A 144,179-nucleotide genomic window follows, 5' to 3' on the forward strand; every position below is an offset into this window, starting at 1 on the left:
GAACTTTGGATCATTTAATACGTAACCCATCGTTCTACCTATTAGGCTACGTCCTGTTCAAATAACCGAATAGATTTTTATTTCTTAATAGACTTGTTAAAAATATTAAACAAAGGGACGTAGCTTCTCTCGAGTTGAAGGTGCCGCTCTCGCAAGTAAAACCTGGGCATAACCAACAAAGTAAAAACAAACATTTCTGACCTGGTAAAAAGATCATCTGCGAAGACAAACACCTTCTTTATGTAGGTGTTTGCTTAAAATAACCAAATTGTAATATGGATTATGCAGTAAACGTGTTGACTCCAAACATTATTGCACGGAAATTTTCAGAAGTATTATCACACAAATATCTTAATTATCTAAAAATGATGAAAACTATAATCATTTAGTAGTTACTAGAATATGAAACAAAATATCAGTTATGAGAAATATAACAAAAGATATATCTCAGCAGTAAATGTCATATATTTCTCAACATTGTAATTGCATATATAATGCCAGTATTGTAACAGCACATATACTGCAAATATTGTAACCACATAGCGAGTGTTATTATTGTAGTCACACAGAAAGTACCAGTATTATAACCAACTACGAGGTTAATACCAATAGTGCAATTACACATGTATTGCCAACGTTGTAACTACACATATAATGCCAGTATTGTAAATACGCAGAAACTATGAGTATTGTAACTAACTATACATATAATGCTAGCATTATAACAACACAGAGATTGTTGGTATTGCAACTGCACAGATATTCACAGTATTGGAACAACATAGAAAGTATCAGCTCTGTAACTACATAGAAACTGCTAGACCTACACTACAATTATAAAAAATTAGGTGCAAAATAATAATGAGAAGTATATTTGCACAGTAAGTACCACTTTTTAAATATTTACATTAATTCAGCAGGTCGAACCTGTAGTATGTAACGTGTTTGCCTTAATCGTTGTTTTAAGTTTTACTCTTGATCCACGCTGAAAACACAGTGAAGAAATATGTATTTAAATCTTTCATACTATGTAGTACTTGGTAACATTATTTCAGGTCAAGCACTAAGGTCGTACCTGCAACTGATCATGCTTTGTAAAATTGCTTAAGATTAGGCACTAAGGCTGTGTCTGAAACTGATCGTGTTTTGCAACATTATTTAAAATCAGGCACAAAGGTGGTAGCTACAACTAATAATGTTTTGTAACATTATTTCAAATCAGGCAATACGACACGTAGCTGCAGCTGATGAAATCGTTTATAATTTCGAAATAAAAAATTTTTTCACTCGATTTTATTATTATGCGAAATTAGAAAATACAAAGCAGTTTGATAAACTTATCATTAATCTAATAACAGTGAATATATACGGACTAAGAAACTATGAAGGAACAAAGACTAGATTTTCTATTTACGAAATCAAATTCAGAAATGAAGGATGAAAGATACCTACAGACCACGGGCAAATCCATCTCATTTGTGATGCTCTTGGAAGTAGAATGTGCAATGAAACCGAATCCTAGAAGAATGATACTCAGTTGTGGCATACCCAAAATATCTCACCTTGTGAACTGTTCGACTATCGAATTGATAAAGTAACCAGCTATAACAAAGTGCTTTATATAGGGTGGTAAACAATTATCTGATTGCATTGGCGTGCAAATCTCGAAATAGTGTTCAGAAAATGTTCATTTAATTTTCCTCGGAGAAACCGTTATCGACCAATCCATAGTTATCCATGTTCGTTTCCGTAAGAATTCTTCAACCAATCAAAAGCCGAATGGCAAAATATTATACAGTATGTCAAATCACGCAATTTGATTTAACAGCATTTTGAATTTTATATAATTTTTCTTTAAACATTTCAGAGTAATTATTTATCAACACATAAGAATTCCGGTTGAAGTTTATGAGTTAAATTAGTTTTGAAAGTTTGCAGATTAATTACAACTTTTGAGATATATAAAAAAATCAAGAATTAATGGCACTGCCTATTGTTATGTAGGGATACAATAGGTTACTGTTTCTTTGTTTTGTTGTTAAGCGGTTTATCTGCGCTATGTCCACCGCAGGGATTGAATCCAGCATTTTTGTGTAATAAGCCCTCAAAATTAATTGTCATCTACAAGAAAGCATTTAATTTTATTACAAACAATAAAGTTACGGCCCGGCATGGTCAGGTGGGTTAAGGCGTGCGACTCGTAATCCGAGGGTCGCGGGTTCGCATCCCCCGTCGCGTCAAACATGCTCGCACTTTTAGTCGTGGGGGCGTTATAATGTGACGGTCAATCTCCCAATTCGTTGATAAAAGAGTAGCCCAAGAGTTGGCGGTGGGTAATGATGACTAACTGCCTTCCCTCTAGTCTTACACTGATAAATTAGGGACGGCTAGCACAGATAGCCCTCGAGTAGCTTTGTGCAAAATTAAAAAAACAAACAGTAAAGTTATGGGTAATGAAGATTACCATTTCTAAACTAAAATTATGAGGAACATTTTGTTCTATATAGATTTTAAAACAAATCACGAAACTGAAATTAATCTCCAATATTAAAATCAAATTGTTATTTTTGTCGAGGTTTGCTGCAATATAACAATGATGAGGAATAACCTATCTTATGTTTTAGCCGAATCATGATTTATGCATTAATTATAGAGCTCAAAAAACACGACCCTGAAAGTAATCGGGAGAAGTAAAAAATAAATATTAAGACTAAAGATCATAATATAATTTAGTATACAAAATATTGAATTAACTAGGATATGGGTCAAACAAATAGTTGTGTACAGTTTATTGTATTCGGATGTTCTGTTCTTGATGAGTTGCGAAGTGTTTCATGATGAAATACAAGTATTTTATAATGATTTGTTAACCAGTATTTTTATTCATATGAGACATAACTGAAAACTATTTTAAAATGGAAAAATATTCCAACAAAATTTATAAAATAACTAATTAGTGTGAAGTCCTCAGCTTTCAAAGATGCAGTTTGGAGCTTGAAATATCTCACATGAAAACTTGTACTTGTGGAAATTAATATAAATGTTTTAAATTAATGAAAGATCAAGAGATATTAAAGATAGCTTATATAATTCAATACTGTTACAAAATAAAGATAAAATCCAATAGAAATAGGTAAACGTGATAATGCTAGAGCATCAAAATATTAAAATTTATCTTCAAAAGAAATCGGATTTAATGAAACAGAAAATCAGATTGTATTACACAATTACAAAGAAAATAAGTTTAAGTGGGGCTTTAGTACTTTTTTTAACCCGCCATGTAGTAATCTTTATGTGTGGACAGTATTATTGTATTGCATCTAATATATTATGTGATATTATACAGATAATTAACTTTTTAATTATTATATTACACATTAATTTTCTTTTTACTTTATTTTAATAATTTAGTATTTTTTTGTAATTGTAATAATTGCCATATGAAGATACTATCAATATTTAACACGTTCGTATATTATTTTAGAAGTGTAAAAAATAAGCTACTCATTATAATGTTCAACGTTGGATATTCTTCATCTGTAATGTGTTTAATGGTTTTTCAATGCAATTAACAATGCTGCGATAAGCAAGTTCTTTTATTTGTCCATTTATATGTACATACAATTATATTGTATACGTACTGATATATGTAAAAATTCATAGATAGGCAGATTAATTTGTCCTTATAATTTTCAGTTAGCGAAAGATAAAAAAAAAACTCTTAATCTGAAGATTACTTATATACTGCTGGCCAAAATCTTAAGGCCAATGAACATAAAGAAAAAAATATGCATTTTGCGTTGTTAGACTTAACCACTTATTTGAGTAGAGCTTTGAAAGAAGAAAATAAGAAAAGGGAAAATAAAAATAAAAATCTTTTTAGCATTTAATAGGGAAAATGTGAACACTACGAAATTAGCCTAAATACTAGCTGGTCAAACGTTTAAGACCGTACCAAAAAGAAGTCCTAAACAGGGTAGGAAATGCCCAACAAGAGATCTCAGTAATGAGTTGCACGGCCGTTATTGCGAATAACTGCAAACATTCGCTTTGGTATGGTCGATATGAGCGTTTGCAGAAGCCTGGCTGAAAATCATGCACTGTTTGGAATTGACGTCCATTTCTATAGACTTCCCTTGCCATCCACCTCCAAACATTTTCAATGGAGTTCAGTTATTTGCCATGAAAAAAGTCCTTTGTCCCGCGGGCATTGTGGATTGCAGTGTTGTCCTGCTGAAAGATTCAGTCATTTCCACACAAGCGAGGGCCTTCAGTCAATAAGAATGCTCTCTCCAACATGCCAATGTAGCCAACTGCTGTTTGACGCCCCTGTATAACCTGAAGCTCCATTGTTCCTTAGAAGGAGAAAGCACCCCAGATCATGATGGAACCTCCTCCACTGTGTCGTTTAGAAAGTGTCTTCAGTGGAATATCCTTCTTGTGCCAATAACGTTGGAAGCCATCTGGACCATCCAGGTTACATTTTTCTCATCAGAGAATAAAACCTTCGTCCACTTTTCTACGTCCCATGTTTGGTGCTTCTAAGCAAAGTTTAACTGATCTGTTTTGTGGTGTGGAAGGAGGCGTGGTCTTTGAAGACGTTTACGGTTTTTAAAGCCTTTCTCTCGTAAATGCCGTCTTATTGTTCTTGAGCTGCATTCTGCGTCCGTAAGGGCCTTAATCTGGTTTGACGATCGGCTGGTGTCTTGCCGGACAACCCGTCGAATCCTTCTGCTCAACGCCGGCGAAATTTTCTTGGGTCAACGAACTGGAATTCTCGTTCCATATCCCTCAGGGTCTTTTAAGAAATTTGCATTAGCAGTTTTACTCCGCCCAATCTCACCAGCAATGGCACGTTGAGAGAGACCTTGCTTTTGCAGCTCGACAATTCTTCCACGTTCAAACTCTATCAACTTTTTAGCCTTTACCATGTTTTTACTCAATGTAACACAGGAGATGTCAGTGGGAGATGTTGATAACGCTAGTGCTTGAACACAAATAACTCAATTTCGTTACGTGTTTACCGATTAACGCTTCGTTTCAGTATGGTCTTAAACTTTTGACCAGTTAGTATTTAGGCTAATTTCATAGTGTTCACATTTTCCCTATTAAATGCTAAAAAGATTTTTATTTTTTTATTTTCCCTTTTGTTATTTTCATCTTTTGAAGCTTTTACTGAAATAAGTGGTTGAGTCTAACAATGTAAAATGCATATTTTTTCTTTGTGTTCATTGGCATTAAGATTTTGGCCAGCAGTGAATATTACAATAAATATATTTAACTAATATATTTAGCATACCAATATATATCTAGAGGGCTCGGCATAACTAGGTGGTTAAGGCACTCGACTCGTAATCTGAGAGTTGCGGGTTCGAATCCCCGTCACACCAAGCATGCTCGCCATTTCAGTCATGTGGGGGCATTATAATATGACGGTCAATCCAACTATTCGTTGGTAAAAGAGTAGCCCAAGAGTTGGCGGTGGGTGGTGATGATTAGCTACCTTCTCTTTAGTCTTACACTGCTAAATTATGGACGACTAGCGCAGATAGACCTCGAGTAGCTTTGCGTGAAATCCAAAACAAACAAATATATATATCTAGAGAATTTTATATGCTGTACTTTGATATACATGTGGAAGGTTTATGTACGGGCTTAAAGAGTACATGAAAATTTAATTGATTGACGAATTAATATGTAAATAGAAAAATATATAATTACATATTTAAATAACTAAACATGTTCTTAGATAATATAAGTTATTTTACCTACTTAGAGAATCACGCATTAACTAAATAAACAAAAATTAGGTAAATACAAATTCCAGTATGTGCATAATATTTTATCACTACAGATTTCCTAAACTACTGATTTAGGTATATATACTAATTTTTGTGTGTTATGTGTTAATATGTGCAATAATACAAACTTATTTCGACGTTCATATGTGTGTATACAGATTTACAACGCTAAAATCAGCAGTTCGATTCTCCTCGAAGCCTGATGTGGCTTTGCTATAGGAAACAAAAAACACATTCATATGCGTATGCTCAATTTTGAATAAATAAACATTTATAAGCTTATAACTCACAATTTAATAGAAACTCGTTAATGTTTTTTTCGATAAAACTAAATTCTCAGAAACCTAGTAAAAAGTTATCTTTGACGTTTTCTGCAAAGCTGTAAGCCATTCGAGGAACAATTTCGCAGGTATAGTGTACAATGCTTGTTGTACGTACAGAATCTTAACGAGTATCACTTAACACTGACTCCACGTGTACAGTTTTATGCCAAATGAATGCATAAAATCTGACAAACAAGCAAACCTATTCACAGTGGAAAGAGATTGGTTTCGGAATATCAGCATAACACAATTGATAATAGCCTGTTTGCACATTGATACAATGTTTTCTATTGAAAAGGTCTTTTTTTGTGGGGGGAGGGGTATCCCAGTTCCTACATTCACAATATGAAATTTAGAGAAAAATACAGCAAAATGGAAAAGCCTACTATAGATTTTTAGATTCATAAGGTCAGTCTGGCTATTTTAATATCTGATACACGACAAAGAAAGTTCATTCAAAACAAGAAATGTGATGCAGAATTTACCCAAAGGCGCTTTTATAATGAAACGCCTGCCTTACCTACATTATGACATAACTTCCGTAAAGTAGAATAGTTTGAACTTTTGTGTGTGTGTGTATATAAAAACTAATATCACGCAAATTACTCATCATTCGCTAGTTTGTTCAGAATTTACAGTATTAAATTATAATGCTGCAAACATGGTAATCTGTTGTAATTTAGTTCTCTAATACGCTTTTTATTGTTACTTTTGAAACATGGAAATTTCTGGTTCTTATTTAAAAAAAAAACACGTTTTTCAGCCATCCACATGTTAAAAGCTGTCACATTTATAATGTGAAGAGAATAATAAACTAAACAATTAAACCTACCAGTGTATTATTTACTGAACTTAAGGAACGTAAACAATGAAATTTTTTTATCCCTAAAAACCTACTTCCCCACTGGCACAGCGGTATGTGTGCGGGCTTAAAAAGCTAGAAACCAGGTTTCGATACCCTTTGTGTAGCTTTGTGCTTAAATACAAACAATTCCTAAAAATCTACAGTCTTAGATAAAATTGATGAGACTTATTGTCTAAAACGTTGTTATTGAAATAAACTAATAAAAGCTTATTTTTGAAAATTTTTCATATAGCCATAAAAGAAATAAAATTGATATATTCAACTTGAATTACACTTAATGCATATGTGAAATAAACGGCCACGTCAAGAACCTCTACGATTCAAGCATAACCATCCGAAACTTTGAAGGCAGCCGGTCGGCAGTACTTACCGCTTGAAGTGAGTACGTTTCATCAAATAGTGAGATTAACTGTTACTCTTATACCACGTCCTAAGCTGAATGTAGACCCACCATGACAGGGTAGCTAGGGCGCTCGATTCGTAATCTGAGTGTCGCAGGTTTCAATCCCCATCACATCAAACATGCTCGTCCTTTCAGCCATGGGGCATTATAACATGACGTTCAATCCCTCTATTCTATGGTAAAAGAGTAGCCCAAGAGTTGGCGGTGGGTGGGGATGACAAGATGCCTTCCCTCTCGTCTTACACTATATATAACCGCCTTTTGTTATGTGTTCATGAGGTTAATACACAGTAGACTTTGTAGCTTTTCCAGAAAACAATACACAAAAAAACAGTAAAAACTCCACTTTGAAAACTGTTTACCATGCCAACTAAAGTCTCAAACTTAGAAAGTAGAAAAAAACAAGGAAAATTAAAGAGCTTCTGAAATGAAAACCGAAAGGTCTACAGCTAGTACATTTATCAAAATAAAGAATTGACCGATATTTATTGAACAAAAAAAACATTCACACCAACTTCCTGTTTGTTATATGTATTTTCTGAATATTCCTTTACATGTTCTAAACTTTATCGACTTTAGTTCAGTTTTCAGTGACAACAAACTTTCTTCTAATAAATTTCTGAACCTGATTACTGACTACGGCTCAGATTAAATATAACTGAAAAAAAGTGTTATTAGCATAAAGGCATTCAAATGAATTTTCTTAATTTATTTTAGGAAATAAGTTAATTCATGAAGTCGCAATGACCAGCTATTTCTTTTATTATATTTTGATATTCTAAATAAAGTAACATTTAATATGCGGCTTCTCAGTTGAATAGAAATTAGAATAAACTTCTACGATAAAAGTTATTCAAGACATGTATTATAAGGTATTCTGTTCTCATTATTGTGAGATATCAGAATATTCATTCCAAGACCAGTGACACTTTATAACCACGAGCCAAGACTGTACGTGCTCTAATTGTTAGAATGCAGATCTGTGAATTTAAAAAAAATGTATGGTTTACTTCTCACATTGGAACCGTGGCTGCATTATAAGAGAGACAATTAAATCCCACTAATGCATTACAGAGTAACCAGGAGATGCTATTGATGAGGTGCCTTCCTTGTGGTCTAGGAGTTCAAAATTAGGTGCAGATAATCACTGTACAACTTTATGCGGAAATCCGAAACATGAAGAATTAACAATGATGGAATAGGCAAGTACATTCTGAGGTAGTAAAGGTCTATTCCCAAAAACCTCCAAGAATCTCTTCCAAAGTGAGATTTATGTTCTTGTCAGACAGTTTTGTGTATAGATAATATAGGGCTTGACCTCAAAATATAAATGAAGTACAACAGTACAGTTATTAACTGTTTTTATTGACTATTATTTAACTAGTGCTCTCAAAAGTATTTTCATTATTTTACATACATAATTCACCAAGAAAGACACCAACAAATGGAGACTGCACTTTGAAAGCCACTGGACGTAACCGAAAGATTTCTTCAATTTATCTATGCTAACAAGTAAATTAGAAACTGCATGTAAGATGTGCGATTAAAATTAAAGCATCAGTCAGTGTAATATTACTTCCAAATTGTCACAGTTCGACAGGAATTTGGATTCTGATATCATTTAGGAATTTCAATCATCTACGATAAATGATGAGTATAGGGTATATTTACGTAAGAATGGAAAGCTGGAGGCTATGATACTTAACACATTAATATTCTTTACATATATAAGAGGTGGACAAAAAGAGTGTCCCTTGAAAATGTTAAGTTGTTATATCTGTTAGATAACAGAAAAATATGTAAACTTATATATCTTTAGAACGCACTCAAAAATATCTGTTCAAATATGATCTCAAATCGTAATTTTAACACTGGTTTTAGTAAATACCTGAGCTTTTCATGATTTTAGTTACATTTTTTCATAAAACGTTTTGTGTACCTGCTGTAGTTTATTAGGTCCTCTTATTCCAATTAACTTATAAAATGATCAACCAAATTTATCTGCACTTGTGGAATTGTTGAAAAATATCTTAGAAATAAGAGAACTGGTGTTATGAAATGGCCAGGTCCATTTCCTGGCATCAATACGATTGAAAATTCACGACTTAAGTTAAACGTACTAAAAAAAAAGATCGCAAACTAAACTCGGAAGATAACTTCTTGAAGTATTCAAAGGATGACAGTCAATCACTCAGGAATATCTGCAGATACTCATTAACAGCATGCTACGTCAATGTGAAGCAGTACTGATATCCAAAGGAATGCCGACTAAATATTAACTTGTTAAACTGTTTCGAGTTTCATTTTTACGTTGGATTATTGTAGAGAAATTTGGTTGATCCTTTTGTAGGTTCATTGGAATAGGATCTAAGAAACTACAACAGGTGCACAAAACTTATGATAATATGTAACTATAATCATGAAAAGTTCAGGTATTTACGAAAGACAGTGTTAAAATTAGAATTTTAGATTATATTAGAACAGATCTCGTCGAGTGCATTTTAAAAATATAATTTTACTCATTTTTCTGTTATCTAATGAAAGATATAACAAATGACCACTTATTTCCTCCTTACATATATAGATTCTCAGTTTCTAATGTCTTTGGTCAGTTGTAACATTAGTATCTTAGGAATTACATGTATACTTTATCTTGATAAAGAAGTCAGTTAATAGTGTTGTGTTTTTCATATCCACTAACGTGATTAAATAAGTAAGTTACTTTGTATTAGTAACAAGTTATTTAATAGTATAATTTTTATTAAAAGTCACTGAAGATATCAAGAATTAAATTTTGTTGTAAAACTACCTGAATAATTTGATGTTACTTTCTTGTGAAATTACATTGTTCGATATAACGTTATCTTCAAAAACAACATAATTTTGATACAAAGAATTCAGTCATGATAACCAAGCAATAAATGTTAAAACAAATAAAGCCAACATTTACAATGCACAATAAGAGTTTTTGACCAGCGATAGGCCCGGCCTGGTCAAGCGTATTAAGGCGTTCGACTCTTAGTCCGAGAGTCGGTTCGAAATTCAAAAAACAAATACTCCTGATAATGGTGGCGTATAGCTACGGAAATATGTAAAGCATTTTAATTTTAGCCGCTGGTCAATTTTGTTTTGAATTTCACGTACAGCTATTCGAGGGCTATCTGCGCTAGCCGTCCCTAATTGAGCAGTGTAAGACGAGAGGGAAGGCAGCTAGTAATCACCACCCACCGCCAACTCTTAGGCTACTCTACAACGAACAGTGGGATGGAGCATAACATTATAATGCCCCAACGGCCGCACATGTTTGGTGTGACGGGGATTCTAACCCGCGACACCTCAGATTACGAGTCGAGTGCCTTAACCACCTCGTTATGCTGGGCCCATTTAGATAATAGACAAATGTTTTTAACTCTAACTCATGCCACCAAACCAATAATGGAATCCACGAATAAAATTCAACAGTGTGACGATCAAAAAATAACACGTTACTAAAAGAAAGGTTCAAATGAAAGAAAACAAACATTTTGAATAAAATTTAGCACCAAGCAAAAATACAGTTAATGAACAAGTGCCTGGCCAGAACTTGATGTTAAGGTTAATGAACCATAAGAGATAAATATCGATATTAGTTATTCCAAATAATGTAAATATAAAAACAAAGATCTAGAAGAATAAATAACCTGATTTTAAATGAAGTAAAACAACAAACAGCAACAATACTCTAAAAAACGCTTTTCTATTATGATAACAATATCGAGTGAGAAAGAACAATAATTCACTGACTGTATTAGTTACTAACCTCATACTGACTGAGTTTATGAGACTTGTGGCAGGGTATTTATTGACTACGTTAAATCACGAGAGTACATTTCATGTGATCATAAGTTTACATAATTCTTTGATACAGTAATAATATTTATACGTCACTAATAGCAAAGCTGATCTCAGTTTCATAACACTTACGTAGTTACTCAAAGTAAACGTGATCCTCTAGGAAGTTAGTTAGTATTTAATGTAACTAACAATTAGTCCATAAAATAAATGATACAAGGAGTAATAAATGAACATTAAACAAAACCATAACAAAACAAAATATAATTTCCTATCTCTCAATTGGCTTATGCCGCCAAATCAAGAATGTGTCATCCACGAACCTAAGTCAAAAATTGGGTTTAAAAGGAACATTTCGAGAGCAATGCATTCGAAACTACCCATATAAGTGTCGCATAGGAGTGGAGAAAAAATAACCTGCATTGTTTTTCTGCTCACACAATATTTTTTGTTAACTTCAGAAAAATAATTTTGAAAACACCCTCTAGCTAAATTGACGTTGTCAATAATTGTTATTTGAAAAAGGAAGATTGAACTAATTTATCGTGAAAACAATTAACAACATTCCACATTGGAACATTAATAGAAAAACAAAACTACATCACTTCATACCAAATTATTAGAATGATGAAATTTAATGCTTTTAATGTGCTCAACAAATTTAGCAGAAACTTTAAGAATATATTTTATTTTACTACTCAGATACGAAAGACGTTGAGCAATTATTAAACATACTGAGAAGAAGTGCTTATGCAGGATACAACAGGCCTAAAATTGATGTTTAACTTATAAATATGATGATTAGTGTTTAAAGATGTAATTTACATTGACACTTTTCTCTATATAAATAAAACTTCCATCTCTACCGCTGCAACACCCTCTTAATCTCAAAAATGTCAAACTCTTCCTATGCAATTCCTATTACAGTAGTTCTCAAATTGTGCGTCGCGGCGCCCCAGGGCACCGCAGGATATTTCAAATTTTCGAAGGAAGCACAGATATATCGACATTTGTATCTCAGAACGGGTGATAAGGGTATTAACACTTTTATTGATATGCAGAGAACAACGTTTCGACCTTCCTAGGTCATCTTCAGGTTCTAAGATACATTTTTATTTCAAGTGGATCGCGGGATCGAATCCCCGAACTAAAATTTTGAGGAACACCTAACACAGCTCAGTGACTGGTTTGAAAATTACTATCCAGAAGATATGGAGAAGTTTGCATGGATCCAAAACTCATTCAAGGCTAAGGCCCAATCTGAATTTACCTTTGCAGAAAAATAAAATTTTATTGAACTATCTTGTAACAAGAATTTCAAAACAAAATTTGGCAGCACGGAACTGAGTTTTGAGTATCAGTAAAAGATGAATATCCGCTGCTAAGTCCTAAAGCTCAGCGAATTCTAATTCCATTTGTTACGTCATATCTCTGTGAAAGTGGGATTTCGACGGTTGCTGTGATAAAAAGCAAATACCGTACGAAAATTAACGTGAAACAGGAAACGATGGTGGTGGTGTCCAATCTGATTCCAAGGTTTCAAAAGCTGTGCAGTGCCCAACAGGCGCACACATCCCATTAGTAATGTTAGTTATTTAAAAATGAAATAACAATATTGGTTTTACTTTCAATATAGGTGTATTATTCTTTCAAACGGCTGCTAAGTTGATAGAACATAAATACTTATTAAATGTTAAGTTGTTTGAACCTAATTACTTGGTAAACAGAACTATTAGGTTTTTCTTTTTGTCTAGAAGGCCCGTGAAAAAAAAATGCTGAGACACTAAGGACGCCTTGAACTAAGAAAATTTGGGATACGCTGGCCCGTTAGATTGTAATAATCAACATCTTTCAGACTATTCTAATTCTTAAGGTTCATGACAATCCTACAGGTTTTTTTTTTAATTATATTTTGTGCTATTTCACAATAGAAGCCAAATAATAAAAAAAGACTAATTCTGTTGCAGTGAGTTTTAAGGGGTGAAGAGATCACTGTCGTAAGTATATGTTGGTTTTTACAGATTTATTATTAAGATTTTAGCAAAACCTTTACATTGAAGTAATGATATTTATTTCTGTTTATCCATCTATGATTGTTTTCCTGGTTAAAATCACTACATATTCCTTTTTGTTGAAGAAAGAACACCTTGTTAAGTATTACAAGTTATCGCAGACCAGTCTCCAATTTATTATATTACTTATTACGATTTCAAGTAGTCTGAAACTCTGTTAAGTTTTAGTCGGGTTTGGAAGCTAAATATATGTCGATATGTATATTATTTATAGTATTTGCCAACATGATTGATACACAATTTTCTTTATTCATACAAATATAATTTAATATAGAAATACTAATACAATTTATAATAACGGTTATGACCAATAGTTATTACAAATAATGATTTAAATACAAAAGTTTTATAAATTTACAAACAGTATTGAATCTTCTCTCTGATCCGGAACTTCTGTGATATCCTATCGAAAGTTCACGATAAACAAATTAATTTTGATTTGATATAGGTACAGTTCACTTACTGGGGAGCTAGCTAGCTTTTCACTCATGTGTTTTTCACAGCTTCGTAGAAATTTAATATGCTAAAGTTAAACGGTTTGTAATTTCGAAATATATAAATGTTCCTGACCAAATATATGTAGTTTCTCGACTAATAAGTGTTAATCACAGTTATAGCTTTCGAGGTTTATTGTATACGAAGTGCAGCAAACCAACAATAGATACTGTCTCGCGTGTTGCAATGGCTACCTTTTACAAGCATAAGAGGAGAGTTTCTAGACATTTCAACTAAGGCAAGATTCGAGAATCTTCAACTTTGGAAAACAGGCGGGAATTTCGCAATATAAACGTATAACAATATCAATTACATACATTTCTAAATACATAATAGTAAATCCGTTACAAACATCCACGTCTAAAACTTGACAGTAGTATGTTTAGATGTAACCATCTTTTAAACTTTCAGTTGTTGACCAGGAAATTCTCCTCAGACGTATTGGTGTATGACTCTTTATACTATTCAAAACGTGTATATTCTATGCAGCCATTACATGCAAGTCACCTTTAGAAACCTGCTGACCAATCTCTGGCTTATTTCCAAGACTGACATTTTATATTTCCACATTATGAACGTGACTAATATCCAGTTTTAGTGTCCAAAAACAGAAAATTTAGCTACTAGGTGTCACATTTGCAGACTTGTAGTCTTAAGATGATTCAGCTTAGTTGTTCTTTGTCCATATATGAATTTATGGTACACTTGCAGTGCAGATTCCTTTTCAATCATTATGAAATGGCAATACATGGACCTCGTGAGAAATTTAATGTGTAACATCATCTTGATGATGTCATTGTCATTGAACTGATGTACAGATTAACCAAGAACAGATAGATCCTGGCTTGAGAATCATGTAATCTTCTTTGAAGCTTAACATTCTATTTTGTGTTTAAGTTCATTTTAAATGGCAATGTGTGCCAAAATCTATTCTTGTTGCAAGCTGTCTTCTCACTTTTCTTCTTTTCACTGAGATAAAGTTGCACACTGCTAACTTCAAGATAATTATTTGCACAAACTCATGCTTTATTACAATTTTTGTTTGCCCATGTTTGTGTCATGGCTGATTGCCGCTAGGTTCTATTCAACTGGAGTTTGGAAAAGTTTTTCTCTACCAGCAGTGGTGATGGAAAGAAGGTCAGTATAACTATCTGAGATAAATATATTAGAAATAATTATGCTAATTCAGTCTTGAACATCTAGTCTCATCCATTTTCCAGTCATTTTATTCACTGTCTGTGAAACGGTCTGCAATTCATCAAACATCTCTGTCACACTAACATAAGCTGTTTCACCATCTAATAAGCCAATTTGGATTTTAAGCAATTCCCATAAGTTTATTTTCGTCAGGTCAATAATATTATGAAAGAAACTAAAAAATGAAGTGTATTCTTGTAGCTCCTGAAATTGCTTCTCAAGAATTCAGTATCTGAGTCAACAATTCACTCAACAAAATTAGTCTTGAAGTTTTGTTGTGAATTAACAATAGATTTATCGTAGTTTTTGTTTTTCATAAGAAATCGAATCTGCTGTTCGTGAGAAAAGATTTCAATGGTTTCTATTCCTTGCACTCACGGTTCATCATCAATCCTGTACAAATGAACGAAATTTTTATTTTATAGGTGTGAGATAGTTCAATAACACTATTTTACAACTGCTTGCTAGTGACATTGTACGATCTGTACAATACCACAAGAATACACAGATTTGGAGCTTACCATCTTGGCAGCAGTTTTTTTTTTATTTTGAAATATGGTTTTGTTCCACCGGCTCCTGTGAGGATATTGTTTTCTGCAATGAAGACCAACGAACCTTTTTTTAGACAACCTTACCTGAAGATAAATAACTTTTGGAAGAGGGGAAGAAACGTTATTTTAATAAAAACTGGAAGGAGTTTTCGGTTTTATTTTTCTATCTTTGCAAGATGAAACATATCGGCGATAATAGGTAAAATATTAAAACAATTAAATAATATTTTTCACCACCTTTAAAAATTCTATATTTTATAGACAGAATATGTAACTTTACACTGCATATTCAACGTATTTTACTTTTATCAACATCATAATTTTATTTTCTGGATTGATGTACAAAATATAGTAAGCTTTAGTTATTGTTTTCCAGAGGGAAATAATATGTGCATAATTAACAGAAAGTGAAGCTAAAACAAGTGTTAAGAATAACAAACAGCCCAAGTTCGATATGGTAAAATATATAATACACCTAAATTATCATTGGAAATATGTTGGTTTACTTCAAAATTTCTTTAACAATTTATGGAATATTTAATGTAATATTTGACACCAAATTATTAAATGTTTATTTTTGTAAATATAATTCAAGTAAATCAGAAAAATGCAAAAAACTAAAGAGAATTCTTTCAGTAGCTTGCTATTGAAATGGATCTGTTAATTCGCATTTAATATGACCAAAAGTGAATAATAACGATACATCATCAAGTTACATGCCATCAGGTTAAACGTCAAAGTGGTTTAAGATTTGCTTTTAATATACGACAAATATAAAAAAACATATTTCGAATATTTTTGATAATATACGGTTTTGTTTATTATTTTTCCTGTTAATACTAAAAAAGAAAACATTGAAAACAGGTAAATTATATCGCTAGACATAATTTGTTTACAAAATCTCTACAAAACATCTCAGGTTAATCCAAATTCTTCCTGACAGATCATAATAAAAACATAAATATTCCCAATAGGTTTTAGTTGCAATATTACTAGATACTCATAGTCCAGTATCCTATCATATATAATATGTTAACAATAAAAATTGAGTATCATTTTGCTTGGCGTATAACAAGCAAAAATTTTTTTTTTCCGAACATAATTTTTTAAAATACGAGTAAAAACTTTCTGTAATTTGTGTTTTGTTCGTAGAAAACAAGGTTAAATATAAAGATTTCAAACTTTTGTCAAAGTAATTAAACACTACAATGATTTGAAACTGTTTTAATTTATAAAGCTTAGCAAGTAACTGTTACTATGTTTTTACCAATAAAACAATGAGTTTTTTTTCAAACTATGTGGTTAGAGAACTATTAATTATAATCAAGTGACAGAATAACTTATTGATACTGGCAAGTAAACTGGAATTAACGGTAACCACCTGTTGTAATAAAAACAAAAGTTTAGAGGACGAGGTTACGAAAGTCTTAAGGGTCGATGTGTGATCCGATCCGACCTGTGGTAAGAAACTTCTGTTTCTCTTTACCACACTTGCTGAATTAAAATTATATGGCACATGAATACAAAGAACTTTGGACTGACAAGGATGGTGTTTTTAATTAGAAACATAGTTGTTTGATGCTAGATTTATTTGGCAAACGTCTCACGACATCAGGAAAAGCTGTGTTTGTGTAGATCTGGAAATAAGAAAAAGGAAGGAGAGCTTCTAGCTTCTTGTTGATAACAGTTGCTTCTTAATATTGTAGATATACAGAAACAAACGAGGATATATGTTGATGACTGACGAATGAACAAGACTGTTCCAAGTTTATCCAATTATAAAGCAAAACAAACAAAATAAAAATGTCAGTATGTGTAGGATGTTGCAGGTCTTTATAGTATCCTAGTAGATTTCGAAAGACTTGTGATTGCTTTGTTTATCCATGGCTCTGATTGGAGGAAAAACTGCATGCGGATTCAACCAGTGATATCCGCATATTACTCACCTCGAATCCCAAATTTCTGTTAGTGTTTATTCCAGTTTACTCATCATGAATACTCTACCCGAACAATCTATCAAGGAACTTACTGGTGCATTGTATCATTTTGAGCCAGATGTTTAACATGTTGTTCTGCATTGGCTTGAGCTAAAGTGCATTGCATAGCAACATCTTGTTGGTTTACTTTAAACTGCAGCACATTGCACGACATTCAGTTATTGGCTTAAACAAAAGTAAAATGCATGGCAATTGCTAACTAGTTTAAACTAAATCTCGTTCCTTCGCAAATGCTCATTGTTTTAAACTAAGATACATAACATGACAAGCGCTCGTTGATTAAAATTAAAGCACGTTGTATGGCAACCGTCCATTGATTTAAACAAAATCCCTATACAATGATTAATATATAACTGCATAGTGTTTACTATATATTGTTAATCAACAGAACATCAGCATCTGTTTCTTCACGAAAACTTGTCGATCTCTTTGAGCGATTTTGACATCAGGCTTTTCTGAATCTTGCATACTTTCTCAACGAACATTGTCTCTAACGACAAGATCATGTTTTTCACATGCTCGACGCTTGCAATCAATCTGTCCATGCTTACCACACCTACATTCGATACACGGGCCACTTGAAAATGGGATAAGGGCGCCCTCTGTAAATTCTTCTTCGTTTACTCGACAAGCTGAAAATATACAAAAAGTTATGAGTCACTCTTTTATCTTGAAATATTTTTTATTCTAGCATTAAAATTGGTAATGTAAATATTATTAAGAGATATAAAACTTTTGGACGTCTTAGAAAAACTGCAGTTTCATAACTATTTGTCTTTCTTCTGACTTTTTGAGGCAATTAAAAGATTGCTCATACTTGTGAAACCTTGGATAAAATGAGAACTTCTTCAAATCGTTTAGTTTGTCATCTTTACGCAATTGACACTTGTAATTTATTTCAAAGATACTATAAAACTCGCTTAGCCTTGGTAATAATCCCGTTTTATTTATAATAAAATCGGAAAAATATAATAGAAGAATTGTGTCAAAAAACCAAGAATGTATTAGGAAGACTAGTTACACATTGGCGTTGTTGTTTGTTTATTAAGCACAAAAATACACAATGGGCTATCTGTGCTCTACCCACTACTTGTATCGAGACCCGGTTTCTGGCGTTGTAAGTCCACAGACATACTGCTGTGTCACAATGGGACCATCGGAAGCAAGTAAAATATTTATTAGATTAAGTAAAAATCCAACACTCTTGAGTGAAACGAAAGTGCAAGGTCTTCGTATATGAAAATTATATATGCTTAAAACCCTTGCAGCTGTAAATTGTCAGAATTTTAGTAACATTTTTACAAAGATATACACGAGCAATTAATTTAGAGTTAAAATAAATAATTTTTATGATTATTCAACATTGCAGTATTATAGAGCTTATGTTATGTTTATAACATTTGCATTTTTGCAGTCATAAAAAAATGTTAATCACCCTTTCAGCCACTGTTAATTGGTAAAAGAGTAGCGCAAACGTTGGCGGCTGGTGGATTTTCTAGATGTCTTCCCTCTAGTCTCTCACTGCTAAATTAAAGCCTTAAGCGAAATTAAAAATAAACCAAACCGACTGATATGACTGAAGGATTTCTCGATAATTCGTGATGACGAGAAACCCACTTCAAGTAAAAATGTATCAAAGATTAACCTGAAGATGGTCTAAGAAGGTCGAAACGTTGTTCTCTACTTTATTAGTAAAACTGTAATACCCATACCAGCCGTCCTGAGATACAGATTTCTCGATAACATTACTTCATTTGTGAGTCTTATAAGCATCCACTAAGCAGTGTGAAAGAACGTTAATAGTTTCATAGCTACAAAAGTGTCTCAATTTGATGGGATAACATAAGCTCTAATGACCCACTCGAGATTGCAGTGGTTCATAGGTAATGTGTACACATGCTGATTATTGCACATATATTCAATGGTTACTGTTTGCAAACTTATACATTACCTTCACAGAAATAGAAGGTTGAAATATTTAAAATCGGACAAAAGATAGTTTTTTCAATTTTTGCAGAAATAATCATTTTCATGACAAAACAGCCAGCGTTATCCTTAAACGATATTTTAATATTTACCACATCTCATAATGTTAAACAGCATATTGAAGACACAAGTTAAATGGATGGTACTCACATTAAAATATAGATGCAAAGTGATAAAAATAATCTTAATCTAAATAAGTCTGAGTAAGTATTCGTTCGATCCACATAGCGAAAATAAAGATGTGGAAAAATAAACAAGATAATTTCTACAAATACACTCTTTGGTAATTTAATTATTGGTGAAATAACTAACATGGTAAATATTTATTTTTGGGTCAACATTCATAGGCAGAATTTCATCTTATACATTCTAGTCGTTTAATCTGTTTAATCGCTCAAATTATGTGCATTCACAATAAATAGATGCAATTTTACATTTCTATTCAACATCCAAAATAATACAAACAATAAAAACTGGTCACTAACACGTTTCGTCAAAACATTATTTCTAAATATTTTTCAAATTATCTCCAGTTACGTTATTATACATGGTTAAGTGTGTTATGTTAAATCGATTTCAAATATAAAAATCGACAAGTCACGTGTCAACCATATTGGATATAAAATCGGGATGGAATGTAATTTATCAGAATTACATTTTGGCGTTGCTTGGCGTTAAGTGGGTAGTATGATTTCATCAAAATCTGATTGCTTTTTTAGAAGGATAAGTAACAGCCTTTCCCCACCCAAAGAATATGGATCCACTTAAGGTATCAGGACCATCCAAAAAGAGACTTGCAACAGGTTATATTCAAGCTGTGATATGCAAAGTGTGGTGTCTTGTAACATGTGAAAAGGCATGAACACAAATGTCAGTGGGAAAAATTGTCCGTGTGGCCCCAAGCCAAAGAACATAACTTAACCCGGAAGGATCTCAGGATCTAGAAAAGTGATATAAGTCACGTGTACACAAGTAGCTTCCACTACATGTCTGCTTAACAATTATATTTCTCAATCAGCTGAAAATCAACACTCAGATATGTTCATTCATCTAAAGACGTACCTGCCGAGCCATCAGATGGAGCATTTATGAACTTCTGTGCAATTAGACTGTTGAAATAGGCAACAGTAACAATAGTCCTCGTGAAAAGTATGTAGCGAAGAATGGTGTAATTTGGACATGACAATCTTTATACGGAGTTTTTGATATTGGAACCAAGCTGAAGCAAGATTATCAAAAGGGCATTGCGATTAGATAGAGCATCCAGTAAACTGTAACGATCTGGTAAAACTTTAATGCCGTTTCAATATAACGTACTCAACCGTTTATATTACTTGCTTCAGTTCAGTTCCAAATAGGTATTCCTAAATTGTAAATAATAAAACATTTTATCTGTCTTCCATGCACAGTTTCATTGTTTTTGTCAAAATCACACATTAACATCTATAATAAGTCTTACTTGACGGCTCTGAAGGTGTTCCTGGAGAAACTGTTGTTAGATTTGCAGTACTTGTTGAAGATAAAATGGTTTCAGTAAACGGGTCGGTTGTTCTTGTTACAATGCTGGTCCTGCCATCTAGTGACACATTTTGTGTCGTATTTTCATTAATAAGCTCAATGGATACAGGCTCCGCTGATATGTAAAATAAATAGTTCAGACAGTGAAACACTAAAACAAATTTAAAAGTTATAAGTCCTTAAGATTAGAAATGGAATGCCGTGTAAAGTACTTATACTATTTTAGAAATAGAAATGTAGGATATGAAAGTAAAGTATCAATCTCTAATTACTACAGAAATATAATTAATGTATTTAATGCATTACATGTGTATTTTTGGAACAATCCTGCACTGATACAAATTTCCGCCGGCTTCTCTTTATATTAAACTCTATGAAGAAAAATCGAGAAAAATATATAGCGTCTCGAAAACCTGGTGTTTAGAATTAATTCGAAAACTACGCAGAGAATTAATTTGGAATTACTTACAAAAATGCTGTTGAAACCAATGCAAGTGTTTTTTATTTACTACGGATATGCTCTAAGTGCTGTATCATGCATATTATATCCTATATATACATATTCTTGCAAGTTCGTTTGTTTTGAATATCGCGCAAAGTTACACGAAGGCTATCTGCGCTTGCCGTCACTGATTTAGCAGTGTAAGACTAGAGGGAAAACAATTAGTCATCGTCACTCATCGGTAACACTTGGACTACTCTTTCACCAATGAATAGCTGGATTGACCTTACTTTATAACGCCCTCACGGCTGAAAGGGCGAGCATGTTTGGTGTAAGAGGGATTCAAACCTGCGACCCGCAGATTACAAGTCGAACACCCTAACCACCTGGCCATGCCAGATTACTGTAGACTATACGGTAGACTCTTACGATTATACGAATATAAAAGTAAACAACGTTTAGTATTGATTGTCCTATACATTTCCTTAGTGGAACAGTGATAAGTCTTTGGATTTACAACTCTAAAATCGGGAGTTTGGTTCCAGTCCGTGGATACAGCAGATAACGCGGCGCGCTTTGGTAAAAGAAAAGGAGATAACGATCGAACTGTCTGCGTTGAGTCAACTTTTGTTATTGAGTTCTCGACGTGTCGGACGGGTGCATATCACAGTTTGGTATGAACTATGGCTAACTGCGCCAAATAACATGAAGATTTTTTTAATCCTTGTGGAGGTAACAAAGGTCGCGACGATCAAAACCGAAAGCAAGTTTCGTGGAGCAAATCCAGAAGAGAAAAAAATCCGCTACAGGAATAAAATATTACATCATTTCCGTTGTTGGTGGTAAGAAATCCGATGCTTTATTAATACTTTAGGGGAGAGTAAAAAAATTCGATACCATTATGGAAGGAAAAAAAAGTAAAATAGTGACAAAAGAAGAAGTAGAATTTTAACACTTCTTGATACCATAGTTGTCACCCCCTGAGTGGCTCAGCGGAATGTCTGCGGACTTACCACGCTAAAAACTGGGTTTCGATACCCATGATGGGCAGAGCCCATTGTGTAGCTTTGTGCTTAATTCAAAACAACTACAATAGTTGTAAAAAAAATCACTATTTTATAACTCGCTTTATGAAAAATCAAAGATGTCGATTATCTACAAGGACAGGGTGTTTATGTCAAAAAGATGTCATGTACAAAGATACATTTCGTTCCATGTTCTTTTGCAATTTTTACTATATATATATATATAGTATTTTACTTAATATTGATGCGTAGATGGAAATATCTCTAGGCTTAGGCTCATGTGATACTGTATACATTTCGTATACGACCAGGTAGTTTAGGGCGCTTGACTCGTAATTCGAGAGTCGCGGGTTCGAGTTACTGTCACACCAGACCTGCTCGCCCTTTCAGCCGTTGGGGCGTTATAAATTAAGTTCAATTCCATTATACGTTGTTAAAAGAAAAGCCCAAGAATTGTCGATTTGTGGCGATGACTAGATGCCTTTCCTCTAGTTTCGGCCTGGCATGGCCAAGCGCGTAAGGCGTGCGACTCGTAATCCGAGGGTCGAGGGTTCGCGCCCGCGTCGCGCTAAACATGCTCGCCCTCCCAGCCGTGGGGGTGTATAATGTGACGGTCAATCCCACTATTCGTTGGTAAAAGAGTAGCCCAAGAGTTGGCGGTGGGTGGTGATGACTAGCTGCCCTCCCTCTAGTCTTACACTGCTAAATTATGGACGGCTAGCACAGATAGCCCTCGAGTAGCTTTGTGCGAAATTCCAAAACAAAACAACAAACCTCTAGTTTCACACCGTTAGATAGTCCTCGTGTATCTTTGCGCAAGATTCAAACAAGGTGAAAACGATTTGTTACTTTACGGTTACATAGTAAAAAAGAAATTACAAATTTGAATTGTTATTTTAAGCTTTTAGAAAACCTTCAAGAGAGTTACATTCTTTAAATAGAAAAACTGTTAAATTTTATTAAGAAACTGACAGTCTCAATAATGAATAAACACTTGGATGTTGTTTTATTTAAAGTAGAATTTTATTACAAAAGATAAATCTAGTTAATCTAATGAACAAAAACTTACGACATTCGTAAACAACACAACAGATTCCTTCTACATGTATCGCTTCACATTCGGCATTAGGGTTAGTGTTGTTACAAGAGTTTTTCCAGCAGAAGACGTTGCCAAAATCACAGCGACACGTCTCACAGGGGTCGGATCTTGGGATGTGTTGTCCATGTACGAATGGTGTTCCGTCGAATAAGCAAGGCTTCTCGTCTTCGATCAGATTTCCTTTTCTTTCTAAATGATAAAATGGTTTAGAAAATTTAAACAAACATTGAAGTAGCAGTTAAAATAGTATAATACAAACAAGAGCAAGCCAATAAAAACATGAAATTCATTATTTAGTTTTTGTCGTGCATATTGGTGTATGTAAAACATTTTAACACTAGTAATTAACAACTGAAGCTATGTAGTGTCAGTTACAGTGTGTATTTTGAGGGAACGCTCTTGAAGAAGTTGTAAAGTGAAACATTGAGTGTTTAATTAAATAAAAACGACAATTTGTTGTTATAAGTTCGTTTATTACTAGCATTTGGTTCTCAAAGATTATTGACAAAGTTATTGATGAACAAGCGGATCTAAAACGCAAGTTACACAATATAATTCCTATCGGTCAGTTCCTCTATAGCTCAGTGGTATGTTTCAGGATGTATTTCACTAAATTCAATTTTTAATTTCTACGGTGGATACAGTCCAGGTAGGACATTATGTTGTTTTTGTGATAAAGCAAACAAATCAAAAATTAAATCACTATCAGCTTTAGTATCATATAGCAAAGACCTATGGATTTACCTATGTTGGTATCTAGCTCTTTGATCATTAATTATCCATTACTACTCATATTCATTAGTGACTAAGAGTATAATATTTGATCAGTAACATACTAATATCAACGATAACGATACAAAAAGGAGACGAATGCGGGAAGTATAATCATCAACTGAACAAAGCAGACATTTTCATCCTAATACTTTATTTTAAGCTTACCTGAGTTTTCTTTCGAATTCTGGAAGTCATATTGAATAGTCGAATTGCGTTTTTTGGAGTTGATGCTAGTTACTGGAACTAAGGAAAAGAAAACGAATCGTTGAATATTTTCTGAATAGCTTTTTTAATCTGAGTGATTTATAAATATTGTTTGGACACAAACAGCCTCAGAAAAAGAATAGTAGTAGAGTCAACAGAATTAACAACACACACTCTATCATAGGCAAGAATACACACACACGTACACACACACAAACACATATTTGGTCACTGTCAATTTTAATTTTATCTTTAACTAAAAAAAACATTTTAACTACACTTATACACATTTTCAAATACGACATTATCAATCTTATATATGTTTGTAGGTCTGGAATAACCAAGTGATTAGAGCATGCATCTCGCAATCTGTGGGTCGGGATATCGAATCTTTGTCCCACCAAATATGCTCACCTTTTCAGCCGCGGGAGCATTATATTGTGACGGTTAGTCCTACTATTTGTTGGTAAAAGAATAACCCAAAAGTTGGCGGTAGGTGATGATCACTAAGTGCTTTTCCTGTTGTCGTTCACTGCTAAATTAGGTCGCTTAACCCTCTTGTAGCTTTGCACGAAATTTGTAACAACCATGGGAATTATAATTAGGTATTAGTCTTATCCGTATTCGGAAAAAGATTGCTCAGAAATGATTATTAAAGCATTTTATAGTAGAATATGGTATACAGTGATTTTTATGCAATTTGGACCAGCTGACTCTGAAAATGCTGTATACCAAGCACAGTATTACGACTTGAACCCTCAAATAGGCACAAAAAAATGGCTGCCAAAGAAAGGAGAGTTTATTACTTTTGATCTACTCAAATTAGAAAGATGATCTAAGACCATTTTCTAATACCTTAGGCATCCAGGAATTATTAAAACGATTTCCAATCTGCAAATAGCATACGAGTCAGATATGCAGTGATAATAATTTCAAAATCTCTAATGTTGAGTAAGTCAGTGATAACAAAATCAGTTACACACTGAAGAAGAATTTGATGTGTTACTTATAATGTCTTTTTGAAGGTTTTTATGCTCTTCCCTTAAAAACACTTTAATGATTAATTATTATAACTCTTTTAACTACACAGTAAATCATTTTTATTTTACGAAATCCAATTGTTTGTTTGTCTTTTGAATTTTGCACAAAGCTACTCGAGGGCTATCTGCGCTAGCCGTCCCTAATTTAGTAGTGTAAGACTAAAGGGAAGGCAGCTAGTTATCACCACCCACCGCCAACTCCTGAGCTACCCTTTTACCAACGAATAGTGGGATTGACCGTAACATTATAACGCCCCCACGGCTGAAAGGGCGAGCATGTTTAGCGCGACGGGAATGCGAACTCGCGACCCTCAGATTACGAGTCGCACGCCTTAACACGCTTGGCCATGCCGGGACACGAAATCCAATCCTTAGCATATATTTGTACATAACAAACTAATATAATTATAATTAGTCAGAGGGTCAGATTTGCTATTTTTAACGCAGTCCTTCTTTATGATTTTACTTATTATACTCTTTAACTTCATTAAAATGTAGTTATTTTCACTAAAATATACACACATATATATATGACTTTAATTTTAAAATGGGTAGCTTACCACAGATACTCGGATGTAGAAGAGCTGATGTGAAGATAAAAAACCACAAAAAGTCTTGATTTTTCATCTCTGGAAACGAATATATTTTGGGAATAATAATAATGATATTTTTAAGTGAAGACACAGTTTCGTTCAACATAAGTCCCTCACATGTTATACAGCTCATGAAAGTTTACCTCTTTCTAGTGTTTCAAAGTCAGTTATAGTGTATGAGATATATGCAATTCAACCTTGCAATAAACATAATTTACTAAAAACTAACTTATATTTCACAGTGATAATCAATCGGCTAGCTGGATAGTGTATATTATGGTAATCATAATTTGCTGTAGAATAATGTACGTTTATCTTGTTAATAAATCATTTAGTTAAATAGTAAATGTTACTGCAACCATATAAAGAAAATGGTATGTTAACCAGCCAGATAATTATACAGTAAGCGTTACTGTTGTAAAATTTACATATGTTTCTTTATATTTATCAGTTGACTGAATTGAAGTGAACGTCATAATAATCATATTTACTATTTTACATCATTACGTTTTGTAATGTTGTTCTATCAGATAGCATCATATTAAACAGTGCAGTAATCACATTTGGTAAATATTAACACACGTTTTATAGTACTTATCAGTTGCCTAACTGAACATGGTAATCATACTTACTACACAGCAACTTACGTTTTAGGAAGCTGGCCGATCAGTTAGCTAGACAGAGAACATGGTAATCTTATTTACTGAACAGCAACTTACGTTTTATCTGTTAACCACTCGACTACTTGTAAAGTGGACTTTATAATATTCACACTTCTACCGTTATCCGTGTTTCACTGTTTGTACATTTTATTATTTGTACTCTTACAAAACCGCAAAACGTGTTGATCTTACTTTTCAGTTTAACTGTGAAGACTGTTCTCGTCCAGTCTCTGCAATCCTGCTACACGTTGTACAAAGTGCTCTGAGGACATGATGATCTCACTTTTGTATTTTAAAGCAGAATCTTGGTTAGTGACGCTTCACACTAGTTGGGTGGTGGAACCTGATCACGAACAACAACCAGGTGAGTTCTTCGACGAGTTCCTATCCTAGTATAACACTGGAAAGGGCAGTTTTTGTTGGGAATAACTTTAATTCTAGTTCTCAACACAATTAAAACAATTTACTACGTATAACCTGGAGGATGTAATGCTCTCACATTTCTACGAATGAATGAACAGTGTTTTCAATCCCATGAACTATGATTTCCGAATAACAAAGTACTTTGATGACACTGAAAAACTAAACAGAAATATCGTTGACCTGACTAACCTCGCATAGACACAGACGTTCGTGTGAAATATGAAACATTAACCAGAATCTTAAATAGACTTCCATACACACATTTTAGCAGTCGTCCTTCAAGTTATGAACGGTTAACAGGTCGCGTGTGATACCTCTTTTGTTTCAAACTCAGAACCGTAACACACCCGTCAGAGCAAGGTCTGACTTTCTATAAAAAAAAAATAAATTATAGTGACACTTCATTCTACTCTGTAATGTTTACGGGTCATAAAAGCTGAACTAGTAATATCCTTATTGACGTCACTTCCGCTCCCACTATTGTTTGGCACAGAACGCTAGTTAATTTTGTGCATAAATTCGAGATAAGCAGCTACCACCGGCTAAAGTCCGGTTCACTCGGAAATTCGTAGCATTCTGTCTTGCTTATGGCTGGTCTCGTATTAATGGCGGAACTAACAAGCCCATTATTAAATTTAATTTATCTCTGGCTCATTTTATAAATCTTTTAGAATGCTGGCTGATAAGTTTTCATTCTAGATATAAAAAACACATAAATATACATATATAGGCACAACAAAGAATAATACAATCCTAATTAAATCTTTTCAAGCTAAGGCAGCTCCTTTTTAGGTTTTTCATTTCTGTAGCGGACTTACTTAAAAGCAAACGTAAAAGAGGGCATTAAAAAAACTAAATATTACACCAGTAACACCTTAATAAGATATGAGATAGATAACTGTTCAAAATGTTATTAAATTTAAAAATATTTTATTTATTTGAAGGTGAACATAAAGCCACACAACATTGGATATTTGTGCTCTGTCCACCACAGGTATCGAAACTCGGTATTTAGCGTTACAAGTTGGTGACATACCGCTGCGCCACTGGGGGACGAAATAAGTTTGTTAATTAAGCTAAAGTTTTTGAATTGGACGTAAATTGCACAGAGAGTCCTTGTGAAACTTTGCGCGAAATTAAAAAAAAACGAGTAAGTATACAGAAATTTCTCCGCGTTTCATCAAATACAGGAATAAAATCTTAGATTGTGTTCATGTTGTTAGTTTTTATGCACACTACTGAATAAAACAAAATATTTCTTGTTATTCCCAAAATATAAATTCACCTTTCTAACACCACTACCCCTACACCTTTTAACCCTAGCAGCTTTTCAGGTTGTATCGTATGATTATAGCGAATAAAATGAGGTTTAGTATTGTTTTGTCATAACTCAGGTACAATGTTAACTTAAAGTACACAGTATTATAATAATACAGATAATCAGCAAGTAAACTCAAACTAGAACTAATTATTAATTATTTGGATAATCCAACAATTTTAAGCTAAGTAACCATAAAAAAAAGAAAAATAATGAACAGTCCAAATAATTAAAACGTTTATCGAAGTGACATATCATATCAGTAGCTCAGTCAGTTATAATTAAAAACTGAATAATTTAAATGTTCCAAATAACTGACTAAATAATAGATGCGTTAACAAAGAAAATATTAGTTGAATATCAGAATGTTACATTAAAAATATTTTAAATTCACAAATCAGCTTGAAAACCATGAGCGATATAAAGTCACCGTAGAACACCATGTATCAGAACTACATTTTCAAATTATTTAGCATTACGTTGGTTATGCAACGCCACCGAAAATTTATTACTTGTAGGAAGGATAAGTCACAGTCTTATCCCATTCAAAGTATTCGTACTGTCAGGTCCTAAAGATGTGTTTAGATTGTGGATTTCGAATTTCCTTGACGGGAATATCCCTTGTACTTAATGGCATTAGAAAACAAAGTAAAATAGATTAACTTGAGATACCAAGACCATCCAGCAAGACACCTTTAATAAGTCGTATCCTAGCCTTGGAAAGCAGAGTACGGCATTTTGTAACAGGTGAAAACAAAAAGGTCAGTATCAAAAGCTGTCTACGAGCTCCAGATAACGAATCAAAATGTCAGCAATAAGGATCGTTGTCTGGAAACGAGATTAACAAGATATAGGTTTTGCCAGAAGAGGCCAGTCATATATTCCGTTCAAACATTGTGTACCTAAATCAAATAGAGAATGACACGAATATTCATATTATTCCATATGAAGAGATTCTTACCAAATTGTTAGAACAGAGCCTATCGAATTTTGTACGATTTAAATATTGAAACATACATTTGAAAACCATCCTTCTCGAACACTAGATGGCTTATGAATCAAAATTAATTATGGGATTTGTACATGACAACTTCATAACGTAGCATCTTGCAATGAAATCTACTGTCAGTCTACTGTAAGGATTTACGATCGTCAGACAAAAAATGATTGGACGTGGTGACATGAAATGTAACGATTTGATGGCGTTCCAAAATCGTATTAATATAACGTAATTAGCTTTCCGTAATTCTCTGTATTAACAGTTAGTGTATTTATGTGTAGCGTTTTGTAGTAGTGTTTTGCGACTTGCATCAGCGTTTGATTAGTATATATCTGATTCCCAGTGGCTCAACGGTATGTCTGCGAACTTACAACGCTAAAATCCGGGTTTCGATACCCCATTGTGTAGCTTTGTACTTAATTCAAAACAACAATTGATTTGTATATATTGCTGGACTGGACGTACCCCACTGCTTACCATGAACGCTTACTTCATGTTTGAAGCACTGATGAAAAGGATAAGAAGCAACTGGAGTTTTTTGTACATTTTGTAAGTAATAACTTTCTCTGTTTTCCTTATAGTTAATTACGTTTAGACTTGTTCAAAACAATTTTGAATAAAGTTTTGGAATAGTTCTTAAAATTATAAAAGTCATTTTACTTTGCTAATAATACCGTAGTGTAGGGATTTAGGATTAAATCATCTAAGTCAAGTTGGCCAATCCTTGTGAGGGTGAAGTATTAGAAGTTACGGCCACATATATTATTAAAATGATGTTACACAACTAATTATTTATTGAATTCTAATCAGCATGAACTTTTCTTTTACTGTGTATTTATTTATAAGATTATATACCTCTGCCTAATTGTATATACAGCATTGGCCTCATTATTTTACATGTTACATTTTACTTTTGATCTACAAAGTTATGCTAGTTTTATTCATAAGTTTTTTAAACAATGGCTACATTTCTTGGAGAGTGAAACAAACCATTATTCTTGCATCGACAAATTCAGCTTTAAAATATGAAGGTCCAAAAGTTAGATACCTTAGATGAAAATCCAGAAGCCTAACTAATGTATGGACTGCCTTATCTGGGATAAATTACCAAACTTGGTGAATTTTTCACAAATCCTTTTGAGTACCTAAACAACAAATATATTCAAAATAAAGAGACATGGAAACTTAAGTTCTTGATATATATATAATCTAAATTTCAGGACATTTAATAAATTACGAACAGTATAAGTGGCTAAGAAAATAGCTAAAATGGCTGAAAATCAAATATCTTCTTTGGATAATCTAACAATTTTAAACTAAGTAGCCATAAAGAAAAAGAAAAATAACAAGCAGTTTAGGAGGATACATTATTTCATCAGTGATTTAAGGAGAGTTTTTAACAGTCAGATTAGCTTTGTTGGTTTGGTTGTTGTTATAAAACCAAACAATGGTCTATCTGTAATGTGCCAGCCATTGGTATCGAAATATGGTTTTTAGTGTTATAAGCCTTCAGACTTACTGTTGGGCTTTCGGAATTAGCTTTGTTGGATATGACCCTTGACTAGCATCATGATTCCCTAACTGCTGATCAACTAGTGCAGTCTTAATTATTATATAATATTCCGCTAGTTACGAAACTTTTATAATTGTTTAAGAACTGGAACTCTCTTGATGTATAAAATTCCTTCAATAATAGAAGTTTATTAGTTGTTTATAAACCAGCGATGTCTTGATGTTCTAATTATTTAAAAATCAACAGTGATTAAAGGATATGATTCAACCGGAAAAGAAATCTCTCCTACTGTTTAAGAACTAGCAATATCTTGATATATATGATTCTACCAATAATGAAGCTCTCCAATTGCCTAAATACTAGTGCAGGTTATTATGTGTTATCCCATAAATGATAGGAGTTCTTTAACTTTTATGTACATGATCAGGTTTTGCTTATGAGGTTCCACCAGCGATGGAAGTCTCTGGTGATTTAAGAAGAAGAAATGTTTGAACGTATCCAATTCCGATGAAATTCACGAAAGAAATCATTTGTGAAACAAGAAACACCATTTACCATATACAGAGTAAAAGATGGAATCATTAATATGTAGGACGTACACAAACAATTCTTAGAGAACGTTTCAATAACCATAAATATTATATTAACACCAGAAAAGATCTCCCTGTTGCTTAACACTTTAACAACCCGATCCTCCCATCAACGATGTTTCTCTCATCAGCATTGAAACAGGATTCAAAACTAAAGCTGATAGAAAAGTAAAAGAAGCTTATTGCATAGCTAATCTAAATACTGTTCAACCTTGTGAAATTAATCTAGATCCTGGAATCTCCGAACATTGGTTTCATCTTTGTCAGAAAAGTAATTTTCTTATTCTTTGCTTATTTCTTTCTTATAGTGTGAACCCTAACTTTCCAAAAACCTACTATTTATTTGACATAATTTTCCATACCTGTTTGTATAGACTGATTAGCTTAACATCTATTTTTCAAACAATTTCCAGGTGTCACTTTTATTTTACTTAAACAATTAAGTATAGTTTTATACGCGTGTATATACATATATATTCTAATAATCAAAAATCAAAAACGTTGCATGAATTAAAAGGATTCCCAGAGTATAGGCTATAACGTGAGATATAAAATGTACCTTAGGTTTTGGAAGTGACTGAAAAAGTAAGACCAACATTGCAATGAGGATACACCATCTGTTAGTCTTAAGTTCCGTTCGTCAGTCTCACATGAAGAAATTCATAAATGATAATAATAATTAAATAATCAAAAGAATTAGAAATTAGGAGAGCTAGATGTGAGTGTTAAAGCCCACGACGTCCCACATTTATGTCACCTTTCACTGACTGCAGATAGTCGAGGGAAGGTGACTGTTCTTCAAAGTAAAGAAGAAGGAAAAGATGTATAATAATAATAAGGTACTACCACTTGGGGGTAAACAACATAAACGTACCTCCTGAAATTGGTATTCCAGCCCTCATTCTGGTGGTAAAACACTTATTATTAGCCAGTATACAAATTGTACTAGCATAATGGGTTCCAACTAGTTATCTAAACTAACTCCCAACCACAACCCATGAAATCCACTGTAACTACCAATTTTCAGACACTACAGTGTAATGAAAATGAGACATTTACAACAGTACATGGAAATGTATACTAAACTTTTGCTGGGAAACCGGATGACCTTCGTGATGTCACTTAATTCTCTCTACATAGCACTCATTCGATACTACCACCATTCCCAGTTTGTCCCTGAAGAAGAAAGGCTCACCTTTCGAAAGCGGTAGGGTTATACAGTTTTTAATGCATACTCTGCTATGTATAGATAATGTTTAACTAACAAACTGCAGTGATTTGTTACGTATTACTAGTTCTGTTGGATGTTTAACCATACAAAGAACATATATATTCTGCTTGATGTAAAGAATGCTTAGCTCAAAATTCAGTATTTTTGATACTAGCGCCACTCATTAACAAAGTTTTTTTTCCAACTGCTAGCTCCAGAACATGCATAACTGCGTTCGACTCGTAATCCGAGGGTCGCAGGTTCGAATCCCGGTCGCACCAAACATGTTCGCCCTTTCAGTCGTGGGGGCGTTATAACGTGACGGTCAATCCCACTATTCGTTGGTAAAAGAGTAGCCCAAGCGTTGGCGGTGGGTGGTGATGACTAGCTGCCTTCCCTCTAGTCTTACACTGCTAAATTAAGGACGGCTACCGCAGATAGCCCTTGAGTAGCTTTGAGCGAAATTAAAAACAAAACATGCTTAACTACACAAAAAAACATAAGTTATTTTTACACATTGCTATACCTTAACAATGTTTGAATACTCATAAGATATTAGTAAGCTATGCTTTAAGTGTAGCTATCTTCAGAACATGCGGAAATTCTTGAAGAAAGGCGAACGTTAGCTTTGAGCGAAATTAAAAACAAAACATGCTTAACTACACAAAAAAACATAAGTTATTTTTACACATTGCTATACCTTAACAATGTTTGAATACTCATAAGATATTAGTAAGCTATGCTTTAAGTGTAGCTATCTTCAGAACATGCGGAAATTCTTGAAGAAAGGCGAACGTTATTCACACATACTGCTGGATCTGTGGAATGTTTAATTAGATATAGAATTAGTGTAGTCTAAACCAACCTTTTATTACTTCACTTTTACAATACTAAGTATTTGGAGAAGTTCCCTACATGTTATAATTGTTTATAACTTTAAAGTTGTAATTCTATAAACTTACTGTTTAGCCACAGCAATTTGGAAGCTGACTTTTGTAGGCTTTTGGTACGACTTTCCCATGAGAAAAATGAGTATTCGTTTCATGACTTTTTACTTTTCTTTGTTTTTTATTAATTGTGTGTAAGTTTGCTTGAGAAGTTCAATTTTTGTGGTCTTGTTGAGCATCAGAAACAAAGAGAATCCAACTGACGCTGGAAGTGTTTAAATGAAGTACCGTTTTTAATTTTCCGTCAAATTGTATTTCTGTAAAGAAACATAAAAATATTTTTATGTGTTTCCTATGAAATTGAATGATGTACCTTTGCTTCAATAAAACTTAGACAACAACGTTTTAGTCTCTAAATATTCAGACTATGTTGTTATTCCAAAGCTAACTTGCCAGTGTGTATTTCACGAAATAAGTAAAACACCTGATAAACATACTTATTCTAAATATTAAAAGGAATTGCTTTATTCAAATAAGTTCAACGACACGAAACAAAACATAAATCAAATTTCTATTTCATCTGTAAAAACAAGAACAACTTAAGCCATAAAATACATCTTTCAAAAAATCTACAAGCTACTGATTTATTATTTATAATTACGTCATCGGTTCAAAACATTCACTGGAGTGAACATCTTGTTCTTTGACATATTATGCATAGTATGAGTGATTTTATATATTTATACGAGAAACTCTTTCATAATATCAGCAGTTGAGACTGGGAAACTTTCAAGATATCACGTCAGTCAGACCTAAAATTTGCTATTATTGCAAAGTTACAGAAACAATAAATGTTCTCAGATCAATCATATCCTTCTGTTCCGTAGCTACATACGATCAACTTTAATTTGATCAGTTATTTTATTTAGAATATGTTTTTCAGTCTTTATGATTAAACGTAATTTCCTGTGATTAAAATTGCGTGCATAAATTGACTATACAAAATATTATCAAAAACTAGCCATCAACTGTGAGCTTTAGACAGAATATCCAAGCCCATTATTAAAATTATTGTACCTAACTTTCTCAAGTGTTGTTTATTATTAAGCACAAAGTTACATGAAGGGCTATGTAAAAACCCGGTGTTTAGCATTGTACGTCCGCTGACATACGGTTGTTCTACTGTGAGGCAAGTTTCTCGGGTATGATCAAAACAACAGCTGTTATTTATACTTACGTCCAACTTCTTTATTTCGTTCTCATTGTGTTTCTTCTGGTAATCTGTTTCGCGATATAAAGTTATCTTAAATGTTTCAGTGATATTTTTAGTGAAAATTTAAAACACAAATGTAGAACATTCTTAAGATGGTTATGAATGAGAGTTCTAGAGCACTTCTAACAAAAAATATATAAAATATTATTAAGATTAAAGGTAACAAATAAACGATCTGGTAATATTCACTGAAAATAAAGTGGATAACGAACAAGCATTGAGTTAAGTTTTTATCGATTTCAGTTATAACGTTTTACAGCTTATACGTGTATAATCGACTTATAATTGTCAAAAATCGTGAAACAAGATGTATGGAATATGTACTCGTTTTTTTTTTTCGTAAAGAAACGTAAGTTTTATTTATATATATATATATATATATACGATTTACGTCAACTTATGGTTAGAAAGCACCATACTAATATGTTTTCTAAAGATAAACACTACGTTTTCAATAAGAAAGAGGGTTAATATTCTAGATACCAAAATATAACAGTGATTGTGGTTTATCTACTTGGATGATGATACGATTTTTCTGGTATAATGGAACTGACTTCACTTTGATATTTTCGCCCCCATTATTAACCATCACATAAAAAAGAAAGGACATTTTCAACATAATAACTAAGCATCTAGTTCAGAGACACTTGTTTTCGTAAATAGCCATCACTAATTTTGAACTACTGATCCTGAGAAGGGAAGCCACTTACAGAGCCCGCTATCACAGAGCACTTACCAGTTCCGAAAATTGAACATAAGAAAGTTAATTTGTTAGTATATTAAATATTAAAGTTATTGTGAAATATATTATAATCATAAGTTTTCAACGATATGAAATATTTTGCTCTATCCACAGTTCTCTTCGTCTTCACCAATCTAAGCTAAGCTATGACATGGATGTGAAATCTGGTTTTCTGATATACTTTTTCTTCAATGGTTTTATCCCAGCGATGACAAAACCTGTTTTGCAGAGCCTAAATCCAGGAGAATTTATATCTAAAATAAATCTATGAAATTATTTCGTAAGGTTCGTATATTGTTGAGCTTGAAAATAGTATATTGAGCCAAGATAGTTATTTAAAGAACATTTTGTGATAATATTGGTTGACCATAGTCAAAACTTCCATATAACCGGCATTTACTTACAAACATATTTAATTTACAATAATTTCATATAAAGCCATATTTTATAATTAAGATTTAGACTGAAGACAGTAGAAGGTAGCTTATTACGTTTACCTGTGCTGTTCGAAGGTGAAACTACTTAAAACATCCAATTACATCATCAGGTAATAAAGTAAATACATTTAACTGTCTGTTTCTCAAATGGAAATAAAACTGAGTAAATATTGTTTTGTGTAATGAGTTTTAGAGTCTCGGTGTTTAATTCGTCATGCAATTTTTATTAATTCAAAGAGTTAAGAAATAATTGTAAGAAGTTAAAAGGGGTTTAACTGTCGCTCTTTCATAAACGATTATCAGTAACTTGATGAGTGTCCGCTAACAACTAGAAACTACTTTTAAAAACTTCTACACTAACAGGTAAAGTATATTTCTGATAAACTAACTTTATAATTAAAAAAATAATTAACTAATAGGTTCGAAATAAAGTAACTGTGTTGTAATGTTACCGTACACTGATTGGTAAAATTTTAAGCCAATATCATTTTTAATATAAATCATTCCTACAATAACGCATGCTGAAACCTACTGTACCAAATGTATGTATTGTAACTTGCATGATATACTGTTTTCAATAAATAATTTATTTAATTAAAGAACCATTCTTTTGGGATATTTCAATGCTATATTGTTTGAGCAACACTTTCTAGGCTTTTTGGGTTTCGTTGGGCTGCTTTCGAATTGACTATGATTAAAAGTGGGAGATTTACTGATTGAAAACATGTTGTCTGAGTCACTCTAAAACCGGTTGTTGTTTAGTAATATAAAGCTGTTAATGATGCTATACATTCATGGTAATTGTTGTTAACAATAACGAGTTTGTCGGTGTGGTAGATATTTTGGATCGAATGTATCACCCGAAGTATTGTTAGTGACAAGATAAAGTATAGTTCTATCTAAGTTTAAAAATAATAAAAACAGTTAATGTAGGCAATGTCTTCAGGTTTTGTAGACAGATAAACTACCATTCTACAGTGTGCAATCTAGAGGCCAGTTAATGTAGGCAATGTCTTCAGGTTTTATAAACAGATAAACTACCATTCTACAGTGTGCAATCTAGAGGCCAGTTAATGTAGGCAATGTCTTCAGGTTTTATAAACAGATAAACTACCAATCTACAGTGTGCAATCTAGAGGCCAGGTTCTACTGCTTGAAATACTCCCTAAGATACGCTAAGGGGTGTTCTAATACGGGTACCCAACTTTGTCTTCCACTTCGACCAACGAGAAAAGAACCTTCTTCAGGGCCAGTGGGTTGAAAACAGCATTTTGGACTACAGAACATTGAGCCACTAGCTCAGCGACACTCCAGACACAGATTGCTGGCCACACCTATTATTTCACCCTGTCGGTAAGGAACGCTCAAAATAACACAATTTGGAGCTGTTGGAAAATGGATATAAATATATAGAATACACCAAACAAGCGCTTAACAAGAATATCACAAATTATTACTTTGGAATTTTCCCACTAACAGCTTTTTACATTGATAACTTAAACTCTAAATTTCATTATACACAATTTTGTTACCCGAATTTCCATTCATTTCCAGTACATAGAAGTTTCGTCATTAAGTTTACTGTGAACCCAATACTATTGTACACATATATCGTTGTAAGGAAAAAACAACACTGAAAACAGTCATTCTAGATATGTGTTTGCGTTTGCATTTTTAAAATTTATTCATCAATATAAAACCCGTCAAGGATGACGAGAAATCAAAGCCTACTAAATTTGATCCCTCCAATATGCATTTCCAACTTTGCCGCCCGTAAACAAACATGATAAACATAAAGAGCCTTCTAGCTTTGGAAAACCAGAGTTTATCATGAGCAATATAGCCTTGACCTAAAGAGTGTAAAAATCCTACATGTTAGTGCTTTTGGATAAAAGATTAAAACATACGATGACCATGTAATTTCATACAATCTGTTCTTCTTCTAAGGAAAAGTCGTCCTCTTCCCTGCAGATAACTGGTATCGTCAGTCTTTTTTAACAACAACAAAATTGTAATAATTTCAAAAATACATTTGCACTAATTTTAAACTTATTTTTCGCAGGAGTCTTCCAGGCTTTCCTATTAGAATACTACCTAACCTGACGTCATAATGCTGTAGCTGATGTGGTCTCATACACGTAACGCCATGCCTGATCTGGTCCTAGAAATTCTCTCCTTGACAGGCTTTTATATAGCAGAAAAAGTGCTGAAATTTATGAATTATTTATGCCTATGTTAGCGATTAAATTCATGTGAAATAAGAATTGACAATCAAAAGAGGAAGTATAACAGGTGAAAAATTGAAATTGAACTCGTGTAGCTTACGAAATGGGAGAAATCAAATGTTACCGACTGCTTGATGGATCGACACTTGCCTTTTATATATATATATTGATTTCTTCACTTTACACATTTGTGTCCTTTATTATTTTCATCACTAAATGTTCCAAAAGGCCAAATTATCACATAAGTGGATAACGGAAGGCTTTTTTTTTTATTTTTGTGGCACGAGTTGATTTTGTGGTAGACTTCTGTTTTTCGGAGTTGGTGAGTTCGAATCTTTGCGATGTTACAAAATTTTCCAAAACTTTAAGATGTTAATTGCTTTATAAGAGTAACAAGCAATCCCTCAGCGTAATGGTATCGTGCTACTGACGGTTGCCTTGATTTTGATAAGTAGTTCAACATTAGGGACAAAAGTAGGTATGCTTAGTAGCTATGTCATAAACACAAACTATATTATTGTCTTATTTTTGTATGTTAATAACAGAAGTTTCAAAATAATAATCGAACTACAGTTTATTTTTATCATTTTCTGTTAATCGTGTTCTATTTAGTTAATGCTAACGTTCCTCATTTAGTTTTTTCTTTTTAAGATTTTGAAAACCAGAATATAATACTGATTCAAAAAATAATTATTATTACTGGTAAGATAATTTCATTATCGTAAATCTCTGTCTGAATATGAGTTTTAACCCAGTTTGTAGGCTTAATGAGTGTTTATAATGCACATTTGGAAAAGTATAAATATACATGCAAAGGACTCGAGACTTATAACATTCTATTTAAATACACTTTTCTTCGGCAATTTTATTGTTAGATTTAAATTAGTTTTGATACAGTTAAATTAAATAGTACACTGCTATTTGAATACAGTTACTATATGTTGAATTTTGTACCCCTGGCATATCCTCCTTCAATACTTATCTTAGTCCTAACGTTCGTTTTGCAAGTACTGAGAACAAGATTACCTTTTGATTACTTCAGCTTTATAAATACGCCTTAGCACATGCTTCTACGTCACCAAATATTCAAGACTTCTGCTTAATCTGTGCCTATACATACTTTTTTGTGATCATGCCTAACATTTACTTCTACACAGCCAAATACTCCAGGCCTGCGCCTGACGTGTACTTCTACATGATCACATAATAAAAACACGTTCCTCAAACGTACTTCTATATGTTTATATAATTAAGTCCTGTCCTTAGTTCATATTTCTATGTTGCCAAAGACGTAGTCTTTTAGAATTTTGCTTACTTATTAGTTTTAAAACTTCAGTTTATGAGAAATGATTCCTTTATTGGATACCCTTGTATCAGAAGAATGCACATTAAGAACCATACTTACTTTACGGTACTGTTACGAAAATGTTGTTAGTAAATAATGAACATGTCCGGTGGTGTCTTAATATTTGGTAAAACCACCAACAATAACATAAATGTTGCGTACTCGAATTGACCTTAATTGCATTAAGAGCAGTTTATTCATGAGACTTCTGCAGCACGATACAAAGTGACATAATTCACCACATGATATCAAGTGTTCCCCTGCACTGTGTCAGACAGTATAAGTACTGAGGAAGGAGGACTGATGGCACGACCATAGTTCTGGAAGTTTGAATCAGACTTACAAAGGCACTGAGAGGAGCAGTAGCCTATACAATTACTCACATGATACATTGTGTTTATTTACACCTATTCCATGACGAAGCTTAAATGATATCAAATACAGGTCTTAGAATCGGACAGGGGGTTAAATTAGTGGATACCATTCAATGACGTGAAGTAGTTTAGGGCTGAGTAAAGGAAATAGGTGTATATAACCAAAATACTTAGAGCCTGTTGCTACATTTAGGTAGATCAACGTAGGAGTTATAGAACAACTGATGTTACTGCAGCACACATAGTAAGAGTATTGAAAAAATTCAAGAATTAGTCTAAAGTGAATACATATCACAATAACTAACTTGTTAGCAACCACTTTGAAACAAACAATGGCTAAAAGGCAGAAAAGTTATAATAACCACCCTTTGAATTAACTGATTAACCAAGAAAACAGAGGATGGTAGTGGAAACACTGGGATTACTGCTGTTTTTATCAAATATACTACGAAAAAAAAAAGAAATTCGGTTTATGTATCTGTGGATTTCAAGCATACAAGGGATGAATACATTACGTTAAAACGATTTCGAATACACTAATCAGCAAGTCACATGACAACCACAGTCAACATAGTCACAGCGGAATGAAATATATCAGAACAATATTCTGACATATTTTGGTGTTTCTTACGTATTTTGGTTCCAACAAGAATGTATCGTTTTGGGAAAGAAGACGTAATATCCTATTCCGGTTCATATAGGAAGATCATAAAGATAAATTTCAATCAGAGATTTAGAGTTTCCACAATAGAAGTACCTTTTGTCTTTAATGGCATTGGTGAACATAGTCATAAAAATACTGTAACAAGTCGTACCCTTACTATAGCAAACAATGTGTGTTTTCTTCTAATAGGTGAGGATCTACGAACTCGTGTCCCAGGCAACAGTATTCTACATAACAAATAAGAATATCCAGCTGAGAAAGTAACACTAATCACGTGTGCACAGACTCCGCTCACAACGTATCCGTTTAACCATCTCATACCTCAAGCACCCGGAGAATGAAAAGGTATTCATGCTATTCTATATAAAGACATAAAAACTAGGTCGCTGGGTGAAGCACCTGTGGATTTGTTTGTGAGTTAGGAATGTTCAAGTGGAAGCTGGGAAACCATCATCTTCATAAACAAGATCAGATGTTCCTAAACATTCTTTAGTTTCCGACCCCACTTCAGGCATTCCGAATTTGTGCATCACCGTCTGTTTGAACACGGACTTCATTCAACTCTTTAAACTTTACCTGCTACCTATAACTTTTCCGCCAAACCTGTGCCCCAACAGAAACTTCTGTGACTCCATGTTTGGTAACCACCGCAGTAAATGGATTATAGAATGCATGCAGGAAAAAGCGTTATACTTTTGACATGACAGCCTTACAATGGACTCTTTTCCAGTAATAACTACACTGTAGAGCTATTGCCAAAGTGAAACAGCCATCAGCTAGTGCATGATTATTTGTGGTAACGTGGACTATAATAGTGTGATGAGACTCAAAAGTCGTTTGGATATAATGCATTCAACCTCTGTATGCAAAACATAGGACATATAAGAATAACTTTCAAATACAGGAATGAGTGACATACGCATCGTCTCTTACCATTTGGTTCCTCTTCTGTTTTATACTTTTGTCCATCTCGTCTTAATGTATATTTCACGGGAAAAGTCTGATTATGTTCAGGAATAGCTGTGGAGAAGCAATAACAAATTATGTAAAACCCGTAAATAACAATAAAATGATATAACAAAATGAAAGAAATATGTGCATATATATATATATGGAGAGTTTGTTTTTTATTAAGAACAATGTCACATAATGGGCTATTTGTGCTTTACCCATTGCGAGTATTGAATCCTGAAGTTTAACCTTGTAAGCCATGAGACTTACCGCAGAGCTACCAGGGGAATAAAGGGAGGGGTATTGTTTCTTCCATTACATTAGTATCGTGAACTGATGAAATTACACGTGGTGTCGCTCCATATGTAATCCATTGGAAGAGTTGATAAATAATAAGTTGGTGAGAATAATAACATGGACTAGTTCTAGATAATTCTAAGTTTGGCTTGATCACTACATACCTTGTGATTATTTACGGTAAAATCTTATTTAAACTGTTTTTGCTGAGTAGTGGAAATTTCTGAAAGTTGAAATTCATAAAAAAAATTATCGTTGTCATAGCTACATTGTATTAAAACGCGAAAAATGTAGTTTTTGTTACTGCTATTTTAATATTTCTTCTGCTCGGAATCAAACCTATGACCTCTGATAAGCTAGTCGGATGGCCTCTCAAGTGGTATAAAGAGTTATCCCACTACTATTTACAAACAAGATCCATCCTCAGGTATTATTTTATGATCCTAGAACAACCACAATTTGGGAGTGAGTTGTTTTTTTTTCTTTGCGTAGGTATCGAGTCCTAATTCTCCCAGATGTTAGGCGAGTGTTCTACCAAGTGCATGACCTAAACTAAAGTGTTAAATCATTAGCGCTTGCTAGTAAGGTACTTTTTTTGTATAACTCAAACTATAAATGTTTGTACGAACATCAGTTAGAAACCATGTATACTAAACCACGAAACACACTAATTTACTATTATTTCTGTTATTGCTTTGTTGCTGTTGTTGCAGAAGGAAAAATTTCTTACGGCATAAATACAATGATGGATTGCACACGCCATCATAATTCAATTCGATGCATCCGATAGGAGAAGGAGGAAATTTTTGCCAATAGCAGTCAATATATCCTCGAACACAGGAACAATAATGACAAGGATGAGAACGTGGAATAGAATGGCCTGATTCGTGTCGATTGCCCTCGAGGTAGCATGCATGATCTGAAAGAACGATTAAGGAATAACTCTTCTAGATCTTATATCCAAAGGTCATTTCAAAACAAAGAAGTTTACCTGAAATGGTGAACAAGAAAACATGTTTGCTCTCTGTTATTACTTATCAACAGTTCTCAGTAGTTTGAAATAACAGGAAAAACAACATAATAACCTAAGCTTCTTTATTAATGATGCTAAAAAAACGTTTTATCTCAGACTGATAATTGTGATGGTAACGTTTTCAGTTTTATTGTGTTTTTAAGACGATTACAAAAAATAATAAATGTATGCAAACATTACCGATGTTCAATGTCATATTATATTGTAGTGAAGTCTGTTGATCAGGCTTCATTTTTACATCCAGTGGAACTGAAACAAAATGTTTAATCGTTAAGAAATATTTCACTCTCCTCAAACGTCAAAACATAGCGACATATTTGTACATCAAACACTTTAGTATTGGCGAGTAAATCAACAAATTTTCCTAAGTCAGAACCTTTTTCTCTTATTTTGATTAAAACATCAAAGAAATTCACTTGCTAGCCTTTTATAGTAGCAAGTGGAACGAAACATTGGAATAAGACTAGAAATATTTTAAACACTGATTTGAATAACTCAGTACGATTGTCCAGCAAGAGAGAGTATTAGAGTTTATAACAATTATGGGCCTCTGTTCATGCAAGTTTACCAGCACTATAGGTTTACAAGATCTGAAGTGTTAAGTCAGAAATAACAAAACTTAAAACTTAAGGTGAAGTTGTAGCAATCAGATGTAACTCGTTGAGATGTTTAGTTAAACTGTATGATTATCTAAGTCTAATTTCTAATTACTGACTAATTTATTAATATTATTATTAGATACTAATCCTTCTCAGTGTCACCTGAAGAAGGCTGCAAATTCAGAATTAATTAGGTGACATACATTGCCGTAGGCAGCAATTTTTGAGAGGCCAAGCCATTACCACAGCTAAACAATTTGACAAACTATGTTGAAAAGCATGTCATTTATAGAAGAGCCTGGGGACAGAACATTTTTAAAAATTTAACGCTGTGAGATTGAATCTTAAGCCATTTTAACTACAAATACTGTACTGCACACACAGACAAATTTAATGTATTGAAATAAAATAAATAAGTTTCAATAAATAAGTTGCAGCTGTACATGCTGTGAAAAAGTTGTCAGGCCATAACCTAACTGTTCTTATTTTTTCCTACGGCTTATTATATTTGGTGAATGTACAGGCTGCTAACCATGATATTGATAGTTTAAGTAAAGTCATAATAACCTTCAAATGGATAAAACAGTTATAATTTCAAATTAGTTTATAAATATTGATAGTCAGTGATATTTTAACAATAACTGTTGCAATATAAACGCCTTTTCCCAGCTGACGAAGCATGATTATAATTATTTATAATTTATCTTATAATATAAGATATTGGTATTAGGTCTAATACGTTTTTAACGCTGGTTTGGTTTGAATTTCGGGCAAAGCTACACAAGGGCTATCTGCGCTAGCCGTTCCTTCTTTAGCAGTGCTAGACTAGAGGGAAGGCAGCTAGTCATCACCACCCATCGCTAATTCTTGGGCTACTCTTTTACCAACGAATAATGGGATTGACCGTCACATTATAAAGTCCCCATGGCTGAAAGGTGAAGCATGTTTGGTGTGACGGGAATTCGAACCCGCGACTCTCGGATTACGAGTCTGCATTCTTCATTTAGCTCTTTAAGAATTTTCAAGTATTAGACACTCTTGAAAATCCCTAAGGGACCAGTTAAGGAATGCAGTGTTAAAAAATGTAATAGGTCTAATAGACCTGATGAGAATGATATTTTTGTTGCGCTTCTTTTGATCTTTCTTTTATCCCTTTATGCCAAATACAAGATGTTTTTTGCTTTCTAGTTTAAAGACCACAGGCAAGTTTATTAGAAAGAAACACTTTGCAAATTGAAACAATGATTTCTAGATTCATATAGAGATTTTCAGAAAGACAGTTCCTAAAATAAGCGTCAGGGTAGCTGGTGAGCCCATTCTGCCTACTCTGACTGTTCTTACGTTTTGTTTCTTCTGATTAGCAAAATAACTGGTGGTTAAAAGAAACTGAAATGAATCGTTTCTTCCAGTTCGACATCTCTACGTTATTTGAATACACAGTTTCATGTATATTTCAAAACGTTTATAAATGGATTATTTCATATGTGTTGTATACATATTTTTTTATTGTTACTTATTAACGATACTTGTAGATGTTAACCCAATAACCTTGCTGAAGTGATATTGTGATGTTATATCTTATAAACTATCGCTAATTAGATTTTCACATCTGTGGTTTTTTAACGTCTTCATATCAGAGCTTATCAACTTTTTCCAATATCATTCACCCCTATGAGGTTTTCACAACGGCTCATTGACCTTAGTTAAAGCACTTGATCACAACACAGAATTCTTTACATGATTTAAATATACATCAAACTACGAACAGAATGAATACAACATAAAATAAACAAAAAGTAAATGTATTTAACAAACTACAACTACAATAAATAATGGTAACTGATGACTTTTTTGCTTTTAAATTTATTTATAATTGATAATATTCACCCATCATTCTCATTCACCCTGATTATGATATCGTTAGCTCTTGCGTGAAACATTCATCCTGTTGAAAAGCTTTGCCCTGTATCATGTCTCATGAAGGACTGATGTGAGCATTGAGACTTTGTCTATAGTAAACTCAGCGAACTTGATGACTCCTGGTTCTGAACTCTACTTAGGTATACTTTAACTTTACACCAATATATTTTATCAAACATTAGATGTTAAAGATGTGCAATTATTTGTAACCATTTCTTTCCGAAACATGTTGTTTTATTAGTATTATATATAATAAACATTTTATGATACAACAAACATCCATCTCAAGTTAAGTCTAATCGCTATCTTCTAGTAAACGAGTAGCCAAATATCAACTTTACTTGAGCACTTAATTTACAAGAGCTTTAGAAAAAATTGACAGATTTGGTCCCTTATTCATTGTTAATTCTTTAACCAGATTCTTTGTAAACTGAACATTTTTTGTTGAACAATACATTTTACACACAATCCCTTTGAGTAAAATTATTAAACAAATATAGAACTAAAACATCAATAGGAGTAACCTGTGGATATAAATAAGAAAACACTGGAGTATCATAATTTTCCCCTTCTTTTATTAATCTCTTTTACCACTTTCATGACTTAGAGGTCGCTCTTCAGGAAATTAATAGAAATAGATTCTTAAGTAAAACTATTTCCTAAAGAGTGACCTTTGAAGTCACGAAACTGCTAAAAGAAATTAATAAAAGAAGGTTTGTTTGCTTCAAGTTAATCACAAAACTATACAAGGGGCTATCTGTGCTCTGCCCACCATGTGTATCGAAATCCGGTTTGTAACGTTGTAAGTCCGCAGACATGCTGTTGAACCATTGAGAGGCAAAAATACAAGAAAAAGTTTGATGTTCCAGTGTTTTCTTATATATGTGTGTGTGTGTGTGTATAAAAGTGATATGTGTATATATAAATATTTTTATTTATTTTTTTTAATTTCGCGCAAACTTACAAGAGGCTATCTGCGTTAGCCGTCCCTAATTTAGAAGTGTAAGACTAGTAGGAAGGCAGCTAGTCATCATCGCTCATAGCCAACTCGTAGGCTACTCTTTCACCAACAAATAATGGGATTAACCGTCTATTATTATAACGCCTTTACAGCTGAAAGGCCCAGGATTCGAACCCTTAACCCTAAGTCATGTTGTGACTTATTGCCTAGATATGCATATTGATATTTCATTTGTTAATACTTAATTATAACAAAATAATAAAACATTATCAAGAAAACAGCCTAAAAATGTGTATAAATTATTGAATTAACCTGAATATATTTTTTTATTAAAGGTATTTTCAGTTGTGATAGAATGAATTGTGTTTTAGTTAATTTAGTTTACGTAAAAACTACGAAACATTAAAGAACATAAATCAATAAATTATGTTTTTTGTTAATAAGATATATTTTAGAATGTGTGAACTGTGGTGAGGTTTATACTGGTGAGACAGATAATTTAATACTAAGGATAAATTTACATAAACTTCTATGTTAGATGTCCCGAAAAAAACAGTTATGTGCCAGAAACATTTTAGTGAATGTATTTTTCATGTTTTCCCTTTGTGGAATGTAACGTAAAATATAAAATATTATTTTTCAAAACATAGTTTATAAATATTTTTAGAGTCTTGGTTTGGTTTGAATTTCGTGCAAAGCTATACGAGGACTATCTGCTAGTCATCACTACCCACTGCCAACTCTTGGGCTACTCTTCCACCAATGAATAGTGGGATTGATCGTCATATTATAACGTCCCCACGGCTGAAAGAGCATGCATGTTTGGTGTGATGGGTATTCAAACCATCGATATTAGGATTACGAGTCGAGTGCCTTAACCACGTGGCCATGCCGGGCCGATTAATGGAGTTACTTTTAATAGATCGTAGTAAGAGGGCAGAAATAATTGGTTGTGTAAAGTCAGTATGAATTGTGATATCGTGAAAACTGTTACTTACAGAAAAGAAAAAGGGAGTATGAAATTATAGAATAAATAAATTTTATTCTAAAATGTTAAGAGAAAGTATAAATAAATAATATTTCAATTTGGAAAGATAAATACATATTGACTAATTTTATTTAGCTTAGAATTTCTAATACGTTTAATTTAGATATGTAGTGTATTATGTTTGTTAATTTGGAATGTACATGCCTTTAATTTAGATTATTTACGTGTAATTGTATAATTTTCTTTTAGATTCTCAAACAAGTTATATTCTGAAGAATGGCTTTTGAAAACACAAAACTGATAGAAGAAAGTAATTTATAAAATTATTTACTTAAAGAGAAAAAAATAAAACAATATGATATTCCAGTGTTTTCAGCAAAACCATTTCCGTACTTTTTAAACGGTTAGTAATATTCCAACTAATTAGTGTTTCAGTAAAAGAATAGATAACAAGTGAAACAGGAACATTATTTTGAAAATAAGTATTGTGATGACGAGGCTTAGAAACATAGTGATGAGCGATGTTTCATCACCTGTATAAATCTTTACATAACTGAAAGGGAAACGGATGAAAATATTCACTGCATGAATCAGAACAGCATTTGAAACTTCCAAATGTTCTATGTTAAGAATGACTAGAAGCTGTCAAAAGATGGTTCAGAACTTACGTATTAAATACTTTTATTTTTCTCTAGTTTCTTTAAGTCTAATTGTAGATATTACATATAATATATTAAATAAAAGATATTTAAAATATAATAATGACAGCTTGGCTAAAAAAAAATCCACATGTGATAATTAATTAGTGGTACAAATATAAATGATGTTAATTATTTGTTTTGTTTACGTTCTCTATTTGTTTTTATTAGAAATACTATGAAAAGTAATCCATGTTATTACGTTAGTTTACACGTTCTCAGAATAAATCTATCATATTCCAATGTTAGAAAAAACACGTAAGTTTAAGACGTTTTGATAGAAATGAAATAGAAACCCTATAACCCGAGCGCTTTCAAAAGGGTTTCTATTTCATTATTGGCATATTTCAGTTATCCAAGACACTTTAACTTGCAGAATACAAGTAGAGTCATATCTGTAAATAAAATGTATCCTATGATTTCAGTATACTTACACTTGATATGAACAGTGAAGTCAATTGATTTTATTTTTTAATAGAGTGAGGTATGTTCTTGTATATAACACATTAATTGTTGTTTATTTACAAAGCATTTTCTTAAAAGATTCGAGAAAAAGTTTAAGCTATCTGTTGGATTATCACATGTTGTCCTTACCTTTTGTTTCTTCTGGTAAGTGAAACAAGTGGTAGATGAAATAAACTGTGTCCTCCGGTTCGACGTTTTAGCGTTATTTTCATACGTTTACTAAGACATGGTGGAGGAAATTGAACTTTCTGCGCCCACTCACAAGAACGTCTCAGCAGTCTTTAGAAACAAGAAAATAAATTCCAAAAGAGTTTTTAGTTTCATACATCAATGTAAAGTGAATAACAGCAGAAAAAAAACTGAACTGTTTGTACATGCCAACGACAAGGCTTGTGTATTTTCCTTTAAAGTACTGAACAATGAGCGAAAATGAAACATAATTTCCTACGAATTTAACAAAGGTTTATAAGTAGTTTTCATAATTATTTTATATACTTTGTGCCTCAGAAAAAAATGAATATTAAAGAAGATTCCGCAAACAGCTACTTCTCATAAACGCAGATCCTCTACAGAATGTTTAGATATATGTAATGTAGGGTATTACAAAACTTGTAACAGTCCACATATTTCTATTTATTGGCCAGGAATTATGGACATTTTTGCCTGTCACTGCCATGAATTCCTCCTTCTTCACAAAGTCTAATGTTTCGTTAACATCAATAAATTCTGTTCACTCCAGACAACCTGAGTGAGTTGTTGGTACCTTGCTGTGTCATTCTACACAAAACAGTATCAGTATAACATAGCTTGGCAACGTCAGTAAAGGTTATTTTTTTAACGTCACTTTAACTCCTTATTTAGTGTAATTTATTTAAAGGTCTTTGTTTTCATTTGATGAACTATAAAATAGTAGACTCTTAAGAAAAAAACACAAACCACAAAGAGTTTATTACGAGTTAACAGTTGTTGTTTTGCAGCGTTTTCGTCAAGACTGTGTAGGGAAAAAATACAAAGAAATAGAAACATTTTTTTAAAAACTTTGATTATTTCATTAAGTAGGAATTTCAGTGAATGAATATAGATGAAAATGACTCATCTACATTAATTTGTCAAACAGGAATTCAACGGGAAGTTTTCTCAGGAGCGAAAAGGTTATGATTCATAAGAAATGTTGTAATATGAAATTACCAGAGAGAGTAACGCCCATTACTTGTTAATTTGTTTTCAAAATAAATGATTGTATATTTTAACAAGTTACACAATCAAAAAGAAAGAGAAAACCCGCTTACTTGATACCTAATTGAGTATATTTAATTAAACATATTTTTAATATCCAAATTATCTTGTCACGCGGCAAACACAACTGATATTAAGCTGTGATGGAAAATAACATGTCAAAACTACAATGTGACATTGTTTGGCTTATCGTAGGTTATGTAATACCAACGAAAATTAATCGTTTTGAAGAAAAATATGCAACAGCCTTTTTCAACTCAAAATATCCATACACTCAGATCCTAAAGAAGTCTTTAGATCAACTATTTAAATTTACCGAGACAATTTTATCCCGTATAATTAATGTCATTGAAAAACAAAGAAGTATGTATCGACTTGGAGTAGCAGAACCGTCCAAAAAGAGGCCTTCAACAAGTCGTATTTGAGCCGTGGTAAACAAAGTTCCAAAGGTATAAACTTGCTTCCAAGACACATCAGTTCAACTGTCATATACCTCAAGCAAGAGGAAAATATAAATGAAAGTCATCAAAAGCAGCAGTTAATAATTTCTGCGCGTTCGGACTGTTGAAAGGGGCACTGAGAAACTATCGTTCTTATATACTATAGGGATTGAATAAAGCAAACAGGGAAGAGTTGTGTTCTTTAGATATGACAGCCTTAGACGCAGTCTTTAGCAATAGAAACTATGCTGCAAATCTATTGACAAGATGCACCGTCATCAAATATAGCATGACAAGGACCTGGAGGTATGGGATATAACAGCATGTTGAAACTCCAAGATCCTTTTGACATAAAATCCTCTATCTGTGTAATGTAGCTAAAATACTGAGCAATCTCATACACTGTTTTATTACGAAAGCCTAAAGGAGAAGAACATAAAATAAACAATTCCAGAGATGCAAGAAACTCATATTTTACGGAAAACTGAAAAGAAAGGGCTTTAGAGTACACTTAAGGTTCCTCAGAAGTAAAAATCTCTTAACTCTAAACTTGAAGTGGATGTAACAATTGTTATATACTGCCCGTGTAGCAAGTGTAATCGATTCCTTTTAAAATTTTTATATAATTTAATTTTACATTTAAGAAAAGGCTGCAAATATGAAATCACACCACGTCATCGAACACACTCCGCACTTTCTCTTTTTTACATATTCATAAGAGCACCAGTTAATTTCGTTATTCAGCTGAGAATCGAACAAAGACCTTGCGGCGGCGGATACTGTTTATGGGCTGCCTTTTGTTGTTGATGTTCATTAATTTAAAAGTCTACATCTGAATTCTAATGATCTCTAACCTGGCCTTTTAGGTCTTATGCAGGGTGAAAACGCTACATCATGTAAAAGAAATAACTAAATTATCCATTGTCACACCAACAGAAGCCAAAGAAACCTGGAATTAATCTTTATCATTAATTTTGTTGTTATTAAACACAAGGCTACACAAAGGGCTATCTGTGCTCTGTTCACCACAGCTATTGAAACACGGCTTATAGCAGTATGAGTCAACAGATGTACCGCTATGCCACTAGGGGAATTAATGTGAAATAATCGAGCTCAATAATTCTAAGGAGATTACTTTATTCCTAACAATGTTCTGAACCAACTTGTTTAGTATAATGTATTAATATTATACGATTGATTGTTTATTAAAATATGCATATATATAGTATTTAACAATGAACAACTGATGAAGATCGCTTGGCTGAAACTGTTAAGTGTGCCTTGTTCTTTCTACTGTTTTTAAAATATTATTCACATTTTTCATTAAGGCCACTATGTTTACAATTTAAGAAAACTAATTAGTATAACCAGTGCATTATGAAATGCTTTAAAACTCCACCATTAAATGAGTGATATAGGTAAACAAATATATTTTTATTCATTCTTATGAGCACATAAAAAAGCGTAGTAGCCGAATTTTATAATTTAAAAACTTACTTAATAAAATAGAACAAGTTAAATGATGTATGTTGCCTTGATGGTGGATGATGTTGCTTCTTACTCAAATGATGTCAGTTATGGTAGCTTAACTATACAATATCTTCATTCCCCATCGCGCCAAACATGCTCACCGTGGGGGCGTTATAATTTTACGCTCAATTCCACTATTCGTTGGCAAAAGAGTAACCCAAGAGTTGGCGGTGAGAGGTGATGACTTTCCTCTAGTCTTACACTGCTAAATTAGAAACGGCTAGCGCAGATAGCCCTCGTGTAGCTTTGAGCGAAATTCAAAAACAAACAATATCTTGTTCAAGCAATGTATAATAAACTCAGCTTATAGATATAATTCGCTCACATATAGATCGACTTGAACCGTGATAAGCAAAGTGCGTCGGCGTATAAAACGCGTAAAGGCTACTTCCAAAACATAAGACATCAGTTCAACCGTCGTATACCTTTAAAAGCTGGAAAGTGAAATTAATATTCATGCTATTCATACGAAGACATACTGGCCATGTCACTAGACGTAGTAGTTATTCATTTCTGTGCGTTAAGACTGTTGAAAAGGGTATGCAGCAATGGGTCAGTCATACACTGATGTAATTTTTTTTTTTTTTTTTTTCGATTACACATGTTTTTCGCCATCTAGTGACTGTAATAAATTTCTTGCATTCATACCGATTTATGTAATATAATATCTACATTCTTGAAATATTTACATTTTACTTCTGTATCTCAAAATTAAATTACTATTGTTAGTTTTTTTACTTGTAGTTCTTTTCAGCAAATTACAAAATGGAATTGCAATATAAATATTTCGTAGGTTGCTTTGAAATTTCACTACAGTAACATCAGCAACCAGAAACATTAGAAAAATGTTAGAAAGTCAAAAAAATACGAAATTCTTCTCTTTGGTAATAAAGTATTCAAAGAACAATGTATATTGCAGATTTCGTGTAATTCTCAAATTAGTTAAAAGCATATTAACTAATACGTATGTGATACGTATATCACATACCTTGCTCTCGTATTGTGTATACTTCTTATTTTTCAAAACAAAATTAATAGTTTTTCAGAGTTTTATTACGAAAAATCATAAATCAGAATGGTATCGTCTTAAATTCAGCTCTATGTGCTACTTTCTCCAGCAGGGTTCAATCACGAAAGCTAGCTATTTATGATCTAGAAATGTTGTATTTTACATTTTGTGGATGGGACTGCTTTGCAGTTGTCATATGTAGTGGGGTACTTACACATTTTTGTGATCTGATTTTCTGAATGATCAGCTACAGAGTGAAAGAAGATGCGTTGTAAATGGATACTCTTGAATTTTAAAACAAATTTACTTTGATCTTGTAAGTTTCAAGACTCACTCGTGAAATCTTGTTACTGTTTTATTTATTTCTTCCAAAGTCAGTTGATTGCTGTTTCTTTATCTTACTGGCCAGGTGGGTTAAGGCGTTCGACTCGTAATCCGAGGATCGTGGGTTCAAATCCCCGTCGCACCAAACATGCTCGCCTTTTCAGCCATGGTGGCGTTATAATGTGACGGTTAATCTCACTATTCGTTGGTAAAAGAGTAACCCAAGAGTTGGCGGTGGGTGGTGATGACTAGCTGCCTTTCCTCTAGTCTTGCACTGCTAAATTAGGGACGGCTAGCGCAAATAGCCCTTGAATAGCTTTGCGCGACATTCCAAAAACAAACATTCCCTTAGCTTACATTTTTTAGTTTGTTCTTGAGAAAAGTTCAGTACAACTTGTTCTTATACTACGGATATTAAAATTATTCGTATTCATTTTGTGTTTTGACTTTTGAATTAAGAATATCTTAGCACGGTTACGTACGTTATTTTTGTGAAATTCTTTTTCTTGATGTTTCGAAAAATTATCGTTCACCAGTTCCTAAGCATGTGCATCTTCTACACTTCTCAATAGATGACGCTGCTGTCTTTGAAATAATTTGAGCCATTATTTTAAATGTAATTGATTATAAGGGTTTGGCGGTTTAGTGGAAAATTGAAAATTGTATTTTGTTCTATTACTTAAAGAGCCCACGTGTATTGTGGGTGGATAAATCATACAATTTATTTTTAACATGCTGATAATAAGTTAAAACGTTTTCCGTAGGAGAAAAGTTAGTAATGTTTATTTATTATAAGTAGATACTGTAAAAACATTTTTCGGTTTCCGTTAGATGAAGAGATCATTCATTTTCTCCAGTAGACAAGTTTACGTGCTTGTAAACTATGTGAACAGATACTTTGCACTTTTCTAAAAGGGACTGTAATTTTGTTAAAATGCGCAACTCGTTTATTTTATATAGCAGAAGGAAAGACCATTATGTTTTTTTTTAATTTGATAAACAAGTCACTTGCTCTTTTCCAAATCCCTGTAATTTTTCACAGGGTTAACAGATCGTTCGTTTTCATTGTTCCTCTATTTTGAAAAGACAGTATTTTTTACCAAGTAAACAGATAGCTTGCTCTTTTATTGAAGAAAGTCTGTCTATGTGAGTATATTATTTGTAACGGAATACAGAACATTTACTTTTCTTTCATGCAAGAAAAAACAATCGAATATTCTTTTAGGATAGTAAAACATATTCATTTCAGCCAAGTTGGTTATTCGTTTTTTTTAAAATGAAAAGTCGCCTATTTTTATAAGGTAGATAATCACGTGATTTTTTTTTTCTTTTCTAGAACAGTCTGCATTAATTTTCATAATATAATCACGTTATTTGCTTCTCCCACTGAGAATTGATTTTTTTTTTTTTTGGAATTTCGCACAAAGCTACTCGAGGGCTATCTGTGCTAGCCGTCCCTATTTAGCAGTGCAAGACTAGAGGAAAGGCAGCTAGTCATCACCACCCACCGCCAACTCTTGGGTTACTCTTTTACCAACGAATAGTGAGATTAACCGTCACATTATAACGCACCCACGGCTGGGAGGGCGAGCATGTTTAGCGCGACCCTCAGATTACGAGTCGCGCGCCTTACGCGCTTGGCCATGCCGGGCCCTGAGAATTGAACATAAATGTTGTGTTCTAAGCCTCTTAGGTTAGAAATATTTTCAATTTTTTGTGTGTTTTAATAAAAAAATCAACTAAAAATGCACATTCTTTTGTAGTAGAAGGAAGCGAAATGTAACAGCTTGTTTTTATTTTGAGGCAGATGTTGGATTTACATGCAGATATATAGAGATTTAAAAAAAGCACGAAAATTATAAATATTGTGTATCTGTTGTATACAGTTGCCAACTTACAGATCCATGAACGATTTGAACAATACAAAAGGAACAAGTTGAATATATTCTCATGACTCAAAACATGATTCGTAGCTAGCAATTCCTAGTCGTACCTGAAACTAACAGGTGATGTTCCGTCTGATGGACAAAAACTGTCCCATCAGGTACTTTTGTTAAAGTTCAAATATATTTCTAAACTGACATAATGTGTTACGTGCACCATACAAATTGGTTGTCAAGGGCTTAATTACTTCACATTTTCTACTTAAATACAAATATTGTTTATTTAGTGTATGAGGACAATAACACTTGTGACCTTGCTTCGCACTTTATTCAAGTATGCTTCTATGATCACTTAACAAAACGCGGCTTCTTTTGTTAAACATTCCTACAGACTGAACAAGGTCTGCTGCCTAGAGGCTCAGAGTATTCGTCGCGCCACCTAGAGTGAAATATGTGAAGCTTTTAGTAGTTTCTTTCTATAATTGTATTATGGTTTGGTACAGTAACCTTTTAAAGCGGATACTTGATTTAATTATTTAAAGTTCAAGATCTCCGCCGAAACCCTGAATATAGCAACCCTGAGATAGCAACAGTTACTGAGCAGTTGTCCTTACAACACTTAGTTTTCTGAAAAGCAGGCGATAAGCTCATATAACAAAACCCATTGTCTTCGAAAACAAAACCCGGGAAATGTTATGAGCTACTCCAAAATTCTCCGCAGTCCTAAAACTCTTTAATTAATTCCGTACAAGTCTTGTTTATGAAGCGTATGTCTGAATAAAACAAAACACCTGTTTTCCTAAATCCTTTTTTATTTAACCGTTTTTGTAACAAATGAAACTCTAAATCAACTTTCCTCGAAAGTAAAATATGCTTTCGAACGTAACCTAGAGAAGGAAAAAGGTTTGAATTTCCTTCTTCAGGCACATATCTGAAGGGTAGCCACAAAACCACCTAAACCAGGTCTGATTTATGAATATCAGTAAAATACATATATGTTATAGGCATAACATATTAACCTGAGTTTGATGCTTAACTTTGTTATCATGTGACGTGTTTTCTACAGTAATAACAAATTGTTATACCTCACGTGGCAAATTTCTACACGATCTAAAAATATAGGCGTGGCTCTTAGTATTTTATTACTGATGAAAGTTTCATCTTAGCACAAACATAAATCAAGTCTACTTCCTCTACTACAGTTTATCTTATCCATTAGTTTGTCTTGATTTATTGCTTTTATCCTGAGAAGACAAGGGCTGAAACGACAACAAATCAACATCAAACTAACACTGAACTCGTTTTTTTATTGTATAAATAGACTACACCCTCAGTTTTGTAGACTGAGAACTGAGTTACAAATTTGATACTAAGTAGTTCAGTGCGTTTCCTAAGCCACATTGAATCTTATTCTTTACGTCTAATCTTTCATCTCTATATGCCAGCTCTTGCTGGGCCACTATCTTATTCAACACTACCTATACACACACTGAGGCAGCGTCTAGAGGTGTTTCAGTTTTGTTTTTGTGTACGTAGGCTACACAAACGTCAGTCACCTTCAAGTTGTCCGTCATCATTCATTTGTCATCATTTCATTTTAATCATTAATTTTGAAACATCATCCTTATATTCATATTCATACTAAAGACAAGACTACATTTTCAATTAGATTAAACTTAAGATGACTGTAATATTTTTAGTGCTTTTTATTTTCTAAAACATGGCCCCTAAGTAATTGAGAAGTAATATAACTATTCTCGTGTAAGTAAAGTAATATGTTTAATATTAATAAGGTATAATTGATAGGAAGAAAAAATAAACGTTGTGCAACATACAACTTCAGAAAGAGGTGTTACTGTGACATTTCTTTTGTCCCCTGCTGGTATAGAGGTAAGTCTATGAACTTACAACGCTAAAATCAGGGATTCGTTTCCCCTCCGTGGACTCAGCAAATAGCCCGAGTGGCTTTGCTGTAAGAAAACATACACACACCCTTTTCTTTTTTATACCTGGACATTTCAAAGCTGATAGTTCAAATTACAGATTTGTTTTCCTTCATTTTGCACGAAAGTTATATCAATAAATACTTCAACACGTGCTCACAGCTGAATTAACGTTAGTTTATGTCTGATACTTATAGCACCATTCTAACTCAAATTGAATATATACCAAATAACGTGAAACAACAAATTACTCTCTAAAGTTAGGTATATTTCATACTTCAACCTAGAACGTAGTTCCCTTTTCCGCCGTTTTTACAGATAATTACTTGTTGTTGTTTTTTATTTCGCGCAAAACTACACGAGAGTTATCTGCGCTAGCCATCCGTAATTTAGCATTGTAAAACTGGAGGGAAGGCAACTAGTCATCACTACCCACGACCAACTCTTGGACTACGCTTTTGTCAACAAACAGTGGGATTAACCGTCACATTATAACACCCCAACGGATGAAAGATCGAGCATGTTTGGTGTAACGAAGAATCGAACCCGCGACTCCCAGATTGCGATTTGATCTCCAAAACCACGTGTCCATGTTGGGCCATTTTACAAAGAAAAACTATATAGTGCTATTGAAATAAGCTGAAGTCCTACATAGAACCCGGCATGGCCAAGCGTGTTAAGGCGTGCGAGTCGGAATCTGAGGGTCGCGGGTTCACATCCCCGTCGCGCCAAACATGCTCGCACTTTCAGCCGTGAGGGCATTATAATGTGACGGTAAATCCCACTTTTTGTTGGTAAAAAAGTAGCCCAAGAGATAGATGGCGGTGAATGGTGAGGACTAACTGCCTTCCCTCTAATCTTCCATTGCTAAATTAAGAACGGCTAGCGCAGATAGCCCTCGAGTAGCTTTGTGCGAAATTCAATAAACAAACAAACAACCAGTCCTACATGTTAAATTTTTTTTTTTATTTTGCGCAAAGCTACTCGAGGACTATCTGCGCTAACCGTCCATAATTTAGCAGTAAGACTAGAGGGAAGGCAGCTAGTCATCACCACCCACCGCCAACAATTGGGCTACTCTTTTACCAACAAATAGTGGGATTGACCGTCACATTATAACGCCCCCACGGCTGAAAAGGCGAGCACGTTTGGTGCAGCAGGGATGCGAACCCGCGACCCTCAGACTACGAGTCGGGCATCTTAACCCACCTGGCCGACCCATGTTAAATAAAAACATTTATTTAAGCGACTTTTTGAAAACTGCTTTTTGTAAGATATAAAACGAGCCTTGGTATTCTAACAAAAAGCGGTTGTTTGAAACGTTATAAAAATAAATTATAATTCTCTTACGTTTTTATCTACTCGTTTGTTCATGTGTTTTATTTCCGAACGTTGAACAGTCCTCAAAGGAACTGCATGTTTGATCACTTAATTACACACAGCCTGCGATGGTTTTATTGCTTTTTATTGCTTAAATTTTTGCATGTTCTACAGTAATTTCTGTTCGCTGAATCCGAAAATGATATCCATTTTTGTCCATCACTTACATATTTTTCATAAAAGTGATATGTACTTTTACTTATTGAAATGTTAACAACCACTAGCTTTTGATTTCTCTAAACCAATCGCGACGTGAGAGTCTTATCGATCGTTCTAGAACCCATGGGAAAGACACTATTAGAATATAAAGGTTAGACGCCGCATGACGTATCATTTCTTGACAGTATTTGTTTGTGTAGGTACTTTGACGAATTTTTTTAAATTTTCAATATCATTTATTCGTCGCTATGGCAACAAAAGTTTACGTAAATGATCCAAACATATTCTGTTGTATTTGTGGTAAATTTTATCTGAGTAAGAGTTTTTTCTTCCCAAGTTGTAAAAAATCCTTATAGGCTAGAAACAAAGTTATATTTTTTTCGTAATCTGCGTAGTTGAGTTATGAAAAATCCATCATTAAAAACAAAACAAATTTTATGAAGTTTAAATTCGAAGGCCTTTGTTACTAGCAAGAGTAACCCCCGCTAGTACAGCATTATGTCTCCGAATTTACAACGCTAAAATCAAAGGTTCGATTCCCCTCGGTGGGCTCAGCAGATCGCTTTGCTATAAGAAAAACGCATAATAGCAAGAAACAAAATGGTTAGTTCCTACATATCACTCAACATTTTCTTCCAAAGTACATGATTGATGTTGAGGAAGTTATTTCCCCACGCACTGAGTCAAAATTCTACTTGCAAATTGACGCAGAATGTCAGTCATGTATTATAAATAAAGTTTTTTTTTGTTTTCCTTTTACGTGCAACGAACGTTCTAATGGAATGTGGGATTTTGCATTGAAAATTAATACATCTACTAAAAACAAATCTTGTAATTTAGCGACAATAACCTAGTGCAAAAAAAACACTTAAGAACCTTCTCAAAAAATAAATACTTTATTATTTGACTCAAAAATCAACCCATAAAAAATTTTGAAATTTATCAATCTCTTATTTCTTTCAGGCTTTAAGCTGTTAACACACAAACGATGTTTCTATGTGGCCCCCCCAATGACACAGCTGTATGTCTGCAGACTTCCAATACTATAAGCCAGGTTTCGATTGCCGTGGTGGACAGAGTATAGATAACATTGAATTACACACAAGAACAACAACAACGTTTTCATGTGAACTATATACAAATCTGTCAACGTTTTACGGACAAATATATTTCATCTGATAATGTTCGTCCTCAACTGTGATTTTTTTTCTCTCGTAGCCACTTTAATTGAAATTAGTTTGGGGTCGGGTAATCTATTTTGTAAGATAAAGTTTTATACCCGCTTGATTGGTCTAGACGGCATCCAGATAGGACAAGCATTGTCCGGCATTGAGGATTCAAACTCGCGACTCTCAGATTGGGAGACAATCATCTTAATTATCAAACCATTCTACAAGCCCTTCAACAGTGATAACATCCCTTTATGAGTAGTGCCGTTATCTGTTGATATCAATGAAAGTTCCTTCGTGAAGCCTTTATTGATAAATAATATTACTTTATCTCAATGTCGCCACCTGGTAACAGTTTGGTGATCCTAATTTCAACTATGGAACATTAACATGAATTCCTGATCAAAGAAGGTTGTATACATAGATCAAAACTTACAAGTATAATCAGTAGAGCTAATTCAATATCTTTCTAACTAAGAGTATGCAGTGTCGCAAAAGGACTCCTTTTAGCATTTATAATGCTTTGATTTATCAGTTTTGTACCTTAGCTGTTAACAACATTTACGGCCATAATCCCAGTAATATCTCACGAGATTCAGCCAGCATAGAAAATTTAGGTTAGGTCTAAATTTATACACTAGGCTATCAATGAAGAATAATCATCACAATAATAATAATATATATATTATGCATATTTAACACTTTATCCAATGCCATTAAAGGCTCGGCATGGCCAGGTGGTTAAGGCACTTGACTCGTAATCTAAGAGTTGTGGGTTCGAGTCTCCGTCACAGCAAACATGCTCGCTCTTTCAGCCAGGGGGGCATTATAACCTAACTGTCAATCCCACTATTCGTTGGTAAAAGAGTAGTATAAGAGTTGGTGGTGGGTGTTGATGACTACCTGCCTTTCCTCTAGTGTTACACTGCTAAATACCATTAAAGAAATATTTAACACAAATTTATAAATATTAGTAAATATTTCATGGCATCGACAACTTTATCTTACCTATCGTTTTGACTCAGTTGTTCCTGTTTGAGAATAGAACCAGAATTTGAAGTGAAACTTAATGGCAAATAGTAGCATTTGCTATCTGGATTTTCTCCGTTACAAACGGGAACAACCGAGTCAAAACGATAAGTGAGATAATGTTGTCGATGCCATGAAACATTTACTAATATTTATAAATTTGATCAACATCTTTATTTCTGTATAATAATATAATAATATATTTTATCTTAAGGTTTTCGTGCTCTAGCATTAATAGTTGTTAATGCTTTCCAGTTTATATTATATACTTGTAACAGTTAATGTTTCTTAATATGACTGGTAACCATACTATTAAAGTTAACGTGTTTTTCCACACTTAACGTTGTTAACTAGCTGTCGATTTCCTTAATATATAATTACCATACTTGTCCACTTTTTTTTACCTCTTAGTCACTGGTATTTTTGTCTAATTACAACCGTTAATTTAGTGAAACTATATATAATAATTAATTTCCCATAGTGCACATATCAATGTATTTCAACCTGGATTTAATAGTATTTATATGCCGAATGAATTTTTAATTATCTACTAGCGTATGCCTACTGTAAATTTTATCAAGTACGATTATTAAATTACGATGGCATCTGTCCCACCAAACGAGTCCAATATATTTACATATCGTATAACCGTTTAGGTCAAAGGTGTCAACTTATTGTCATAGCGAATAATATTTGTTACAATACCACCCAAATGCGTTGGGAATATCCCAGCTATCAGACAAAATCCAAATGCTGATGTTAATCTAGTCAACAGTTGTGGAAAATTAAATAAGGGTACGAAGCTGAGTACTCACACCCACAACGTCTCAGCTTTTACTGCCTCTAACTGTTTGTTAATCTATACAGCCAGTTGTGAGAGGGCAATTACTCTTACATTTTTTGAAGTAGAAGTAAAAACACCCTAAATTTTCTACTAATTAAACTCGCATCCTCTATCCTTACAGAAAGAAATATATGATATCAAATAGAACTATAAACCCTACCCTGTGAAGTCAAATTAATAAATATGTGTGTGTGTGTACATATATATATATATATATATTTACTTCGGATTTCTTTTACATTTTCTTAAAATGTACATTACTAGAAACAATAATGGAAGCACTTATATTCTACATATACAGAAATCACAGACAACGAATAATGACAATTAAGTGGTGTATTTGTTAATGATACAAAATATTGTCACAGAGAAGAAAAGTATTAAAGTTGTACAATACATCAGTATTTTGTGTGTGAACTCTTTGATTGACATAGAACATTACACTTTGTTTTCATACTGCCATAAAATTTATCAATATAGAACTGTGGAGAATTGTTCCAAATTTATTTAATATACTTCTCGGTTTTTGAATGAGCCCGTTTATTGCCAGGAATGTTCATATTGTAACTGTATACAGGACAAACTCTGACTTTGGTCCTCTTTACCGTCAAAATATCGCATACTCGAGTTTATTGGTTTGCTGAAAGATGAATCATTGCCTGACGAGTCGTATTCCTGAGGGATCAAAATCTGCTTGTACGTGTCAGTAATTAGTGTGCCATCTTTTTTATGTATACCACTGACTATTTTAGTTGAAAAGCGCATCCAATCTCATACTGGTCTCCCACGATGCCTCTCTGTAGATGTGGCTCATTGACTATGATAACATTGTCCTCTCCGCATTACAACAAATTGTCATTAATTGTTGCAAATAATTTTTAAAAAATTGAAGTGTATGTTCTCCTGCAAAAAAAACCCACACCTCCAGCTTCGCTCGTTCCACTTTTGTGGGTCGATGTTTATTTCAACTGCTTGGTTTCATTATCGTTTCTTATCAGTTGTTTTTGAGGACTACATGTCTATTGAGACCTCTTCATACTAATGTGTACTTTACTGTTCTATAAAAGGTAGCATTCACCCTTATATTTACAGCAGGGTTATTGGCAAGATTTTTAGAGTATGAGACTTAACAGCAGTTTTTCGAAATAATTGGTCTTCTACCTTTACCATTTTTATTATTAACAATGCTAGTTACGTGTTTCTATTTAGAATTTTGCAAACAGAGTTTCTACTATAACATGAAGTCTTTACAACTTTTCTAACGAAGTATACTCAACTAGTCAAAGCTTTGACCTCTACACGCTTGTCATCCGGTATTTCAGTTCTACGAAACATGTTAGTTCAAAATAATAATGGGCCTAGCATATAACCGTTTGTACTTTTTTAAACTTTATACTAATGTGACATTTTCTGATTGTTTGGATGACAACTAAGCACTTTATGAACTACGAACACATGATCGTATCCTGGTGGAGTTCATTATACCCCATTATAGCATTTATTTTTAACGTTTCCATAATTATTTTCAATATTGTATATAGTTGTAAGTATTAATTTTAAGTGTAATAAATACATTTCTTATATTTCCTCTTAATGTTCCTGTTTATCATCACTGTCAGTTTTATAAGCAAATAGGATCTAATCAAACAGAAATCTCTGAACCTTTCTACGTAACAAAATATTACGTTATTTTTTATTCTATTTCAAACTTTCCTTATTTACACTGCTATATAATGGACAAATCCCCATCTCAGTTTTTGTCTACGTACCTGTATTTTCTAATTCAGTTTCCTCAGCACGACACCCGCCCCCACAGTTGGCAGCAAGTGATTAGAGTAGAGCTATGTTCACATGATTAACTGGCCCTGAATAACGCTTGCGTCAGTTAAACAAAGCTTACAGATAACAACATTTTATGTTCCAAATGAAATTTGTATTAGTACAAGAGTTCTCTTCCTGGTTTGGTCACTAACTTGCCAACTAAACGTGCTCCTACACATAGTTGTGGTTTGGCGCTAATGTTTCAATACTCCCACACACAGATAACTACACCCAGTCGTCATCGTCAAATATTACTGATATTCTATGTCAGAATAAATCTGAAAATTATACATAATTTTAGGCGTTTTTATTATAGTTTGAAAGAAACCAAAAGGTTTAACAGTAATTTTTCTACAACTACATAAAGTTTTAGGTGTTATACGAACAAATAAAAACAAGATAATTTTATTGAAATTACTGTTGTATCTCGAACTGTAGAATTGTATGCTGTGTATAACAAAAATAATGTTAAAGCCTAGTGATTCATTTATTATAGATACATGGGTGAACAAACAGATAAACAGACAGATAGATAGGTAGGCATTTTATATGTGTGTGTGTGTGTGTATATCAATTTTCATTAACACCAAGTAATTCAAGCTGATATATGAACTAAATTTTTTAATGGTAAAGTAAAAAGATATTAGAATGTTTTCCATCTTGAAAAACAGAAGAAAAATATAAGACTACATAGAATTCTCGTTTTGAGTGTAAAACGTTACGATTAAACCATATGTTTAAACGGTACTACATCGTGCCAGGCCAAACGTTTCAGAAAAATCAAATGTACGCGTGCATTTTCCCCGTATAATGTACATAAACAGATTGGTACTTGCTGTCAGGTTAGTGCAAAGCTACATAATGATCTATTTGCGCTCTGTCCACTATGGGGAATCAGATACTGGAGTTGAGCGTTGTAAGTCCTTAGCTTATGGTTGATCTACCGTGGAAGGGAGTAAGAAATTGTTCAAATACAGCGGTAAATGAGATTAATTAAATTCGGCAGCCAGTAGGAAACGTTCAATGCACAAGTTAGTGAAGAAGTACTCTACTCATAACCTGAAGGTCCCGGGTTCGAATCTTCGTCGCACCAAACATGCTCGCCCTTTCAGCCGTTGTGGCATTATAATGTTACAGTCAATCGCACTATTCGTTGGTAAATTAGTAGCCCAAGAGTTGGCGGTGGGTGGTGATGACTAGCTGCCTTCCCTCAAGTCTTACACTGCTAAATTAGGGACGGTTATCTCAAACAGCTTTCGTGTAGCTTTGCATGAAATTCAAAACAAACAAACAGAAGGTAAGTAGAAATTGCCAAAATACACCAGCCAACAAAATTATCATATGCATGGTTAGTTTCAATGGAAAAAGTATATAATTTTTGATGTACAAGAATATCATACAAAAAAATATACATATATGATGCCACTGGGTTACTCTTTTATAGTAGTGTACAGTAGCGTCTCGTAAGCACAGAACATACTTATTTAGTTACCTTTGTAGAAGAACTAAAGTATCGCTGTTACTTTACGTATTCAGAGTGTACATGTATTTAGCACGCTTGATTGTTCGCGTCCTGTGGTGCGTTATAAGAGTAGCGGAAAAGCCTTACTATTCAGTTAAAAAATAGTTCCAAAGTTTGGGTTGGATACTCTTAACCAACTGCCTTCCTTCTATTCTAGCTGTTCAGAACTTGGGACGACTATATGCAGGTAACTCTTGTGTAAGATTTGCGAAGATCTTATAAAACTTTGCCATGGTGGAGAGGCGCTCTGGTGGAGTCCGCGACTACTACCAGGAATGGTTCTGACGTTCTTGATATCATTTCTCAAAAAAAAAATAAAAATTACTGAATACATGATGATATAAATGAACAATAAAATTTTGCTATTTATTTAAATATTTATCAGTAATCATCATGAAGTTGTAAATAACATATTCTAAATCTGATTTAAAACACAGATACCCATTATGTAGCTTTGTGCTATGTAATTAGTAGTTAGAATAAGTTTGTTTTGAATTTCGCACAAAGCTATTCGAGGGCTGTCTGCACTAGCCATCCTAACTTAGCAGTGTAAGTCTAGAGGGAAGGCAGCTAGTCATCACCACCCACCGCCAACTCTTGGGCTAGTCTTTTATCAAAGAATAGTGGGATTGACCTTCACTTATAACGCTCTCACGGCTGAAAGAGTGAGCATGTTTGGTGTGACGAGGATTCGAACTCGTTAGAATAAGTAGAAAACAAACTGTCAGAAGTCTCGATATTTGAGGAACTAGTTTTAACACTGTCGGGTGTCCTCTTCATTTGCACGTTAGCTTCAGAAGATGAGTCTGGAGAGAACACAGAATGTATCGAGACTTCTGACAGTTTGTTCTGTTTACTTTTGTTCTTCAACTTCTGCACCTGATACTACGTTATCTGTGTTCTGTCCAACAAGGGTATCAACATTCCGCTGTGACACTGGTTGTGGTGAGGGCTGTCTGTATGAAAAAGTAGTAACAGCAAGAAAACAAATCTACATCTTTGGTACTGAAAAAAACAACAAAACATTCTTTCCATAAAGATCGTTATTCAGTGTTTTTTGTTTAACTCCTCTTTCTGCTTTCCTAACACTAAAATATGCATAGAGTATACATTTGCGTGGTTCAAGTAATACAAACAAATACTATCCCCCCCCCTAAACAGTTCTCACAGTAAAACAATTGGAGCTACTTTATTGCATAGATGACGCCTCAATTTCAGCAGCTTAAAGCAATGTCCACTAGGAGTCGCCTGATGAATAAAAACACTATTTTCATCCTCAAGGCCAGTAGAGGAGGAGTGGGGTAGGGGAATTATTGGTAAGATTTTTTACGAAAATTTTGAAGGTATGCAGAAACGGAGGGGGGCGAGTTAAGAGACATAAAAATAGTAATAATAATTTAGTTAATGATTGGTTTCATAAATGTGTGCGCTGAAAAGAAAAAGAGAGAAAAATATGAAGAAAAAGGAGCGTCACCCGCGGTGTCCAATTAAATTAATTTATGTAATGGTTATTTTAAGAAACAGCTATTGTTTAGCAGGAATAACATCCTCTTCCATACTAATTTCAGAGTCATTCTATAACCATACAATGATAAGTGCTCTTTCCTGTACCTTTTAGATATAAAATAAAGTGAAGTATTTTTTTTAAATGAGATTTCTCGAAATAAAGCAAGTAATATAACATTATCAACGATTGTAGCTAATGTTTTAACAGAGGAACACAAGTCTGTAAACATAAGATAGAAACTTATTCTATTCGTAAACTGAATGTAAATAAACCAACACCCAGATGTCGTCGTTGAATATATCATTGCTCTTTAAACGGCAAAATAGGATAATGCATGTGAGTAGCACATAGCTCATCAATCGAAAAGCTTAATTTATAAATACTTTAAGCCCTCAATGTAGCTCGTTAAGTTGTGTGACTTTTTATGAACTTAACAGTTTATCGAATGAAAGAATATCTATATGATATAGATTTAAATGTATTATATTGTATGTTGATACAGTAGTGTGTTAAATATACATCTCCATTCTTTACGTTCTTGGAATTATTTATACCACTAACTTACCATACATTTTGACCACATGTGGTCTACTGGTCAGTGTATTATGACCGCGCATCTGAAGATTCATGGTTAACAGTACTTTGATACTTGTAAGGCGTGCGACACGTAATCCGAGGGTGGCGGGTTCGCGCCCGCGCCAAACATGCTCGCCCTCCCAGCCGTGGGGGCGTTATAATGTGACGGTCAATCCTACTATTCGTTGGTAAAAAGAGTAGCCCAAGAGTTGGCAGTGAGTGGTGATGACTAGCTGCCTTCCCTCTAGTCTTACACTGCTAAATTAGGGACGGCTAGCACAGATAGCCCTCGAGTAGCTTTGTGCGAAATTCCAAAACAAATAAACAAGTAATAATCTCATATTTATTAAAAAATAGAAAATAACAAGACGGACACTCAACAAAGAACATGCTACATTGATCATGTTTGGCTCTGAAAAAATACAAAAATGTGTCCGTTACGTTCGTCGTTATTAACGAAAACAGACCATTTTAGGCAGCAGAATGAGGAATGCTATTTTTTATAACTTCACCAAGTTTCATCAAAATCCGATTATTTTTCACTGAGTTAGAAAGTAAATATGGTGTGAAAAATCGATCCTTATATTAATAAACAGGAATGTGTTGGATTTTCCGGGATCTTTATAGACCTTGACTCTCCAAAAACTGGCCCGGTATGACTAGGTGGTTAAGGCGTTCGACTCGTAATCCGAGGGTCACGGGTTCGAATCCCGGTCGCACTAAAAATGCTCGCCCTTATAGCCGTGGGGGCGTTATAATGTGACGGTAAATCCCACTATTCGTTGGTAAAAAGAGTAGCCCAAGAGTTGGTGGTGGATGGTGATGACTAGCTGCTTTCCCTCTAGTCTTACACTGCTAAATTAGGGACGGCTAGAACAGATATCCCTCGAGTAGCTTTGCGCGAAATTCAAAACAAACAAACAAACTTTTCAAAAACTAATCACTTCTAAGTTGGGTTTGGTTATAGTCGATATGTATTTCAGCTTTCGTCCAAATTCACTTATCTTGTCGAGAAATCTTGTTGACAAACATACAAACACAAGAGTGAAAACATAACTTCTGTCTACCTTCGGTGGTAGAGGCAATTAGTCTGTATCAAAAACTAACTGAAGGTATAAAATAAAACTATTTTGAAATAAGGGAGTGTTTTATTTATAAAAAGTTAGTTGTTTAAGCCTTTAAAAACTGTACAGATGAAATCTTTAACGATTATTTTTGAAATTACTCTTGATTCAGATGGTTGAACAGGTTTGTTGCTATCTGTAATTTGTTTAACAAAATGTGACAGATTTATTAACTTAATTTTCAATTCTTCTTATTTTTACGACTCACTTCGAAATTATATTCCAGTGAAGGAACTTGCACATATACATTTATATAACTTAAATTGTGTTTCTCCTGAACGGCCGCGTCCCAGAGATATATGTGTCTGTGTGTGTGTGTGTGAGACTGTGAATTCTAGGATTTATGGGTTTTCGTACCGTTACCAAAATAACGTTCTCGGAACTTCGGGACCAAGATACGTTATAAGGGTAATAGTCAAAATCAACTATTCCATCAGCGTAGCTAATAATTGGCTGTGGGTGCTTTTGACTACTTGCTTTCCTTCTAATTTATAAATTAAAATATTAGAGACGGACAGTCCTTATAATACTTGTATAAATCTTTGCGATTTTAGAAAGAAAGAACAAATAGCTAACTGCTTCTCTCAACACATATATAGTCCACATATAAACACTAACTGCTTCTCTCAACACGTATATAGTCCACAAATAAACACTAAGTGATATTCTCAAACACGTATATAGTCCACAAATAAACACTAAGTGATTTTCTCAAACACGTATATAGTCCACAAATAAACATTAAGTGATTTTCTCAAACACGTATATAGCCCACAAATAAACACTAACTGCTTCTCTCAACATGTATATAGTCCACAAATAAACACTAAGTGATTTTCTCAAACATGTATATAGTCCACAAGTAAACACTAGACGCTTCTCTTAAACACGTATATAGTCCACAAATAAAGATACTACTCTAACCTTATTTTATATAGTGTTAATAGTCACTCGGTGCAGTAAACATTAAATTGTAAGACAAAGGTTTGTTTCTTATGAATAATTTTCGAACGAAAAACTCTAGAACGTTGTCTAAATACGGGTATAGTTTTTAAAACATTTTAAAATGATAAACGAGTTAAACTTTCGTATAACTGTTACAGAAACAATGCCGCATTTTTCTCTGTACTGCTAAGGTTTCCTCTGCAGGCCTTAAAAGAAACTTACGGATAGTATTATTTGTCTGTAACAGTTAAACGAGTTAAATAAACGATAAACTTTCGTTTATAAATAAATGATAAACGAGTTAAACTTTCGTATAACTGTTACAGAAACAATGCCGCATTTCTCTCTGTACTGTTAAGGTTTCCTCTGTAGGTTTTAAAAGAAACTTACGGATAGTATCATTTGTCTGTAACAGAATGGACAAATGTTGGTATTCTGTTTATCTTGTTGTTGTATATTAATACACCAATTTAAGTAAAAACGCTCAGGCTTTCCATCAGAATTATTTTTATTATTATTCGCATCAAATTATACCAACAATCTTGTCTTTCGTTCGAAGTCACAATAGTTGCTGAGATTAAATACCAATAAAAAATACTTCCATTTAACTGTAAGTGTTATAAAGCTTTAACAGTTATTTACCCTCCCATATTGAACAGAGAGACAGCTGGACGATGATAGCTGAAGCTAACCTCGATACATCAAAAACGTTAGATAACCCCACCTGGTGCTTGGATCATTCATGCATCGTACTGCTTTTTTTCTTTTCTTTTTTTTACTTCCTCAGAATGTTTTAACTGATTCTTGGTGGGCCTCGCGTTTCCGGTGCTGTGTCTGTGTTGTAAATGAAGGCGCATTCCACGTTCTCACTGTATAAGTGTGCTGCCCTGAAAAGCACTTCTCTAACTTTTAACGGTACATACCAAATGTTCTAATCCCTTTAACCTCCACAAATGTTTCAGTAAACAGATATGAAAATCTTTATCATCCTATTCTCGTAAAGATTATCGTAAACAGTTATTGGCCATATAGATTTAGTAATGTAAATACAATTTTGTGTGATAATTTATTGGCGGTTTCATGTATATCCGTCTGAGTTTTGTTTTATTCTGTTCTTGTAACTCGTATCTATACTATGACAAAGTAGAATGAAAAGTGTTTATTTTTTCAATATGTAGATTTTATATCGTGTAATTTTATTTAACTCAACCTTTAGTAATTTATGATATTTGATACATAGCCTTAAACAGGCGGATGTGTATGTGTGTTTTCTTGTAGCAAAGCCACATCGGGCTATCTGCTGAGTCCATCAAGGAGAATCGAACCCCTGATTTTAGCGTTGAAAATTCGTAGTCTTTACAACAAACTTTTAAAATATCTATACAAAGCGAAAACGGTCTTTAGTGGCAACACGCAGTAGTTTTTGAGGTGTCTTGTGTTTAACTTCTGTGTAGAATTTTTAGTCACTCTTTAGGATACGCTTGTGTATGTTGCTTATGTTTTACCCGGAAGCATTTCTATAGATCATCCATTGTAATTTGAGTAAATTACCCGGAAGCCGCTTCACGCTTCACTCGATGAAATGCTTTCAGTCTTCACACTTTACCTGAAGCACAACTTCAAGAAGAAGATTAGGTTTACAGGAAACCTTAGCGTTTCTGTGTGAATTTCTCACCATGTAAGATCTCAACCTCGCCATTAAAAGTCTATTAAAGTGTATATTAGCACACATTACACTCGTGGTCGCCAGAAAAAAAATCCATATAGTGTTAAATACTACCTGGCTAAACCATTCAAAAGGTGGAATACTATATAACGTTTTTAAATCACTGACATAAATTCAGGTCCGACTAAGTAAAAAAAGATCCTTATGATATTTTTATCTTTTATTTATTTATTAAATATTATAAGTCGAGGATCAGGTTAGTTTCCCACTTTCTGAATTATATAGGAAAGTATACTACATAACGGTCAACCACTAACCTTCTATTAAAATTCAAAGTGAAGTCTTAGTTCCGACATACATAATGTTGTTTTTTTTAATATTACTTAATGCCAACGTAACCACAATTCAAGCAAGTTCAGTATTAAAATAAAAATCGGTTCGATCTATTCTTTGTTTTTTGAATTTCGCACAAAGCTACTCGAGGGCTAGCCGTCCCTAATTTAGCAGTGTAAGACTAGAGGGAAGGCAGCTAGTCATCACCACCCACCGCCAACTCTTGGGCTACTCTTTTACCAACGAATAGTGGGATTGATCGTCACATTATAACGCCCCCACGGCTGAAAGGGCGAGCATGTTTGGCACGATGAGGATGCAAACCCGCAACCCTCAGACTACGAGTCGCGCGCCTTAACACGCTTGGCTTGTTGAATAGCACATTTAAGTGTAACTTGTTTCTAATTGAAACAAAAGGTATTCTATTTATAGTTAAAATAAATCTTAGTTTTATATGAACATCAAACAAATCATCAACTTAATTAAAATTGAATAACAAATTAACATTGAACATCAAACAAATTCTCAACTTAATTCAAATTGAATAACAAATTACCATTGAATATCAAACAAATCCTCAACTTAATTCAAATTGAATAGCAAATTACCATTGAATATCAAACAAATCCTCAACTTAATTCAAATTGAATAACAAATTACCATTGAAGATCAAACAAATCCTCAACTTAATTCAAATTTAATAACAAATTACCATTGAATATCAAACAAATTTCCAATTTAATTTCAATTAAATAACGTATTACCATTGAAGATCATACAAATCATAAATATGAATTAAATAAGCTATTGCCATTGAGTATCAGACAAATCCTTAACTTAATTTCATCAATCTAAAATGGTACCTCATATGTATACACTATTGCTGACGCTCTTCAACCTTCAAGTCTAGGTCAATCTTGAGCTTAAGTTTCAAGGCGCATGTTTACTTTTGCCCTTCAACTTTTAATTTAAGATCAGGCTAAAGTCTTAGAATTGATGCACGATTATACTCTTCAATCTTCAAACCAAGGTGACTCTCCACCCTGAGTTGTGATTTACGTTAAAGATCAAAGTAGAGCCTTAGATCAGATACATATGTAATTACTGATGTCCTCGAACCTTCTAATCAAATTCAAACTGTATGTTTTGAGTCATGAAGCACACGTTTCCTTTTGTTCTCTTCAACAAGAGAATAAAGTAATGCGTCGGGTCAGATACATGTAATTATAGGGGGTCTTCAGCTTACAAGTTCAGCTTGAACTTGGAAGTACGTCTTCGCACTGGTTCTTTAAAATTCAATTGAAGATTATAAATACATCACCATTTGTTTCGCAACAAAAATATTATGCATATTACAGTGATTTATGTCGAAAGGAATACGGGATACAATATTCTATTTAATTAATATAATTTTTAATAGAAATGTTTAACAAAAGCAAGATTAACGATAATTGTAATGTTTTTATATTTTTAGGTTTAGACTTGTTATATATATATTAATTCTAGAGTAATGCTGTGGGTATGTTAGTTTCTTTATATAATACCACTGACATTGCTCTTCACATAAAGAGACCTCGCAAGGCCTGGTAAGAAGAGCGCTCATCATATAATTCGTGGGCCGTGGGATCGAATCCACACCACCGAACATGTTCTCTCTTTAAGCCGTGGGCATTATAAGGTGATGGTAACTCCCACTATTTGTTGGGAAAAGAATAGCCCAAGAGTTGGCGGTGGAGGGTGTTGACTAGTTGCCTTCCTTACAGTTTATTACTGCTAAATTAGGAACGGCTAGCGCAAATAGCCCTCATGTAGCGTTGAAGGAAACTGAAACAAATCAACTCTTCTCAGGCTAAAATAACTGATTCTATAACATCCTAACTGATTAAAGAATTCAGTATTTCTATATCTACCCCCAGACCTTTGAAGGTTGTATATCAACATCACACTAAAGGCAGTAATGTAGAGATCGTATATTTAAATGGTTTGATTTGAATTTCGTGTAAAGCTAGCCGTTCCTAATTTAGCAGTGAAAAACTAGAGGGAAGGCAACTAGTCATCACCATCCACCGCCAACTTTTGGACTACTTTTTTATACTAAATAGTGGGATTAATCGTCACATATAACGCACCTATAGCTGAAATAGCGAACATATTTGTTGAGACGGGAATTCGAACCTGCGACTCTTAGGGTACAAGTCAAATTTCCTGAGTACCTGGCCAGTTTCAAAACATAACTAGAAGTTCAAGTTCAGAAAAAATTTAAATATCATAACTAGTTGTTTTAGAAACGTTTATTGTGTGTGGGGAGGAAGTGAAACTATTCCCTCCAAAATGATGAGAGAAACTTACAATAAAGTTCCAGTTATACATTTTTTTATATCGTACTGCTGTAGTACAATCCAATGGCGCCCAACATATTATTGTATTTTTGCATTAAAAAATTCAAGAACTTCCAGGGAGTTCTAGGCCCCTGTATTTTTGCATTAAAAAATTCAAGAACTTCCAGGGAGTTCTAGGCCCCTGTATTTTTGCTCCTCTGCCGTGTTAAATCTCAAATGATGAAGGTTACTGTTGGTTTGGTTTTGTTGCTGTTTGTTTGTTTTACTCAGTTCTTTAATATCAACTTAAATGGAATGTGATCTCAAAAACTATATCTAGCATATCGGTATTAGAATGAATACATAATCAAAATGGAAAAACTGGGAGTTTTCTTGCCTTTCACGAATTGGAAAATATTAAACAAATTGCTTGAAATCCAAATAGAAAACGTGTTGAAAACACGAAGGATAAATAAAATTCCTTAATGAAAAAATACCCGCACCCCCACGTTTCCAGTTTTGTATATACCACTTTCACACACTTGCAAGTTCGTGAAATAACCGCGCGCTTTGCGTTCCATCAATGAATCAAAAAATGCGTTATTTTTCAAAGCAAGTTGTTACCAGCAAAGTGGCAGCGACCTGTCGGGGTCGCTCCCACCGGAAACCAACGTGGGAACCATGGCAACAAAGAATGTGAAACGTAGGAAGTTAATGTTGCCTTATGTTCAAGTCTGAAGATGTGAATGGCTTTATAGCAGAATGTAAAGACTGATAGCCTGTGTTCGAGTTGGTGGAGTCGTAAATGTAAGAAAACCTCGAATTGTTATCATCATATTATTATTATTAGTATTACTGTTTTATAAAACTTTTAAAATGTAATATATTTAATATATTAGTGACTTTTATCACATATATTCTTTGTATTATGTTTCTTTACGAATTTTATGTATAGCAACTTTAAAAAACAATTACCTTAGGTTCATCTCACTTTACAAAAACAAATTTTCGGTTCCCATGTTGTCCTTGAAACGCTTCCCCCATCGTCTACCTTGCTTAGTCTGACGACCGTGATTATGCTCTACGCTCGACACTGCAATTTCTATTATAACAAGCTTTTGCGAGGGATAGCAGGGACAATTTTGGACCACACATCTTGACAAACGTTCCAGAAATTCGTCATTGTACGTAGATGTTGGCTTTCAAGACCAATTTTAAGCAGACCAACAGCACAGAAAGTCATTGGAGTTGCACTCTGACCATATTTGTATTTAAGTAGATGTTGATTTCGAGGTGTGTTTGGATGCTTGGGAGCATTTATCAACATCAGATACTAAGATATACCTAGCCTCATCGCAAGTGGGTATATGGTTCGGAAGGATCTTTTTCGTAACAATAGCCTTACTTTGCATATAAAAATGCTGCTTCAGATTTGGTTGGGGTCTAGTTTTGAAATCTTTAGTCGTCGTAAGCGATTTTCTGGAAGATGGTTTTCTTCTGCTAGGACATATTGAAGACTTTCTTCTTCGTCTATCGTATCTTTTACCTCTAAATCATTGAGCAGACAAATGTTTATATTCCTACTATCAAACTATCGGCTTTGCAATAAAAAAAATACACACATCAAACCATCTGGATTTCGCCGTGAACCAAGTGTTTTGGCTCTAATATATCCCTTTTAGCATAATTAGCACAACCTAACTGCTCTAGCATAAACAAATCATTTAAATAAAATGTGATTAACCTGTTATATTTGAACAGTGTGCTGTGACGCATGTTTAAAAACAATGTGATTTTTACCTCTGCGGTCTTAATGTTTTTTTGTAGTAGTTTTAATTACTTTGTTTTTATTAATTTCTTGAGATGTTGTTTAAGCACAAAGGTACACAGTGGGTTATCCGCGCTCAGTCCATCATGGTATATCGGAAAATTCATTAATTTATTATTTGAAATTTTAGGTTGTAACTTACTTTAGAGAACTTCTTTTATGTGACGTTATTTTTTGTGCAATTCATCGGCCATGAATAAACGTTCAACGCCTTATCATAGTGGATTGTAACTGTTTGAAATATTATGTCAATCATTAGAGATCACACACATCACGTCCTCGTTTAGAAGTAATTTCTTTGGATTTTCTTTTTTCTTTCATTTTTTAAAAGTATTAATTGCAGGGAAGTTCATCACCTTGAAGGTTTTTCGTGTAATCATTTATTATTTAGTACAGTATGAAACTACAAAGCTTGCAGCTGTAAATCAAGTTTCGATAAAATATGAATATGTTTGGATAATTCAAAATGCCTTGTATTACAAAGTTTCATAACTCTCTGATTAAAATTATTATTTGTTTAATAAATAGTTCTTTAATTTTCATGTAAGTCAATAACGTGTGTGTGTTTTTCGTATAGCAAAGCCACAAAGGGCTATCTGCTCAGCCCACCGAGGGGAATCGAACCCCTGATTTTAGCGTTGTAAATCCGGAGACATACCGCTGTACTAGCGGGGGCCAGTTAATAACAGAACATGATGTATGATTATCGCCTGCTATTTCCAGGGGGTCTGGGTCATACCCCCAGAAATGTTTTGAAATATAATACTAGGAACTTTAATCTCAAGCCATTTTAATTACAAATATTGTATATACACAACGTATTATGTTGAATTAAAAGAATCAAGCTTCAATACATAACTTGTAGTTATACAGGTCATGAAAAAGTTGTCAGGCCATGGTTTAACTGGCCTTCTCTTTTCCTACAGTCCTAATATTAAATCATATAATAGTTTTCTTACTATATTAACTGTGATACCAGCGAAACATTTTATATTGTACAAAATATTATATTTCAAAGTTGTTAATATTTTGAGTTAGTACTGAAAATTGTACAGTACCCATTCGTCAAACTAATCATCAGCTCGCTGATGATACAGACAGAACCTTGTGGCATGATAATGTTAAGTTAAATACCACTATTCGTTGGTAAAAGAGCATCCCAGGAGCGGGCAGTGAATGGTGATGACTAGCTGCCTTCCTTCTAGTCTTTCACTACTAAATTAAGGACGATACTAGCGAAGATAACCCTCGTGCAGCTTTGCGCGAAATTCCAAACAAACCAAAACCAGAACCTTGAGTTTTTAACTTTTTGTAAGAATGTATAGTAACAAATCAGCAATGAAGAATCGTCTCATTGAGAGTTATGGATTAAATTAAAACACTTATTTAAACTGGTTTTTTTTCCTTTTTGCGTTCTGACATGATTTTTTCATGATTCACCTAATAAGAAAGTTTAGCTCCCCCTAGTAGTTCAGTGGTGAGTTTGAGTACTTCTGTCTCTAAAATTTGAGTTTCAATCACTGCAGAGAGCATAGCGCATACAACCAACCGCCCATCTTTAAGAACAAACGAGAAAGTTTAAGGTTTGTTGTTGTTGTTTTAATTCAGCTTTAACACACGTTAGAAAAATATTTTTGGAATTTCTGGGTCTATTTGCGCATGACGGTTATTTTTCGCGGAATAAATAACATAATAGCAAAAAGAAAAAGAAAAAAGAACCGGATGCACAAGATGAGAAAATGAATCCATTAGTAAATACATATTATTTGTTTCGTCATGAATTACTGGCCATAGACCGGGGACATGGCGACCAACTGCCGCAAGCCTTTCCGGTAAGACAGGAAAATTTGTCGACAATGACCTTCAAGAAGAGATGGCCAACCTTGGCAACAACGACGATATATCACTCGTACATTTCTTCATCTAAAACGTTTACACTATTCCCCTTTTTGTCTATCAATCTCATACCATTTTCAACTTCTCAATTTTCATTTCCTAATCGAATTTTCCATTCTATGGTTTTGGTTATGTAATCTCAAACTTTACTTTTCAAGTATGCATATGACGTTTTTCGACTCCATTCGCTAGTTTTCAGCGGTTGTTTCTATGGTAATTATTTGAATTTTGTATGGTAAGTATATAACTCAATTTGTGTCTCTAAGAGAGACGTTGCGTGAAGAAAATCAACGCAGTCATAATTAAAAACAAAAATACGACAACAAAGTTACAAATACGCGATGTTAAGGGTATATAGTTTGTTTGGCAGGTAGATACATGCATATACACATTATCCTAATAGGTATAAATAATATATATCATAGACTACCATAGCTAGATCATAATACAGAATCAAAATTATTGTTGCTATATTGTTGTTGTGAAAAACTAACTATTTACTTCAGAGAGAAATCTTGTGTGGAATGCACGGTCCCTAACAATGGCGATATGGGTTCTATATTTACAAATGTTTCCTGAAAGAAGTGAATAGAGCCCTGTAAGTCAGATTTTGAAAGCTAAAACACTTCAACAAAGTTAAGATTTCTAAATGTACATAATTTATTGTGCTTATAAGTTTAATTTAATCACGGTTATATGTTTATAGAAACTACACATATTGAACGTTTGACAAGAATACCCAATGGTGAGTGAATGGTTAATAAAAACAGATAATAGCAAACAAGAAAGTTCAAAGAAGTAAAGAGAAAACTTTTTAAAAAAAAGGAAGTAAATCTAGTGATGGCTAATATCAATTCTTTAAAAACAATGTAGTAGGGATGGCATTTGCATAACCTCTACATAGTGTTGTACAATGTTAAAAGACAAAGATAGAATAAATTAAACTCAACAGTGATTAAATTGTTATATATACTGTTATATCTTAGCTCCTGCCTGTGCAAATGCCATCCCTGTTGTCTTGTTTACATTGGTTTTGAAGGCTTGATATTAACCATCCTTATATTTACTTCCTTTTTTTGAAAAGTTTTACTTTACTTGTTTGCTACTTGTCGTTTTATATTTAATGCAATGTTTCAATAGACATAGGAAGGTTGTATTTATGACTACGTTCTAAGTACAATGAAGTTTCAACTGTGATATTTGTTGTTTATCTATTATTTGCTGGTAATTCTTAATGGAAAGCCAAATTTATGTGAGAAAAAAGAAGCTAATATCAACTTATGAAAACGGATACTCAGTTTTAAACTATATCACCTCAGTGAAATTGGTTGGCACTATTCTTTTGGTTTGAGTTATCAATAGAGAAACAGAAGTTGACGACAGAAGAACAAGAAATTCAAACTTTTTGCTATAATATTTAGAGACACTCCCACAACATGTAACTCAGTAGTCTAGGCGTAGGTATTGTTATAAAAAAAAACACTGCCTGATATTGTAAAGTTCTCATGATCTATTGAGGAACTGTTTAAATGACCATTTCGATGAACAATCTGAGCCATTCATACATGTGTAGTGCTAACGCTTGCCTGCTAAGTAGACACCGGAAAACTAAACAGTAATTTACAGCTCAACTTAATATTATATTGTAGATCAGTTGCACAATTCCTCTGAGTATGAGAGCACAGCCTCAGAATGCTAGTTCCTGGTCTACGGATCACTAGCCATGCTAGACGTCACAGTATTTAGACATCAGTTAAATTACACAGAAACACTATGCTAACAAACAAGAAACATGGTGAACAACAATATATATCAATTAACCCATTTGTGCCAGTGTGAACCAGTCAAAGGTTAATCACCCTATATCTTGATGTAAATGTCAAGATAATAACCTGATAAAGGTCATTTTCAAAGTAACTTTGACCCAGTAAACGAACAAGATCACAAAAGCAGTCTAAATATGACAATAAATAGACTTTAGTAAATTTTTGTACATACTTATTAGTGGCTTACAGTAGTGGATTTCTATTGACAACTGAAACTTAAAATATATATGTATTATCGAGCTAAAGAAACAGGAGGGGAAGTTTGATATTTAAAACTGTTTGTCTATTTAATCGCTGATATTCTCGAAAAGCTCTTTAAGAGCTACCTGCAATAGTCGTCCCTAACTTTGAGCTGATAGGCCAGAAAGAAAGCAGCTAGCCAGCACTACACATCGCCAGCTATTGGACTACTTTAATTGAATAGTTGGATTTGACAGTCACCATATAATGAAAAAAACGATGGAATACGATATGCGTGTGTGTGTGGTAACGGTCATGAAAATGTAACCGCGTATCGACAGTTCAGCATGCTAAGCATTGAGTCTCACTCGGGTTTGTATTCAACAATATCTCAATCGTATGTAAGATGTGTGTGGATAGATGCTGATGAATGGTGGCGTTAACAGTTCAATATCAATACGCTACTAGAAGGAATTCTGGTGTAACATGACATTACCAGCCAGATAATGTCCATCGTTTATTAACTGCGCTTGATAAATTCTGTGGAACAGTCCTTCTAATCTAACTATTGGGTTAGTATGCCATTACTAAATTTTTGGTCTTCTCGAGGACAACTGGTATTCTTAAACCACTTGTACCCAGTTTGATACATAACACTACATTTATACTTTACTTAACAGATGTTAATAAGCTCGAATGACGAAGGAAATTAGTCTTATATCAACAGAAGCAATGTTGAGAAGCGATGTCTCTTAACCGATATCAGAAACAAGTTTTGATATATGTTTATTCGCTGTAATATTAAATGGCGCCCTAGTAGCTCAGTGATAAGTTTGATGACTCAAGAAGCAAGATTGTTCATTGTGCAGTTTTGCACTTAAATAAACAAACAGTTTTTTTGTGTTGTTTTCAGTTACGTAACCTACTTGGAAAACACGTATACAAATGCGTTTATCTCTGTTTCATACGACAAGGTAAGTTAATGAATTGTTGATAACATAATACCTTTATGCCATATAGCGCTATTGCGCCTATACTGCTACTATTTTCCCGTTGACAACAAGCAAAGTCAATGAAATTCAACCACTCGATGACCCAGCGGGTGGCAACTTCGAGTGCTTATAGCGCTAAAAATCTGGTTTCGATACCCTCGGATAGCTTTTGCTTTATAACAAATAAACATTCAGAATTAGCTATGCATGTATATCCTTTAATCATGTTACTGAAACTTAGAGGTCTTCATTCAGTCTTCAAATACTCAAAGACAAAATATATTGAACATGTAAGTTTTTCTTCTTTTTTGGTGTTGGTTTTTTGTTTTTTTTGCTGTATAATAAGTCAGACAATTACTCAGTGGCATTAATGCCCGTATCTGGACTATATATTCAAAAGAATTATTAGTTAAGTGTTTAGCTAAATGCATTTAGCGGGCGTCTAAACAATGAAGTCAAGTTTTAAAAACAAATTTGATTATATATGTGTTTTCTTATAGCAAAGCCACATCGAGCTATCTGTTGAGTCCACCGAGGGGAATCGTACCCCTGATTTTAGCGTTGTAAATCTGTAGACTTACCGCTGTACCAGCGAGGGACGCGAATTTTACTAAATGTTGTATTTAGTTATCACAAAAACATAAAACATTATCCACTAACCAACTCTCATACAAAGTATGATGTATTGATTTTAATTAAAATTTTTCAACCTAACACAAGAGTCATTATCTCGTCTTATGATATGACAACGTTTTGAAAAATATTGTATTACTGAAACAAATGAGCCCTAAAGCTGTGAGAAAAAAATGCACTTGCTACCAAACATAATACAAAACTGTCTGCAATATATTTACACTATAACTATTATACGTAAGCTGTGCACAACAAAGATTCGATTGAGTGAAAAAAAAATTGATCTTTTAGGGTTCCTTCTGGCGGAGCCATTACTGTCACTAACATAATGTTGCTTCCGCTAGTTAAATCTAATTGGGGGGCTTGAGTGTTTATCACGACACGAAGCGAAGGCGTTGTAGGGTATACTGCTAGAGTTATGAATGGCACAGAACTATAATGAGTAGTAATTCAAGGTCTCTTATCGCTTAGTAATTCGTGTCGGTTAGGGTGCAACACCTACTAGTGCGTGAAGACGGGCGGCTCTGTACAAAGCTTCTTGAATAAATGCAGAAAGAAAAATTCCTTTATTGTCTGTGTCTAGACTAAATATACAACCCGTAAGATTACGTTTAACTGATGTATAAATCATTGCATTTACTTCAACCGGAAGAGCTAAATATATGTGTATTAATATGATAGCACAGGGAAACAAAATGGTAGAGATCATATTTACCAAGTAAAGGCTTCTGTTGTTGGTGGAGAAACAACAGCTATTCTATACCTAAAAATATGTTTCTTTTTCAATTTATTTTTATAATCTAATGATTTGTCACGAAAACATTTTAATTCATTGTTTCACGTAAATAGAGATTACTAAAAACACGAACTGATTGATTTGTTTTTATATCAACACACTTCTTATCGTCTAATAGTAGAGCAATAAATTTCAAATAATAGGATACAAACCATTTAACTACAAACAAGCCACATCTTTGCTATTGAAGTTTTTATGGTTAAAATATTAGTGAGGTCACTACACCTGTTTTTGCTCACAAATAAAGATATGCTTAAAAATTCAAAAGACTCTACAAAAAATAGAAGGAACCCAGCGTTTAAAATCGAAAGAAGTAATGCCGTTTTTGTTTGTTTGATTTTTCTGGTATGGGAGGTGTGGAATCATTAGATTCCAAAGATAAATCTTAACAGCAAACCCGGTTTTCTTAGTGTTATCGTAATGAAGAGCATGTTGACGTTCATCCTTCAAAGAAACAAAAAGGTTTAGCACTCATCATTACTACAAAGATATAAATTATGGCTTATGCTAATTTTTTTTTCTAACCCTTTGACACCATTTTATCCAATTTTGCCTAAATTAAGAGCTTCAAAATAGAATTTATAAACAATATGTCAACATTTTACATGACTAAATACATGAACAACAGATCTTTGCATAATGACGAATCAGAAAATAAACATTAGTAGCATTTAACAATATTTTGGGGTAGAATGTTTTTTTGTATCATCTTTTCTCAGAAAATATGAAATAGATAGAAAATACTAGACTACTGATATGAACCACCTCTTCTCTGAATATTTATGGCTAGTTGACTTGTCGTTGTTCTAAAGCTAGAAAACTGACGACCTTATGACAGGTTAGTTTTCTACGAATTCACAGACAGCTTATTCGCTTTAAAAACCATTAATAACGTAATCTAGCCTAATCTTTTATTTAATACCCAGAGGAAACATTTTTATCAGGAATGTCGAGCTAAAACGTTTGGGGATGTTGTAATGCATGGGAAGAAACTAAGAACCAGAACAAAGAAGAAGGCGTTTTAACATGAGTAACTTAGTTTGAAACTAGAAAGTATACATTATTAGATGACATACCCGTTCAACGCACGGTAAGACATAGCGTTGACATAGACTGCAGTGGTTCTTAACCTTTTTTATCGTCTTACTCCCTGAGACCTTCAGGTTAAGAACCACTGACATAGAGGATAAATCAGAACGTTGACCTTTCAAGTAAGGTTATATGGTGGACTTGTTAACAGTGGGTCCAGGGATTAACAACTTATAACTAACACACAGGCTTTGGTCCAATAATGGTTTAGATTATTATGTTTTCTCTGTTTCTAACTATATATATTTCTCTATTTGTCTAAAATATTTTGTGTTTTGTTTTAAATTCTGTGTTTTTCTCCCGTATACCATGTTTTTCATTACGTTTTTTGTTCCTTTCATTATTTCTGTCTTTGTAGCTTTGCTGTCTGGTTAGTTTTCTTTGTGTTCGCTCCTGTAGTTTTTGCTGTCTGGTTAGTTCTCTGTCTACCTGCCTCCGTTGTTCTTTCTGTCTGGTAAGTTTACTGTCTGCCTACCTCCGAAGTTCTTGCTGTCTGGTTAGTTCATTCCGTCTTTTCATTTCTCCATCTTTCTATCCATACAGTTTTATTTCTATTTTGGTCTTTATGCATCTCATTCTTTCTACCTTTTATGTTTTCTTCATTTTTCTCTATCTATATTTCTTTCGTTCGTTCGTTTCTTTATTTTTGAATTTCGAGAAGCTAAACGAAGGCTATCTGCGAGAGCCGTCCCTAATTTTGAAGTGATAGATTAGATGGAAAACAGCTAGTCAACATCACCCACCACCAACTCTTGAAGAACTTTTTTACCAAAGAGAAAACGGGATTGACCGTAACATTGTAACGTCGCTACGATTGAAAGGAGGAGCATGTTCAGCGACGGGATTCGAACCCGTGACCCACATATTGTGAGTCGAATACCTCAAACATGAGGTGATGTATTTTATTTGTGTTTATATATAGTTACGCCCATATTTTTAGCTGCGTTATAGCAGCTTATAGAACGCCACTGAGTTTTATGTTTTTTGCATTTGTAAACTTTTAACCCATAGCTCTTTCTACTCTTCCCTTCTTTGAGATCAAATTACAGTTTTGGACTCAAGAAGCCAAACCATTTCAATTAATATATTTAATCACGCCCAAGGTATCATAGATTAATTCCCTCTAATCCTGCCTAAAATAATTTGAAGCACCGCGGTTATTGAGGATTCCCTCTTGTTTGTGCTTTAGGAGTCTATATTCTGCTATCGCTCGGAATCTAGTTCGTTCTGTTTCTCCACGTACACTCTCTTACTCTTTCTCTCTCTCTCTCTTACTGTCTTTCTTTGGTTTGTTTTCAATTTCAATGTATATCAGCTTATCTCATTCACCGTCGTTACATGTCTGTAATTTATTCTATTAATTTACTTTTCTGTGCATTTTTATCTGTATGCTTCTTTATTGTTTTTTGTTTTGCTTATTCGAAACCATTTATCAAACTAGAAAGTTTGATAACAATATTTTTCATGTTCAAGACGGTAAATTAATATATACATAACACATTAACAGGTAACATAACAGGTACATAACATTTTGACAGGTAGCGAAACGGTTAAGACATCACGAGCTGAACGCATCATGCTCTCCATTGGCCAGGACATATGCCGAGCCGTAACTAATGAAGAGTGGAAGCTAAAATGAAGTATAAAGAAACAGTGTGGTTTCATGATATTGTTTTTTTGTTTGTCCATGTTCAAACGGTTATTCTTGTAACAATGTAAAGTTTGATTACATTGATTAAAGTTTTATGAATACTTACTTGGTTTTTCTTTGTATGCAGTGATATTAATACCATATAAAATAGCGATATTACCTTATAAAATAGCAGAATAAGGTCATTTGTTACGTACCTAGTTCAGAAAAATGTTGGAAATCAAATGTACGAAGCATTGAGTATAGAGTGGAATAATAGAGCGTTTTTCGGAAAATGACATGAATCACTTTGCACTAATTGTGCACAGTTAATATGTTGCTAATATGGCTATGGTTGGATGAATCATTCTAATTATGGTTCTGTTGAATTCCTTATGTGGCAAAACATATGGTTAGACACCAAAATCAACTTTATACGTTAACTGGTTCAAAAGATATGAGCGATTTTGCGAAAATGCACCAAAATTTGGCCGCCATCTTGGATTTCTGCCATGTCACAAAATTTCAAAATTCCATATTTTGGTCCAATTTGTGCTTTATACATAAGTGAATAACAACAATTTAAATATTATAGGCCAAGTGGATGCAAATAATGATCATTTCATATATATTGTGTAATTTTACGATTTTCGGTGGCGGCCATTTTGAAAAGGGCCCGAAAACCCCCTTATACCATGAAAGTGCAACTGGAAACATATTTAATCTTCAAAAGTATCCTAAAAACTTAAAAAAAAAGTTGGTTTCAGAGGATCATGGGGGGAAGGGGTGCAGGCAGACCTATTATACATGCCCGACTATATCCCAAACGATTATTGTTTAGTATTTGAAGTTAAGGCACTGTAGTTAACAAAACAGGAGTTCAGTCACTATGACAAAATAAAATATAAAAACCTCGAAAACAGATGACAGCCACACCAAGGGACAACAATTGTTAAAACAGAGGATACAAAAAGCACTCGACCTTGAGGGTTATGGGTGCGGATCCCCTTCGCACAGAATAAGCTCGCCCTACCAACCATAAGACGTTATAATGTTATGATCAATCCCACTATTCGTTGGTAACAGCCCAAGAGTTGGCGGTGGGTGGTGATGACTAGCTATCTTCCCTTTAATCTTGCATTGCTAAATTGGGGATGACTAGCACAGATAGCCAACGTGTAGCTTTGCGCGAAATTCAAAACAAACCAAACCAAAACCTAGCAAAAAAAAACTGTCAATGTAAATGGGTGGCAGTCATAGAACGGGATAGTCTATTAAGAACAAAGTCATTATTTACACAAAAGATATTCAATTTAGCAACAGTGATTAAAAGAAAATGCGAGGTCTGTTCAAAAAATACGCAGACTGTTTGAATTGCGCGGCTCCAGTTGGTTTCAGGGGAATCCGCTTGGTGTTGCTAGGTTCACACAGATCAGCTGATTACGACGCCATTTCCCGATTGCAGATATCTTCATTTGTGTATTAGCTACGCGGTTTTAAGTTAAGTGCGATTTTTTTCGTTTGGCGGATTTCAGAATGAATGACCTGAAGGAGCAACGACTTGCTGTGAAATTTTGTGTTAAACTTGGAAAATCTGCGACTGAAACTTTTGCTATGCTTAACACGGCTTACGGTGATGTTGCTATGAAGCGTACGGCATGTTTCAAGTGGCATGAACGTTTTAAGGATGGTCGACAGTCCATTGAAGGTGATGAGCGTCCTGGACGTCCTTCCACGTCAACTGACGACCCACACTTTGACAAAACCCTGGTGCGGGCAAATCGACGTCTGACTGTCAGGGAGCTTGCTGAAGAGTGTGGGATATCAGTTAGATCTTGTTACGAGATTTTGACCGAAAAATTGAAGATGCACCGCGTTGCTGCGAAATTTGTACCTCAGAACTCGTGAGTTTTTGGCCAAACACTCGATCACTGTTCTTCCCCACCCCTTCTACTCACCTGACCTTGCTCCTTGCAATTTTTTCTTGTTCCCCAAACTCAAAAGACCCTTGAAAGGAAGAAGGTTTGTGACGATTCCCGAGATTAAAGCAAATGCGACGAAGGAGCTGGAGGACATTACAAAAGAAGCGTACCAGGACTGTTTCAACAAGTGGAAACACCGTTGGGATAAGTGTGTGCGTTGCGGAGGAGAGTACTTTGAAGGGGTCCCAGACCTGTAACTTCTAAATAAAGTACATTTTGTTTTATGACGTCAGTCCGCGTATTTTTTTGAACAGCCCTCGTAGATGGAAGTCACACTAAGGGACGGTATAAAAGACTCAGTTTAGGAGAACATAAGTTCTGTAAATGCCATAAGACAGGTAGGCAGCTGCGACATAACATGAAACAGGACAGTGACAGTTAGAATAGCAAATAAATAGGTTTAACACCGTAACTAACAAGATAAGTTCAGTAAGAAGTACAACAGACGGCAGTTCAGAGACAGTAACTGACAAAAACAGATAACAGTCAAAGAAGGATATATAGCTTACTAAAGGCTCTATCATAATGATTATAATAACACAAAATAAGTTCAGTAACTATCACAACAGAAGTACAGTTACTGAAGGAAAACAAATAGCAATGTAAGTTTTCTTAGAGCAAAGCCATATTGGGGCTATCTTTTGTGTCCACCGAGGGGAATCGAAGCCCTGATTTTAGCATTGTAAATCCGAAGATTTGCCGCTCTCCTACCTGGGGACAACAAATAGCAGTCAATGAAGAGTATACAGAATTAGCTAAGAAAACTATAACAATATAGCACTGACAGCAAAAGATGGGATATACAATTACCAGTTAAAGCGTCTAATGGAAGTGAGGTTCAATACTGTGACAGTGGTAAACAGTAACATCAGTGAGTCACAATGTTTAATAGAAAATTAATAGCTGTCACATCAAGAAACCCATAAAAAATTCAAACACTGTTTTATAAAGAAAACGGAGGATTCGTTAAGTGTGACAGATACGTATGGGCTCAGTCCTAGCAACTGACAGAAAACAAATTATAGTCTCAGCAAAATTTAGTAAATGAAAAACTAAGTCAACATGTCTAGTAAGAGGAGTTCAATAAATAAGACATGAAAACTACTCAGTCATAGCGACAGATAGCAAAAACCGTCACTATGGGTACTACATACATAAACTAGAATACGTTTAGACACTGTGGCAAGACGCATTTAATAACTGCACATTGTAATAAATTATAAACAGGTCAGTTAGCGACTGACATTATAAACAGATCAGACTGTGGCTAACAGTATAAACAAATAACGTTACCCTACAGATCAGACTGTGTCTAACAGTATAAACAAATAACGTTACCCTCATGACTTGGTTTAAATGATATTAAATATAATAAGGAACATGCTGTACATGATAGATGGATATCTCAGGTGGCAGTCACGGCAAGAGATAGCATATAAAAAAGTTCAACAACAGTGGCTAATTGGATTAAATAAGTTTCAAAGTTTCCACTAAAAAGATATGCAGCTCAATCACAGCCACTACGAAGATGGCGGACACAGAAAAGAGAATCATACAAAACGTTCAATATTCTTTATAATAATAGAAGTTCAGTAGCTATATGACAACAGATATAGTTCAATCGTGGTAACCTACAGCAAACCACGAAAAGTAACAGCAAAGTGTTAGGCCTGGCATGGCCAGGTGGGTTAAGGCGTGCCACTCCTAACCTGAGGGTCGCGAGTTCGAATTCCCGTCGCACCAAACATTCTCGCCTTTTCAACCGTGGGGGTGTTATAATGTGACGGTCAATCCGACTATTCGTTGGTTAAAGAGTAGTCCAAAAGCTGGCGGTGGGTGGTGATGACTAGCTGCCTTCCCTCAAGTCTTACACTGTTAAATTAGGGACAACTAGCGCAGATAGCCCTCGAGTAGCTTTGCGCCAAATTCAAAAACAAACAAACAGCAAAGTGTGGCTAAACGTCGGTAGTCGATAAAAGGAGAATTACTAACAAATTACTCATTGCGGTCAATGCAATGGAGAGCATCCATATAATTTAGTTGCAATGTTTTGTAACATAAAACAAACTAGTAACTACGATAACACCAGACAGACAGATCATAAGAGCAACTTACAGATGATAGAAAAGAAAAGTACATCACAAAAATAATATTTTAAGTATATGCAACAACGTAACAACCGAATAGTATAAAAATAGTGGGTATCAGAGTGATGAGAGAACGGTTCAGAATCTTGAAGTCTAGGAAAAATAGCTACTGCATTCAAACAGTGAGATTATTCAACGGAAAAATTAATTTAAAAGTGACCAGTAAGGGATATGAAGAACCAGGTATAGCCTCTAAAAACAACTCAGTCACAGTTACTAGAAAAGACAGACCATAACTCATAACATTTTCTACAAATCTATCGTAAGAAGACAATTAATTGACACATTGGTAGGATAAAAAGTAGTGACCTACTGGTCTTGAGACAAGTGAAATAATGTTGGCTTATCTCACTCGTCTACAGGGTTGTCCCTTCTCTTATGTTACTAAATTATTTCTGAAATATATATGTGGCCTCTTTCTTTCTTTTCCAAATTTCAGTGTTTGTAGCACAGCGGCATTAGTATAACCTCCTTCAAAGAAACATAATTACTATGAAGAAAGATGAAACTGGAACAGTATATTTTGCCCAACACTTTACGTAATATGTTTAATCTGTATGTCTCTTGACCTACTAACCGAGTAAATTGTTTTCAGAGCCCTAAGTATGGTAGTCTAAAAAACAACAACAACAAAGAAATAGTAACTATAAGTTTTTTAATGTCACCTGTACATTCTCTTACCATTTGATACATATTTTAAAGTTTTCCAAAATAAATAACAAAATCACACCGCTCATACCGTTTCTTACATGCTTCACAATGTTGGTACCCAGTTAAACAAAATGTCTATACAGACATGCTTCACAGTCTGTTATTTGTTTTTAAAATGGTGTTGGTGATTTTATGTTTATTTGTTTGTCATTAAACACAAGGCTACACAATTGGCTATCTGTGCTCTGCTCACCACGGGTTTCTTGGAGTGTGAGCACGCAGAAACTGGAGGGGGAATTTATTGTTGAAAACTCCCAACTGATCCATCTTAAGTTGATGGTCTTTTTTAGCAGCATATTTTGAAGAGTTATTTTAGTTGAAGTGTTAAATCAATAAAATCGCCCAACTAATTACACAAAATAGAAAACAATAAACTAAGAATTATACCAGGTGTAAAAAAAAAACCTATAAAAATATAACCCTAAAATGTAGACATAACAGTAAGTATTACTTTAATGTGGTGATAGTGGTGAATTATCAAACGTTAGTCTTAACGGAGTTCACGACAGGCTACTTGTACTTACTGTCACTTCTCTTTTCAAATACAGTGATAAAAATTATCCTGGTAGTTATATTTCTATTAATTTTACATCAGTGGTGAGAATATTTTTGAATATTTTATAGAAAATGTTTTGCAAAAAACATTTTGACAAATTTTAAAATATAGTTAGATAGTGAACATGGTTTAACTGAGGGAAAATCTTGCCTTTCTAATAATCTTTTGGCATTCTTTGGAGAGGTAACTGCTCAAGTAGATGAGGGTAAAAGTATGTATGTGGTGTATCTGGATTTTTCAGAAAGCATTTGACAAAGTGCTACTTAAAAGGCTTGTTGAAAATTATTTCTATAGGTGTATGTGGGGGATAAGTTGAGTCATTGGATAGAAAAGTGGCTCGATGAAAGAAAGCAAAGAGTTGTTATAACAAGAATTCGGTCAAACTGAACTACTGTCACGAGTGGGATGTACTAGGCCTAAGCGTTAGGATAATTCTTTTTTCTTATACAGATCAATAATATGAATAAGTGGTCAATAAATGACTTAAATGTGCTGATGATATTGAGATGGGATATTTTGCTGGTTGTGAGGGGAATGCTGCTGCTTTAAAAATGATTTAAATCATTTGGTAAATTATGCAAATGAACTGTGTATGGCTTTTGATTATATTAAATATAAAAAGTAATGCATGAGGGTTATTATAATCTGAATTATACTTACGTTTTTCATGGAAATAACCTTAATAGTATCATGAAAGAAAAGGATCTTGGTGTTCTGGCTGATAAGTCTCTTAAGCCATCCAAGTAATATGCTGTTGCTAATGGTAGGGCAAATAGGATTTTAGATTGTATCAACAGAAATATTATAAACAAGTCTAAAGAGGTTATAATTTTATTGCATATACATCACCGGTTAGACTAATGTTTAGTATCGAGCTCCTTATTTTACAGGAACATTAAATTGCTAGAAAGTGTTTAAAGAATGGTTTGTGTGTGTATGTGCCTTTGTTTTAAATTTCGCACAAAACTACACTAAGGGTATCTGCGCTAGCCCTCCCTAATTTAGCAGTGAAAGAGTAGAACAAAGGTAGCTAATCATTACTACCCACCGCCAACTCTTGGACTACTCTTTTCCCCACAGATAGTGGGATTGACCGACACATATAACGCCCCCACGGCTGAAAGGGCAAGCATGTTTAGTGAGATGAAGATTCAAACCCGCAACCCTCAGATTGCGAGTCGATTGCCCTAAACACTTGGCCATGCCGAGTCGTTCTTGAAGATATCTCTATTAAAATAAATTTCAAATCGCAAGATTTCAAACAAGTAGGTCAACAGCGGAAAACAAAATTCAATAAGGGGTAAGTAAGCGCTCAAATCTATAAGTTCGTGGTCCCTAAGCTAAGCCAGCTGAGAAAATGTTAATTACAATTTAATACATTAATATTAAATACACAACAAATGTAGAATGTAAAAAAAAAGAGATGAATAAGTTCTACCTGTTTATTTTATTTCAATAAAATCCCCAAGTTCCATCCTGATCTTAATTAGTATAATACTGAAACCAACAGAGCTAAGAACTCTACCTCTCATTTAATTTGATGAGATGTCATGATTCTTCCTAACACAGTAATTCAGTCATCAAGAAAACGCACAAAACGTGACACAAAAAAATATATCAGGGAAAATGTCAAACATACCTTTTGTAAAAGTAGGGCAAACACAGCGATATGGATACACTATCCGCCAAATTTAACTTTTATTTGCAAATCTTCACATGTGGAATAAATATGCCAAAAACAATAAAGCTTATAACACCAACAATTAAACCGACCATTTATTGTCAGAAGGCGATTGTGAGAGGGTAATTGCTTTTGATATTTTTAAATTAAAATTTTATCGACTCGATCATTGAGGACGACAGGTAAACTTTACTTCTTAAGAGATAATAAAAATGGAGAATGCCTAAGTAAAGAATGTATTGTTATCATAAAAACAAAAATGAAATTTACTTCAAATTCTTGTATTAGATATAGAGACATTATCTAACTTCCCCCTTTTAGTACCTCATGTTTTTAAAATATCTGTCTTGTTGGTTAGTTAGTTATTTTGAATTTCGCGCAAAGCTACTCGAGGGCTATCTGCGCTAGCCGTCCCTAATTTAGCAGTGTAAGAGTAGAGAGAAGGCAACTAGTCATTACCACCCACCGCCAACTCTTGGGCTACTCTTTAACCAACGAATAGTGGGATTGACTATCACATTATAACGCTCCCACGGCTGAAAGGGCGAGCATATTTGGTGCGACCGGAATTCGAACCCGTGACCCTCAGATTACGAGTCGAACGCCTTAACACACTTGGCCATGCCGGGCCATATCTGTCTTGTTTGTGTGATGGTTTCTCTTCATGTCCTATGTCTTGGAACTACCTCCTCCATTGTTGATTATACTTATTATGATGGACATTATATACACGTCTGTCGAACATTTCAAATTCTATGACAATGAGTTTCTTACAAAATTTCCACAGATCTTCCAATTTAAGAGGATAACAGCTTCTAAAATTATGTTTAATCAGGTCAAAAACACAAAAGGATAAAAAACGCTAGAATTGCACTAAGGAATTTGGTAGTTAGTAATCAAATGGTACTGCCATGATGCCAGTTTTTTCATCCATCTTTCTCTTGAAAGTACCATTGCTTTCTATATGTGGCTAAAAACTTGTAAACTATTGGCTTAAGAGTCTTCGTAAAATTCAAACCTTTCTTTGTTATCTTGTTAATGATAACACAATACAAATACCTAACTTCATCCTAATGGTTTGTGGACTGGAGGGTTCTCTTTCGCAACAATAACTTTCACTTTTTGAATGCGAACATTACTATGGATTAACTTGAAATGTGATTTCGGAATCCGCCTGTTGCTGTACGAAATGTTCTGCTATGTACCCTTTCTACCTCTCTTGGGAATATTGTATTCTTTTTTTAATACATTGTGGTCTTTGCACAGTTTAACAAACTCCCTCAACAAATATTCTTCCTATGAAAGAGTTCTAACATGTTTCTCCAGTCATAAGTTATACGTGGTGTCATCGCATTGTTACATTGTCTAGAACTGCCATAAAACAAGTACATAGTGATAAATATGTTGCAAGTGGCAACATATCGTATTTAAACATGATTAATCATCTTTTGTTCACATATTAACGTGCCGGGTGTGATGAACTGATAAAGTAAAAGAACCGATACTTAAGATGTAAGTCATAATGTTGTATTAACTTATGACAACTCTACTACGTATGTCTAAATTAGCAAATACACAACTAGCAATGAAATAAAATCTTAAATATATCAAATGTTGCAGTTTGGCGCATTCGCCGATTATCATATGTATAGAGTTAGATATGAAAGTTAGATATTGAAAACTGGTAGATAACTTTGGATATTCTATAGAATTACATTGTTTGAATAGATATAACTATTTAGTATCATGGTACTAAAATAGTAACTTCTAAAATAACATCTAAAAAACACAAAAGTACAGAATTTGAGTTTATTGCCAGTGTTGGCATCAACAAGAAGTTTAGTGACAACTTCCGTTTGTTTGCTTCGTTGTTCAGATGATCGTAAAATAGTGAAAAAGATCAAAGGTGAAATGTCTTTGGATTGTCATGTGAACATCTGAATGAAAAGTCACTTCTTTTTACGAATAACTTGCTTCTAACCATAGTCCTTGTTCATTAGTCAACTGATTTCTTACAAAATACATGTGTAATATGTTCAACATAGAATAGGAACGTACACAACACACAGTGTGCAAACATTGAGTACATGTAGCTTATCCATGTTCAACCTCTGACGTAGATTAGGCAAATGACGATAAGATACGGGGCTCGACATAGTAATCTCAACTGTAAAAATGACTCCATCAACTAGGGAAACTTTAATACGATAACATATAAAACTGAGCGATTAATATAGAAGTCAGTAAATCTGCAGTGTAAACAGTTCGTTGTTAGCTTTACACATTGTGTGTTATAAAATACACAAAATATATATAAGACGAACTTTAAATTCTTGGAGGTTAAAGAATCTTAACTACATTATATATATATTTATATGTATGTATAAAAAAGCGTTGGAATATCATACTTCTTTTATTATTAATTTATTCTACCGGTTTCGGTGTAATCCAACGGTCGTGGGTTCGAATCCCCTTCACACCAAACATGCTCGCCCTTTCAGCCGTGGAGGCGTTATAACGTGACGGTCAATCGTTGGTAAAAGATTAGCCCAAGAGTGGGTGGTGATGACTAGCTGCCTTCCCTCTAGTCTTGCACTACTAAAGTAGGAATGGCTAGCGCAAATAATCCTCGTGTCGCTTTGCGAGAAATTCAAAACAAACAATATATATAAAATTTACAATATTTGCCATTATTTTCTTTCTTAAAACATACATATTTAAATATACAACAACAATACAATTTATGGTAACTGTTATTGCAAATTATGATTTATGTACAACAGTTTTACAAACTTACTGAGTCTTATATCTGGTCTTATGCTAGCTAGCTTTATTCTTAGGTATAATCTCACCTAAGTTTTTCACAGCTGAAGTTATACAATGTCTCCCCGAAGTTAATTCTCTGAAGTTGAACGATTCGTAGAGTTCGAAATGTAACTAGCCAAATATCTGTGGTCTTCCGATTAATAAACGTTTATCACAATTATTCCTTTCGAGATTTATAGTATGCTGACTGCAGCGACCCAACAATATTATACTTTAAGACAACGTTCTCGAAAGTTCACTTGGCAACAATACTGGCAATCACTAGTATTGCATATTTTTCTAGTGCATTGTTGATGCTTGCACTCGAAAATCTCTACAGATTTAGAGAACGGGCATGACTTTCACAATACACATGCGTTTCTAAATGTATGTTAAACTGAAACAAACATAGATATTAAAATAATATTAAATGCGTTACAATTAACTTGAGGTACCAGGCTATCCAGAAAGAGTCCTGTAATAAGTCGCCCCAAAACCATAGTAAGCAATTTACGGTGTATTGTAACAAATGAGAATTCACAAACACATCAATGGCAAAATCGTCTATGTGGTCTGGGCAACACTACGTAACATAATCAAGCAAAATCTTTATCTGGAACAGCGACACAAGTCACATATACAAAGGTGTTTTCCATAAAATACTCTTTTCTTCAACCATCGCATACTACAAAAGTTTGAGAATAAAACGGGAATTCATGCATGGATTACTGTTACATTGTAGTTAATAGTACTGGCTATTGTCAAGATGCATAGTCATCAGAATAAGCATGACTAAACGTGGCGATACGAACTGTAACAACGTTGTGAGGCTCCAAAACTGTTTTAATCTTATGTACTCAACCTCATTCTATGCCAGCAGATTTGAAGTCCAAATATCTATTACACCATCAACACGTCACGAGTTTGCTAGAGTGAATAAGTGATTGTGATGTCTTTGAACTAGCTTTTATATTTGTCTCTGAGAATGTATGGTTTTTATTACTTTGTCTTCCTGTTTTTTTTTATGTTAAACTGGATATTGATACCAATGAAAGCGTAATAATAAAAGCCAACAAATAGAAGTGGTTTGGTGTAACAATGAATAACTCATATAGAGAGCGTAATTTTGTATGTTTCTTGTACAACATATTCTTTAAATAAATTGTTTCATTTTTGAACGAGGTGTCAGATATAACATTACCTTTCAACTGGGTTTTATATAACAGGTCACACAGTGCAAGTTCAAGAAACAATTAAGAAACGTCATTTTTGATTATATATGGATGTCGTGGGTGTACTGAAGACACGTGATGCCCGTGCCAAATAGTATCCAGATGTTTCAGAGCGCAGGCGTGGCTGAGACAGAGAGGATGTGGGTAGGTGTAACTGCGTTTTTTAAAAGAATAGACCTTTGCCAATTAACAAACAAAAAGTTGATTTTATGGCTGTGTTTTTTACTGATGTCTTTCTGTACCTTGCGTCAGTATCAACATATTCAGTGTATCTCAAAACCAATTAAGATACAAATCTATTAGTTACAGAAAGGGCTGAAAGCTTTCACGGTATCTACTTGTTGGATAACTTTAAGTGTCGCGAACGTAGTGTCAAAACAATTATTCTGCATATAATTAAAGTCTAGATTAAATGTAAGACGTACTATCTATCAAGTATACAAAAATAAAATATCCTTTAGAATTTCTAGTACATCAATAACTTGATAAAAGATGTTTCGTAATAAATACCATTGACGAGGATCAGTCGCATGGAAGGATAATGAAGGATAGTTAGATGCAGGGTATATTGTTTCTAGTTTTCGACTATTTTAACCGGCACTTATATGTTATTATACGTAATGTTTATTAATTCGTGTCATTACATCTGTAAATAATATGATGTTTTTAACTGTCTGTGATAAAATAATTCACCCTATAACAGCGTTAACTTGCTTATCTTAATATTGTTGGGTATAAAATACACAGTAAGATATTTCACACCATAACAGTGATAACCTGTATATCATAATTTGCTTGAATGTAACTTACACAGAATATTAGCATGCTTTTTTTAAAAAAAAAGAAAGAGCTAAATACCCGATCATGAGATGAGAAATACCAACTTTTATTAACCATATTTACTGTGGTTCCTAACTGTGAAGATTCGGCATGGCCAGGTAATTAGGGCGCTTGACTCGTAATCTGGGGGTTGCGGGTTAGAACTCCCGTCACACATACCCGCTATTTCAACCGTGGGGGCATTATAAAGTGGCGGTCAATCCCACTATTCGTTGATAAAAGAGTAGCTTAAGAGTTGGCGGTGGCAGTGATGACTAGCTGTTTTCTTTCTAGTCTTACACTGCTAAATTAGGTACGGCTAGTGCAGTTAGCCCTCGAGTAGCTTTGCGCGAAATTCAAAACAAACCAAACTTACATGAACCATAAGTTTACTTGTTATATAATCTAAAGCAACTAGCCTTATTATTTACTGCCGCAATTTCATTCATTTTCAATGCTCTACATCTACCATATTGTATGAGGGAAAATAGTTACATGTTTAAACTGATATACAGATATTAATTCATGCACATATACACACGCACAATAAATTTACAGTGTTGATGCCAGCGATTGTTCAGAGAACAGTTTACAGTGTTCATGTACCCACTTTTGTTTAAAAAAAAAACAACAACAAAAACAGCCAGTTTACAGTGAGGATGTCACCACTTCTCTACAGAATTATTTACAGCGTTGATGACATCACTTGTTTGTAAAACTGCTTACAGTATTGGTTACTACTTCTCTGCAAAACTGCTTACAATGTTAATGTCACCCCTTGTCTGTAAAATAGTTTATAGTGTTAATGTCACCACTTGTCTGTAAAATAGTTTATAGTGTTAATGTCACCACTTATCTGTAAAATTGTTTATAGTGTTAATGTCACCACTTGTCTGTAAAATAGTTTATAGTGTTAATGTCACCACTTGTCTGTAAAATAGTTTATAGTGTTAATGTCACCACTTGTCAAAATAGTTTATAGTGTTAATGTCACCACTTGTCTGTAAAATAGTTTATAGTGTTAATGTCACCACTTGTCTGTAAAATAGTTTATAGTGTTAATGTCACCACTTGTCTGTAAAATAGTTTATAGTGTTAATGTCACCACTTGTCTACAAAATAGTTTATAGTGTTAATGTCACCACTTGTCTGTAAAATAGTTTATAGTGTTAATGTCACCACTTGTCTACAAAATAGTTTATAGTGTTAATGTCACCACTTATCTGTAAAATAGTTTATAGTGTTAATGTCACCACAAAATAGTTTATAGTGTTAATGTCACCACTTGTCTGTAAAATAGTTTATAGTGTTAATGTCACCACTTGTCTGTAAAATAGTTTATAGTGTTAATGTCACCACTTGTCTGTAAAATAGTTTATAGTGTTAATGTCACCACTTGTCTACAAAATAGTTTATAGTGTTAATGTCACCACTTATCTGTAAAATAGTTTATAGTGTTAATGTCACCACTTGTCTACAAAATAATTTATAGTGTTAATGTCACCACTTGTCTGTAAAATAGTTTATAGTGTTAATGTCACCACTTGTCTGTAAAATAGTTTATAGTGTTAATGTCACCACTTGTCTGTAAAATAGTTTATAGTGTTAATGTCACCACTTGTCTGTAAAATAGTTTATAGTGTTAATGTCACCACTTGTCTGTAAAATAGTTTATAGTGTTAATGTCACCACTTGTCTACAAAATAGTTTATAGTGTTAATGTCACCACTTATCTGTAAAATAGTTTATAGTGTTAATGTCACCACTTATCTGTAAAATAATTTATAGTGTTAATGTCACCACTTGTCTGTAAAATAGTTTATAGTGTTAATGTCACCACTTGTCTGTAAAATAGTTTATAGTGTTAATGTCACCACTTGTCTACAAAATAGTTTATAGTGTTAATGTCACCACTTGTCTGTAAAATAGTTTATAGTGTTAATGTCACCACTTGTCTGTAAAATAGTTTATAGTGTTAATGTCACCACTTGTCTGTAAAATAGTTTATAATGTTAATGTCACCACTTGTCTGTAAAATAGTTTATAGTGTTAATGTCACCACTTGTCTACAAAATAGTTTATAGTGTTAATGTCATCACTTGTCTGTAAAATAGTTTATAGTGTTAATGTCACCACTTGTCTACAAAATAGTTTATAGTGTTAATGTCACCACTTGTCTGTAAAATAGTTTATAGTGTTAATGTCACCACTTGTCTACAAAATAGTTTATAGTGTTAATGTCACCACTTGTCTGTAAAATAGTTCATAGTGTTAATGTCACCACTTGTCTGTAAAATAGTTTATAGTGTTAATGTCACCACTTGTCTACAAAATAGCTTACAGTATTGATATTAACACTTGTCTTCAAAACAACTTTTAAAAATGATGCTTCCACTTGTCTAGAAAATGACTTATGACACCATTTACAATACTGATGTTTCTACTTTTATAACAAACAATTTAAAATATAGATGTTCCATTTACTTACAAAAAACTTACAGTTTTTATCTCCCCAGTTGTTTAAAAACAGCCTACAGTACTGATATTTTTATCTCACTTGTCTACAAAACAACACAGGGTATTAATGTCATTATATGTTAGAGAAATAGTTTATATATGTAGCTAACGGGTGATTTACGTAGTTTATTCATAAAGAACGAAACTGCATGGTTCAGGACGATAATCTTGTAAGGGAAGTTTAAAAATTGTTGCAAAGACGTTCAATGTGATTTCATTCGTTCATAAAAAATATATCTAGCTTATTCACAAACTTACCAAGACTCGTGTAGATTGTCGTATTATAATATTGCAAATAGTTTGTTTTTTCAAGTATAAGAAAAAAATTCGGAAATATAAATATAATTTGTTGTTTATTGCTTGTTATTACTTTGGTTGGAATACGTCACTTTTGATATATTGTTTAAATAATGTAAAATTATTGAACTTATAAGTGAAAATATCTCTAATATTGTAAAACTATGTAAAAATTAAAAAAGAAACTGGGATTGTGTAAGTGACCTTGTTGAAAGGTACTTATTACAGTGTACATATCAGAATGATAGAATGATTTCTACAGTAAAGATAGAAAGAATAGCTTACAATTTTTTGGTGCATTATGATGTATTCGTGGACACTCACGCTTCGTTTTTAAACCTTATACATCTTATAGCGATGTTTTAAATGTTTCCTCTTGATATAAAATACACACATGCATGAAACAAATGGAATGAACTGTTTGTCTTATAGATGTAAAATTTTATCGGCGCAAATACATGTAAAATAAAAATCTATTTAACGAACAATTTTTAGAGTTTATAAAGTGACTATTTCGCTTCACTAGAATGCAGTTGGCTAAGAGTGAACGATTTTATAAGCAAATATGGATGTTAATGACCGTTCCTTCCGTAAGCTCTATATTTATTCGTCAACCTGAATAAAACAAAACGTTCGGATTGTTTCCTTCAACAAATTCAAACGTGCCAGTAATGGTATTATTAAAAGAATACAGCTAGGCTTAGCAGACAGGTTATTTCTGAATGGTAGTGTAATACAAAATGATTGGAAAGAGGCGTGCTAGATGTTCTCGCGTCCGTGGACTCCTTGCGTCAAGAGGAGACATAAGGTTATATAGTAACTGATTTCTACATTGAGAGAAGACGAAGTGGAAAACTAGTGTGAGAAAACTACATCTTTTTCCCTCACTAACCTTCAGAATGACGTGTGTCCCGTCAGTTTGTTCGTTCACACACGCAGCTTCCTTAGGAAGCGGGCTTGGTCTATACGATATCTGTTGTTTGAATAAAACTTCATCCAACATGCAGCTGGAAACAGAACATAGTTCAAATTACCTACGTCATCAAAAGGGTATAATAATACAAACCAAAACATGGCTCAGTGTTTGTGTCTCTGTTTGTTTATTATTAAGTACAAAACTACACATTCAGCTATCTGTGTTATGTACAGAGCGAGTATCGAAACCCATTGTTTAGTGTACATACCGCTGAGCCATCGGGCAGGGAAGGAGAAGAGTAACAGGACTGATTTGTTTTGTTTTGCATTTCACGAAAAGCTACACGAGGGCTGTCTGCGCTAGCCATCCTTAATTTAGCAGTGTAAGACTAAAAGGAAGGCAGCTATTCCTCACCATCCACATCCAACTCTTGAGCTACACTTTTACCAACAAATAGTGGGATTGACTGCACATTATAACGCCCCTACGGCTGAAAGGGCAAGCATGTTTGGTGTGACGGGGATTCGAACCCGCGACCCTAGGAATCAGTTGGCGAATAAGAAAGAGTGCGTTTTAATATATTTATCTGTGTATATTAATAAACTAGTTTTAATAATTCCAAAAATCGTGCCTTATAGAAAATAACCTGTTTCGTAACATCTATCTGTGTTTCTTATTCAAATATTTTTTTTAAAATCCCCTCAAAAATGTGACTTACTAAAAATAACAAATTTCATATTAATAGCTGAGTATGTTAAATAACAATTATACTTCCAAACAGCACGTAACTTTTTAAAACGACAGTAATCAACCTATCTATAGTTTGTTTCTTTCGAATATTTACAAAAACTATACAAAAGCTGTCTGTCTACACTAGTCGTCTGTAATTTGGAACTAATACGCAAAAACTCCCATTGTATATTCTTAGGCTATTCTATCAAAATAATAGGATATGATCGTCACTCTTATAACGCATGCATGACCTCAAAGTGCATAGTTCGAGGAAACGAACCGTCGATCCACGCATGCCCTCAAGCCACATAGCTATGATATTAATAAAATTGTTTTAGTAATACAAACCGAACACGACTAAAGAAAATAAAATGTTTGTAGCGACACAACTGTGTACATTGAACAGAAAATTTTACTAATCCCTAAGAATGGCTACTTATAAAAGAGTATGTTTCAAGTTATTTACTTACACATCGTAACAAAATAATTTTCGTAATCCAAATCAAAATGTCGTTCAGTTTAAAACAGTGCGTTCCAACTGTTTGCTATCATTTTGACCTGAATTCATCTTCAGGTTTAGGGTTGCTCCCAAGGAATATTTTATTTATGCAACAAGCCTTCTTTTATATTGAAACATGTGTTTACCAAACGTGGTGACCCATGAAAGGAAAGAGATCTCGATAACTGAGAGAAGACTGGGCCACTGCAACACACTACTTATTGTGGCTACGGCCAATTAAGCAATAGTGAACGACATCCTTCTTCAGTGTACTAGATTCTATGCTTTTATACATTGCTAGTGTTTAGGTGTAATTGCTCATGAAAGCCTGTTATTTCTGCGGTGTCGTGCTTTTGACAATATGGGACTTATTTGTGTGTGAAGTTATTGGCCACTGAATTTCATCCTTTTATTTTAGATATAAAAAACACCAAAAAACAGATAACAGAAGAACGATTATATAAAAAATAATTCCTTTGCACATTGATATATTATTTTACATTTTTAGTCTTAAACTCTCTAAATAGAAAGGGACAAAGAAGAAACTGTTGACTGGCATCTGGTATAACAATTTAGGCTTATGGATAAAACATTGCAACCACAACACGGTGAACTACTTTTAAAGTTGTGGGTTATTGGAAGAACACCCTTTAAAGCCAACACACAAGAGGAGTTATAGCGAGATGGATCTTCTTAACAAACTTTTATCAGATATTCTTCTTAAACTGTCCAGCAAAAGGATGTCAGTTGTTAAGTGGATCTTTTTGTATTAATCTTTACATTTCCCCACTCACCAGTGAATATAAAAGCCTAATGTACTGTTCTTTCATATATCCCCCAAGACTTCTCCATTAGTTTCAGTGTCAGCAGTTTGGATATTCAAAAATTTCTTCCCTTGGTTCTTTAGATTGTTCCTAGTTCTATAGTAAGGACGAGCATTGTTATAAATATTAACTACAATAATATTGTCCCCTTGTATTTTAGATCATGAAAGAAAAAGAACACAAATTAAATATCTTTGTATTTTCGAAAGATAAGAAAGGTGATAAAAATCATTTCCACAGCAGAAATAAACTGTCGCACTCTGATGTAGGTGAACAGGTGTCTTTGTTAAACCGATACAATGTGTCTGTGATTTTACGAAAAGCTTTATTATCCTCTCTAGAAACACGGGTGGGTGAATCAACATATACTGCAGCCTTTGTTCTTGCTAGTACTATCACTAAACAATTGGGATCCCCTTCTTTGGCTTTGACGTAATCCGATCCTCACCGGAGTCTCACCTTTCTAGCATGGACATGCCTCTCAAACTTTAAACAAAATATATGGTGAAGATTACAAAAAGGTGGTCTAAAAGACAAATCACAGAAAGGTTCCTTACTTTGATCTTCTAAATATTGTTAGCAAAAATATCCATTCTGATAAGGAGGATTGTTGTTGTTGTTTTGAATTAAGCACAAAGCTACACAATGGGCTATCTGTGCTCTGTCCACCACGGGTATCGAACCCGATTTTTAGCGTTGTACCTCCGCGAACATACCGCTCAGACACTGAGGAGACGATGAGTTTATTTATTAATATAAATGCCATGAAAGCCATCAATTTTTTACCAATCTTATACAGGATATTTTATACCCTACTTTAAAGAAACACTCAACGTAAAAACAGTATATGTACCTACTTGAGTATGAGTGTCTCTACCAGGTCAAAAACAAGGTCAGGCTGAAGTGAAATGTGAAACAATAATTGAGAAAGACCTAAATTAAAGGTCTCTGGTTAAAATGAATATCACACTTACCTAATACGACCGTAATAACACGTGACTGGTCATTTTTTTAAACATATGTAAGACCGAAACCTCTAGATCTTGCATCTACAATAACTAAAGGATATTATTCTCGACGTCCTGAAACAAGAAAACTGTAAACAATATTTTCACGAGAGGTAACAGATATTACCAAATGCTGAAAATGATACAGGAACAAAAGTAGCTTGAATAAGGTCAACTTATCGGTTTTCCTGACCGCGTGCTATTTAAGAACCTGTAAATATTCAGAACTAAGTATATATTTATAAAAAGCGCTAATACTATAGAAAAAGAAACTTACTGTATGTTTCTACAGCAAAAGTGTTTAGATGAATTCAGACTGTTTAATATAAAAGGAATGAAGGTGAAATTCTCTATTGTTTTCGTGTAGAAAGAACGCGTACAAGAATGTTTGTATTATTTAAATAGCAAACATATAGATATAAGGTTTACATTGAATGATCAAAAAGAACAAAACTATTACTTTTAGTATTAGTTGAAAATAACAAGAAACTATACACCATAAAACTAATTTTACAGGATTATACTTCAACTATGATAACTTTATTCCAGATCTGTATAACATTAATTTAATTAAGACTACAATACATAAAACTTGCGGACTTACAACGCTAAAATCCGGGGTCCGATTCCTCGTAGTTCACATAATGCAGATAATACATTCCGTAGCTTTGTACTAAAAGAAAACATCTAGAACTATTGGTGCTTAAAACTTGTTTTAGTGGCATTTTGTTGCTTTTATATTCAATAAGGCTCTGTACTGTTAATTACATTATTCGCCTCCTGTAATAAATCTTGTAATTTTAAAACAAAAATATGACAACTGTTTCGCCAACATAATAAATTTGTATGTATGCAGATGTAACATATACACTTTACAATGCCTTAACTTCATGCGTCTTAATTTATTAGTTACATCAGTTAAACTCAGATTTATTGTTCTCACTCCAAGAAAAAAAAAGTTATATCTAAAAGCAATCACAAAAACAATGTTAGATACAATCAAGCTTTCTTCCTGATAAATAAAATATTTTAGCTATTTACTTTTATCTAACTAATGTTGAAACCAAATTGTGTTTCCAGTCGCAACTTAAAAAAAAAAAAAACTGCTGTCTTGTCTCAATGTTTGTCCTATACTAAATTCCAAGAAATAATTACTTTACATCAACTCAGATCTAACGTTTCAAACTTTAAAATCCTACATGAATTGATTGCTTCAAGCAAAATATGCTCAATTTAAGCGAATGCGTGATATTATTTCATTCTGATTTTCATAATAACCCTCACTGTATTAAGGTTTATGAGAAAGATATTCTGGGTTTTATATTGCCCCTCGACTGCCTTACCCACCATTGATCGTACTACTTTTCCAAAGTAGGACAAGTGCAACCCTGGACCACACAGCTGGACAAACTTTCTACAGACTATCTACTGCACGTATACGTCAACTTCTGAAACACGTTTAATAACATGAAAATCACGCAAGTCTACTGGGGCTTCCTCGGGAAACTTGACAGGTATGTGAGTCAAATGGGGTTGTCGTGATTCCAGTGTCTTCGTATAACTATATTATTCAAGCAAGCATTTATTTCATGGTCTTGCTGGAAGCTCGTGAACTTTTGGTTTGCGATTCTTTATTATATTCAAATCCTTGTTTGTTATATTCTTTATGATGCCAGAAGATGTGCACAGTTTCATTTCAATGATTTGTTTTTTATTAGAGGGCTCTCTTTTGTAACCAGTGTTTACTTCACGGATGAGGGCGCTGCTTGGGATTGTTTTATGATGTAGGTTCAGAACCCCTTGCTGTTCTCAACTATCCTGCTAGAGTTTTTTCTACTACTATGGAGAACTATGAAGAATCCCTTCTTTGAAACGTTCGGCCGTTTATTTACATAAATATAGGAATATCCTTTACTTGTAAAGTTTGTATCACACTCTTTTACCATACCTCTACTCATACAGCACTGTACTGTATCGAATGGTAGTGAATTCACTATGAACCATATCAGGCAGGCACATCCTATCTAGAGATGGCTGAGATTCTTCATCAAAATGGTATTTTAGACATTTTTTAATAGGTCATCAGAACTCCACAATATCAGACAATGTTTCCTTTTATAACAATATCTATGTAATGGCTACTGAGTCACATGTTCTGGGAATGTTTCTAAATATTACAGCAAAAAGTTTTGAATTTCTTGTTCGTCTATTACATTACATGATAACTCAAAACGAAAAACAACGACGTCAACCAGTTTCATTGTGGTGACATAGTTTCAAACGGAGTATCTGTTTTTATAAATATTGTTAATACCAATTAGTAGTAATTAAAAAAATACAATTTTAATATAAACAATGTTATTATTATCCCTTGAAGTTAGGTTTTTTACAGAAATTTGGCGTTCCTTTGAAAAGCCTAAGAATAAAACAGGAATTAGCCTGGCTTAGGAAACAAACACAAAGGACAAGATAAACTTAGTTGTAAAAATAATGACAAAGTTCATCACAGACCTTTTAGCCGAGTACACAAAACCCACACAAACAACAAATTGCCTTGACCTCCTAATAAACATAGCAAAAGCTCATCAAACCTTACATACCACAAATATTAACAGCACTTATGGGATACTTGCTATCAACTTAAATTCACTGTTGTATATATCAACATTCAATGTGCACTGGCTTCTAAGAAACATGAGATCGAATACATAATTCAACAAACTACCTCAGAAATTGTAATATTAAGTGAAACCTTATTATACAAAACCAATAAATTTAAAATACCATACTACACAACCATCAGAAAAGACAGACTAAATAAATAGGATAAAAACAGAGGAATGTTGATGCTACACAAAACAAATCTATCAGTTAGTGAAATTCAAATCAGCAGCAACAACGAACATATAACTACCGATATCATGTTAAATAATCGTTCAACCATTACAATAGCAAGAATTTATTGTTCATTCACAAAACAAATACTTAAATTTAATTAACAACATGTTTTCCCACAATCAAAACACCATTTTGATAGGAAATTTAAATAGTAAACACATCAACCTTGGATACAACTTCACACATGCAAATAAAAGACTTCCCCAATCCATAGAAGAAAACAACATAGCCTTCCTAAATGACGACACGTCTACGCATACTGCGTATGCCACTAATACCATTGACATACCAGACATATGCCTAAGCTCGTATAGCATGAGCCAAAAACTAGTTAAATTTCATATAGGAAAAGATGTAGACAGTGATCATTTATATATATATATATATATATAAAAGATAAATTTGACTACAAAAAAGCAAATTGGAAGGAGTATCATAAATAATTAGACCATTGGCTACCATATAAAATTATGAAAATAGCTAAAACTAAAATAGATATTGATAATTGCTATCAAATAATCACGAGCGTCGTCAAACCGCAACATATAAAACAATACCAAAACAACAACATAAAACTATAAATAATAGATGGAAACCACACAAACAACTGTTAACACTAATCAAGCATGGACGTCAATTAAGAAGACAATACATGGAGACAAGAGACAGAGAATTAAAAACACAAATAAATAAAATAAGAAATAAACTCAGAGCAGAAGTTAAATTATACCACAGCACATACAAATGAAGAAAAAGCGGAAGCATTCACACAACAACTTCAAAACACGTTTAAAACACAACGGCCCAGACATGAACACATATTTTTACAACAAAGTAAACAACGTTATAACGAATGACAGTAAACTATTTGAACCACTTTTTTCCAGTCAACTTAAATAACTATCACATCAACAACACAAAGGAATACACAAACAAAATGCTAACAAACACAATTTCTGCACAAGAACTCATAGAAACAATAACTAACACAAAAATAAGTCACCAGGAGAAGATGGTATACAAGCCATTCTTCTTTAAAAAAGTCACTCCGAAATTATTTGAACATCTCACAGCAATTTTTAATTTGCATTATACTCTGGTTATATTCTGGTTTCTTGGAAGCATGCAAATGTATTAATGTTCCACAAAGATGGAAAGCCATCTAATAACCCAAATAGCTACCGACCAATCAGCCTGACCAACTGTGTAGGCAAAATTCTTGAGAGAATAATCAATAACAGACTCTCCATATTCCTGGAGACAACATCAAAATTACCAGAAGAACAACACGGTTTCAGGAAATTCAGACAAACTACAGACCATTTAGTGAGATTAATTAAGTAATTGTTGATAGTTGTAATAAACGAGAATGTACTGTCGCTTGCTTTTTCGACATTGAGAAGGCATTCGACACTGTATGGCATAATGGTCTCCGGTTCCGAATGCAAGAAATGGGACTACCGCGGGGAACTATTAGCTGGCTATCTAACTTTCTGGAAAATAGAATATATACAGTTAATGTTGAAGGGACCTTTTCAGAGTGTTTCACTCCAGAAGCTGGTGTCTCTCAAGGAGGGGTGGTTAGCCCTATCCTATTCATCCTGTACGTGAATAACATGCCTCTAAAAGATCCAAATAATGGATACTCCTCACAGTTCGTAGACGATGTGGCAGTCTAGAAAAACGCACCAATACCAGCAATAGCAGTCACAAATATACGACCACAATTAAAAAGAATAAGTGAATATTGTCAACAATGTAGTATAAAAATAAACACAACTAGTAGTATTTATAAATTCAACTAAACATAAAAAAGCACAACCACAGATCTATAGGAATGGAGCACTTCTTACATCTGCAAAATTTTTATGACTTACATTTGGCTCAAAACTAACGTGGGTAAACTACATAAATAATATTAAAAGAAATATTTGGCGAAAAATAAACCATACTACGAGTCTAACTGGTAAAAATAACAGATAACCGTAAAAAATATATAAAACGTACATAGACACGTCATTGACTATGCAGCTCCTGCATGGATAAATGTAAGTAAAACACTACTTCAAACAAAACTACAAACAAAACAAAATACACTACTCACAACAGCTTATAAAGTACCCAAAACTACATCATCAGAATTCATGCATAAATACACACACATAGAAACAATAGACTCCTACATAGTACAATAAATTATTTTCAAAAACATTGGAGAAAAAATGAACTAGTAAGTGAACTATACATGATGAGGATAATACTAAACACCTTTCCCCAGTGAATATATATATTTTTTAAGTAAAAAAGGCCACCCATAAACTAGACTCCACATTAGTTTAGGGGCTAATTACTAAACATTGAAAGGGTTTTATGTAAATATTTTATAGTTAATGCCTATCTAATGAAAGTACAAATAATTATGAAACTATAAAGAGAAATGATTTATTTGCACCAAGTGTATGTGCAGATAGTGCATGGACATTGCCCTGAAAGGGGCCTGAGTAAATGCGGGTTACTCTGGCCCTCGTGTAAAATGTATAAATACACTTGACACTTGACAGTTGTAAAACTAAATATAAAGGAAGGAGGAAGAGGTCGACGAAACCTGACCCTCCTGGGTATATAAACATCAATACCCAAATACCTATGAGAGAGAGAGAATTAGCCTGGCATGGCCAAGTGTTTAAGGCACTCGATTCCTAATCCGAGGGTCGCGGGTTCGAATACCCCTCGCACCTAAACATGCTCGCCCTTTTAGCCGTGTGGGCGTTATAATGTTACAATTAATCCCACTATTCGTTGGTAAAAGAGTAGCCAAAAGTTGGTGGTGAGTGGTGATGAATAACTGCCTTCCCTTTAGTCTTACACTGCTAAATTAGGGACGACTAGAGTAGATAGGCTAAGATAGCCCTCGTGGCTTGTGATCAACTTAAGATCCTTTTCTTCAGTCATGCTGCTGTGTGGGTTCTGATCTATATATTTCTAGGTATATATTATCGAGTTTTCACTAACCTAACTGTGTAACACAAAATAGGTTTATAAGATACATTACTCAGTACAGTTTTTGTAATGTCTTTGCAGAGAGACATGCTGTTTTTATATTGTTTCTTCTTTTTCCAAGCACTGTTCAGTCAACTATCATTAATTCATTTTTCAGCAGATTGACTTGTTACTTGGTAGGGTTATACCTTGATCCAGTATGCTCTGATTTTTATTTTATTGATTCCGGCCTTTTTAAACATTTAATGGGCTCAAAAATCAAACAACCCAAATATGTATATTTTAAGCTCTTGTACAATTACATTTACAACAGTTTAAATAAAAATTGACACAAAGTTGCACCCAACACATTGACTTAAAAATAGTTGAACTTGTCCATTTTGAAGGTTTAGAGTTCATAACAAAGCATAATTTGAGCCTTTTTTTTACAATTACTCCTCTATGTTTTAGCCAATTTATATTGGATTTGGTAAAAATATATTGTTTTTTACAGGTCCCACATAGAGGTATAGACAGTTTGGAAATGTTTTCCATCAAGGAAAGAATAATTTGGGATTTTTGTGAACTCTTCATATGTATTCCAACCAACTTAAATGGGATTTGATACAAAGGTAGCTTCTTGGAGGTCCAAAGCAATCATGTAGATTTTTTTATCTTTCTGTGATTTCGTGAATTTTATGGTGTCAAAATTGATCATGCTGGAATTGTGTAGTGGAGACATGTTGCATTTTCTCATAAATGTTGGTCTTTTTAAGTTTTAAAATGAACAAGTAAGTTTTACGTTTTCCACAGAAGCAATACCTCAACTCAGAGCGAAGATAGTCCTCGTGTAGCCTTGCGCAAATGTTCAAACAAACCAAACCTTAACTTAGACAACTATGTTAATATTACAAGTAACGCAGTATTAATAAAGTGATTAACAAATATCATAACCCAAATGTGGCATACCACATTAATGAAACATTCTTCAAACCAAACCAGCCAATAATAGACAAACACAGAAATATTACTACTGGAATACCATTGCATTTAGAACTCAGCTATAAGTACATTCTTTCTGTGTTTATTAAAAAACTGCATTAAATAAAAACGAAAACTAGCAAACAAGTAAAAAAAAATTTTCAAAGAAAGTAAATCTAAGGATGGCTAATATCAACCCTTCAAACACAATGTAAACAAGATAGTAGGGATGGCATTTGCTTCATTCCTACAAAATAGCACAGGCAAGAATTAACATATAAGAGATTTATATAACTATATATTTAATCACAATTGACTTTAAATTATCCTATTTTTGTCTGTTGACATTTTATTACAGTATGTGCTTATGCTACTATGTAGGAAAGATGCAAATGCCATCATTTTTATCTTGTTTACAATGTTTTTGAAAGGTTGATATCAGCCATCCCCAAATTTATTTCTCTTTTTTTAAGAAAAAACATTTTTTTTTTACTTTTATATGCAGGACTAAGCAAGTCACGTCAGTGAATTTACCTACATATTATATACTCGTTCATATAAAGTTTTTTTTTTATAAATTTCGCGCAAACCTACACGAGAGCTATCTGCGCTAGCCGTCTGTAATTTAGCAGTGAAAGACTAGATTAAAGGCAACTAGTCATCACCACCCACCGCTAACTCTTGGGCCACTTTTTTACCAACGAATAGCGGAATTGACCGTCAATTATATCACCCCCATGGCTGAAAAGGCGAGCAAGTTTGGTGTGACGGGGATTAGAACCTGCGACTCTCAAATTACAAGTCGAGCGCCTTAACCACCAGGCCATGCCGATCTTATATAATGTGCGATTAGCCTTTTATAGAGACCCGACAAGCGCGTTAAGGCGTGCGACGCGTACTCGGAGAGGCCCGGGTTCGCATCTTTGTCGCACCAAACATACTCGCCCTTTCAGCCGTTGGGGCGTTATAATGTTACAATCAATCTGCTATTCGTTAATAAAAGAGTAGCGGTGGGCGGTAGGTGGTAATAACTGGTTGCCTTCTCTCTTGTCTTACACTGCTAAATTCGGGACGGCCAGCGCAGATAGCTCTCGTGTAGCTTTGCGCGAAATTCACAAAACAAAAACATTTTGTATCGCATAATATAACTTAATTTCCACAATTAATAAAACAGCAAGAAAGTGAATATATTCATAATTGTTTACTGAAATATAAAAGTTTTTGTAATCAAACGTATATTAGATCTAAAATAATTATATATCTCTATTTGATGATCAAGAGACAGGTTGCATTATTTTTTGTGATAGGAATTCACATTTGATTTGGAATCTTAAACGGATAAATTAAAGGAAATTTGAAGACAAAATCAACAATATTCGTGATTTTTACCACAATTTTTGTCTTCTATTTGTTTAATCATATACAAACATATTGTGAATTCTTCATAAAACAAAATTTGTATTTTTCTTTTCGTATTTATCTTCAGTTATGTGTTGTGTATTTGGGAAACTGTGATACTTGACTAAAGTTGATCAAAGATCCAGGCTCAAAAATCTATAGTATTCAACTTTAAAGTCCAAATCATGAGAGTGATTCACAAATTAAGCTATTCATAAGTTCTGATCAATACTAACAAATGAGGTTATCTTAGTAAGGCAGAGAGTTACGTGGTCTCCTAAGAATTTGCGTTTTGAAGTTATTATCTATGTTTATATAATTACTAAGATTATCTAAGGAACAGTAAAAAGATTTATTGTGTTCTTGTAAACAGTAAATGAGACTGTACATACAGGATGTTCCAAAAACATGTATACACTCTTTGAATGATTATAACTCACTCTACTTTCTCTTTTTTATAGTTTACAGGTGCAACTAAATTAAAGCAATGGCAGAAGCAAGATTAAGTTTTGAAAAAAGGAAATTTATCTTGAAGTGTTACTGGACGTGCGAGAACGTAGCTGAAGTGCAAAGATAGTTTAGATGGGAGTTTCAAACAGATCCACCAATGCGACTTACCATTACTCGCATCGCAGATAAGTTTGAAACAAATGGAACTGTTCAAGACGTCCATAAAGGACGTTCTAGAAAACCGCAGTCGTCCACCAGTCCCATACGAGAAGCAAAGCTGTTGGAAAGTCTTCACCAATCTCCAAGAAAATCTGTTCGGCAAACAGCCTGTTAGACAGGAATCCCAAAATCGAGCGTCCATCGCACGTAGAAGCGTGTTAATTGGAAAATTTTTATTCCGGCATTAGTCCACGCCCTCAGTGAAGATAATCCTGACCGGAGAGTTAAATTTTGTGAGTGGTACCTGGCAAAATGTGCAGAGGATGCACAGTTTCCAAACAAGATTGTCTGGAGCAATGAGGCCACATTTAAGTTAAATGGCTTAGTTAATCACCACAATTGCACCTACTGGGCACCTCAGAACCCGCATGTTGCGATTGAACACCACATAAACTTACCAGGGGGTTACAATGTTGTGTGGATTATCAGCGTTGAGCGCAATTGGACCATTCTTTTCCGAAAACACAGTCACTGGTCTCGTTTATTTGAACTTGCTGTAAGAATCTGTTGTGCCACACATTAAAGAACAATTTGTGGATGAGAAGTTTTATTTCCAGCAAGATGGAGCACCTCCCCATTACCATCATAATGTGAGAGCCTATCTTGACGAAAATTCGCCGAATAGGTGGATTGGGCGAAGAGGTAGCACTGAATTCCCCCCCCCCGTTCTCCAGACCTCACACCTCTGAACTTTTTTTTATGGGGATACGTCAAATATAAGGTTTTAGCACAAAACCTGCAACAATCAATAAGCTGAGAGCGTCAATTGAAAGAGAATGCACCCAAATACCAAATGAAATTATTCGTGAAGTTTGCAATTCCATCTGTCAGCGTTATCAACAGTGCCTGGATCAGAATAGTCATCAGTTCGAACATCTGCCATAAACTCAAAATATTCTACACTTGTCTTCTTAAACTTGGATTATAAAACCTAGATATATCTTAATAAACATTGTATTTATAATCATTCAAAGTGTGTATACATTTTTTGGGGCACCCTGTATTTATTTAAGGACAACGACCGGTAACTTTTTTATCACAGTAAAATGAAGAAAACACAAAAGTGTTTACTGAAAATAGATATCTATCTTGCACTACTTAACAATTAACAAGTAAAATATGAGTAGATCTAGATAACTGAAACTTAATAATGTTTTTGAAGTAAATTACATTAAGTAACTTAATAAATGATATACGTAAAGTTTAAAGTAGGAGATTAAATATTTTATAGACTTTAAGTATTAAGTCAATTTCTTTATTATTATTATTTTTTATTTCTTATATTAAATAGCAGCCCGAAGAATGAAAGCTTCATGTCCTGACGCATACAATCCTACGGTCTGTAAACAAATAGGAGCGTTCTTTCTCACAGGCATGACTGTGTATAGATCTTTAAAATGTGGGAAAAGTAACTTGTATTTACGTAAACAGAACAGTTGTTATGCAAAGAAGAAAATAACATAGATATCTTAAGAATGAAAAATGGAATAAAGCTTTGCAAGTTTCTGTGTAATAAACAGAACATAAAGAATAATTCGGAACAAAAAGAAAGTTCACTTTAAATAGCTACTGCTCATGGAGGTATCGTCATATTATTATCTATTTCTTTTATCTTTAAGTTATAGACTGAGTTCCAAGTGATTGATAAGTGGTACTTTCACAGGTTTGTACTCGTAACTAATGTACGAATTCACGTCAGTGTTTGTATTTTAAGTTTGCTGTTCCCATTGTTTACTTACATACGTAGAGAACTACTCTAAAACGTAACTCCGCAAAAGTTTCAGGACGTTTAATTACTATTTATATAAACAATTTTCGTCAGCTGCGGCAGTAACGTGTCATTGTAGCTGTGTGCCGTGGCGCACCTATACATGTATCTGTTCATGGCGTACTCACGAAATTGCCATGGTGCAATGTTGTCTCACCATTCCCAAGAGTAAAAAAAAAAAAGACTTAAAATAATGTGTCTATGGGTCGTCCAGAACATTGAATATCATTAATTGGTACAGCACTTTAAATCTGAGCAATATCTTATGTGAAACAATGGATAAATGACAAGGTCAAAGACTCCAATGATTAGGAATGAGCAACTCTAATTTGGAACCAGTCAGCATCACCCACCACTTATACAGCTGCTAATAATGGAGTAGGTGCTGTACTGTATTAGCACATACGCTTTTGTATATTTGCTTAGATCATTATCATATCTTTCTCTTCTTTAGCCAACTAACGAGCAGGTACACATATTACCTATTTTTAATTCGATGTCGTAGTTTTCGTAGTGACCAGTAACATCATTAGCTGCTTTGTGGTCTAGCATAAAATTCTGTTCATAACAGTTGCAGTTCTTTGACATAGGAATTGGCAGTGTTTTTACATCAACTAATTAGTTGCAAAACTATCAATGTTATTTTCAATGCCCTAAGTTCTTAGATTGGAGTTACTGCGTTAAATAGTTATCATGAAGCTGGCGTATGACATCTGATGAACTTACTTTTCTACATTTCAAATTGTACGTGAACCCATTTCATATAACATCTTTGTTTTTCTTTAATGACAGTTGATTTTTGTTTTTTTAGTACATGAAACCAAAATAGTCGTGGAAGGCTCAATTAAAATAATTCTAATATAGTTACGTAACATTGAAAGTATTACGTTTTTCTTCTGACTTCCGGTGATGAGAATATTCACTTTTCAACTAAAGTTCATTGTCAATTAGCTTATAAATGTAGTAACTGGAACTTTTCAGTAGTTATAAATGTAGTATTGTGATATACGTTTTGTATAAATTTCATATGAAAGACTAGTACTATCAAACTGATAGTATAAATAATAAATCTAGATTTGAACTTAAAAACAATAAAAAATATAACTTTCGAAATGAACTGCCCATTTATTGTGTAGTTCTTAACTGAAAAACAACATGAAATTCGAGTCGCGTATTACATTATTTCTAAAAGATTCGTGACCATTTAATATAAAAAATAGAAATATGTGATATATGTTTTTGATAAATAATATAGTCCTTCTTTTCGTTGTCGTAGTTTTTCTATTTTATTCAGAATTTTTACTTTTAAGTTAGTGACAAAGCTTACCAAAACTTGTTTTGGTCGATTCGTAAAGTTCAATCCAACATAAAGATCAAACCTTTTCAATTATTTGTAATAATACAATAGTAACAAGAATATAAAATGTTAATTTTGTAGTCTGGTTTGAAAAAAACAACAAACTTTAGATAATACCTTTCAAATCTTATATTTTTGTAGCAAGACATAAATTTTTGTTAACATCTTCACAATATTCATAATAATTCAGATTACTTGTTACTAAATGTCTATCAGTAAAATGATATTGTTTTTTAGCATACTTCCTGTTACATCACTACTTTATCAGGTATTTCCAACATGTGCTCGATAACTTTTTTTTTGATAACGATAAAGAGCTGGGATCTGCAGTGTTTGCTCAGCGACATCTGGGTGCTGTTTACAAATCCTTGAATTGATGCTATAGTAGTCCTTTATCGTTGCTAAAGCTTTAAAGGAATGTGCTGGATAATCTCTTCTAGCCATTTGAAATGTTTATCCTTTCTTATCTCCTGACTGAAAATAAAAACAAAAATACTTTTGTGTCACATTAGTCCAAATACATTCGAAACTCAGCCTTTCTGCCCTTTTTAAAAATGATAACAATTACATAACACCAACATTGGCTTGGATTATGAAAACTTAAGGATAACAAAAATTTAAATTAACTACTACGTTTTGTTTACTAAATCGGTCTTAACTTCTCTTAAAGAAATATACCAGGTGAATATAAAAAAATAACTACCAGCTTAAATATTGTGTGAAATATTGAAACCAACAAAAACCTATAACCTATCTAAATGATTTCGATTATCAACATAGTATCTGAATCATCGAATCTAACCATACATCACCAAATTATAAAATCCAGCAATACAATATCTAAATTACCAAAATCATAAAACTAACATGAAATACTAAATCTAAGGAATGGAAATCAAAACTACAGTGTAAAAAGTACACAACTGAAAAATTCACATTAAAGTGAGGTAGATCACGCCAACCACCAATATAAATAATACGCTTTTGTTTGTCTTGCGAAACATTTCTCGCAAGTTTCTCGATTTCTCGATCAAACGCTCACAAATCTCAAATCGTTTCACCATTCAGTATTCATCTTACCTGTTTTCTGATTAGTCAAAGTTTTAATGTATCAAGTATGCTATACAAAGGCAAATGTCTTTGTCATCACGTGTTGACTGGTTTCAATTTAAACTTTAGTTTTTTGTATTTCCAAAGTATTTAACACAAACAACTTTCAACCCACGCGTAATTTCTTTAACAATTTAATATTACATATTATGCAATTTCTATGCTTATTTCGGTCTACCCCTCGCTAGTACAGAGGTATGTCTTTGTAATTACAAGGCTAAAATCAGGGGTTCGATTCTCCTCGGTAGGCTCAGAAGATAGCTCGATGTGGCTTTGTTATAAGAGAAACACACACATATTATTTAGGTCTAAAATACGAATGATCTTTTCGTGCAACACCATATGTTTTTCACTTTGTAAAACACACATTCAAACGTTTCTGCATATTCAGGTAAGTTTGGCTTCATTACCACTTGAAATCTATTTGACTTTGCAATAATTTAGCTGAAGTTCGTTTCACAGACTGCTGTAAACACCTTTTAGCTACTTTTTTCTTTTCTACAGATTTTATTCTTTGTTTTGGTGAGTAAATAAAGTTACATACGTGTTACTTGACTAAATAAAGTTACTTTAAATAAGTTTTTGTCTGATTGCGCATTTTGTATAAATAGACCAGGATTAATCGATATAACACATAATCACTTTGTGGCCCGGCATGGCCAGGTGGGTTAAGGCGTGCAATTCGTATTCCGAGGGTCGCGGGTTCGAATACCCCTCGCACCAAAACATGCTCGCCCTTTCAGCCGTGGGGGCGTTATAATGGAACGGTCAATCCCACTATTTATTTGTAAAAGAGTAGCCCAAGTGTTGGCGGTGGGTGGTGATGACTAGCTGCCTTCCCTCTAGTCTTACACTGCTAAATTAGGGACGGCTAGCGCAGATAGCCCTTGAGTAGCTTTGCGCGAAATTCATAAAACAAAACAAACAAACATAATCCCTGCAAAACATCGTAGCTTAAATGGCGTGCATGAAAATGATAAAATAATGAAAATTTAAGCAAAGGCATAAAAACTACCGAAAATGTTTTGCGTGTCGCGACCAGTAAAAAACATAATTGACTTACATTGAACTCATTATCATGAATTAGTAATTTGTTTCAAATTACTTCAATCACTTCTATAAAAACTGAATTACGCACATCAATTTTATGTAGATTGGACTTTTATGATAATTAAGAACAAAGTTTACGTATGTTTATTTTATTTTTTACTGATCAAGAATAAAATTTATTGACGCCAATATTGTAATCATACGTTGGATTTCTACATGAAATTAATAACTTCCAACAATATTTTTGAATTACCTTTTTTTTTCTATGGGTCAGACTTACATCGTTAGATCATATTGGATCAAGATTACAAGTAACTAAGAACATCCTCCTCTCGTGGGTAGCTAGGATAACTTAAAACTCTTCAAGATAGATCAGAATTCTTCAAAATGTCCAACAACATGTGAACGTCTTGCATCAACTAAGCTTCTTGACAATTATTATTCATAAAACATTTTGAGAATATTATAATCTGGCGTTGTTTGTGTATTTGTATTTTTGTTATATCACTATAACAAAACTTTCAACATCACCTTCACAAGTAACAAAGCAATGAATTCAGGCTCAATATCGCCAGTACATTGAACTCTATATATCTATATCCAAACTAATTCTCACAACTAGTACTATATGTCACTCATAGTAATACTTAGGAAGAATATTTCAAACCCCATTACCGAAAGAAAGAAGAAGAAAATCGCGCCCCTTACTTTAGATTTGTGAGTGTATTATGAGAGATACGAGAAATCCTACTACACGATTAGAGAAGACCACAAGTTAGCGGTGAGTGGTATTGATTAGCTGCTTTTCCTGTCACTTCAAAATTAGAGACAGCTAGCGCAGACAACCCTCAAGTAGCCTTGTATGAAATGAAACAAACAACATAATATTTGTTTTTGAATTTCGCGCAAAGCTACACGAGGGCTATCTGCGCTAGCTGTCCCTAATTTAGCAGTGTAAGACTAGAGGGAAGGCAATTAGTCATCACCAACCACCGCCAATGGGCTACTCTTTTACCAACGAATAGTGGGATTGACCACAACATTATAACGCCCCCACGACTGAAAGAGCGAGCATATTCGGTGTGACGGAGATTCGAATCCGCGACCCTCAGATTACGAGTCAGGAGCCTGACCCACCTGGCCATGCCGGGCCAACATAATAGTAATGATATTTTTTAACATATGCTGTTGTTTGTAAAGGCAAGACTGAAACCGATCCCACAAACTTCTTTTAACTCTCGAAAAAGCCTAAAGACCATTTTTTTAATGGATATATATATAAAATGTACAAATTCAACACCATATAGCTGGTAATTAGAATTTTTAACACTATTTTTTATAGATTTATAGACCCAAAACTTTTTCATTCCACGATATTTCACAAAATTTTACAAAATCTTTATTCCTGGTAGGACAGCGGTGAATATACGGATTTACAACGCTATAGTCAAGGGTTCAATCCCTCTCGGTGGATATAATAGATACCCAGATGAGTCTTTCCTATATAAAAGTACATACGTCATGGACATTTACTAATGCCTTAAAACATATTGTTCCATTGAAACAGTCAATCAATCCACAAATTACAATTTATTTTCCCAAAAGAGGGCCGAATGACGCGTGTAAGGGTCATCTGTTTTAACCACTCTCACCAATGTATAGTGGTGTGTTGTCGGTCATTACTAAAATTACGCCACATGAGGGACTCTTAAAGTTGCAATTTGTACTGTCCTGACGTCAGTAAAACTTGTGCATGCCATAGATCAAGAGATTAATTAATTATGCAGTCAGTAGGTTATAACACTCCATGACATAAATTACCAAAGCAAGAAATAAAATTATTTGTAACTTTTAATTTTGGTTTTATTTACTTTAAGGGACCCTGCAGAAGTACATTTAATTATAGTTGTTTGACACAGTACCTGGATACTCATGTGGTCTCCTTCAATTTGCTTCTCTGCGGACTTTTACTGCTAGAAACCGGGTTTCGATACCATGGCGGGCAGGAACAGATAATCCTCTGTGTAGCTTTGTGTTCAATAATAAACAACACTTTCAGTTTAAATTAAGTTCCTTTCAAATTATTAGCTCTAAAACACCTGATGATGTCACGGTAACCTAGTGAAACCTCTGGAAACATTAAGAAAAACGTTACTCTGTATATCCGTAATAATAGTGTTGAAAATTATGTAGATCAGAGCTATTTGATTTCTAGTATAATACCATTCATACTTATTACAAAAGACACAGCCCCCGCCCAAAAACAAATTCCTCGTCGGTAAGTCTAAAGGTTTATAACTTCGAAACCGGGTTTTGATATCCATACTGGGCACAACTCAAATAGTTTACTGTGTAGCTTTGCTTTTAACTATAAACAAAATGTACACAAACGACTAAATTTGTTTACATCTTAGATTCCTTTTTTACTGGACATCCTACTTTAAGCAACAAGCAAACCTACAACATCTAGGACCCAACTAGCTAAAAGAGACTTATTTTTGGATTTAGTTTATTCAATTTATCTAGTAGAAAGTTTACCTTTAAGTGAGAAACTCTTTTAAGCAACCAGCAGTAACAAATAACAAATAACCCTAGTAAACTAACGTAAGAAACTTATTTTAGGCTTAGTTTCCTGCATTCTCTTCCTTTCCTTGGAGGAGTAATCTGCTTAGTGATAGAAAATAAATTTTCTAAGAACTCACAGAGTTTAACGTAAAAAAATATTTTAATCTTAGTTTACTAGCTTTCCTACCTTTCCTCAGACGAGTAATCTCCTTAACAACTAGCAACTAAATACTATCTAAAGTAAGAGCCTTATTTCAGGCTTAGTTCTTCCGTATATTTCCTAAGGCAAGTAATTTGCTGATCGACTAGCACCTGTATTTTCTAACACAAACTATGCCATCACGACAGAATTATTCTCTTGTAACGTTATGATTTGCCCAATGATATTAGCACTGTGAAACATACCAAATAAATTCATTTCCTTTCAAATCTGAATTTTAAATGTGTTTAGTTTTTACATTATTCTACAGGGCACCCCCTTATTTAAAGCACTCAATTAAGAAAGTAAGTAAACATCCATCTCACTTCGGCCTGGTTCGAATTCCTGTCACACCAAACATGCTCCCCCTTTCAGCCATGGAGGCGTTATAATATTACGGTCAATTCCACTATTCGTTGGCAGTGGGTGGTGATGACTAGCTGTTTTCCCTCTAGTCATACACTGCAAAATTAGGAACTACTAGCGCAGATAGCCCTCGTGAGATTTGCGCGAAATTCAAACCAATTCATCTCACTCTTACATCTCCAATAACAAAAAAAAGTAAAGAACACTTTTACATTTACAGGAAAACAAGTAAACATCTAGTCCCTCATAAATATGCATAAAAGTAAGTAAACACCCAATATCCAAGAAAAAGTAAACATCCAGTCGCACTCTAACATCTTCCAGAAAGAAAGTAAACATCCAGTCGCTTTCATAAAACATATAAACATTCAATCATTTCATCTTCGAGAAAGCAAATAACACCTAGTTGCACTATTATATTTTCAAGAAGGTGTATATTCACTCAGTGGCCTTATTAAAAGTAAAAAAAAAAAGAAAAGGTAATTGCCTAATCGTAGCTGTGAATTTAAGAAAGATAATAAAGTATTTAATCAGTCTTACCTTTCTTCTTCCTAGAAATGCACTCCAGCAGCACAGCAATATGTTCTACAGACTTAAAACGCTAGAAACCTGGTTTCGATACCTATTAGAGGCGGACCACAGATAATCCATTGTGAAGCTTTGAGCTAAACTACAAACAAACTTCATCAGAAACATTCATTAAGTTTTATAAAAAAGGGGGAAAATTTTAACTTGTATGCCTCGTAGGTACGTTTATCAATAGTTTCAGAAAAAAAAAAAACGTGAAACTTAACACGGTATTGACTTTAACTTCATATGACCTGAATCAAATTACAAAATGAAGTGGCTAATTACGAAGGCTATACGTAACAGAAAATATCAATGGCCTTGGATGCTTTCTTACAGTTATATTTATATATGAGACAACCTGATATACAAAATTACTTTTGAGTTGTAATCGCTAATATTGGCTGCAATTCTTTCCTTTTCATGTTTCTTTTCTTCCGAGATCTACATTTTTGCGTATTAGATGTGTCATTTCAAACTGGTCCTTAACTTTACAAGTGTAACCGAAAGTTATTATCGACAGTAAGCCCAGAACTTAGAAAGAAACAGTTAGCTTGCCAACAATCATATCATTGGAATTATAGGCTTTATTTAATATGTTATGTTTCATTTCCTTATCTTTCAATTACTAAAATAACTTTTATAGTTCATTTGACTTTTTCTTGTTGTTCCGAGATCTTGTCATGTACTCTCCTATTACATATAATATCTGTGATAAAACTTGTTATTTTAATTGTAGTTTCGGTAGCTACAACACTTTATTCAAGAAAAAAGAAAAAGGAATCAATATTTTGATTTACTTTGTTGATACACCACGACCTTGTGATTAAAGAGTCTGGAGTACTTTCCCAGGCTTGCCAAACTTTATGAAGTAGACAAACATTCCATTACAGTCACCCTCAAGGACAACTCCTGTAGCCTACAGGTGAAGGTGGAGTTTAGCAGAGACTAATTCCTGTATAAGCTCAGTACTTATGTTGAAAAGTAAAAGTTTTGGAGCGAATTTTAAGAATTACAATTTGATTATGTGCAATACTGAAGAAAATGAGATGGTTATAAAACTACGAGAAGCATCTCCAGAAGGAATTGACTAGGTGATCATTTTCATGTGCAGGTGTACCTATAGATTTTTTAACCATATTGACCGGTAAAGCAGGACAATTAGAGCGCCTCTGTAGGTACCAAATGGAAACAACCTGCTCACTGGCATACCAAGAAGAAGAAGGAACCCTGCGGCTTTTACATTTTACATTCCGACGAGCATTGAAGCAAGGAAATCAGAACACGTGATCTGAACGACTTGTCCTGTCTTTCCAATGATCTATAAAGGCTTCACTAGGCTAGGAAAGGAAAGTCGTGTAATTTGTTAGCGCTGAGTGGACTGCGCTCAGTCGGTTGGGGCCCTGGAGACTACCCCTGGTGGAAGCGGCGCTTTTAGTTGAAAAATAGAAATTCGGCCTCTTTTACAAATGCAAAACTCCCTCTGCGCTAGCCATTATGGCGCATCCACTGTAAGGATCTGACCTGATGCTTTGGAACAGAATTCCAAAAAAGTATTAGAACAAGAAAACTCTCCTGTTATGTTCGAAAGTTTATATATATATATATGTATGTATATTCATACAATAATTTTTTATATTTAATTTCATTGCCACACTTCACACTTTTTACAAATTATGTTTATTTCTTTTCAGATGTATTTTCTTTATGACTAGCAAACATTTTGGGCTTGTATTGCCTGTTCTTCTGGTAACATTTTGTAAATAAACTACATGCAAGCATAACTAACATAAGAAACTTATCATTTTCGAGAATAACAAAATAAATTGTTTATTTTTAAGAACAATGTTGCACAATGGGCTTTCTATGCTGTGCCCGCCATGTGTAGTAGCAAAACTAGATTTTTAGCGTCGTAAGCCATCACGAGGTAACAACAAAAGAACAGCGTATCAATTATATTTTCAAATGCGTTTTCACATGAAGCAAAGGAAACAATTAAGCTATTTACTCGTATCATCACAATTCATAAGAGAATTGAATCTCATTTTACTATAAATCAAGTTAAGTTTGTTTTGTTTTTAATTTCGCGCAAAGCTACACGATGGCTATTTGCTCTAGCCGTCCCTAATTTAGCAGTGTAAGACAAAATTGAAGGCAGCTAGTCATCACCACCCACCGCCAACTCTTGGGCTACTCTTTTACCAACGGATAGTGGGATTGGCCGAAACATAATAAAGCCCCCACGGCTGAAAAGGTGAGCATGTTTGAGGCCAAAAATCTAGGTAAACTAATTTTTTTTACCACAAATGTTACTTCTGGTATTGAATAATTTCCAGGTATGACTACAGCCATTCAATAATTTTCTGGAATTAATGCATTTAGCAACTCTGTTCTTACTTAAGATACGCTCCAACCTACTAAATCAATGCTCTTAACAACGCTGTTTTGATTTTAGGTGAACCATAATTTATTAAATAAATATATATAACGACGCTGTTTGATTTAAAATGTGCCCTGAATTACGAATTCAATGTTCTAAGAATGTTGTTTTAAAATATATATCATGGGTGGCTAAAAAGTATTAATAATAATTATTTAAGGTCAATAATTTAATAAATTAAACAAGCTCTGAATTGGCATAATTTCATTTTGTTCACTTTGTTGTTTCCAATATAGAACATGAGTACATTAAGGCTTCATTATTTTATGATCTCAGTTTCACAAAGGTTAAAATTCTATAAAAATAATATCCTGAGTAACCAGAGAAAGCCGTTTAAACTCAAATGTTGTTTTGTGTAACATGAAATACACAGCATCGAAATACTTTAACAGGATACTAAAGCTGAAACTTAAATAATACATTGAAAACTATACTTTTCCACCATCAGTTACGTTTTAATTAAAAATATATTAGTGGCAGATAACAAATAACATTATATTAGTTGAGGTCCCACAATGGTTCAACGATATTCTGAGGGCTTGTAAAGCTAAAAAGTGGGTTTCGATATCGGCTGTTGACAGAATACCGATACCCCATAGCACTATAACTATGAGCATGGTTGGGAATCAAACAAACAAACAAAACAAAAAAACCTAACAGTAATTTCGATTTGAAGATCTCTATCCCCAGAGGAGATAGAGATAACCGGGGGTGCTCAGAAAGATAGACTTTCTCTTCGCCCCGCTCATGAATTAAGAATACGGTAAGGCTACCCGAAAAAATATCGTGACCAAAAAACGAGCTGATTGCGAACCAAGATCAAGCAAAGAAGACGAAAAACCGGCGACCTAACACCAGACACCCAAGGTGAGTGAGTGATACCACAAAACCAACGGCCGATGCGTCACTTGGGGTCCATCAGGGCGGCTGGGACCTTTAGATCCAATGCCAGAACTTAGATGTGGGGGAAACGGAAGAACCCCGAGAAAACCCACTTTTACTAGCTAGTGCCAGTTTGGCTCACAACAAAAGTGGGGGGATCGCACTAGAAGAAGGAAGGGGCCGCTAACCTTTTCCTAAATTTTTGAAAGCCATCGAGAGGTGGTGAGTCCACTGCACTGTGCGGCGAAAGTCCAGGTTCGTGGTCTAGAACTGGCCCGGGTAGATTCTCTGGATATTCATCAGTCGTCTGGAAAAATTCATGTATATTGTGTCTAACTTGAGGTGACTCACAACATAAGAGTGGGGAGTCGCACTGGGAGAGAAAAGAGGCCGTGTCACGATGAAGTCCTCGCCCTTTCCATAACTTGTTAAAGCCATAGACAGGTGTTGAGTCTTCTGTACTGTGCGGCGAAATTCCAGGTTAAGGTTTTAGGACTTGCATAGGTAAATTCTCCGGGTATTCTTTAGTCGACTGGGAAAACTTATGTCTTCTATATATTGGGAATCAAAGTGCGAACACCAAACCTCTTATGAAGAGACATTCAACATGGTATTATGTGTATGATGTCAGAAATATCAACTATTCATTGTACCTACATTATTGAGTCAACAGTTCGTAGTGGAGAAGAGTAAATAACACATACAGTGCACAGTGTTACTGTAAACTATTAATATATGCATTTCGGAGGCTCTAAAAAATATACAAATAGAATATACAAACTAAACGATGGACAAGAGTATTTTTTAGTCTTCACATGAACACTGCCTTTCATTTCGACTTTCAGCTACCTTCCACCGGTAGCAAAGCGGTATGTCTGCGGATATAGAACGCTAGAAACTGGTTTTCGACACCCGTGGTAAACAGAGCAAATATAGCCCATCGTGTAGTTTTGCACTTGACAACAAAAAAGCAAAACACAAGTCGTGGTTATCGCTACTTTACAACAGAGATCTGAGCCGACCATGATCAGGTGGTTAAGGCACTCGACTCGTAATCTGAAGGTCGCGGGTTCGAATTCCCGCCACACCAAAACATGCTCGGGCTTTCAGCCGTGGGGGCGTTATAATGTGACGGTCAATCCCACTATTCGTTGGTAAAAGAGTAGCCCAAGAGTTGGCGGTAGGTGGTGATGACTAGCTGCCTTCCCTCTAGTCTTACATCGCTAAATTATGAACGGTCAGTGCAGACAGTCCTTGTGCAGCTTTGCGCGAAATTCAAAACAAACAAACAAACGCCAGAAATCTGATAATAGGTACATTTTTTTCACTGAGATATACTACATTTATCTATACAAAATTCGACAAAATTTTAGTCCAATGTTCAAATCTATTGTACATTAAAAATTCAGCTGTGTTAGGAAAGCATTTCTATTCTAGATATGTTTGTGAATTGACTAGACCTTGAAATAGGGGTATGGGGGTACTTTGGTTTTGTTCGTTTGTTTCAGTGCAAAGTTTCACAACCGACTGGCTACCCGTGTTGTGTCCAACTCTGAAACACATCTTAAAATTGTAGAGATAGAAGTCTTGACGCTTACCACGGAACCAAATGCATGTAAGTTCGAAAAAGTATTTTAATGGCATGTTAACGAAAAAAAGTATATTTATGATATAAATATCTAATATGTAATGCCTTATCTCTTTTTATACAGGAATCCATCAAATGAATGTGCACGTCTGTGAAGTTTCTCTTCTAATCATTTACCTCCTCAATTTACTGTGTACTCGCAAAATATTCCTTTTGGTTGTTGTTCTTTCTTTGTCAGTCTGACTCGAATTCTGACAAGTCTGTTTGTCCCCCAACCATTCACATGGTTATAGTACTATATTTCGCTTAGAAACTGTTGATGGGAGTGATGTCTCGATTACCTATAATTTTTTAAAGGAAGGATCACCAGGAGTGAAGGAATTAATTATTTATAAATTCTAGTCAAAAGTAAAATAACTATATAATTAGAACTAACAAAATAACTTTATAGTTAATGAAGTCAGTTCTATATAGTATAGCCTACTGATTAAAAATAACTAAGTAATGTCGTGATTCAAAACCCAAAAAACTAAAACCTTCATTCATTATAATAATTGAATCATCAAATATTGTCTTCTTATTAACGTGATTTTCATAAGTAATCCCAATAATCGACCAGCTTAGGATATTTATTATTAAGTCCATATGTTAAGTTAAAAACGCAAATTAAGAATCTTCACAAAAATTCATAAATGATATTCAAGTTTATTTTTAACATTATAAGACTGATAATAATATTTAAACACTTTAAAAATATAGAGGATATCATTACAAATCACAACAACTCGGTTACTTGTTTCTGAGATCCATACAACTTACCAGAACACTACATCTAATGGAATTATTCTGTGTAGTAACATACATTGCTTCTTGATATGTTTACTATATCATATCTACATGAGCTACTTTTAGAGTTACTTAATTTAAAACAATAAAAAAGTAAACTAAAAATTTTGTATTGCTTGAATTATAGATCATTCAAGTTCATTAACTTAGATCTAACGTGTTTCCACAATTAGAAAACGTAGATCTATGTTCATATTAAATTCCAATTGTAGCAAGCTACCTACTTAGAGCAAAACTAAAAATTGGCCAAGTAATGATTAGGGCTAATTAAGTACACTTTTCTAGCGTTTTATATGATAAAGATTAGATGACCTCTTTCACCAGTTGGGTACTCTTGCTGTTATCGATAGTTTCTGCCATAAAAATGTCAACATCTCACAAGATTCGACCAGTTTAGGAGATTTATGATAGTTTTAAATCTTTATAATAAGGCTGCAGTATAAAACAGTCTCTGTGATAGATGTGTAATAATAAAAAGAGAAGAAAACATTCATCCAGGGTACGTAATCTTCCAAAATTCGTAAAACTATTTACAATTTATTTACCAATGACTTTAATATATTATTAATTGGTTACTTACAAATCTTAAACTATTTATTCTTGAAGCTTTCGCATTATTCTCACAAAGAAACTGTTAAGCGCATTATGTTAATATAATAGCTGGTAGGCAAGCAACGACTTACAAGAATAAGAAACAATTTTATTAGTGCTAGAACATACTAACTAACTTCGATAGAACCTTCGACTCAGTGATGACGAGAAACCCACTTGTTGAGAAATTTATATGCAAAAACGGCTCGTTTGGGCTGAGAAAACACTTTACATAGAAGAGCGAACAACGTTTCGACCTTCTTCGGTCATCGTCAGGTTCCGAAGAAGGTCGAAACGTTGTTCGCTCTTCTATGTAAAGTGTTTTCTCAGCCCAAACGAGCCGTTTTTGCATATAAAAAGAACCTTCGACTGTTTTCTTCATGTATGACCAGGGATTAAATATCACGGAAATGGTGTCAGCAGGTGACAGGATATCGGCAGAGGTCAAGTCTGGTCAAGTGTATCTTTCCCTTGTACTTACAAATCGTTGTTTGCCTACCTATTATTAGTTCAGGCTTTTATAAGGATACACTACATTGTAAAAAAAATTATAGTTAAATTCTTAGCAAATTTATTTTCATCATTCAGTTTAACCTGCAGAACTCACTAAAATAATAATAGTTCAAAATCATAGTTTTGAAATTACTTTAATTTATTTTTTTGTGAGGTTCATTTCTTTTGCAATACAAGTTTGGTGTCAACCTTCCACAAACTAGCAGCATTTAACCCATTAAATTTGCCAGTTATTTTGTATGGTTATAAAAATGAAAGATTATACTGCAAATATGAAAGTGCTCGTTCAACTAATGTTTACCACAAGGCTAATTCTGTGTGTCTTCGCTTGAGGCTTTCGCAAGTTTCTTATTTTGTTTTAAGTGTTCGTACGAATCTATGTAAGTTCTATGTGTGTTGATTGTTCATGATTTTCAATTGATAAATTAGAAGGAAGGCAGTTACTCAGCATCACCCACCTCTAAATCTTTGAAAATAGAGAGATTTCAGTAGCCCCATTTTTATGCACTTATATGACCAAAGTGCAAAGCTTGATTATGCGGCAATATAACGCAAACCATGGAGTCTCAGATTCAATGTTCAGTATGTTAACTATTGGTTAACGTTTGGTTCTTTTGTTAAAAGAGCATCAGTTCTATAGAGGTTTAGGCCAGTACAATCTTTCAAAATTAATTTTAGACCTCGAATCATCCATCTTCTCCTTCTCCATTTATTTGTGTTTAACGTGAATTAATTTTTTGAAGAGAAGTGGCATTTACAATCCCGATAGAGCGTCCTATGTTTACATACTTAAAAACAAATTTTGGGTTTCGGTGACTTTTTGTAAGTTGCAACTTGCTGAAAGGTTTTTAGATTGATTTTTTATTCGCAAAACACAATTACAAGTACAATATAATTAAATCGTAAGCATAATATAAACCATAACTCCCTTTTGCTTGTTTTTTATAACATAAGCTACAGAATGTTGGTATCGAAACTTGGAGCTATAATTCCCAAGAGCCTAAAGTTAATAACATTAATTATATAGTACTTCAATTAGTCACGTTTAACTTTTCATAACGATAATTATTTTATTATCTTAAAACTCTTTTTTTTTTAGTTTGATAGCTTATCAAAATACTTTTTGTACTTTAAAGTTAATTATATAATTTTATTTTTTTTATTATTGAAAGTAAACTGTTAAATATTTTGGCGCTAATTAACTATTGGAGCTGTGAATTTTGTACCCTGTATTGTATTAAGATAAATGAAATCTTTATAAATAATAATATTTTATATATTAATAAATACCTCCCATAACACGTTTTTATAAAACATATATTTTATAAATCGTTTTCATTTTTAATATTAAATGATTTTATACATCTATAACATTAATCTGTAATGAAATCATTAACTTTAATACAATTGGACAAATTCCTTCCCCATATCAAAATTCCAAACTGAATTTGGTGGACCCAGCAGAGAGCCCGATGTGGCTTTCCTATATTCTCAGTGTCAATGAGGAATAATTTTTTTTATATACCTAGACACCTTACAGTTTTTCAAATAACAGATTTTAATTAACACAAATCTTTATGTTAATAGAATCTAGTTCTGTGTTACTTTGAATAGCTTTTTTCCAACTTGGATTAATTCAGATACACGGTTTCACTTTGAATGACATTTGTGATTTTATCATGTTGTGACGAATGATTGGCTCTCGGTACATTTCCTGTCATAATAACTGTGAGAAATGTTTCAAATTCTCAGCAACTCAGCTAGGCCCAGTTTTGCGTATTGAAATTTGTAGTACTTCTTTGTGACCTAATTGGAAGGAGAAAACTGATGTCTGGAAACAATTTTAGTTTTCCTATGGTATGTGATATAATGTTATTGAGGCTGGTATTTTCCAGTAAATAGCAGAATTAATGGAATAGTCTCCTTTATTGGATAAATTAAACTATTAAAAATTATAACAGGTCCGATATCCTTCCGAGGATAAGTTCTCATCATATTCTGTAGATTTCTCTGTGGAGCAGGAAGAAGGAAGTGGCCTTTTAATTCCATAGTTGTATGGTTACAATTTTGTATGAAGTTTTTATTATCGTCAACTCAAGAGACTTGACTGTGGGTCCCATGAACTTCTTGGGTGGAAAGCCATGCCTTAGCTAATAGAACTTTACATGGTTTGACAGTAAACTTTAAAACTGGTCGTATAACTGGTCCACTCAGTTTCTAAGATCATTACCCAAGTTCTAATAATGGTGTGAATCATGGAATGCGCAGCTGTAATTTAAACATTCAAGCTTCTTGATAATAAAAGTACAATATTTTTAAAGTGGTAAATAAAACAAACTGTTAGAAGTATTGATGTTGGGAAACAAGTTTCGACACATCTGTGTGTCCTCGTTAGTCTTACGTTGGCCAGTTTTTCCGTCAAAAGATGACATGAAACTGAAGAAGGCACACGAGTGTTTCAAAACTAGTTCCTTCAGTATCAAAACATCTCTTGCTCATGGTTACGATCTTGAGAACTAAAGTTCACTGAATAACTTTAAGCCTAATATCATTGGTTCCAGCATTTGGATTTTTGCTTCAAGTCCATTTCACCTCTCTTTGAATAGCATTATGTACACTTCACAAGATAATAGTACTTTTAACTTTATGATGTTTTCCAAAATATTTTTCTCTAACATCTTCATTTCCTATCTTTTACACCTTATTTTATATTTAAATCGTATTTTTGGTTATATGTATCATGCCTTTCCAGGTCAATCAGTTTTTGTCAATTCAGTTACACTTACGCGATGTATGATACTGCATTTAGTAATGATTGACTACGACTAAAAAGAGAAAATTTAATAAAATATATATATACTAGAAGTAAATATATTAAGAAAAAGAGCCATGGAAAAACTAATTATAGTCTAAACTGAATAAAAGGCTAGATTTTATTTTCTAAAACACTTAATGGGTACTTGTGTACTTCTGCCTAATAAAAGACTAGGTTTTCTTTTCTAAAACACTTAATGGGTACTTGTATACTTCTGCCTAATAAAAGGCTAGGTTTTCTTTTCTAAAACACTTAATGGGTACTTGTGTACTTCTGCCTAATAAAAGACTAGGTTTTCTTTTCTAAAACACTTAATGGGTACTTGTATACTTCTGCCTAATAAAAGGCTAGGTTTTCTTTTCTAAAACACTTAATGGGTACTCGTGTACTTCTGCCTAATAAAACGCAAGCGTGACTCTAGGTGTCAGTAACTGATATTTTCATGATTGTCTCAACATTACGTGTTTTTCGAATATCGTTGTCTTCAATTCCTAAGATTGAAGTAAAAATCTATAAACTGCAAAGAGTGACATAGTATATTGTTTAGAAAAATTCCCTCACAATTAGCGCTACAAATTTAACAATGGACTATCTATGCTCTGTCCACTGCAGGAATCAACCCTTCTGATTTTGATCTACTGGAAAACAGATTTCACAGAAATGTGAAACTGTCAGGTATCTTAAACTTGAACTTGTTCGAATCTATGCGAAATTTGAGGTACTGCTGTATCTCAACATAATAAAAAAAGATATAAGTTATGACTAAACAAACTATTTGTTAGTTTGCGTCACAAAAATTGTTAGGTCATCAATAAAAAAAGCTTGATAAATTTTTATAACTGTTGAAAACAAGCTTATTATATTTCGTTTTCAGCCTCAGAACTTGTTTCAAATAAAAATTCATATCTTGAGATTGAGGTAATCAAAATAATGAAAAGTTATTGGAATTATATACCTAGACCAAGGAATACTAGTAATAGTAAGTTTCGTCTTCCTTCGGCCAATAATGCTTAAAATGCCAACAGAAGTGTTTTTAAAGCTCATAATATAAGTTACTTAATGACTAGATCAAATTAAATTTGTGATAACTTTAGAGCTTGTAGAGAATATAGATGATTGCTGACAGCTTTAATGTGTAGTTTGATGTGATGAATTTTACAGATTTGTCAAGAAGATAGATGGACATGAGGTTAATTCAATTACCAGGCCTACTTTCTGTAACAAAAACGTCATAATTTGTTATATATTTGACAAACGTCTTTTGAATGATGATAAAATGTCTTAATCAGACTACCTCAATCCATTATCGGTATCGTGAATGTTTTTTTTGTGTTAGTACAATAACATAAATGTTTTCTTGTACTCAAATTAGAGCTACAGAAGTTTCTCCATAATTAGATCACTGGTAATATGTTTCATTCTTCCATCCACTCGCTGTCCAACACGAAACATATCGCACTCCATGCGAGTACTCTACCAACTCTCTTACAAACAAGACCTATTATTGGGACTTATCTCGAGATTCTAGAACAGTAAGTAGTAGGGACCTAATTTTAATGGTTGTGTCTCCTGCATATAGACAGACTTAAGTCCTGCACTTCCCATACATTAGAAGAGTGTCCCACTGACTAATCTAAAGGGTTAATACAACAGTAAATGCCAATAAAGTTTCTTATTACGACTAAAATAAACAACAAAACACTCACGTGTTCTTTATATGTATATTGTCAAATAGTATTTATACTTACTACAATGTTATGTTTACTTATAATTCTTCTGTGCTCTCTGCATCTGATATCAATATGAAGTGCACTGGTACTTCTTAAAAATAATACTTTATTAGGTGCCGTTCTACATAGGTAACATATTGTCATGTATATTTTTGAATGGCAATTTATTTCATTTTATAATTTTTCATCAAAATGTATATTTCCTTAATAAATAACAATGTGAGTTTTCGTTAATTATTTAAAATGATTAACATTTTTCTAATAAGCTACTTTAATTACTAGATTATAAATGATTTGGTTTGTTTAAATTAAGCACAAAGCTATACAATTAGTTATCTGTGCTTTGCCGACCGCAGGTATTGAAACCCGGTTTTTTAGCGGCGTGAGTCCACAGACATACTTCTGGAGGGCGCTTTATAAATGATAACGCTAAAATTAACAAAATTTCGTTGTTAGGGATGATTGTTGGCTCCAAACTTTTGAAGAAATTGTGTTCATCAGTATAGACACGTAGATTAAGTAAATAGCGATTTAAAATTCACTAGTTTGCACATAATGCTTTTTTCTTCTTTCTTTTATTTTTGGTTTCGTACGAATAGGCCCGGCATGGCCGAGCGCGTTAAGGCATGCGCTCGTAATCTGAGGGTCGCGGGTTCGCATCCGAGTCGCGCTAAACATGCTCGCCCTCCCAGCCGTGGGGGCGTTATAATGTGCAGTCAATCCTACTATTCGTTGGTAAAAGAGTAGCCCAAGAGTTGGCGGTGGGTGGTGATGACTAGCTGCCTTCCCTCTAGTCTTACACTACAAAATTAGGGACGGCTAGCACAGATAGCCCTCGAGTAGCTTTGTGCGAAAATTCAAAACAAACAAACAAACAAATCGTACGAATATTATTGAATTTATCACGCGTGAAGACAAAATTGAGATAAAGACATCTGAGAAATTAAGGGGAAATTCGTAGTGTAATAGCAATAACATCTCGTAATATTGTAAACTACTTTTGCTTAAAGGTTGATCAGTACAAATCAGAGCTGTCCTTGAAATGTTTGTAATTTTTCATTTTCACGTAAATTTAACTTGTAGCTTAACATGAATTCTTTTCAGGTCACTTTTCGATCACACAAAAATCCTCATTCTTTAATGACAAAAATCAATACATATTGCGGATAATTACGTTTTCATACGTTCCTTTTGCTGTGCGGAATCGTGCTTTGATCCAACCTGTCTCTCTCGCTGTTTGCACCGAGCAAATTAATTTGAGCGCTAGGCGACCCGTTGATCGGGGGCCCAACTGTGGAATGCGGACCTACAAAAAACAATATACTGCGCATGCTTGATGAGTGCGTGGGCTTAGCAGGTTCGCTGATTCAAGCCACAAGGGAGGGCCTTGGATATGTCACGAAAATTAAAGCCGCAGATTAGTGAAAATAAGTGTTTCGACGCCATGGAAAGGTCAAAGTATGATCCTATGGGCCAGAATACAAGAACACTGTATAGTTATGTCTAGAAGGAAAGTGAACCTTTCTTGAAGTTTAATTAGTGTTGTTTCCATGTTCAAACTGTTCATCAGTAGATTAACACTGATGGAAGATCATGACCAACAACATTTAGAACATGATTGCCGGGAGCTTAACTAAAAACTACTTTGAAGAATCTCAAGCTATCAACTCCATGTTCACAAAATGTTCCGCCCACTTTTATTCTGATTGGTCACTTGAAAATATACCAACTTGTCAGTTTAGATTCAGATCTGATCGAATAATGAAACTAATGAATAAGATTGAGTAAATTTAAAATTACAGATTTCATTTGCTTTAAGTAGTAATTACGTTGCTCAACTTCTCTTACAGGACCAGAAGAAATAATACATGTTTTAATTTAGAAAGTTGTGGAGAACAGACGTTTTCTTTAAATAATATTATTGTTATTTTAATGTTAAAAGTAGTTACTTTTATTATTAATAGTAGAAATTACAGCTATAAAAGAAAAGTGAAAACTTGTTATCATTTGGTAAACGTTTACGAAGGTTCTTTAGACTAGTCAAATAATTCTTTGCCAAATAATTTAGATAATTTAGTGTTACAAATAATTCATTAGATAAAACGTTTGTTGTAATTCAAGAAAGTATTTCCAAAATTTTATTTTCTCACAAATATAACCTGTTAATTATTTTTATTTCACATACAACATTATCTGTCAGTTAGTTTGTTTGTTGACAACCACAATGCTACGCTATGAGTGCTGTACCGAAGTTTTTAGCATGATAAGCCCTCAGACGTATCTCTGAACTAGCAGTGAGCAACTGCATTAGTAATTTTAAGAACCAATAAGTGAAAGCAAATAATAATATAAAATAGTATGTTTACCACTTTACATTTGCCATATCCTGTGCTGAGGAGGCCTTTTCTTGAATACCAGAACTTATCAGGCAGGCTAACAAATAACACAAACAATAGTTGTATAGCCTATTTGCCATACATGCAATTTGACAACTATATAGTAACGTTTGTGTATATTATGCATATAAAATAATATGTCAACTATATTTAAATGTTTGTCTTCGTTAAATATTTATTATAATTTATTATAATATGTCATCTATCCTTAATATTTGTATGTGTTAAAAGATATAGTAAGTTTCAAAATATATCCCGTTATATAATATAAAAGGTGAATTATCTTTAAATGTCTGCCTGTCATACAAATAATACAACACGTCAGCTATTTCTAAATATTTCTATTCATTGCTTAAAATGTTTTCGTTTCATACATCTTATATTATACATAATATATCTCCATATGATTATCTTTGTTATACGTATAGCATTATAGATGAACTGTTTCTTTGATGAAAAGCTTTGATTCAAATTGTTTTTGATTAATAGAAGCACCAACACTTTTCTATGGTGTTTTAAGCAAGTGCTCTTCATCATATAATTGCACTTTTCCAAAAGTTATGTTTTAGACGAGACAACACTGAAATAAATGTATTTTATATCTGGTGTTTTAACATAACTTTCTAATTTCCTAATTTCGTCAACATGTGTTATATTAATTTCTACCTATTCCACACTCAAACACACACATATATAATACAATGTATAAAATGTTTATTTATTTAAATAATAGGTAGATTATTTCCCAGCGTCTTTCTTTAATCTACATAATGCGGTTGAATAATTTTACATGAAGTTCTCTTGTTTTTCTGTTGATAAACTGTTTCTAAATATGTCTTGACTCTGTTTATGCTAAGATATTTCACTGTTGCTACACACTTACATGTAATAAAAGTAGCGTTTTTACTCTTTTTTTTTACAGACAGGGTAGCACTTAAAAGAAATTTCATCTAGCAAGTAATGATTCACTCCGAAAGGTGAGATAACTTTCAATAAGACCTGCATTTATAGTAACAGCTTCAAACGTAGACTATGAGTTATACTAAAGATAGATAAATTCGTCATGCCTTCCAAAATTAATGAGGTATGTTGTTCCTAAAGTGTCTAATGGATATTCATTGTATAAACGATCTACTGTTTCTACATATTTGTGGTTCTTGTGATAAACACTATAAAAACAACAACATAGAGACCAATTTAATCTAACATATGTGTTAATAACAGTGAGTATACACTAGGTGGAAAATATGGAGAAAGTACCCTTTCTATCCTATTGTGTTTTGCAACTATGACATATTCTGTACACTCTTTCTGAAATTCTGTTGTTGTTTTTTGTGTGTAAAAGGGGATACTGATGTCGTTTTGTGTATAATATATTAGATTTTTCCGTTTTATGTTATTGTTGTCGTTATCTATTACACACTGCTTGTGCTCATTCTAAATATCTGTCATTATTCTGTATAACATCGTGGTTTGTGTGTTTATTGTTGTTGTTGTTGTTTTACAGTGTATTAATCACACCTTATAAGAACAGTTTAGTTGTATTAACTAACACAGTTATCTGGTATAATCTGGTGGATGTGATGCTCGAGTTGCAATCTGAGGGTTGCCATTTCGAATCTTCGTCGTTGAATGTGCTCGTGCTATATAACCGGTTGCCGAACGGTTTAAAATTTTTTGGTTTACAAAAACACTGTGCAACCGCAAACTAGTTGGGATTATCGTCATACTTGGGGGGGATATGGAGTTAATGCAATTGCGTTTCATTGAAGATGCAAGCCGCAGCGCCACGAATGGTACATTGACCATTCGATAGTGCCATGCCACCATTATCTGACGAAGACCAGAAGCTCTTTTCGAAATAAGATATTCGTATAGTTATATTACTAAACGACAAAGAATCAAAGTGGTCAGTGTGTACCTGAAGGAAGCTTTCGATGCTTTTCGTGAAACAGTAAAACGTTCACATTAATGCTTTCAGGAATAACAACAGTCTCTCAAATTACACCCTACGCTAATTCTTGACAATACCCTTAAGCCTAATGTAAACATTCTGATTAGGAAATGGAAATCTTCAACCCAAAAAGTCATTATTGTAAAGTTTATATATTTACTACTACGACAACAATATAATAAGCAAAGTTATGAAATTTATCAAGACTCACAAGCCAAAATTTCACAAACTTGCAGCAACATCTCGAAATTAACAGTAGTTACATTTTGAGAAAAACGGTCCATTAAACTGGAACATTTTTTTCAAATCTTCTGACGAAACTCAAATGGACTTTTGTGCCTTTGGTCTGCTTAAACGTGGTCTTGGAAGCTGACGTCTCCGTAAAGTTTAAGGTATGCTGGAAGTCTGTAAGCCATTTTTTCATAGTATATTATTACAACTGAAAGCGTATTGTAAGACAATAGTGAGTAATTAAAACCACAAGCTAAAAGTAGAATCAGTGATTGATAAAGTAGTCCCTAGAAAAGCGCAGACTTTGTACCATTGTTCTTACAAAGTACAATTAATCCGCAGTGTGATTTCGGCCCTGCATGGCCAAGTGGTTAGGGCGCTCGACTCGCAATATGAGAATCACGGGTTCGAATCTTCGTCGCACCAAACATGCTCGCCTTCTCTGCTGTGGGGGGCGTTATAATGTTACGGTCAATCCCACTATTCGTTGGTAAAAAGAATAGCTCAAACGTTAGCGGTGGGTAGTGATGGCTAGCTTTCTTTCCTCTAGCCTTACATTGCTAAATTAGGGATGGCTAGTGCAGATAGCCTTCATGTAGCTTCGCGCGAAATTTGAAAAACAACAACAAACAAACAGTATGATTCTATTATTTTCAAATATCTGTAATCGTCATTTCTGACAAAGTAGCTTTTATTAATTTTACTTGTTATGAGACATTAGTATTAAGCCTATTATATTTTTTTACAATGGCTATGGCTTGTTTATTGTTAAGCACAAACTATACAATGTGCTATTTGTCTACTGTCAATTAAAAACTAGATCTTAGCATTCAAAACCTGCTAACGTATCAGTTATCGCTAAGCCATTGGGGTACCAACTGTTATAGTGTGAACGCCTTTTATAGGGTGTCGAAGCATGATTATATTTAATTATATTTATCGTAGGACATTAGTATTAGTTTTATCATATTTTTAGCATTACTTTATTCATTCATTCCCTTGTTGTAGCAAATGGTTTATATAAAATAACGCTACTCTCACTACTGTGTTTATTGTATCACATCTCCCTGACGAACTCAGTCAGGTATTGACCCAAACGCCTCAACAGCAATTGATAGTTTGTTTGAAATATTGTTATACACTCTCTCATTCTTGAAAAACCCAGAAGGACTGAACAAAGAAAGTTGTGTTAAAAATATATAGACCTAAAATAAATATATTATAACAAGTATAAAGAATTATAAATATGTTTCATAATCCTAGAAAATGCGTTCACACAAAAACAATTTTTTTTTATTGTGTCAAACATATTGTTTTATATACCAACCTCGATGAAGTGCAAAGGCGAAACATTCGTTAAACTAAAATAGCTCTTTTATAAATATCAAGGTTGTAGAGGTTGTTTTTTGTTTAAACTTTTTATCAAAATATATCGTTCGTCTGTGAAATATAGTTGGTATAAATTACTAAATACTTGTTTGTTTGTTTGTTTGTTTTTTTAGAATTTCGCGTAAAGCTACATGAGGGATATCTGCGCTAGCCATCCTTAATTTAGCAGTGTAAGACTAGAGGGAAGGCAGCTAGTCATCGTTATCGAATAGACATGACCAAAGTTAGATCTAAAACACCGTTTCTAACTCTTGGGCTACTCTTTACCAACGAATAATGGGATTGACCGTCAAATTATAATGTCCCTACGGCTGAAACGTCTCATGGATATACTTTTAACTTATATTTTTAAATTTCGAGGATGTTTGAAGCTGCTACACATGTGAAGGTTTAAAAATTACTTTCAGTGTTGAAGGGGATTTATGCCAATTTTTATTAATATAATTTAGTGCATTATGCAAGAGTCTGTCGAATACTGTCTCTAAGTTTACATACTTGTGCATAAATGTGGATGAAGTACTGCGGGGTACTTTATAAGCTAAAGTTAAGATTGAATTTTGTATTTTTTGTAGTTTATGTAATTGTTTTTGTGTTATGTTTATCCAGGATGGACATGCGTATTCAATAATGGGTCAAATGTATGTTTTGTATATTTTTATTATTTTATCAGGTGATGTGCCTAAATTTTTTTTACCCGATAGGCTTCCTGCATAATTTGCTCTTTTCTAGACTCTAGTCAGGATGTTTTTAGTATGCTGGTATCGTAAGTTAATCATAAAAATTTAGCCGAGGTAGCAGTCTGTAAAAGTGATCCGTTCATGTATAACATTGGTGGATTTTTTTTTAGTTTATTTAATCTGGTGAATAGTATTACTTGGTTTTTCGGAATATTTATTTTTATTCTATATTTCTGGCAATATTCCTTTAAGTTATTCAGGACTGGTTGGAGGTTTGTCTTACACTTTGATTTGGTTTGTTTTGAATTCCGCGCAAAGCTACACAGCCGTCCCTAATTTTACAGTGTAAGATTAGAGGGAAGGCAGCTAGTCATCACCAACCACTGCTAACTATGTGCAATAGGCACGACAGACATTCTACAAATCATGAATCATGATATAATTCCGGTGTAAACAGTCTGTCAATCTGATTTAAAATTAGGGAAGATTGGAATTTATTTTTTCGTGAGAATTATATAAAGAGTAGAATTTTGTACTTAAAAGACAAATATATTTCTACAAATCTCAATAGTGGGATTGACCGTCCCATTATAACGCCCCCACGGCTGGAAGGGCGAGCATTTCTTACAGAAATATGTATTTAAAATAAACTACATATTTATTTTCATGTCTTACACTGAAATTCTGATGTATTGTTTTCATAATGGATGCCATATAATGAACAGGATATTAAAACATGTCACTTGGTGAAACAAGTGCCTTTGGGGAAGTATGATTTTCATTTATGTTTTGTAAAATTTTTGAAAAAGACAAATATATATATCGGCTTATACTCTCTTTTATATAATACAAGGTGTTCATCTTTGTGGTAGCTCAGCGTTAACCTTGAAGGTTTATAACACTAGAATACAAGGTTACATTTTCATACCAAACATAGCGCAAGTATTCCATTGTGTAGATTTGCCCTGAAACAAAACAATAAGTCCCTAAATTATGTAAACCAACTTGTTTGCTTTTATCTTAAGGATACAGTCTTTGCATTTTTGTTGCAATAGCTACTAAACTTTCATTACTTAACGGGAGGCAGAAATGTCATGACAGCGTGACACGAGCTCGAAATTTCAACCCAACAGAAATAAAAGTTAATAAATTCGTTAACATAATCTTAGAACACTCTGTATTTTATATAATGTTTAGGCATTATCTATAAGGATAACTGTTTATGTATAATTTTAATTGATGTCAATACAGTTTGAACTTCAGCGAATTTCGTTTGTATATATTTAATAAAGGAGGTTTTCTAGCTGTATAAAAATTAAAACATTCCAAAGAATATCTTTACACATGTACATTTTATAAAAAAAAAAGACCTTGTCTCTTTGTAATCCCCGCTGAAAACAGTCTGTAAATGTGATCGAAGTTATGATGTAATTCCAGTGAAAACAATCTGTAAATCTGATTTAAACTATAAAATTCTCGCTCTTTCAAGCTTTTGGTTGTTTTTCCGTGTAATTATTGTTGTTGTTATGGAGAAATCTGTTAGAAGAGTCATGACAAAGAACTGTCAAAGGCTAAACAACCACAACATTGAACAAGTAGACACTCTGATATTATTCTAGTATTGTTGATGTGTTTTTTATTTACTTTTGAGCTATTTTTTATTAAGTTTTGTTTGTTTATGTGAGTGTGTGTTTTTAACTCATAGCTATACATACAATAGTTTATCTGCACCCTGCCAACTAGGGAGATTTAGCACTGTAAACTCGTAAACTTACTGTTCACCCATTGGGGAACTTTTATTTAAGCACAAAATTAGTTAAGTTTTAAATTGCAAAGATAATTTCCTCGGACTTTTGATGCAGAAGTTAGACTCTTAGATCAGATAAATAGCATTGATTTAAACTAGACATTTCTTTCCAATTAACCATTGTAGTACCACAGTTTTGGAAACTGTAGTCTCTCTCAGCTAAGGAAGTTTTTACACACCTAAACCACATGTATAGAGCATTCATTTTAATTACATAACTTTCTTGGTAAAATCTGCTTTGTAACACTTCTTCTTAACGTAAGAGTCTTGGTCTATAGAATGACTGTATTAAGAACATAGTCAAGTGATGATGAGATTAGGTGCAGCATTTCATCATTGTCTGAAAGCAACAATTTATCTCAAATATTTGACCTTGTGCAAGGTCATGACCACACACACATAAACATGATGAAACCAAGGCCGTATCCCCTCGCTTTTTTAATTCGGTCTTTTTTCTACTTGTTTTTGTCATGTTCTGCAAGCTAGTCGTGTTTTATTGACGCTAAATTGCCAAAGTTTATGACTGTCTTAAAAGGCAAGAATCACTAAAGATATTTATACTTATTTTAAGATATTATGAGGTTGTTGTTTTCCTCACATCACTGAAAAGATATAAGATCTTCATTTTTCAAAAACTACATACTTCAGTCAAATAAAATAATAATACAATGCCATAATTAAAATGGTTTTTCTTAAATTATTAAAGCTCAAATGATAGAGCAGGAATAAATAGTGAAAGACATAATATTAATAAAAGACCTTGGGAAAATGAAAGAGTTGTGAAAATAGTACACGTCACATAGTCTTTCGCGTGTACCGACAACTTGTGAGAAAGAAGAAAAAAAAATACATATCTCGTGTTTTCTGACAACTCGTGGCATGTAAAAGTATAAAATCAGACGGCTCATTTTTTCTTATCCTACAAAGATAATGCTACCACGAACTTTCTTTCCTCTTCAAAGAGATTTATTTTGGTCCTTTATTATGTATATAACTATTAGAGGGCAAATTAAAGAATGCCAGATAGTTTCTGTGTTTATAACCGTTCATTGTTATGAACCGTTCCTGATAGAGTGCACATCACAATGAAAACAGTTTTACTAAATCTATGGAGTTGATTTTCTATGTATTTAAAAACAACGTAGTTTCCTGTTTGTTTCGGAATTTTTGTACAAAGCCATACAAGGGGCTGTCTAAAAATAATCGTCCATAATTGTGAACTGATGGACTAGAGATTTAATTTGTTTTGAATTTCGCAAAAAAGAATTACTCGAAGACTAACTGTGCTAGCTGTCTCTAATCCAGCAGTGACAGACTTGGTGAAAGGCAGCTAACCAATACCATCCACTGCTAACTCTTGAGCCAACGGGATTGACCGTAACATTATGAAGCAAACTTTCAGCTGAAAGGACGAGCATGTTTGGTGGGATGGAAATCGAACCCGCGAGTCGCCCTAACCACCAGACCATATGGGGCCTTGATGGACTAGAGAGAAAGCAACTCTTTAACATCACTCTTTGAATTGCTTTTATTTGATTAAATAGAATATTTTGAGTTATTTCTCTTATAGTGCACCTGTGATTCAACGTACTGAGAGTGTTTATGCCCATGAACCAAAGAACTCAAGGGCGTCCGCAGGAAGGGGCATAAGGAAATGTTTGTATCCTTCTTACATTTCACAAAAGAATGCAAGTTTTATGATGTAAACTTAACATTGTAATTAAACTAAATATATTTTGGTAACTTATGTTAAACTTGCAATTTTTATGTTTAAACACACATAGCCTTATTTTAAACTGCTGACTTACACCGTAAAAACTGAACCCATATATACACGTTTTGCCTCCCCTTGAAAGTATGTCTGAGGATGCACATACATGAACCATCAGATTCATAGTCTGAACACACTACATACTAACTTGGCCACACCTAGCCCTAGAGTTTTCTGATTTTTTGAAATTGTTTCGGATAAAAAAATAAAACAAATTAAGATAATTAATGAATACGAAAGAGTGAATGAATTTTAAATATTTTACTATAAATACATCGCAGGGCACTCGACTCGTAATCTGAAGGTTGCGGGTTCGAATCCCCATAGCTCCAAACATGGTCGCTCTTTCAGCCGTGGGGGCGTTATAATGTTACAGTCAATCCCACTATTCGTTGGTAAAAGTTGGCGGTGGGTGGTGATGACTAGCTGCCTTCCCTCTATTCTTACACTGCTAAATTAGGGACGGCTAGCGCAGATAGCCCTCGTGTAGCTTTGCGCGAAATTTAAAACAAACAAACAATACACTGCATTCAAACGAGTTCTAAATGCGTATACACAAAATCTAGTGAAAAGTTATTTTCTTCAGAGTTTTGCTAAGATTTCGATAAATAATGAAAAACGTTTTTTGTTTTTTCTCAAATTTAAGCTTTAACTTTATACGATATGACCAAAATGTTCATGTCAGGATATCAAAAGGCTGAACTTTTTTCCCTAACATAATTTTATCCAGCGTAATATAACACAAAGTACTTCTCACCTGCAACCACATATTTCTGCTCAGTTATAAGTAAGGAAATCTACATCTTGAAGAAGTTACTCAAATACTGCTTTTCAAATGCAACCGAAAAATACCTTAATTACACATATATATTAATAAAAAGATAACAAATAACGCAGTAGCGTATCAGGCAAACATCCACATTAGTGAGCGTATAATGAACGAATCCTGGTTAGAGCTTTAGTAACTGATATGAAAATCAGACAATGGGACAAAGTATAGCTACATAATACAAATAACATATACAAAAAATGACGTTAATTAAAATTGCTAAAAATGCTTGAACATTATGAAATTTTAGCCAATAAATTCCTGAGCCCTAGGAAATGTAAAGTAATAAATAAGGATTTTGAAATTTGAAACTAAAACTAAACTTTTTGGTAAATAAATACAAAGAACAATTTTAAAAAGACACGAATAAACCTCTTCATGTAAATTCGTCGCTCAAAAATACAGTAGTTAGTGGTTACTTGGGAACTTGTTCCACTGTAGCTCAGCTGTAAGACAAAAGGTTTTGAAAGCCAATAACCTGGTTTCTACACTCTGCTTGTGGTGGGCACAGCACATATAGCTCATCGTGTAGCCTTGCGCTTTAACAATAAATAAAGCCAAACGTATAGTGAGTTTTCTTGAAGACAAACCATGAAAATCAGTTGGTGCGTCAGTCATAGGAAGACCACGAAAAAACTGTTTGGGAGGAAACCAGTATACCAAATTACA

General features: G+C 33.7%; 1 protein-coding gene and 4 long non-coding RNA genes across 7 annotated transcripts; 3 read left to right on the plus strand and 2 right to left on the minus strand.

Moving 5' to 3' along the window:
- Nucleotides 1-15,835: 15,835 nt before the first annotated feature.
- On the minus strand, nt 15,836-95,235 carry LOC143225565 (kielin/chordin-like protein). 2 transcript variants are annotated; one of them, XM_076455261.1, is made up of 10 exons: nt 94,349-95,235; nt 48,921-49,070; nt 43,341-43,409; nt 42,858-43,046; nt 41,813-41,899; nt 26,184-26,252; nt 24,545-24,622; nt 23,576-23,794; nt 20,981-21,154; nt 15,836-18,167 (listed from the first exon to the last, which is right to left on the minus strand). In XM_076455261.1, exons 3-10 carry the CDS (start codon nt 43,390-43,392, stop codon nt 18,010-18,012), a joined length of 1,026 nt encoding a protein of 341 aa, XP_076311376.1. In that variant the 5' UTR covers nt 43,393-43,409; nt 48,921-49,070; nt 94,349-95,235; the 3' UTR covers nt 15,836-18,009. The 2 variants fall into 2 exon arrangements, with proteins under 2 accessions (XP_076311376.1, XP_076311377.1); XM_076455262.1 differs by lacking the exon at nt 94,349-95,235 and adding an exon at nt 63,507-63,637.
- LOC143225570 (uncharacterized) lies at nt 27,071-41,229 on the plus strand. 2 transcript variants are annotated; one of them, XR_013013927.1, is made up of 4 exons: nt 27,071-27,242; nt 29,963-30,168; nt 35,949-36,119; nt 41,069-41,229. It is a non-coding gene; the product is annotated as an uncharacterized LOC143225570 (long non-coding RNA). The 2 variants fall into 2 exon arrangements; XR_013013926.1 differs by lacking the exons at nt 35,949-36,119; nt 41,069-41,229 and adding an exon at nt 31,560-32,111 and having other exon boundaries at nt 27,074-27,242.
- Nucleotides 74,156-113,042, plus strand: LOC143225569 (uncharacterized). The gene is made up of 3 exons (XR_013013925.1): nt 74,156-74,356; nt 95,528-95,677; nt 111,862-113,042. It is a non-coding gene; the product is annotated as an uncharacterized LOC143225569 (long non-coding RNA).
- On the plus strand, nt 80,306-84,545 carry LOC143225571 (uncharacterized). Its single transcript, XR_013013928.1, has 2 exons — nt 80,306-80,561; nt 84,328-84,545. It is a non-coding gene; the product is annotated as an uncharacterized LOC143225571 (long non-coding RNA).
- Nucleotides 113,043-115,033: 1,991 nt separating the features above from the next.
- On the minus strand, nt 115,034-120,219 carry LOC143225572 (uncharacterized). The gene is made up of 3 exons (XR_013013929.1): nt 120,107-120,219; nt 119,277-119,484; nt 115,034-115,668 (listed from the first exon to the last, which is right to left on the minus strand). It is a non-coding gene; the product is annotated as an uncharacterized LOC143225572 (long non-coding RNA).
- Between the last annotated feature and the right edge of the window lie 23,960 nt (nt 120,220-144,179).

The sequence above is a fragment of the Tachypleus tridentatus genome, chromosome 9, assembly GCF_004210375.1.
Source record: "Tachypleus tridentatus isolate NWPU-2018 chromosome 9, ASM421037v1, whole genome shotgun sequence".
NCBI classification, from domain to species: Eukaryota; Metazoa; Arthropoda; class Merostomata; order Xiphosura; family Limulidae; genus Tachypleus; species Tachypleus tridentatus.

What these genes read in the sequence shown, in the direction of transcription:
- LOC143225565 (XM_076455261.1), bottom strand. Translation starts at nt 43,392, where the DNA reads ATGAAGCCTGATCAACAGACTTCACTACAATATAATATGACATTGAAC. An exon ending in TCCATCATTGTATTTATGCC is followed by an intron (nt 41,900 to 42,857) that starts GTAAGAAATTTT and finishes GCTTCTCCACAG; the next exon opens with CTATTCCTGAACATAATCAG. An exon ending in TCTACATCCGAGTATCTGTG is followed by an intron (nt 24,623 to 26,183) that starts GTAAGCTACCCA and finishes TCTTTTCCTTAG; the next exon opens with TTCCAGTAACTAGCATCAAC.